General features: G+C 55.5%; 6 protein-coding genes across 6 annotated transcripts; 2 read left to right on the forward strand and 4 right to left on the reverse strand.

Annotated features, from left to right (window-relative positions):
- The first annotated feature begins 9,811 nt into the window (after positions 1-9,811).
- On the forward strand, positions 9,812-17,779 carry LOC135881574 (inositol-trisphosphate 3-kinase B-like). The gene is made up of 7 exons (XM_065408235.1): positions 9,812-10,252; positions 13,568-13,652; positions 14,227-14,440; positions 14,719-14,923; positions 15,350-15,451; positions 15,798-15,869; positions 16,244-17,779. The coding sequence occupies exons 1-7, from the start codon at positions 9,812-9,814 to the stop codon at positions 16,481-16,483; spliced, it is 1,359 nt and encodes a 452-aa protein (XP_065264307.1). The 3' UTR covers positions 16,484-17,779.
- A 3,308-nt stretch (positions 17,780-21,087) lies between these two features.
- On the reverse strand, positions 21,088-59,593 carry ATG2A (autophagy related 2A). The gene is made up of 42 exons (XM_065408620.1): positions 59,367-59,593; positions 52,959-53,121; positions 51,810-51,953; positions 50,708-50,810; positions 50,163-50,325; positions 49,666-49,812; positions 49,280-49,376; positions 47,923-48,087; positions 47,228-47,370; positions 46,905-46,989; positions 45,707-45,944; positions 44,955-45,114; positions 42,846-42,944; positions 41,618-41,791; positions 41,208-41,460; positions 40,386-40,488; positions 39,904-40,063; positions 39,312-39,454; positions 38,470-38,630; positions 37,965-38,122; positions 37,244-37,394; positions 36,212-36,405; positions 35,643-35,723; positions 34,428-34,534; positions 33,683-33,775; positions 32,769-32,839; positions 32,162-32,238; positions 31,611-31,781; positions 30,231-30,357; positions 29,596-29,819; positions 29,078-29,307; positions 28,844-28,979; positions 28,395-28,589; positions 27,767-27,868; positions 25,936-26,020; positions 25,361-25,547; positions 24,788-24,860; positions 23,601-23,683; positions 23,201-23,322; positions 22,619-22,773; positions 21,910-22,062; positions 21,088-21,693 (listed from the first exon to the last, which is right to left on the reverse strand). Exons 1-42 carry the CDS (start codon positions 59,535-59,537, stop codon positions 21,457-21,459), a joined length of 6,084 nt encoding a protein of 2,027 aa, XP_065264692.1. The 5' UTR covers positions 59,538-59,593; the 3' UTR covers positions 21,088-21,456.
- A 5,877-nt stretch (positions 59,594-65,470) lies between these two features.
- Positions 65,471-73,362, reverse strand: LOC135881156 (solute carrier family 22 member 6-B-like). Its single transcript, XM_065407700.1, has 10 exons — positions 72,994-73,362; positions 70,191-70,294; positions 69,762-69,916; positions 69,156-69,324; positions 68,705-68,828; positions 68,347-68,465; positions 67,352-67,569; positions 66,769-66,877; positions 65,955-66,158; positions 65,471-65,543 (listed from the first exon to the last, which is right to left on the reverse strand). The coding sequence occupies exons 1-10, from the start codon at positions 73,360-73,362 to the stop codon at positions 65,471-65,473; spliced, it is 1,644 nt and encodes a 547-aa protein (XP_065263772.1).
- Positions 73,363-77,815: 4,453 nt separating this feature from the next.
- LOC135880998 (solute carrier family 22 member 6-like) lies at positions 77,816-87,224 on the reverse strand. The gene is made up of 10 exons (XM_065407467.1): positions 86,853-87,224; positions 86,399-86,502; positions 84,164-84,318; positions 83,394-83,562; positions 82,943-83,066; positions 80,137-80,246; positions 78,935-79,149; positions 78,358-78,466; positions 78,018-78,221; positions 77,816-77,888 (listed from the first exon to the last, which is right to left on the reverse strand). The coding sequence occupies exons 1-10, from the start codon at positions 87,222-87,224 to the stop codon at positions 77,816-77,818; spliced, it is 1,635 nt and encodes a 544-aa protein (XP_065263539.1).
- Positions 87,225-95,323: 8,099 nt separating this feature from the next.
- Positions 95,324-109,205, forward strand: PPP2R5B (protein phosphatase 2 regulatory subunit B'beta). Its single transcript, XM_065407225.1, has 13 exons — positions 95,324-95,522; positions 102,095-102,291; positions 102,675-102,776; positions 103,130-103,222; positions 103,880-104,010; positions 104,802-104,861; positions 105,196-105,304; positions 106,797-106,850; positions 106,934-106,984; positions 107,359-107,478; positions 107,905-108,032; positions 108,410-108,511; positions 109,058-109,205. The coding sequence occupies exons 1-13, from the start codon at positions 95,324-95,326 to the stop codon at positions 109,203-109,205; spliced, it is 1,494 nt and encodes a 497-aa protein (XP_065263297.1).
- Positions 109,206-116,324: 7,119 nt separating this feature from the next.
- Positions 116,325-119,383, reverse strand: GPHA2 (glycoprotein hormone subunit alpha 2). The gene is made up of 4 exons (XM_065408236.1): positions 119,354-119,383; positions 117,719-117,830; positions 117,013-117,197; positions 116,325-116,426 (listed from the first exon to the last, which is right to left on the reverse strand). Exons 1-4 carry the CDS (start codon positions 119,381-119,383, stop codon positions 116,325-116,327), a joined length of 429 nt encoding a protein of 142 aa, XP_065264308.1.
- Positions 119,384-138,751: the final 19,368 nt, after the last annotated feature.

The raw sequence follows: 138,751 nt of genomic DNA on the forward strand, positions 1-138,751 counted from the left end.
AAGAGGTTTTGTGTGCATGTATGACAGATAGTACATGTGTTAAAAGTTAGTGTGTGTACACAAGAATGTGCATGACAGAATGTGTGTGTGAGATTGTGTGTGTGTATATTAGACAGACTATGAGAGACACAGTGTGTATGGGACTGTGTTTGAGAGATGAGTGCATGTGTGTGTGTGTGAAACAGACTGTGTGAGAAATACAAAGAGAAATACAAATGTGTGAGTGAGTGATTGTGTATTAGCCACTCTGTGTGAGATGGAGAGAGTATATGTGTGTGTAAGAGATTGAATGCTTGTGCAAGACTGTGTGTGTGTGACATACAGTCAGCGACCATGGGCATGTCTACACTACAGAATTGTCAAGCTAATTTATGTCGGCATACAGCCACTGCAGTAATTACACCACTTGTGCATGTCTACACTTTACTCCTTGTGATGTGTCCTCGCCAGGAGCACTTGTACCAATTGAACTCTCAGTGTGGGACATTGTGGGATGGCTTCTGAAAGGCAGCAACAGCAGATGTGAGCACCACAGTGTCTACACCGACACTGCGTCGATCTAACTACATCAACATTGACTCTACACCTCTTGTGGAACTGGAGTTATTAATGCAGCGGAGCTGTCAAGTGACGTTGATGGGAACAACATTTTAGTGTAGACGCTTACAGAGTTAGGTCAACGTAAGCTGTTTTATGTCGACCTAACTCTTTAGTTTTCAGAGTGGTAGTCGTGTTAATCTGTATCAGAAAAAAAAATAACAAGGAGTCCTTGTGGCACCTTAGAGACTAACAAATGTATTTGGGCATAAGCTTTCGTGGGCTAAAACCCACTTCATCAGATGCATGGAGTGAAAAATACAGTAAGCAGAGTATATGTAGCACATGAAAAGATGGGAGTTGCCTTATCAAGTGGGGGGTCAGTGCTAACGAGCTAATTCAATTAAGGTTGACAAGAAGGTGTGAGTATTAGCAGAGGGAAAATTACTTTTTGTAGTGACCCATCCACTCCCAGTCTTTATTCAGGCCTAATTTGATGTGTGTCCACACCTTCTTGTCAACTGTTTGAAATGGGCCACCTTGATTGCATTGGCCGCGTTAGCACTATGAAAGTAATTTTCCCTCTCTTGGTATTTTCCCTTTCTTCTTAACTGTTGAGAATAGGCCACTTCCACCTTAATTTAATTCGCTCGTTAGCACTAACCCCTCACTTGATAAGGCAACTCCCATCTTTTCATGTGCTATAATATATATTCTGCTTACTGTATTTTTCACTACATGCATCTGATGAAGTGGGTTTTATCCCATGAAAGCTTATGCCCAAATAAATGTGTTATTCTCCAAGGTGCCACAAGGACTCCTAGTTGTTTTAACTCTTTAGTATAGACCACACATGCACGCACACACACACACACACACAGAGTGTACACACATACACACAGTGTACACACACACACTGCCTCCTGCTGTCTGGAATGTCAAATTCCGGGTGACATTAAACAAGAGAGTATTGGGTAGACCAGAAGATTAACAGTACTTTAGAGGACCGAACTGAGATCAGGCCTCCATTGTGCCAGGTGCTGCACAGACCCCAAGGCAGATCAGGGCCCCCATTGTGCCAGGTGGGGCGCAGATGCACAGTGAGAGGCGGCCCCTGCCCTGAAGAGCTCCCAGTCTAGATGAATAAAGGAGGGATTATTCTCCCTGTTTGACGGATGGGGAAACTGAGGAGCAGAGGGATTTAATTGCTTGCCCAAGGTCAGGGGTGCTTGTGGCAGAATCCAGACCCCCTGACTCCCAGTCTGGTGCCTTCCCCCCAAGCCACTCTAGCTGAGAGGTCCCCAAGTGGTGAGGACACAATGGGATATGGCTGTGAGGTCGTGGCGGGTTCCGGAGCAGCCCATGTGCCAGGCTGTGGCAACTCCCTGGGGATCGGGCCATGGCTGCCCAGGTATGGTCTCTGCCCTTCCTGCTGCACTGGGCTGTCCTGAGCGGGACCCTGACCCTTGGCTGGGCCGAGGGGCCCTGTGAGAAGCAATTCCGCATCAGGCAAGAGGGGCCTGGGGCCGAGGGCCGGGCAGGGAGCCCAGTGCAGGTGGTGATGGTGTGTGGGGTGGCTGTGGCTGTGCTGTATGGCCTCATCAAGGCCGTGGCATCGGATCCCGACTGCGAGGAAGAGGAGGAGGCCGAGGAAGCACAGAGTGAGGTGAGGGTGCAGGGACCCCAGCCTGGCAAAGGAGGTGGGGACACCAATCTGACAAAGAGGGCAGAACCCTAGCCAGGAATAGGGGCAGGCACACCAGTTTGGCAAAGGAGGTGGAGCCCCTGGCCTGGCACGGGGTGGGGGCAGGGCAACTGGCCTGGCAAAGGGGAGAGGGGGCAGGACCACCAGTCCAGCAAAGGGGATGAGAGCCTACATCAGTCTGCCAAAGAGGACAGGACTAAAACCTGGAGTACATGTCCCTCGGCTAACAGCTTCTGACATGTGGCTCCAGGCCAGTGCATCACACACCCTCTCACGGTCCCTGTATCCTGGGCTGGGATCCTGCTGACACAGGTGATGGACTGCCTTGGACATCCCAGGCCCAGGCCCTTGCCTTCTGTCTCTGAGATACACTGCTGGCTAGGCATGCAGAGAAACCGCCCCTAGGGTCATCACAGCCGGAGACAGACGGGGGTGAGGAGAGTGGGGGGCACACAACATGAGACAGCCATACTGCCCTTGGGCTGCCAGGGAGGTTTTGCCATGGGGTCCTTGGAGGAGCCGGGGAGACAGCTACAAACGGCAGGGTGGGGGAGGATGGTGGAATGTGCGGGACCACTATGTACTTCTATCCATCCATCTTCATACATACCCCTCCATCTATCCATCCCCCCACACCTCTCCATCTCCCATACCTGTTCTTTCATCTATCCCCCCCATGCTCCCCTCCCATCCCCCCATCTAGCCCTATACATACTAATCTATGTATTTATCCACCCATCAAACCATCCTCATACACATCCCCCTCTATCTATCCATCCATCCATCCCTGGTGGTGGGGACTCCCCCAGGGGAGATGAAGTTGGAACTGCCCTGGCCCTGACCCCAACTCTCTCCCCTCGGCCAGGCCAGCGAGGGCTGCAGCACGGTAGGCAGTGAGGTGGGCAGCAAGGCAATGGCTGTGCCCCCACGCCCTGCATGCACACCGAGGAAGGCCAAGGAGAGACACCTACAAAGGCTGAGCCAGATGGAGAGGAAGCTGCAGGGCTTCCTGAATGAGCTGCGGAGGCGCAGGGAGGTGCTGGAAACTCGGGGGCTGCGGGGGACTTGGGGGGCCCAGGGAGAGGAGATTTGCCCACCAGAGTGGAACCTGGACAAGCTGCACGTCACTGTCTATGAGGTCTCAGAGGACTCTGACTAAAGGGATAATAAAGGACTGGAAAGCCTGGTCTGTCTGGTGCTGTTGCATTGCGGGGAGATAGTTGGGGAATGGGATGTGGGACTGTGGGAGACACGGGGCAAGAGGATAGGGGGGAATAAGTGGGGGGAGGCAAGGGGCAAGTGATGGGGGATTGGGATGGAGGGTCAATGATGCAGGAATGGGGGAAGAGGGTGGAAGGAGACTGGAGTGGGGAATCACTGAGGGGTGGATGGGGAAGGTGGATGGAAGAGTGTATGAAGGAATCTAAGCTTTGAAATACTTTGAGAAGAAATTATGTAAAAAGAGATAGAGAAAAACTGAGATAGTGGGGGGGCATGGAGGGGTCTGAAGTTTATAAATCCAGAGAGAGAGAGAGAATGAATAAAAGTAGAAATGAATTAGATAGATAGATTGATAGATGGGTGTGTGAATGTATATAGGGACAGCAGGATGGATATGGAGGTGGATGGGTGGATGCAGGGGCTTGTATGCGGATGGATGGATGGATGGATGGATGGGTGGAAAGATGGATATGGGGATTGATGGGTGGTGAATGGGGATGGGTAGATGGATGAGTGGCTATGGGGATGGATGGATGAATGTGTGTGTAGATCTTTATGGGGCTAGGTGGATGGCTGTGTATGTGTGGAGACAGGTGGATGGGTATGGAAATGGATGAGTGAGCGTTTATGAGGATGGGGGTATGGTCGGATGGATGGGCGTATATGGAGATCGATGGGTGGGTTTATATGGGATGGGTGGATGGACAGATGGATATGGGAATGGATGGGTGGATGTATATGGGGCTGGGTGGATGGACAGATGGATATGGGAATGGATGGGTGGGTGTATATGGGGCTGGGTGGATGTGTGATGGGTTGGGTTATGGAAACCCCCTTGGGACTGCTACCTGGTGTGCTGAGACTACCTCTGAGCCCGTTTTCCCTGGCAGATTGGGACTTCAATACCCTGTCTTGTTGAGCCAGACGCTAGCCTGCTGCAAACACAGATTCAGGTCTAAACCACGTCCCCCCAAAACTGCAGACTAACTGAAAACAGGTTAAGAAAGTATACCTGTCTCTAGCATCCAGATACCCAGTTCCCAATGGGATCCAAATCCCAAATAAATCCGTTTTACTCTGTATAAAGCTTATACAGGGTAAACTCATAACTTGTTCGCCCTCTATAACACAGATAGAGAGATATGCACAGCTGTTTTCTCCCCCAGGAATTAATTACTTACTCTGGGTTAATTTATAAGCAAAAAGTGATTTTATTAAATATAAAAAGTAGGATTTAAGTGGTTCCAAGTAATAACAGACAGAACAAAGTAAATTACCAAGCAAAATAAAACAAAAACATGCAAGTCTAAGCCTAATACAGTAAGAAACTGAATACAGATGAAACTTCATCCTCAGAGATGTTCCAATAAGCTTCTTTCACAGACTAGACTCCTTTCTAGCCTGGGCCCAATCCTTTCCCCTGGTACAGTCCTTGTTCCAGCTCAGGTGGTAGCTAGGGGATTTCTCATGCCTGCAGCCCCCTTTGTTCTGTTCCACCCCCTTATATATCTTTGGCACAAGGTGGGAATCCTTTGTCCCCCTCTAGGTTCCCACCCCTCCTTCTAAATGGAAAAGCACCAGGTTAAAGATGGATTCCAGTTCAGGTGACATGATCACATGTCACTGTAAGACTTCATTACCCACTTGTCAGCACACACGTATACAGGAAGACTTACAAGTAAACAGAGCCATTTACAACCAATTGTCCTAGTTAATGGGAACCATCAAGATTCCAAACCACCATTAATGGCCCACACTTTGCATAACTACAATAGGACCTCAGAGTTATATTTTATATTCCTACTTTCAGAAACAAGAATGATACATTCATACAAATAGGATGAACACACTCAGTAGATCATAACCTTTGCAAAGATATGTTACATGGCATATCTAACATAAAACATATTCCAGGTATGTCATATTTACATTCATAAGCATATTTCTATAAAGCATTATGGGGTGCAACATCACAGGATGGATGGGTGTATATGGGATGGATGGATGGACAGATGGATATGGGAATGGATGGGTGGGGGTACATGGAATGGGTGGATGGACAGATGGATATGGGAAAGGATGGATGGGTGTATATGGGATAGGTGAATGGACAGATGGATATGGGAATGGATGGGTGGGTGTATATGGGGCTGGGTGGATAGCCGGATGGATGGGTGTATATGGAGATAGATAGATGGGTATGGGAATGGATGGGTGGGGGCACATGGGATGGGTGGATGGACAGATGGATATGGGAATGGATGGGTGGGGGTACATGGGCTGGGTGGATGGACAGATGGATATGGGAATGGATGGGTGAGGGTACATGGGATGGGCGGATCGACAGATGGACATGGGAATGGATGGATGGGTGTATTTGGGGCTGGGTTGATGGATAGGTTTATATGCGGATGGTTGGGTGAATAGATGGATTGATGGGGGTGTGTGTTGATGTGTGGCTCTGGGGATGGGTGGGTGTATATGAGGATGGGTGGGTAGATGGATCTATGCCTAGGGTTTGGTGTTCAGCTATAGGGGAATTAAGAAGATAAGAATAGCCCTACTGGATCAGACCAAAGGTCCATCTAGCCCAGTATCCTGTCTTCCGATAGTGGCCAGTGCCAGGTGCTTCAGAGGGAATGAACAGAACAGGAAATCATCAAGTGATCCATCCCCTGTTGCCTATTCACAGTTTCTGGCAAACAGAGGTTACAGACATCATCCCTGTCCATCCTGGCTAATAGCCATTGATGGACCCATCCTCCATGAATTTATCTAGTTCTTTTCTGAACCCTGTTATGGTCTTGGCCTTCACAACATCCTCTGGCAAAGAGTTCCACAGGTTGACTGTGCCTTGTTACACTTGAAGCTGGTTCTGGACTTGCTCAGCTCTGATCCCTGCCCCGTTGTGGTTCCCTCCCGCGTCTGGACCCCGTCCCCATACACTTCCCCCCCCCCCACACACACACATACATCACAGCCACCCTCCAGCGCTCCCTCCAGGCGCAGCGTCCCGCACCCCTGCAGCTCCCCCGGGCCTGGACGGAGTCAGTCCCTCGGCTGAGCAGCAGAGGGCAGCGCAGGATTAATTTTATGGGGGCAATTTGTCAGCCATTCTCCCTCCCCCTCCCCCGCCCCCGCCATCCCCGCCCTCTCCCTGCCGCGGCCAGGCTCGCGGCGCGGGGATGCCTGTGCCACACTAGCCCGGACCCCGGCTCGGAAGGTAGGGCACATCGCGCAGCGTGGGTGGGAGGGTCCTCGGGGTGGGGACAGCTGAAATCGGGAGAGGGGAGATGCCCCGTCTGCTCTGTAGCAGGACGCCCCCCCCCCCCCCCTCGGAGCCAGGATGGGGCATGGACGCCGTCCCCCTCCCCCCCATCCACGCCCACCCTCGACCCGCGGGAATGCCCTGGGGGTAAGGGTCACTGCAGCACTTCCTGGTCCACATGGCAGAAAGGACCCCAACCCCTACCCCGGGAACGGGAGTGGAGTGGGGTCTAATCGGTTAGGCTGGAGGGGGGCTGGGAGCCAGGACTCCTGGGTTCTAGTCCCCACATCCTCCTCCTCTCCCCCAAACCCATAGCGCCCCCTTGGGACAATGAACCCACTGATGGCTGCAGCTGCCCATGGGATTTTCCATGCACACGAATCATTGTGGAAGGGCAGCAGGATACCCCCTCTCCTCATCCCTTTGTGCATCTCTGGGGCAGGGAGAGCTCCCCCCAGCCCCCTTTCTGCACACACACACTCTGCACACACACAGCGTCCCCTAATAATATGCCATTCTCTGCCCCACAATGGAGTCTAGTGGGTAGAGCAGGGGGCGCACAGTCTCATGGCTCATAGTGAGCGATCCCAGCCTCCTTCACCCCCTCCTGTGTCCCCCTTCCTGCCTCCCAGCTGTTGCCCTATGGCTACAGGCCAGCAGGCTCCCCTCCTCTGGGCTGGGATTCAGTTTGTTCATCTCATTCCCAACCCCCTTCTGAAAAGCCCCAGGAGACTCTTTGCCAGGGAGAGTGCTGGGCCTGGAGCCAGGCTGGAAAACCCTGTTGAGAGGCAGGGCGTGGGGTGGTGGTGGTGTTTAACCCACTTTTCCCTGACTTCCCCCACTCTCCAGCATGGCTACTTGTCCCCCTTCTTGGACCCAGGACAGTGTTGGTCCCTGTGGTCCATTCCCCAGGGATCTGTGCGGATCTAGTTTTCAATGAACAAAGAGCTAAGGATCGAAGGCCTTCCCCCAGGTAGATTGTCCCAGTAGATCCCAGTGTGCCACAACAAATCTCGTTCTATCACAACCCATATTGGTAGAGCTCCATAGATCGCAGCAGATCCCAACACTTACGAGCAGGTCTCCATAGATCCAGCAGATCAAAATGGGTCACATCAGATCAGATCATAATAGTTCCCATAAGGGTGTAAGATATGACTAGATCATCCAGTCTGCCCTACTGTGTATCAGAGGCCATTAAACTTCTGTCAAGCTCAATGACTGAGTTAGACTGAAGCATTTCAGTCCTCACAAGACCAAACTGTTGAGCCCCAGGCAGAGAACAGGACAGAGCCAGGAGTCATCGGTGTCTAAGGCCCCTGTGGTGGCAGGGAATTGGTGAGGTGAGATATAGCCGGATAATCCCAGCAGACACCCCAAAGACACCCCTGCCAATCTGACCTCTGGGGAAATTCCTTCCCAACCCCAAATCTGGCGATCAGTTACACCCTGAGCATGGGAGCAAGACCTGCCAGCCAAGCAGCTAAGAGGAGTCTCTGGACCATCTCAGACTAACTGTCCACCCCATACAGTGTCCCCTCTCCATCTGTGGCTGATCTCTGATGCTCCAGAGGAAGGCGACTCCCTCTGCCCCTGCCCTGAATCCCTCTGTTCGGTTGTGAATTGTGGGGGGGAAATTCCTTCCTGACCCCAGCAGGTAACCCGGCTGAAGCCCTTAAAATGAGATTGCAACACATCTCATCAGATCTCACTAGATCATAGAAGACCACAATGAGATTACAGCAGATCAAAACAGATCCCGCAGATCTCAGTAAACCCCAGAGCAGAGCACAACCCATCTCAGCTGATCTGTGGGGACATTTCAGCAGGTCACAGTATATGACAGTAATTCTCAATGGATACCAGCAAATCACAATACATAACAACACATCTCAACAGGTGTCAGTGAACTCACAGCACATTTAAGTAGATCACAATCTCATTGGTTCTCAGCAGTTCACAAAGTCCACACCGCATAGTAGTGCTTCACAGCAGATCTGAATGGATCACAGGAAAGCTCAGTGGCTCTCAGCCAATCAAAATTGTTTCCCACAGGTCCTAACAGAACAAAAGAGTAGATGACAATCAATCCCTATAGAGCTGACCAGACCACAGCAGATCACAGTACAGCCTGAGAGACCAGGCTAGATCCTGAAGTAGATCACACACTGGCTGAACATTGACTGACATAGATCACAATTGATCATGACAAATCATACTAGATGTACTAGATTACGGATCACAATTGTAGTGGATCACAAGCAATCACACTAGATCATAGTGAATCAAAAGCGACCACCTGAAATTAGGAGTCAGGACTCCTGGGTTCTTTCCCCAGCTCTGGGAGGAGAGTGGAGTCTAGTGGGTTAAAGTGGAGAGGAGGCTGGGAGCAGGACTCCTGAGTTCTGGATCATGGAGACAGACCCCCTCACGCTGCTCTGTGCCTCAGTTTCTCTCCTGGCCAAATGGGGAAACACAGCTTGATCTGTAACGCAGCACCTCCTGGAGAAGGGGGATCCTGGCATCCCCAAGATTAGAGTGACCAAATAGCAAATGTGAAAAAAAGGGATGGGGGTAATAGGGCCCTGGGGGGGGGGGGAGGGTAATAGACAAAAGCCCCTAATATTGGGACGGTTCTGATAATATCAGGACGTCTGTTCACCCTACCCAAGATGGGCTGGGCCTCTGGGGGTGCAGAGCTGGTTAGGAAAATTCCCTCACAGCTCTTTTCTGTTCCCTCTCTTCCCCTTTCAGGCTCGTTGTGAAATCACTTTTCTCTGGGCCCTGGGGCGCATGCCAGGCAGAGATCACAGGCCTGGAGCTGGGCTGGCTGGGGGAGAGTTGGGGGAAGGTGCTCCTAAGGGCTGCCACCAAGCATCCCCCCCCCAGCATATCAGATTAACCCTTCCGTCTCTGTGCTATTTTCTCCGCAGGGCAGACCCCACCCTTTTCCAGCGATGCAGCGCCCCAACCCGCTCTCTGTCGGGCTCCCCAGGGCAAGGAGATGCCACCCGCAGTCAGTCTGAGCTGAACCCTGAATCGGAGTGCCCTGGGGAGACAATCTAGGAACGGGATCAGCCATGGAGGGGCTTAATGGCCTCAAGGCCTGTCCAAAAGGCATCTCCCAGGCCCTGGCTCAGGGAGGGCAGGGCTGCCCTGCTCCCTGTGTGGCAAAGGAGGGTGCCCCGGGGGATCCCGAGTGGAGAGGGGAGCTGGTCCAGGGCCCAGGGCTCCCCATGGATGTGGGGGGAAAGGGGCTGGCCCTGGATGGGGCAAAGGCATCTCCTGAGGATAGCTCTCCAAAAGGCGTCCAGGCCCCATCTCTTCATGGGGCCAAGGGGAATGAAGGTCCCCCAGAAGCTCCCAAGCTCCAGCACCTTGCCATGAGGGGGCTTAGCGGTGGCCACGACCGCTCTGTCTCCAGCTCCTCCACCTGCTCCTCCTTCGAGTCCTCGCAGGAGTCCGACGAGGTCTTCAGTGAAGAAGAGGGGAAGCCTGTGCGGAGGAAGATGCTGAGGAAGGTGAGACAAAGGGTGGGGAGGTGGAGCTAAATGCTGCCTTTGGTGTGTGATGGTCTGACCAGGGAACAGGGCTGGTATAGTACGGGGCTACAGATTGGGATTGAGGGGCACCGGCAGAGCTGGTGGGGGAGCCCAGGGTTGGGATAGCAGGGGGCTGCAGGTCGGGATTGAGGGGTACCAGCTTTTGTAGCACCCTTAGGTGACTCTCAGCCTCCCTCCCCCCAACACCTCAGGCCTGGCTGGAGCTGGAGAGGCGGGTGGGAAGAGCGGCCCCTTTCCGTTCCCCCCGCATCTCTGCTGCCTCCCACGCCTTCCTGCCCACGGCCATGAGGTTGGCCCTGCTGCAGGCGTGGGCGGGAGGAGGCCCCTGGGCGCATTAGCTTCACTCTGCCTGTGCAGTGACACTCCCCTACACACACAGCCATTCCCATGGGGATAGGTCTGTGCAGGTTACTGCAGAGATGTTGTGTGGTGCTGTGTTGTGCATGCTGCACAGAGGAGTTATTGCAGAGGCTGTGTTGGGTAGGGGTTGTGTGGTGTTGTGATTGCGCTGCAGAGGGGTTATATTGTGATGGGATTGTGTTGTGCATGCTGCACAGAGGGGCTGTGTTGGATAGGGGTTGTGCTGTGCATGCAGGTTGTGTTGTGTTGCAGGAGAGGGGCGTGGTGCAGGCCTTCATTGTGTTATGCAGGGGTTGCCTGTCTCTCCCTGCTCAGTCTCTCAGTATCTGCAGGAGGATTCCCCTCTGGGCTCTGACATCACTTCCCTTCCCCGTATGTGGTTTCCTCAGCCCTGGCTGAGCAAATGCCCCCCCCTCCCGTGAGTCAAGAGAGCAGGAAACTGTTGGGGGGAGGGCTGGCTGGCTCAGCAGCTGGAAATAGGGCATCCCCCTGGTAGCTGGATCAGTGCCTGGGTCCTGCCTCCTGGTGCCATGGAGGCGGAGGCCAAGCAGTGATTAATGGGGGGGGGGGGAGTGCTGGCTGCCCTTAAAGGCCCCCGGGGTCCCCTGTAGCCAGCACCAGGGCCAAGGGCTTTGTTCCCTGCCCATCCCCCTGGACTCATGCCAGTCCCTGTCTTTGAGCACTGGTGCCAGCTGCCTGCTGGGGGGAGGGGCAGGGAACCTCCTTCCTCAGCCCTCTACTCCCTTCCCATCCTGAGCAGGCACTTGGAAAGTCAATACCCCCCTTGCATCTGCTACCACACCCCCCCATTGCCCTGGCCTGGGGGGGTGGGGAATGGGGAAGAGCAGGGGTCTCTAGGCTCCATCCTCCCCCCCCCGGCACGGGGGTAGGGGAGGGATATGAGGGTGCATCCTGGCTCCAGCCTTTCTCTTAGCATGTCAGGGAAGGAAGTGGGGGGTGGGTGTAGAGGGGAATCCACATCCCCTCCCTACACCTCTCCCCCACCAGCACCCAGCTCAGCCCCACCCACACTGGACACTCAGATTTGGACAGATGAATTCCCCAGGGATCTGCTGGGGGAGGACAGGATTGGAAAGTTCTTCCCCCCCCCCCACTGGGATTCCCTGTGCTCCCCATGTCTCATGCCTCCCACCTCCCCTGCCCCCAGGAACCTTCCCTGCTCCCCGCCTGGCCTGTGCTCCCCAGGACACCTGCCTCCTCTGCTTCCAGAATCTACCCCCCCCCCCTTCCCAGCTTTCCCCACCCACTGAAGGGTTAATATGACTCCTGACAGAACCAGGGGCTGGCTGGAGCCGACTGTTGTGGAAAAAGTGAGCTCTTTTGGGTGGGTGCCAGGCCTTGGGTTTCCTCTGCAGCCTGCAAACCGGTTGGGAGCGGGTGCTGCTTGGAGCAGGGCCAGCGCCCTGCCTGGAGGGCACAGGGCACCCACATGATTGCATAAGTGTGCCTAGTGCAAGCTCTCCCCACAGGGCACTGCAGCCAAGCTTCAAGGCTGGGATCAGTGCATGGCACTTGCAAAGTGTGTGTGTGAGCAGCAATGCATTGCGCCTGGTTCTGTGCCTCTGCAAAGAGTGTGTGTGTGTGTGTATCAATGCATTGCCCCTGGCTCTGGCTCTCTGCAAAGCATGTATTCATATGCAGCATTGCTCCATACCTAGCTCAGGGGCTTTCTAAGGGTTCGTTTGCATCCAGTGTGCATGTTTGCATCACTGCAGGGGGCCTTGGCTCCAGGGCTCTGTAGTGTGTGCACAGCATGCCAGTGTGAGCAACAGGGCATGATGCCCAGCTCAGCCCTCCTGCAGTTTGTGTGTGTAGCAGTGCATCACACCAGGCTGTGCAATGCATGAACACACCAGACCCACTCGGCCTGCAGTGTGTGTAGTTGCGTGCATGCGTGCGAGGCAGCTGGGAGCTCCCTTCCGGTGGGCCTAGGGCCGCCAAGGTTGCTGAGCTGAGATTGGAGTCGCTCAAGCATGTTTGTGAACACACACACACATCCAGGAAACAGCCCCTCCACCTCCTTGGGAGAGCTGCACCTTCCCCTTTGAAACCCAACCAGCCCTTCACCCCCTAGCACTATGGGAGACTGCCCAGCCCTCTATGGGAGATGGGAGCACACCTGCTCCCCCAAGCGTGCACCATCCCTCATGCAAGCACCAGCCCCTCCCTGACCCCCAGGCGCATTTTAGTAAGGCAGCTGCAGCCGGCTCCGGTGGCAGGAAGGACGGTTGAGCCCCAGCACCAGAGTGACTCAGCGCCAGGCAGCTCACACAACAATGAGGCTGAGGCAGGGACTGCCTCGCTTGGGGACACCGCAAGCTGGAGATGCAGACGCCTCTCGGATGGCGCACAAGGGCTGTTTATACAAGGCTCCCTCGCCCACTGCCGAGATGCAGCCACCTCTGAGGTGGGGTGCGGGGACTTAGGGCTGATCTACACTGGCACTTAACAGCGCTGCAACTTTCTCGCTCAGGGGTGTGAAAAAACACCCCCCTGAGCGCAGCAAGTTTCAGCGCTGTAAAGCGCCAGTGTAGACAGTGCACCAGTGGTGGGAGCTACGCCCCTTGTGGAGGTGGTTTTCTTAGAGTGCTGGGAGACAGCTCTCCCAGCGCTGCGCCGCAACCACACAAGCCACATTAAAGCACTGCTGCTGTAGATTAGCCCTTATACAGTGATCCTTCCCATCTCTGGGGTGGGGCACAGGGGCTGTTTAAATAGGGATCTTTCACCAGTGCTGAGATGTAGCTACCTCTGGGGTGTGGCTCAGGGGCTGTTTATGTGTTAGGAGGCTTAGGCCAGTGCTAGGATGAGAGTTTCACTTTCAGAGGGGGAGGGAAATAAACTGGGGGGACAATCCCTTGCCAGGCTGACAGTTGCCTTCTTTCCTTTTAGACCAAGTCATGGAAGACATTTTTCACCATGGTGCACTGGTCCCTGCGGCGTCACAGCTCCTGGGTGCAGCTGGCAGGGCATGAAGGTGAGAAGGGGTTTCAGGGGGCACTCCAGGCCAGCTCCCTACTGCAGAATGAGAATTGCTGGGTTCTTAGCCCATTTTATGGTGGCTTGGATGTCCAGGTGCCTGGGGACAGTGGTGGCCTGGGGAACTCCTTGCCACTGTCTCTCAGTGGGTATGTCCAGACTACCCGCCGAATCGGCGGGTAGTAATCGATCTATCAGGGATCGATATATCGCGTCTCGTCTAGACACGATATATCGATCCCCGAACACGCTCCCGTCGACTCCGGAACTCCACCAGGGCGAGCGGTAGTAGCGGAGTCGACGGGGGAGCCACGGCCGTCGATCCCGCGCCATGAGGACCCGAGGTAAGTCGAAATAAGATACATCGACTTCAGCTACGCTATTCCCGTAGCTGAAGTTGCGTATCTTACATCGACCCCCCCCCCCCCCAAGTAGACCAGCCCAGTGTGGCAGCATGATTGGCCAGGGGAATTCCCTGCCACCAGGTATTGCCCCACACCCATTTGCTCCCAACTAGCCCCAGGCTGCCAGGGTTCCTGCCTGGCCCTCATTACCCCCACCCCTTTCCTTAGGTAACTTCAAGCCTAGTGAGGGGGGCCAGATCCTGAAGAAGTTCAGCACCGTGGAGAACACCTGCCTGGAGGCGCTGATGGGTGACGCACTGCGGCCCTACGTGCCTGCCTACCACGGTGTGGTGGTGAAGGACGGCGAGCACTACATCCAGATGGACGATCTGCTGCGTGGCCTCGACGCACCCAGCATCATGGACTGCAAGATGGGGGTGAGGTCAGTGCAGTGGGTGGGGGGGGCATATGCCTGTGGAACCCCCTGCCACTGGAGAGTGGAACCGATGCCCCCTAGAGGAGAAAGGGCCTCTGTGCCATTCCCCACCCGAGCCAGCTGGAACGCCACTCTGGAGCCACATTGGAGGCGGTTCCCCCTAGAGGCAAAAGGCCCCATGTCCCTTTCCTGTCCCCCTGCCGTGGGACCAAAGTGAAGCTGGCACCCCCTAGAAGCAAAAGGCCCCCACATCCCATTCCCCACTCCTCTGCCTTTGCCCATAGGACATACCTGGAGGAAGAGCTAACCAAGGCCCTGCTGAAGCCGACCCCCCGCAAGGATATGTACCAGAAGATGGTGAAGGTGGATCCAAGCGCTGCTACGGCCGAGGAGCACAGCCAGAGGGCGGTCACCAAGCCCCGCTACATGCAATGGCGCGAGCACATCAGCTCCACTGCCTCCCTGGGCTTCCGCATTGAGGGCGTGACAGTGAGTGAGAGGGAAATAGGGGCTCCCAGCCCTACAGGGTCTGCTCCAGGCTGCAGCTCCCTGTATAAACAGCCCCCATGTCCCACCCCAGAGGCAGCTGCATCTCAGCGCCAGGCAAGGGATCCCTGTATAAACAGCCCCCGTGCCCCACCCCAGAGGAAGCTGCATCTCAGCACTGGGCAAGAGATCCATGCATCAATAGCCCCTGTGCCCCACCTCAGAGGTGGCTGCATCTCAGCACCAGGTGAGGGGGCCCTGCATAAACAGCCCCTGCGTCCCACCCTAGAGGTGGCTGCATCTCCGCACTAGGCGAGGGGGCCCTGTATCAACTCCCAAGGCAGCTGCATATTCTCACTGGATGGCTGCTGTACGGGGAAGTCTCCCCTGGGCTGCCTGTCTGCCTGAACCCTGCCGTGTGTCTCACAGATAGAGGGGGGAGCTGTGCAGAAGGATTTCAAACAGACCCGGACCCAGGAGCAGATTATCGACACCTTCCTGATTTTCACCAAGAGACAGGGGAACATCTTGGTAAGGGATGGGCACCAGGTCCCATGGGGTCACTGCCTGGGCCCCTGCCACCCACTGCATGGCACTGAGGGAGCGGGGAGGCCAGGGAGGGGCAGTGGGTGATACAAGGCTGGTTGGTGGTATTTGGAGAGCAATAGGGGAATTTCAGCTGAGTCTTGGGGCTAGCTCACAGAGGGCTGGGGCTAAAGCATGGGGCAGTGTGGTCATGCTATGCTGGACTTGCCCTCAGGTGGGGAGAGGCAGCTTGGTTGTCTGCCCTGCTCCATGCCCCTCTGCCCCACAGAGCAGAGACACCCCCCCTCTCTTGGGTACCCTCTGACCGCTTCCCCCCACCTTTACCTTGCAGAGAGCCTACCAGAGCCGCCTGGAGAGCATGCAGAGCGCACTGCTCGAATCAGCCTTCTTCCGCACCCATGAGGTGAGTCTAGGGGAACCCAGGCATTCAGGACTTCCCCCTCCCCCAGCACAGTCTGAGAGGGCCCACAGCACCAGGTGCAGGGCGAAGGAAGAGGTTCGGCAAAGAGAGGGAGGAGGGAAAAGCAGCCCCCTCAGAGCAGAGGGGTGTGAGGCCAAACCCACCCCCCTAATAATGTGACAACCCCCCCGAGCTATGAGCCTGCACCTCCAAGAGGGGAAAAGGATCCCCCACGTCAGCCAGCGTCCTGGGCCTGGGGCTGGATTGAAGCTGACGCTCCCTAGAGGGGAAAATGCCGTTTCCCATTACCCACCTCCCTGGGGCTGCAGCAAAGCTGGCGTCCCCTAGCTACAAATGCCCCCGATCTCTCCCCACAGGTCATTGGGAGCTCGCTGCTCTTCGTCCACGACCGCCAGGGCCGGGCCAACGTGTGGATGATCGACTTTGGCAAGACACTGCCGGCGCCGCCCCAGCTGGCCCTGCGCCATGATGTGCCATGGACCCGCGGCAGCCACGAGGACGGCTACCTGATCGGCCTGCACCACCTCACCCACACCCTGCAGGCTGCACAGCATAGGCTGGGGCCAGAGGAGATGCCAGCCCCCAGCACGCCCTGAGGACTGGGCAGCCACCTCCTCCGTGGAAGCCCCAGAGCTGCTCTCACCCTGAGCCTTACGTTGTGGGACCCTGTGAGACCTCATCTGGACATGACTCACCCGCCTCCTCTCTAGGGTTGTTGTGGGGGAGCTGTGTGGGGCTCTCTAGGACCCCAGTGCATCTCCGTTGGCATTGATGGAGCCTCACCCGGTGGGGCAGGGCTCAGTGGGTCTTTCCTCCATAGGACACCCCGGGAGACACCACCACACTCAGGATGCAGTATATCCATCAGCCCAGCCTCTGGAATCTGGGACCCGGCTCTCAGGCAGAAGGGTTCCACAGCCCGGACTCATGCTGCTAACTCCTAACGGTCAGCACCAGGAGGGGATGGGCGGTGGGGTCAGGGCCCAGATTGGCCCTGCTTCTACCAGTAGCCACAGCCCGGGGTCCCCTTTAGTAGCAATTGCCAACAAGCACCAGGCAGTGTTGGCCGTGGATCTGGTTACCCAAATTGGGGGAGGGGGAGGGAGTCTAAAACCTCCTTGGGCACCTGGAATGGGAAGGAGATTCTCCGCTGTGAAGTCGCTGCCCCAGGCAGCCCTGAGGCTATGCCGCCCTGAGCAGCCTTTACTAGCCCCCTGTGCTGAAACTTGAACTGGATACAAAAAAACATGTTATGCAGTGTGCAGATAAACCGCTCCCGTGCCCCACCCCACCCCAGAGGTGGCTACCTCTCAGCCCCAGACAAGGGGTCCCTGTACAAACAGTCTGCGTGCCCCACCACAGGTGGCTGCTCCTCATGCTGGGAGGGGGAGAGGGGAGGTGGACAAACAAAAAGGGGTGGAGGTGGAATTTGACCAAGAAAAACTGGAACAATTAAAGCCCCAGCCAGTTAGCTGGGAGGATCCGGTGCTGCTCCAGTTTCAGGGGATCAGAAATTAGGGCAGGGTTTAAATTTAAGCCCCAGCAAGTTCTGTGATTCTAGAATGGGGGGAGGGATGCTAGTTTTCCCCATGTTGCTTCTTCAGCCACAACAGGAGGGGTCACCCCCCATGGAGGGAAATTAATGAGGTGTCAGTCCAGCCAAGCAGGTGCCGATCACCTTACCCAAGGGGCTAGACTTGGCGCACCCACAGAAAGTGCCAGGAGCCCTTGGGAGCAGGACTGGCACATCCCCACACCCGAGGTGCTGTGATGCAGGATCATGACGACCAGGGAGGAGATGGTGGCACGGGGGGGAGGTGGCCCCATCTGTGGAGGTTACATCCCTCAAGCCCAGCTCGCTGCATCATCCCCTTAATAAAACCTTAGTGTATCTTAACCCAGCAGCAGCCTTTCAGCCCCTGCTTTCCCCTCCCTGCATAGAGGCGCCTGAGGCCCCTGGCTGAGGGGGAATGGTGGGGGGACATTTAATGAACAGGTGGTAAATCTGAGCCCAGTTGTTCTGGGGGGGGGGGTGCACTTGTGCAAGGAGAAGGGGTAGGGTCCAGGGGTTAGCACACAAGGGGGGTGGGAGTCAGGACTCCTGGGTTCTAACCTTGGCAACAGCTGTGAGCAGAGTGGGGGATACACAGTCACTTTCCCTATCCTCTCGTTTGCACAGGCATGCTTGTGCGCACACACACAGTCACACCACAAATTGCACTTCAACAGACTCAACTCCACTTGCTCTCCCTTGTCAGCCACCCAGCTCCCCACCGCAGCCGCATATCTCAATCTTATCTCAGCCCCATGTGCTGTCCCTCAGCCACACCTAGCAAGTGTCTATCATCCCTCACCCCCCAGGACACACAGCTCCGTGTCTCTCACACCCACAGAGATTGAAGGGGTGCACAGGTCTGCATGCACTAGCCCATCACATGCAAGGGGTGGGTGCTGGGGGGCCCCTAGCACAGTGCAGCAGGAGGGTCATTGTGGGAAGATGGGGCTTGGGCCCCTTTGTGGAGCAGTGTGTGAGGATTCCCCCGAAGTGCTGCTCTGTGTGTGCATGTGGGGTTCCCCGCAGGCATGTTGTGTGGTCAGGGCTGGCTAACATTCCAGAGGGTTCCCCACCCCGTCACCATGGATACCAAGGCACAAACAAACCCAGACCCAGGGCTGTGCCAGCAGCTGCCCAAGGGCAGCCAGGAAGGTGGGGGAAGCAGCCAAGGGCTCCCTCCCTGCAGGTGCTGGGGAGCCAGGACTCCTGTGTTCTATGCCTGCCAGGGGTCTAGTGGATAGAGCAGCAGAGCCAGGATTCCTGGCTTCTAGCCCCACCTCTGCTTCCTTAACCAAGAGCCATCCTCGCCCCCAGGCTGGAGGGGGCCCCTGCTCTCAGCACTGGCTGTTCTCATGCCTGCCCCGTTGGAGAGACCGCCCCAGAGCCGGCCCCCCCACCTTTAGAGCTGCATGGGGGAGGGTGGCAATCACAGGCTGTGTTGCCATGGAGACTGTTGGTGCCAAGGTTACAGGTTAGGGAGAGAAAAAAGCCCAGGGAAACGAGCTCATTCCTGAGCTGTGCACACAGGCGCCTGCAGCCATCAACCCGCCCCTGCATGGCTGGCGCAGGCCAGGGAGACACAGCTCCCCCCGGGCATAGTGTGGGCACGCTCCACCTGCCGTGCCCCCCCCCCACCGTATCTACCCAAACCATCTAAGCTCCCAGCGCTAAAAACTTCTTGCCCCCTTCAGGCTCAAGCCTGCTTTTCCCAGCCCAGGGCCATTTTCCTCAGGCTGCCTCCCGGCTTAAAGGTCCCTGCCTGGAGAAGGGAGTCGCTTCCACTAGACAAAGACCACAGAGAAAGGAGCACAAGGATTTCTGGAACCAGAAAGGACCCTGCTGGGCATCTTGTCTGAGCTCCTGGCTAACACCAACCAGAGACCCTATCCACCCTCCCCCCACTCCCTGGAGTATCTGGGCCCCTCGCCATCTTTCCAGGATTTATCCTCAGCCCTCTGCCAGTGCTGGTGAGCACTATAGGCGCAGAGACCAGCAGGTACTTCCCAAGCTCCTATGCCAGAGCAGGGGTTCACCCCCAGGGTGCCCGCCTCCCAGCCCCAGGTATGTTATTGACCATGATGCAGTTACCCCTTCACAGTCTCTTCCCTAAACTGACCATGACCCAGGGCTGACCCCTCCCACCCTTGATTAATTGAACAGGACACTCAGTACTTCCACACCCGTGGCATGGGAATGCGTGTTACACACCACGAAACCCAGCAACCAGGAGAGGGGAATCACCCTTAACCAAGGGCAGGTTAGAGGCTATGACACAGCTGCAGTTTCTTACCACCACTGTAGGGAGCAGGAGTGGGGCCTGGGAGCTGAAGCACCCACACAGGGCAGACCCGGATTTCTAAAGTGGGGGTGTTGGTTTCTCCACTCCTGGGTGCTGAACTGGGGCCTTGGCTTGCAAGATTCTTGCTGCTGACAGCAGTCGAGCCAGGAAAGATGGTAGAGGGTGCATCCTTACCTGCTCCCACCATGTCCAACTCCCCCAGCACCAACCCAGGGTAGCAGCCACCTCCACCGTGCCAGTCTGCCACCTGCTGAGAGTGGGGGGGTATCCAGCCCCAAGGCCACCATCCAGCCAAGGCCCACAGCACAGAACACTGCTGCTCCCCCTGGCGGCTGAAGCTCAGTATTACACAGACAGGGGGAAGAGGGTTCTAGTGTTGGACTGTTCAGCTGGGTGAAAGGGAAGGTGCAGGGCCCCCCGATCTCCCTCAGTCACCTTCATGCACTGACAAAACTATGGGGCACCCCCCTTCCGTTTGGCCCTAGCTTCCCCAGGAAGCTGACTCTGTCCCAAAGCATAGGCCCTGCCCCTCAATGCAGAGCTCCCCAATGCCTGAGGCAAAGGCAAGATGGGACCCAGTTCAGCCTGGGCAAGGTGCAAATGTGGCCTTTAGGGGATAATAGACTATTACCACTGCCAGCTGACAGAGAAGCTCCTTTAACTCAATTGGTACAAGCCTGGTCTAGGAGGCGGGGGTGCCAGATTTGTTTCCTGCTTGCACCCCCTTAGGGATAAAATAAGCCAGGCACCGGTTTCCACTGGCTGGCAGGTCTGTAGGGACCTTTCTGCAGCGCTCCAGGGAGGGATACAAATGGGAGAGGGGGCAGGGAAGCGGTGCCAGGACAGTTTGAGGCCCAGAACACCTGCCTTGCAGTGACAGACTAAAGCAGCTCAGGCTATTCGGTATCAGCACGAGAGGGCGAAGGGGGTGACTCTTTCAAAGCAGCTCAGTGGCACCAGCCAGTACCACGTGCCAGCGGCTGCACAGCCAGCTCCACAACACAACAAAGCGACAACTGGGATGGCACAGGTAGGAGCAAGCAGGGCATTACTAAAGTGGGGGGGGGGAGAGAACATAGGTCATCATGTGGGCACTGCCAGCAGCAGGACTGGCATCTGGGCCCCCCACCCCTGAACAGGGCCACCATCCCCCACCCGAGGCCAGGTGAGGCGGATGGTTTCAGGCAAGGATCTTGTTACCCCCCCAATTCCAGTGGCTGGGGACAAAGGCAAGAGGGGGACCAAGGTCCTTATTCCCTGTGATCTGACGTCCAGCCCCACGCAAAGGCTGCCCGGCCCTTGGTGAGGGACATGGGGCTGGAAAAAGCTGGATCAAGGGACCAAGTGAAAACCACTCACTTCCTTTAATACTCAGTCTCCTCATTTGGTTTTGGGGGAAGGGGGCTGCAGGGATCATGCAGGGGAGGACTCAAGGGGCTGATCAGTATAAAAGCAAGTCCCAAGCGACCACGAGGGGGGGGTTAAATTAGGCCCCCCCCCCCTTGTCTCAAGTTGACAACATGCCCCCTTCGCACTATGGCTCCTTGGTTTGAATTGCAGTCCCTGCCGCACTGTGTCCTTGGCACGGCCTGGTCGGAGGGGCCAGCGGCTCCTGGAAGGGGGTGGGATTTGGCACCCCCCCAGAAGAGGAGGAGGGGATGGCCGGCCGTCGCAACGTCTGGGGGGCTGGGCTCTGTGGCACAGTCTGTACCCCGTCAGTCCTGGCTCTCCTCCAGCCGCCACTTGAGAGACTCCTCCTTGCGGGCGTCTGGCTTGATCTGGTTGCGCATCCCCCCCAGCAGGTTCGAGGTGGCCTCCGAGGCCACGATAAGGGGCTTGACCACGGTGGGAGGGATCTGGCGCAGGACTCCGCCCACCGCCCCTGTGATGCCCTTCTGCTCATGGCCCCGGGCAGCCACGTCGCAGATGGTCTGGGCTGTGTCAATCACGCCCTGCAAGGGAGCAAAGGGGAGCGGTTAGTCGGGGGTCAGGGTTAGTCTGTGGAAGTACCTGACGCCGGCTCTAACTGGAATCCGAACGATAATACTCCCACCCCAATGCTTCTGGGCCCATCACCCGGCAGGGTTAGGAGGGAATCTCCAGCGGCAGGAGTAGCCTTGGCCCCCTGCATGGAAGGGGACGGGCCTTAGCGCAGGGAGGGACCATACCTCTCGGAAGGTATCATAGGCCTTGGCCACGCCCTCACGGAGGTCAGCTGGCTGCTGGCCCCGGCGCAGTTTCCGGGCGTGCTTCTTATGCAGCAGGGTCCGTGTCACAGGGGAGGTTGGAGACAGGATGTCATAGACTGTCTCAGCTGTGGCCTGGGGGGGGGGGGGGGGGAAGGGGTAGGTACATTAAGAGATAAAAAGAGACCCCAACAGCACACCCCATTGAGACCCTCTCACATCCCAGCTTCCTCCCCCACACCCTATACACACAGACCCCTTCCCCCCAGAGATACCCATAGTCCCCACTCCACCACACACGCACTCTCCAAGTCGCCCCCCCCCCCACTGATCTGGCCTATGAGCCAGAACTGACTCAGGGCAAGAAGAAAGCATCCTGGAAGGGGAGTAGGGGCTAGCTGGTTAGAGGAGAGTGGGAGACTGGGAACCAGGACTCCTGGGTTCTGTTCCCAGCTTTACCACTAACTTTGGGCAAGTGCCTTCCCCTCTCAGTTTCCCTCATGACAAGGGGATGGGGGGCTTAGTACCTGAAAAGCCCTTTCCGATGCTATTGCAGACCCCTGCTCCTTTCCCCACCCCCGCCTTCCACGCTGGCTGGATAGGGCCATGCTGCAGCCCCGCCCCAAAGTGCCAGGGTGGGGAGTGGCCTGTCCCAGGCTGTGGATGGATGGATGGGAGGGAGGGTTCTTACCTGTATGGCCTGCACCAGGCGGTTGCTGAGCTCCAGGGCGGCCGAGGCTGTGGAGGTCCCGAAGGAGGCAGCCCCGCGTTGCAGCCCCCGGATGATGCGCCCGTCCTTGCGGTACTGCTCGATGGGTAGCCAGAACAGGTCACGCAGTCCGTGGACTGGGGGAGGAAAAGAGAGGCCAGCTTAGCCGGAAGTGGGGGAACCCCAAGGGCAGAGATCACAGGAGAACAGCCCCTCCAGGGCACAGCACCCTTTCAACCCTCCCCCTCTAGACACCATCGCGTCCCTCCCACCTCCATCACCCCCACCACACTGCCCCCCCCCCCATGCCCATCACCCACTCCACACTCGCTCCAGGCCTCCATCTCCCTTACCTCCCACCTCTCGCTCCAGGCCTCCATCTCCCTTACCTCCCAGCTCTCCACGATCACCCCAGCCCTCCCCGCCCCCCCATCTCCCTTCCTCCTGCCCCATGCCTTCCACCCCTGATCTAGAGCAAGGTGGTTCTCCCCGCACAGGGGCTTGGCACAAAGCTGGGGGGGCCCTGTGCAAGGAGGGGGTAGGGGGGCTGCGCCAGGAACTCACAGAGCTGGACGACGGAGTGCATGGGCCCCACACCACCCAGGATGCCTGGCAGCTGGTTCTTGCGGATGTCCGTCAGCCACTCAGTGAGGGCGTAGCTGATCACCTTGTCCACACCCAGGAGCCTGGTGGGGAACAGACAGAGGGTATTGTGGGAAAGAATGAGGTGCCCCCACCATGCCCTCTTAGAGAGGACTAAGCCCTGGAGCTACGCTACAGACTGAACCCCACCCCCTCCCCAGCAGTGCCAGTCAGGGTAAGAGAGCGGGGCAGAAACAGACAGCTCCATCCCACAGTCTGAGCCCTGCACGGGCACAGACCACACCCCCTGCCTGCATTGACTCCGCCTCCCTCTGCCCCCAAGCCCAGCAGGATTGGGCACATCCCAGGCCCCCCAGTTCACCCATGTCTGCAGCAGAGGCGCTTGAGCTTGAGCTCAGAGCAGTTGAGCTGGGCCAAGCCGATGAGGATCCCGGCGAAGGTGCCCTGAAGAGGGGGAGAGAAAGGGTTAAAGCACTGCTGATGCACGGCCCACACCCCTCCCTACAGCCCACCCCTGCATCCCCCCTCCCCAACACTCCCTATCCCACACCCATCCCCCACACCTCCATCCAGCTCCCCCAGATATGCACAGCCCTGCCAACGCCACTCCCCTCGTATCATGTGTACCTTGCATTCCCCTGCTCCCATCTATGTACGGCTCCCACCCCCCGGCACTGCCCTACCCCACCGTGCCACACACCCACCCACAACCTCCTCCCCCCAATAGCAGTGCTGCCAGCTAGGCACTCCTCTGTTCTAAACCTGGTTCCCACACTCAGCCCTCCTTGCCTCAGTTTCCCCAGTTGTAGAATGGGGATTACACCTCCTATGAACCGCCACCTCCCCCGCAAACGCAGGCATGTCTCCACCCCCACCCTCCAGATATCCCCCGGTGATAAGAGAGGTTAGCTCTGTCCCCACAGCCCAGGCAACCAGGGTCAGTTTTGATGGAGTCTCCCTAGGCCAGTCTGATCTCAACTGACACCACCTTAACTTGTTCCACACCAGTTAACTTCACCCTGACCCCAGCAGGATTCAAACTAGTGACCTAAGGGTCAAAGGCATCACGGAGGGTCCCACTGCCCCCTCTAGTGCCAGCTCCTGGGGCTACATTAAGGCCCACCTGACAATAAGCCAAAGGGGTGGATTCTGCACCCCCTGGAGAGGCTGCTCAGCACTGCACCCCCAGACCCAGCAGAGAGGGAGCAGCAGCCCCACCCCTAAACTCTAGAGCCTACCCCACTCCAACCCCCACCAGTACCAGAGCCCCCCCACTCCACCCTGGGCCAGATCCACCCCGGGCCAGATCCACCCCTCCCCCAGAGCCAGATGCTATCCCACTACCAACCCCCACCCCAAGCCCACTCCTACCCAGGGCCAGATCCTGCACTCAAGCCACAGAGCTCATCCAACACTATCCCCCTCCACCACCAGACCTTCCAGCAGGAGGCTTTGGCTAGTTGTGGAGGGAGCGGGGGTCTGGGATTACCTGCCACCTCTGCCCCACCCAGAGGTTCACTGGCATCTCCCTGCCCCAGCCCCACTTACCACCTGGTCCATGGTCATGTGCTTCCCATGATAGTCCAGCCAGATGGGCACTTCTGACGTGAACCGGAACTCCCTGGGGATCAACCAATCGGGACAGAGAGCTAGAGAACCTGGCAGACGAGGGGGCAGGACTTACAGCCAGGCCACCTCATGGGCACAGATCTTATGCTAAGCAGGGCCTGAGCCTGGATGGAGACCACCAAAATCTTGGAGCTGCAGGCAGCGGGGTGGGAACTCAGCAGGGGGCGCTCTCCCCCTGCAGTGAGTGCTGACCCCAGCGCGGTGCTAGGGGGCGCTGTGCTACAGGGAGCAGAGATCAATATGAAGCACTCTGCCAGACAAAATGTGTAACTAAGGTCCTGCTGCTGCGTGGTCATTGATGGTCCCCCCGGTACCTCCTCTACATATCAGGCGGTGGGAAACCCTGTGATCCAGGCCGTAATTCTAGCTTCCATCATTTCTGTTCTGCCTCCTTCACCCCTCATGTTCCCCCACCCACCGCTTCAATTTGAAATAAGATTCCCCTTTGCAGCACCCCCTGCGCCCCACCCCAGAGGCAGCAGCATCTCATACCTGAAGTAGATGGGTTGGTCCGTGGAGGACGAGGCATTGGAGGAGGAGCTGTTTTCGCTCAGTGTGGTCTCCACAGAAGCTGTCATTTCTACCCCCACCAACCCTGGCCCCCGGCTCCCTTCCTGCTCCTTCCCCAGCGATTCGGACTCGGTGGCTGGGCTGGCTCGGACCCCTGGATCTGGGCGGGCTATTGGGGGGAGGGGAGAGAAAAAAAGGTGGTCAAGGAGCAGGGGCTTCACCTCCCTTCCCCCCAGCCCATCTCAGGTTCCTCCTCTAACTCAGCAGGCTGTACATGCTCTTGGCAGCTCAGGCCTTAGCAACATCCCCATCTTGTGGTGACAGGTGGTAGTGTAGCGGGCAAAGCCCATGAAAAGCAGTCAGGAGCCCAGGTTACAGTCACTGTAACACTTGGTGTGACCAGATGCTCACGTGGCCCGAGAGTCTGTCCCCCTGCCTCAGTTTCCCCAGCACGAGGAAGGTTTATGCCGGGGCTACAAAGATTCAGAAGATCCTCAGAAGAGGAAGCTTTATCCCTCCCCAGCCAGCCAGCACCTCTGGGCTACTCTTCAACTTACCTTCTGTCCCAGCCTCCATGGGCAACACAGGGTTAATGCTGACAGCCAGGCTGGTGAAGAAATCCTTCAGGAAAAACAAGGCATCCTGGTGGGGAGGAGAGGCAGCAACAGGCAGTGTTATACTGGAAGGTGGACAGCCCTCAGTCACAGACCTGGCTGCGCTAATTACCCTTCTTTCAGGCTAAATGGAAGGAGAAGTTAAGCCCCTTTATGAGGGAAAGAGCTGGAAACAATAGAAGCCACTGCCCAAGGCCGCAGGCCTGAGCCCTGTGGGCTGTGGGGTTTCCAGACCGCCTGCAAATGCAGGGGATTGCTTGGCAAGCTGTGTGTGTGTGCGAGGCAGAGAGCCAGCAGACAGCGAGAGAAGCAGAGGTGAGTGTGGCCCTGGAAGACAGGAGGGGGACAGAGCTCCTTGGACATCGGGCTAGCTAGAGAGACAGACTTGGAAATTGTGAGCAAGGAACCAGCTGTTCGTTCCTGCTGTGATCAGGGACACAGGACTGTGGGCAGGGGTGAAAGTGGGCTGGTACGGCATACCGGTAAGAAGCCGGTACCATCCCGTACGCAGCCCATGTTAAAGCACTGCTGCGGCAGTGTTTTAACGTCGCTGCCCCTTCCCCGTCGGCAGCTCTGCCGGTAGGAATCCTACCAGCAGGGCCGCCGATGGGGGAGGCAAAAGGGGCAGCTGCCCCGGGGCCAGCGATTTAATAGGGCCCGGGACTCCCAGCCATAGGTGCCGACTCCACGGGTGCTCCGGGGCTGGAGCACCCAGAGGGAAAAATTGGTGAGTGCTCAGTACCCACCGGCAGCTCCCTGCCCAGCTTACCTCTGCCTCTGCTCTGCCTCCTCCCCTGAGCACACCGCCTGCCCGCTTTTTCCCCCTCCTTCCCAGTGCTTGCGCTGCGAAACAGCTGTTTTGCGCAACTGGGAGGGAGGGGGGAGGAGGGGGAACACGGTGCGCTCGGGAAGAGGTGGGGCCAGGGCAAGGATTTGGGGAAGGGGTCCAATAGGGCAGGGAGGGGGCAGAGTTAGGGTGGGGACTTTGGGGAAGGGGTTGTAATGGGGGTGGGGCAGGGGTGGGGAAAGGGTGGAGTGGGGGGCAGGGCTGGGGGGGCGTGAGCTCCCACCGGCGCCGGGGAAAGTTGGCGCCTATGCTCCCAGCTGCCGCTGCAGTGGCGCTGGAGCCCCAGACCCTTTTAAATTGCTGCCGGAGCCCCTGATCCCCCAGCCCACCCCTTCTGCCCGAGGCCCTGCCCCTTCCGGGGGCTGGAGCTGGCCCCCATACAGGTAAGAATTTAATATTACTTTCACCCCTGACTGTGGGGACGTTCTTTGTAAACGGAAAGGATTGCACCAGAGAACTTGCCCCCTTCGCATCATCAATTTCTCCTCCTCTTGGAAACAATAACTTGGCAAGACACCAGATGCTGGAAAATCGCTCAGGCCAAGGGGGCACCAGGCACAGTCAGAGCCCATCATTCGGAAAGGAGGGGGTGGGAGGTGGGGGAATCCTTGAATGGGGAGTGGGGAGGGACAATGCTGAAGCCCAGGAAGTTGGAGCTCTAGGAGAGAAAGTTGATTCCATTCATACCTGTAGACACAGGCCTTTCTGCTCTAGGGGGCACCAGCTCTGATCCAGCCCCACAGCAGGGAACTGGCATACAAGGCCTTTCCCCTCGAGGGGGTGCTGGTCTGAATCCAGAACCAGGTCATTAGGGACCTGGGGGGTGGGGGGGGAGGGATGTATCTAAATCAGGGCTCCCCCAGGGTGTGGGGCCAGGGCAGGGAGTCTCTAGGCAGGGCCCACGGAGCTATCTGCAGCCCCCCTCACCTGGTCGATGTTGAGGCGCAGCGGCAAGAGGGAGACACGCAGGCAGCACTCGGGGCCGCCCAGCCCGGCCTCAGGGCAGACATGCAGGGCCTTGATGGTGAGCTGTGAGGGGAGATGTCCGTCACTCACAGGGGGAAGGAAGGGAGGTGTACGGTCCACTGCCCTCCCTCAGCAGGGATGGAGCAAGCACCCCAGCCCTCCTCCAGTTCAGATCTCACACCCAGCCCCAGCACCCATCCCACACCAAAACGCTCCCCCCAGAGCCCTCCCCCTGCCCAGATCCCACCCCTCCCACCAGAGCCCTGCCCCTGTCCAGATCCCACCCCTCCCCCCAGAGCCCACCCCTATACAGAGCTCACTGCCCCCCTCCCGACCTCAGTGCCCACCCCACACCAACCCCCTCTCTTCATGCCCACCCCAAATACCTTCCCCATCCCCCAGCTGCAGTGGCTGCCCCACATCAACAGCCCTCAGAACTCACCCCTAACCCAGCCCTGGATCCTACCCCACAACCTCTCCTTAAGCCCCAGCACTCACCTTATGTCAACTCCCTAGTATCTGCCCTCATCCCACCCCAGCCCCCACCCCCTGCCCCTTACCCATCCCTCTGTCAGCCCCCCGGCAGTACCATGTTGGAGTGGGCCCGGCGTGGCATCTTCTCGCTGGTGTACAGGTAGAGGAACTTGTTGATCTGGGAGGAGGCCAGCCGGTCCCGGATCTCCAGCTCCTGCACGATGAACACCTGCCGCGACACTGGCTGCTCCTCCAGCTCCACGGGCAGCTTCTCTGCCCCACTGGGGTAGGTCTCATGCTGGAAGCTCACCTGGAGGGAGGGGAAGAGGCTAAGGCTTGATAATAGTGTGTGGGGGGGTCCCTGCCAAGCCAGACACCCCCGCACAGAAGGGCTGGGAGCAGAACGCGGCTCTATAGTGTCGGGAGAGTTGAACATCATGTCTATGACAAGGAGGTCAGACCAATGGGCCTACCCAGCCGCTATCCTGTGGCAGGGAGATCCTCAGAAGAGCCTTTGTGGGACGGATGTAAGCCCCACCCACTCACACACACCCCCGCTCTCACCTTGGTGAGCTGTATCTCCATGAGCAGGTCATGGAGGCGCCCGGTCCCGCCCTGTGTGCGCCAGGTGTTCTGGGGCCGGTTGGCCATGGAGGAGCGGGAAGGGGAGCTGCGGGCGCTCGACAGGCCGGGCCTCATCCTGCAGGGCGGGGGAGAGAGAGGGTCAGAGCTGCTCAGCCCAGCCCAGCCCAGCCCAGCCCCAGGGCAGGCCGTACCTGCCAGGCAGCGAGGTCTCACCTGGGTGAGTGGGCATGTCCTGGGGGGGCGCGCCCGACCCCAAAATCCCGCCCTCCATAAAGGTGCCAGACCACTGAGATCTCACGCAGCATGACCCGGCTCTCAGGCAATGGGAAGTGTGCTGGGGCCTTCAGCAGGTCTGTGCTGCCCAGCGGGCGCGAGAAGTAGCCGTCCTTGATGGGCACTGGCCCTTCCAGCAGCTTTGTCACCACTGGCTCTCCGTCCTTTGGCTGGGGGTGGGTGAGACACACACAGAGGCAGGCCTCAGAGCATTCAGTGGACCCAGGTGTCCAAGCCCCGCCCCCAATATCCCACTACTTCATCCTTCCTAAAAAAAATCCAGGCATTTGGACCCGGCCCAGCCCTGCCCCACCCCCAACCTCTCCCTGTCCCTCCCAGCTCCCCATGGACCCCAAAGCCCCACCCCATATCAGTCATAGCCCCCCAGGCCTCACAGCTTCCCCTCAGTCCCCCCATCCCCATTGCCCACGGCCCCCACGGTCTCTGCCTCCCCTTACTGGGATGCCCATGCCGGGTGCGTCCAGGATGCAGAAGTCGTCATTGTCGGTGGCCTCGCTCTCCTCCTCGCTGCCCTCCGAGGAGCAGAAATCTAGCCCCACTTCCATGGGGGCCGGGGGCAGGGCTGCAGGGGGTGGGTGGCAGGGCTTGCCCCCAGCGCTGTTCTCCCCTGGGAAGAGATACACTGAAACGGGGGAGGTTTGGTGCAACTGCCCGGCCTCTCCTGGGAGGGGAGAGGGACATGGGTGAGATCAACCCCAATGAGATACTCCTGCCATCCCGCCCGACATCCACCCTGCCCTGGATTGGGCCAACGGCCCCTCCCGCCTGACATCCCTACCCCTGGATCGAGCCAACGGCCCCTCCCGCCCCACATTCCCCTCCCGAGACCCGGATCAGGCCAATGGGCCCCTCCAGCCCCAGATTAGCCCATTCGGGAGCTGACGATTTGGGAGCTAGGGGTGACACTAATTTCTCTAGCCCTGCAGCAGGAGTGATGCAGCCACATGCCATCCAGCCCCCAACCCTTCCCCTCTGCCCCCCACCGTGCCCAGCGGCCCCCAAGGAGTTGAAGAGGCAGCAAGGGGACAGCATGGTCCCCTCGGCTCCCCAGGCTCTCACTGGCATCCCTTACCAGACTCTAATGTCAGGTCCCTCAGGCTGCGGTCGGTGTCGATGAGGGCGTCAGTCAGGTCCCGCTGGTTAATGGTGGCCGTCTCGGCGGGCAGGCAGGAGGGCAGCGAGGCCGGGCTCTCTGACAGCTGGGGGCCAACGAGAACCAGGGGGTGTTATGTACCGAGTGATGGGTACCCATGGATCAGCACTGCCAAGGGAGAGCAGCCCCACTCTGCTCCCTGGGGCACAGCATACACTAGCACTGTGCGGGGGCACTCGGGTCAGTGCTGACGGCCAGGGGAGACACCCTCTACTGAGCTAAGTTCCCTCTAAGCTGCGCAGCCACCTATTAAGCCCCACCGGCCCCAGCATGGACCTGCCTCGGCTGGGGGGAGAGGAGCCCCTCCCTCAGCCCAGCCCAGCTGGAGCTGCCGCAGCTGGGGAGAGAGCTGGGGGGAGTCCTGTCTCCTCACTGCAGCCCTGGGGCAGCCTGCACTCCAAACCCCTCATCCCTGGCCCCACCCCATAGCCAGCACCCCCCTGCACTCCAACCCTCTGCCCCAGCCCTGAGCCCCCTCCTGCACCCCAAACTCATCCCCAGCCCCACCTGAGCCCTCATCCCAACCCTCTGCCCCAGCCCTGAGCCTCCTCCCACACTCTGAACCCCTCGGTCCCACCCCCACCACATGAATTTTGTTATGTGCACCAATATGGAGGTGATCACCTCCATATTGGTGCACATAAAATTCACTCCGCACGTGGACGTAAAAAAATTAGAGGAAACACTGCCTGGGCCCTCCTGTCCTGCAGAACAGTGCCCTCTAGCGCCGCAAGAGTCTGCTCTGATTGCTAGGGCAGAGCACCACTTACTGAACTCCCCCCGTCCCTCCAGCATATGCCTTTCCTTCACAGCTGTTAAGGCCCGACCATCAGATCATCCTGTCCAACATCCCGCAAAATGCAAGCCAGAGAACTTCCCCATGAGATCACTGCATCCAGCCCAGATCTGATGGTTGAGCTAGAGTGCAGCTCAGAGACAAACACAGAGTCTTGATTTAAAGACCCTCAAGGGCTGGAGCCCACCCTGCATAAGTTGCTGCAATGGTGAATCTCTCCCTGCTAAAAAAGAAGAAAAAAAAAAGTGTGCCTTATTTCTCCTCTGATTGGTGCAGCTTCAGGTATTGGATCTCAGTCCTCCAGCCATGCCCCAAACTGGCTCAGCCCCACCTAACTAAACTACAAAAGATCCCTGAGCATGCCCCCCATTCAGGCACTGAACTGGCGTGACCATGCTTAGCTAGAGCTTTGGAAGATCCCCATGCAGGTCCCCCATCCAGGCACCAAGCCAGCCTGACCTTCTCAGCTAGGGATGACACCAGTCCAGCCTTCCTCTCCCTACCTGCACCTTCTGGCCAGCGATCTCCGTTGGGCTGTCCTGCCGGGGTGGCGGGTGGAGGTCCCCGTGGTTGACCACGTACTGGATAAGGTTGGCCAGCATGGCGCAGGAGTCGGCACAGGTATGGAGATGCACCACGTTGTTGGAGCAGCGCAGCTCGAACAGCGGCTGGGTCTGGGGTGGAACAAAGCGAGTGAGAGACAGCACGTGTCAGACTGGGGTGGGGAGCTAGAGCAATGGGATCCCAGATCCTTGGGAAAGGTCAGCGCAGGGCTCCTGAGGGGAGGTGGGTCAGCTTAGGTCCCACAGGCTCAAAACGCAGCAAGGCTGCTTTGAAAACACCAGAAGCTGCACTGGAGAAGACTCTCACACCGCAAGGCTACAGCGACGGATAAGGAGGGCTGGGAAGTTACCCGCCTCCTGCATTCGGCCACATGGAGTGTCCTCCCCACCCTGCGCAGTAACCTCTTAAGGGGGGGGTTCTCTACTGGGATTTCCATTGCAGGTACCAGGCCTGCTCCCACCCCACCCTTTCTGGCTGGGCTGAGCCTCACCAGCTTCCCGTCGGCGCTTCCCTTCCACGTGGTGATGACCAGCTCAAGAAGATCCACGTCCAGGACACACACGTAATCTGAGGCCAAGGGAGAGCAGAGATTCAGCCTGACTGGATCCCTGGGTCTATCCTGGGCTCTGGGAAGGGAGTGGGGCCTGGTGGGTTGGAGCAGCGGGGGCTGGGAGTTGGGACTCCTGGGTTCTGCTCCACGTTCTCTCTCTAATTTGGGCATGTCCTCCCCCCTCTTCTTTGGGCATTAGTTTCCCTGCAGCAATTAACACACCCAGGACGGGGGACGGTTAAATCCATTCAAACATTTGGGAAGCCCCTTGAAATCCACAGATGGAAAATTGTTAAGCAATACAGGGTGTCTTCTACAGAGCCGCCTGCCACCATGCTGGGCTATGAGCACCAGCTCCCCCATCCAAATACTGACCAGGCGCAAGCTTGCTTAGCTTGAAAGACCTGCCGAGAGCCCAGCCTGAGGGGCTATGGGGGCATGATGCTTGAGGGATACCTGCTGCTCCCCAGCAGCCTTTCAAATAGCTGCTGTTTTCAGTGCCCAGAGCACAGCAGAAGGACAGACATGCGGCCCGTCCAGCTCTTACCCTTCCGCAGATCGACCGTCTCCACGTCGCATTTGTCAGACAGGTAGATGGCAGAGTCATCCAGAATAAACCTGGGGGAAGGGGAGAGTGACTTAAACCCTGCCGCCCCTCCAGTAGGCACATGCCAGCTGGATCGAGTACAATCAAGATCTTATCCATCACTGTACAGTAACTATGAACCCAAGGGCCCCACACAGTGCAATAGGTATCAGCAGGGCCTTCTGGCCCTGTTACACGGACCCTGACTCCCACCCTGGGCCAAGGGAGTAAGCGCCGGGGAGTGGTGGCTCAAGGAATAGGACACGGGTCCTTTCCCCTCTAGAGGGCATTGGTGCCAATCCAGCCCAGGGTGGGAAGACAGAGAATGGCACACGGGCCTTTCCTCTCTAGGGGCGCTGGCTCTGATCTGGCCCCAGAACAGTGGGATTGGCTGGCTCGAGAGTTTGGAGAATGGGATATAGGGCCTTCTAGGGGTGCCGGCTCTGTCCTGGCCCGAGGGTGGGGAGACTGGCTGGCTCAGGGGGACAGGGAATGGAATACAGGGTGCCAGCTGGTGTGAAGAGACTGTGCGTGCTGGGGTGAGACTCCTGCAACAAGCGCACCCGGCCCAGCAGTTCACGGCTACACCCCAGGTAACTGGAGTAGACATAGGCAGAGAAATCACTCAGGATTCCATCGTACTGGGCTCCTACTGCGCCCACCACCACGGCATCCAGGCACCCGCACGATGGCAGTTCCAGAGCTGCTGACCCCAACTTCTTCCACACAAGCCAGCACTTGGTTATTGTGCGCAGCCCAGGCTCGGCCCAGAGGGAACGGGTCTCAAGCCCCCTGATCTCACCAGCCCAGGGAGAGACAGGCCCTCCCTGGAGAGGGCAGCTCTCTTGGGTTGTCCCCAGCTGGAGGACGCCTACCTGAGCAGGAAGATCGAAGTATCCACAATGATGTTGCTGGACAAGGTGAAGGTCTCGGCCGTGATGAGCACGCGGACGGGGAGGTACAGGGGCCTGAGGGGCGAGATGGTAGTGACAGAACCAGTGTGGGGGTGGGGTGTGATGGGAGGGCTAAAGGAGCCAGGAAGAGTCCCCGCACGGGAGGGTTATCCCACAGCCCCCCCGCCAAGATGGGATCGCAGCCTTCACAGGGGACAGATGATCCACGGCTGCCCTCTGCTGGGTCCTTACTCCTTGCTCTGAAGCATGTGGTACTGGCCACAGCCGGAGACAGGATACTGAACCAGATGGAGCTCGGTTCTGATCCTCTGGCCGGGCCAGTGTTCCTGTCCCACCTGAGACTATCTCAAGGTGACAGAGGCTCCCACCATCGCATCCAGTCTCCAAGATGCCAAGATAAGAAGGAGAGCAGACAGCAGAGATCAGGCCAAGTTTTGCTTTAACAAAGACCCCACTCCCCTCCCAGAACTGGGGATAGAACCCCGGAGTCCTGGTTCCCAGACCCCCCCTGCTCTAACCCACTAGACTCCACTTGCCTCTCCGAGCTGGGACAGAACCTGGGAGTCTGGATTCCCTCAAACCAGATCTGCCAATCTAACTTCTCTGTCTCACCTCTGTTCCTCCTGTACAAACAGCCAAGGGCCTCTCCTATTTTACAGCCACCCTTTTCCCCGTGCGGCCCACTCGCCTCTGCTCCCCTCAGTACCTGTAGTCAACCGCGCAGCAGAAGAGGTGGGTGTGCAGCACCGTAATGACCGTTGGGGGGACAAAGCCCAGAATCGGATCGTCCAGTACGTCCAGGAAGTCAATCAGCTGAAAGAGCGAGAGTGTGAGCGTGCGCACCCCAGACAGCAGGTCTTCATGGGGGCAGAAAGGCCAGTGCCGATCCCCTGAGCTGGAGGACACCTCCGCCGCCCCCCGATCCCTGCATCCAGCCCCAGTCCCCTGTGGTTGAACTAGGAGGATTCTTTTTAGACCAGGGGTGTTGGACATACAGATCTAGCCTGGCCAATGCATTTGTGTTGGCCAGAATCTCAGCTTTCATGAAAAAAGGAGTCAGTTTTTAGGCCTCACAGCCTCCTCCATGTGCCTAGAGTATAACCAATTTCATAGCAACTGCCTGAGTCTGCCAAGAGCCTGAGCCAATGGCTGAGAGATGCGGGAGCTGCACTGAGTGAAAGTGACACAGCGACCTGCTAGTCTCAGAGCTGACCTTTCCACTTGACACGCTCTCATCTGGCCCCGATCCATACCAGATTTATCCTCACAAACACCCCTTGGAGGCAGGGCAGGGTTCTTATCCCCATGGCAGATTGGGAAACTGAGGCACAGAGAGGCAAAATGACTTGCCCACGGTCACAGCAGGCCAGTGGCAGAGCTGGAAACAGAATCCAGGTCCCCCGAGTCCCAGTCCAGTGCTCTAGCCATTCGGACACCCAGCCTCACTCCATCACCACTTTATAAGCAGGGAAAAAGAGGCCCAAAGACTTGCCCAAGGTCACACAGGGAGCCTATGGCAGAGCCAGGAATTGAGCCCAGGTCTCAAGTCCCTGGCAAACGCCCTAACCACTGGGCAATGCCCCCTCTGGTCCAGATCAGCTATTCCACTGTTGATCATGGCAGCGGAAGGAACCGGGTGGGGGCTTACGCCTGCAAGGGGCAAGAATTGCCACAATTAAAACAGAGATTCGGGCCCTGCCCAATGAATGAGTTTGACTCCCCTTAGCTAGACACCAGGGCGCGAGTCCAAGCCATGGAGCATCCAATCTGTCCCCTGGGAAAGCTCCACACCTTATAGCCATGCTGGTGTTGGCCCAGCTTCCACTCCTGGCCCCAAGTCTCCCTCAGCCCAGTGGCTGCTACACTGCAGTGCTCCCTCTGCTATTCACCCCAGGATGGGTACTTCCGGCTCAGGACGTACCTGTGTGTACCAGCTCTGATTGGTCAGCGCCATGTGATGTCGCATGGTGGCCCCTTCGAGCCTCAAGGTGACCAGGAACTCCTGGATTCGGGTTGCAAAAGGGGAGAATGGGGAAGCAAAGTTAAAAAGCAGGGAGACCCCCCCAGATGGGGAAAGGCTCTGCAAGGGGCAGGATGGGGGGAATCCATTTATGAACCCCCTTAGGACATCTCCCCCCAAACCCACCAGACCAGCAGGCTTCTAGCACCCCCACATGCCAATCCACCCCAGCTGGGCCCCATCCAGACCCATGGCCGTTCATGCCACAGGGGGCAGTGCACAGGGAGACAGGACCGTCCCAGTGGCTCTCCGAGGTGAGGAAGGAACAGAGGAGATCCTACAGGGAAATAGCCTCTAGGAACAGACAAGTCAGATGAAAGCTGGCGCTGAGATGTTTTAAATTAAACAATACATGCAGCATCCCAGGGAGGAGTTGCTTTGGCTCTTAGCCTGTTTGGAGAAGGGGGAGCAGAGGGAGCCCGCCCAGCCGATTCCCCTCCTCCACAGCCCCGAGAGTGGAGACAAGATACCTTGATCTTCTTCTTCAAGTCCAGGTTGATGCGGATGGCAGCCGAGAGCATCTTGAGGGGCCTGTCCTTCCTGCCGCCTGCCAGCCCGCTCAGCACCCCCTCCTCCGAGGAGTAGATTGTGGGGTGCAGCCTGTCAGGGGGGGTGAAGCTGGGGATTTCCAAACGACTGGCCAGGAAGTAGTCCTCTACCACAGCTGAGGGGACACAGAGAGTTTGGCCGGCTGGCTGGCCAGCCATCCTTCCCACCAACCCGCTCCCAGTGCCCTGTGGGACAGAGCGCTAGCCTGGGACTCAGGAGAGCTAGGCTATGTGAACTATAGTCTGCTGGGTGACGCCAGGTAGAGTCACTGCCCCCTCTCCCTAAGTAAAATGGAGGGTAATGATCCTGACCTCCTTCGTAACCCACTCTGACAGCTACTGATATGACCTCGGTATTAACTCTTGCAGCTACATCCCCACCCTCTCCAGCATTGCTCTGTCTCTTTAAGACCCACCTCCACCCTAGATGTCCCCCCTCCCCACTCTGAGCTGCTGCTGGGTGCAAGAGCCTCCTCCTTTGCAATCCCCACTGCAGGGAACTGCCTCCTGGCAGGCCTTAGCCCAGCTGCCTCTTTGGCCCATTGGCTGCTCCCACCGGCGGTCACCACGAGGTTGGGCACAGAGGGCAGCGCAGGCCTGACCTGCTGCCCTTTGGACTGGATGGGCCAAGTGAAACCCCAGCTCCACAGCACTTCATGAGATCCCTACAGCGCCTCCCCGGAGGGCTCTGAAGAAGGCAGATGGGTCCCAGTGTGCCAGGGAGCAGGGCTGCGACTCGGCAGCCCTGGGATCTATTCTGTAACCTTGGGCCCCTGCCACTACATGGGGATAGGTATGAATCCATGGCTCAGTGGGAGAGTCCTGGCTCCCAGCCCCCACTGCATCAGCCCATCAGACACAGGACCAGAACCCCCACTCTAACTGACGAGATTCCCCCTCAGGGCAGAACCCACGAGTCCTGACTCCCAGCCCCCCCCGCAGTTTGAACCATACCTTTATGATAAAGGGTGACTCTCTCGGACTCTATACAGAGGTAGCCAAGCTCCTCCTGGCCCTTGTACTGGGACACGCTGAAGATGGTGCAGTTGTCCACATCCAGCACGATCTCTCCATGGGAGTCATCCAGCTTCTTCCCCGCCTCACCCTGGGGGCAGAGGGGAAGGAGGACGAGGGTCAGATGCCCCAGTGCAGACCATTGTCCTTCCATCCCGAAGGGTCAGATGGCAACAGTCACCCAGCACTGAGGAGCAGCAGCCTCTGGGGTTGGATGTGAGGCTATTTATATAGGGATCCCTCAGCTGGGGCTCAGATGCAGCCACCTCTGAGGAGGGGTGCAAGGCTTATTTAAACAGCACACAGCAGCATGGTACAGTAGGGAAGGACCCAGTACCTAACTGGAATTCCAGAGGGAGTTGAAGGGTGACAGGTGGGCATTTGGAGAGGCAGAGGAGAATGACCCAGGTTTGAATTTGTCCTGGACACTAGAAGGAGTAGCTCAGTTCTAGGGAAAAGCAGTAGCCCCCATCCTGGTCCCTGCAGCACAGCGCCACCTAGTGCCACACTGGGACCCCCACTGGCTCAGAGGGAAGGGCTCCGCTCCCTTGCTCCCTGCAGCACCCAGAGATCTCCCTCCAAGCAGTGCCCAGGCCAGGCCCTGTCTAGCTGGAGCTCAGAGGAGGTGGCCTGGCAGTGGGTCCCTGGGGGTTGCCCTCACCTTGGCCTCGCACAGAGCCGTCACCCTGCCCTTCAGGATAGAGACCACGGCTGAGAAACGGCTCTGCTGGCGTTGGCTCAGCTGCTCCCCCTTCCTCCGCTGAGCCACCGCCTCGTCCACTGAATAGAAGTGAGAGTCCTCATCCTCAGAGTCCGAGTCTGACGGGGACAGGGAAGAGGAGGGTTAGTGGCAGCTCTCGCTGCATGGGGAAACTGAGGCACAGAGGGGCAGGTCTTGCCAAAGGTCATGTCAGGGCTGGGTATAGAACCCAGGAGTCCCGACTCCCAGCCCCCCTGCTCTAACCACTAGACCTCTGCTACCTTCACAGAGCCGGGGACTGGACCCACAAGCCCCTTTCCTTATCCTGCATCCATCACAAAGCAAGCAACCGTGATGCTATTCCCCACCTAGAATCCTTCACTCCCCATTTCCATTAAGGCTTCACAGGTCAGTGCGGGTGATAGGAACCTCTCTCTAGGTCTGGGGGAGGGGCTTGGCTCCTTACCCAGTTTAAAGGCAGACTTGCACATCTTGAAGTTGTCCTGCCAATATTTGGGAGGGTGCGGGTGGCTGGGGAAGAAGGCCCCAGGTGCAGCGCCCCCCGCAGGCCCGGAGGAGCAAAGGAATGGGCTGGCTGGCTCCCACATCAGCAAGTCATTATTTATCCTGGGGAAGGAAAGGAAAGATGCTTCACACCCACAACTGCCTTTGCCTCCCCTCGCCCAGGAGCCCCTCAAAGCACCCCCAATCCTTCCCCAGGCCCAGCGGTGTTTGTTATAGACCTGGCCTGCCTGGTTCTGAGCCTGGTACTGACACAGAAGGAGACGGCCCCTGCCTTAGAGAGCTTACCACCGAGTACTCTCACAGGGTGCCTCTAGGGTGCTGCAGGGAACAAGATGGGCCACTCAATAGGCGCCACCTCCCATTTTGCAGGTGGGGAGACAGGCACAGGAAGCAATTTGCTAAAGATCACCCAGCAAGTTGGTAGCAGAGGTGGGGATGGAACCCAAGAGCCCTGACTGCCAGCCCCGCCCTGCTCCAACCACTAGAAGCCACGCCCATTGCAAAGCTGGGACCAGAACCCAGGAGCCTTGGGCCACCTGGGATCCATCTGCTCAGGCCTGGCCCGCCCCAGCCGACAGCTCTTCCAACCCCAAGCACAGGCAGGGCCGGGTCCACATGAGCTGGGCACTGCCGGTGCCCCGCTCTGCAGATGGAAGGTCAAGAGTCCAGGGGGCAGGCAGGGAGGATTCAGGGTCTGATCCCTAGAGGCTGCCTGGCCCTGTGGCTGCTCCTTGCCAGCCAGGATACACAGCTAGATGTCCCCTCCCATCCCTCCCCCGATACCTGTTATAGATGCTCTCGTAGATCTCCTTGCTAGGCAGGAAGATGTGGACACTTGGAAGGGTCACTTCTAGGGCATATTGGGAGGCAGCCACTGTCTTGGCCTGGAAATCTGCCATCTCCTCAGGGTCTCCAGGGATCACCATCTTGGGGGGAGGCCAGCACAGGAGGGGTTAAAGACTTAAAGGAACAGGCACCTGCTTTGACCAACCAACTACTAAACCGGAGGGTTCTCAACATGGAGGCTGTGACCCCCATGTAAGGGGTCACGACCTCCCCCTGTCCTTTCCTTACTGGTTAATGGGAGGAGAGAGCCCAAGCTAGATGGAAAGGGGGTTGAGATATGGTTCCTGATATGGAAGGGGGTTGAGAACCCCAATTGGCTCCTCCCTCAGGATCATTCAGCCCATACCCTAGGTCCTCCCTGCTGCATTCCTTGTATCCTGGTGGGCTAACCAAGCCACCTGCCCCAAAGAGACCACTCACGCCTTTCCTGGCAGGATCAGACCCCCTGGCAGGCAGGGCGGCATTCCATGCTCCCACCCTCAGCACTATCGCCTCCCCACTGAGCGCCAGGGAGGGCCGCCCCCCTTACCTCCTCAGTTTCATACATGGTCCTTTTGGAAGAGAAGGGGGAGGGCTCGGGCCGCCGCAATTCACAGGGACTCTCCACCATTGACAGATCCATCTCCTCCTTGTCCATCGCCAAGTCCCAGTGGGACAGGCTGTGCTGGGGGGTCAGGGTCACCATGATCCTGCGCAGGGCCAGTGGGAGGGAAAGTCAGAGGGCACAGGGTGAACCATGTAGACCCCCACCCCATAAGGGGCTACCTGCCCCCGTCTCAGATGCTGCAATGAAATGTTGCCCCCAAACATCTGAGCTCCCCACCCCCCGCCAACCCTGTGCACCACCACAGGGGGCGCTCCATGCAACCAGAGGATGTATGATCGGATGACAATCAGCCGAGATGTAGATGAGGGAAGGAGCTGGTGGGATGGGAGGGGCTCTGGCGGAGGGAGCTGCTCCTACCAGGGTGCACATGGGGCGGGGAGATCAGCCCCCCAAAGCAGACTCACTTTGGGAAGAGGTATTTCTTGCCCGGTCCTTTGGCTGCAGGGTCAAGGGCTTTGCTCACCCGGATGCAGGGTACAGAGAGCCTCTCACCGTCTTCGTATAGACCTGCAAGGAGAGTGGCTGGACTCAGTGCCCAGACACACCCCCACCCCCTCCCAAACACTGCCCTTCTACCCTACACCTGGGAGGGCTTTGTAAGGGGGCTGGTGGAGAAGTAAAGATGCAGGACTCCTGGCTATCCCATCGCCAGCTGTGGGAGCAGAGCGGGGAGGGGCACAGGAATCAGGATTCCTGGGTTCTGTTCTGGGGTCTAATAGTTAAAGCAAATGGAGGTGGGAGTGGAAACCAGGACTCCTGGGTTCTATTCCTGGATCTGGCAGACTGGGAGGGCAGCCTACTGGTTAGAATAAAGAACGGTGTCAGGATGGCTCTGGTTAGAGCATTCAAGTTTTTGTAGGGTCTACAAAACCAAGAGGGATCCATTTAGAAACATCCCCTTCCTATTTTACAGCAGGAGACATGGGGCCCCATGTTCCCCCCAACTCAACCTGAACAGAGGGGGTCCCTGTGGGCCTCATGCCTTGTCCCTGCAGCCTGAGTTTGCCCTCCAGCCCCTTAGGGGAACAAGACACCCCCAGGAGGGTCGTTGGAAGCAGGGACCCAACCCTGGACCTATGGATCCTAGAGCCAGAGCAGCCACTGTCCAAGTCTACTAGCCCAGAGGCTACAGCAGCCTCCTAATCTCCATAGGGAACAGTGAGCCCCACTCAGGTCAGCGACAGACTTCCCAGGAGGCCTTGCAGCTCAGCCCTTCCCATGCTCACCATGCAGGTCGCTTAAGGTCATCTCCAGCCGGGTGGGCTCCCCATGACCCCCCGGCCCTGCCCGCAGCTCCGTCTGGAACACCACATCAGCCAGCTCCAGTCGCAGGCTCTCTTTGCGCACGGCTTTCTCCATCCAGGGCTGACGCTCCGGCTCGGGCCGCAGGTCCGGCACTGGGAACTGCAAGCGCAGGGTGGCCTTGGGTGCTGCCAGCCGCACAGTTGTGTGCCTCTCGGGGGCATGGAGAGACTCTGCCTGGCGCCCAGCCACAAAAGGGGGAGAGAGGAAAGGATTAACAGGGGCCTGGTCTCCCTCCAGGTCCCCCGCCCATTGCAGGCACAAGCACCTCCTCCTCTGCAGCCATCTGGGAACGACGCCCCCTCCTGGCAGATGTTCCATCCCCCACACTCACCACATGCATGTCCGCATGGAGGCCGGGGGCTTGATCTTGCATGGACGCCGATGCTGCCAGATGGAGGAGGGACCCAAGCCGGTCTAGGACACCCAGGTCCACATCAGAGTGGAACTCTGCCAGCTCTGCCAACAGCTCCGAGCTTCGCTTAGCCCCAGCCTTCTTGAGATTGCTCTGCAGGGAGAGGTAGAGCCATCGGAGCCCTGGGAACGCCTCCCCAGCCAGGGGCGATGCTGCTCTATGTGGGGGTGGGGGTTCGGGTTCATTCTACAGAGCACCGGAGTGAGGGGGAAGCTCAGGTGCTGGCCCCGGTCGTCTGGGACTGTACAGACTGTTGTATTATTGTAGGGTCTCTTGCGATTGCCAGTGTGTTATTCTAGGGTCACCCAGGGAGGCTGGGGCTTCCTTCTGTCTCCGCCTGCTTGGCTTCCTCTGCTGCTGATGCAGCCCCACCCAGTCTGGCTGTGTAAGATTACGTGTCCCTGCAGGTCCCAGCGCGTGGAACTGAGATCTACTGGCACTTAGCCACATGTCAGGTCAAGCCGACTGACCACAGGACAGCTCCTGCCACAGTCAGGCCAGGCCAATGGAGTACCAACCTCAGGAGAGCTCCTGCCACCCGCAGGCCAAGCCAACAGAGCACCAACCTCCTCTCCCCCCACCCGTTCAGGCACATTGTTGAAGGGTGGGCATGTGATTAAGGGACTGGATTGGACTCTGGACACTTTGGTACTATTCCATTGTGTGACCTTGGACCAGTCACTTCTCCACTTGCTGCCTCAGTTTCCCCATCTGTAAAATGAGAATAACCCTTCCTTTGTCTAAACAGACTGAGCTCTTCGGGCAGGGACCATCTCACTGCGACTGTGGAGTGCCCAGCACAATGGGGCTTTCCCTCCTCCTCCACATCTCAGCTGGGGACTCCAAGTGCTACTGGAATGTAATTTAATAGTAGCCAGGCAGAACCAACAAAGCTCTGACCTCATGAGAACTTCCACTCCCAGGCAGAGGGACAGGACCAATGCTCCCAGGAGTGCTCCCATCACAGCAAAACCGATAACCCAGGGCAGCCAGCATCCCCCCACCTCCCTGCTGCGAGGACCCAGTGCAATGCCATCAAGCGGCAGCCTGCGATGGCTCTGCTCCCTGTGAGTGGGGCAGAGGGGGAGAAAAATACGCCAATTGCACTGAATCTCAAGACACCCTCCGGCCTCAGGCTGCTGCTCACTTTGGATGGCAGCTTCTCGGACTGCTTGTAGTGGATCTGGGCGCAGGGCCGGGCCGAGGAGTTATAGGTGAAGGCACTGGGGTTCTTGAAGGTCATTAGCTGTAGAGAGAAGGGGTGGGGTGAAGGCTTGTGCAGCAGGTCCAAACACAAGACGCTTGGTCAGTTTCCCCAAGAACGGATTCAAGCTGCCCCACACCCACCCACCCTTCTCTGGGGAGGGGTTTCATCCCATCAGGTGCTGGCACAGTAGCTGTCAGGGACAGAAGGCTCAGGTGGCCTGGTCCCCTCCTAACAATGGACAGAGTCATCAGGTCTCGTCTCCTTTAGCCCACACAGTCTGTTCTCCAAGCCAGTTCAGCGTACCATGCAACAGGGATCCCGCTGTAACCACTTAGGGAATAAGTCTATGTAGACTGATGAATTCCATTTGCTGTTTGTGATTGGAACAGTCAACGTGGATTAGACCTTCCGGTCTGTGGCAGAAAACAGACCATGTCTGAGAAGCTGAAACAGGGCCATCAACTTTCAATAGACCATTTCTGGCGAGGCAGTGCGCCCCCTGCTGGACACACCAGGCTACTGTGTTTGGACCCGTGGGCTTTAAGCTCCCCTTTGTCTGCGCAGGCTTCAGTCACCATCCCTGTCCTTGGCTTCTCTGGTGCACTTCCTGGGCACAGACTGTCAGATACCCCTCCACTGAAGTGGGACCTTGCAGCCCAGCTTCCCTAGGCCCACAGTCTCCTTGTCCTCCCTCCCCCAAGACACCCCAATAGCTTACACCGGCCCTTTCCCAGAACTCCACCTGTGGGCAGGGCACTCTGGTTTATAGCTTAACCCTTTGGGACACGTGATAGTGGAAGGCAGCAGACACAGACTTGCAGAACAATTTCTGCAACCATCACTGTTCAGACAGCACAAGAGATCTACGGATCCAGGTAGATCCAAGGCCTACTCGTCATTCCCTGCCTCCGTTTCCTCACCAGTGGGGCATTCTTTGTCATGGATGTTTAACAACCCCTGTGCCCAGCAGCCCCAGAGCATGGAAAAGCCCAGCGTGAGAAGAGAGGCAGGAAGCGGTGTCAGAAGTGGCTTTCCAAAGAGAAATGCTTTAGCCAAGGGACCAGGCCGTTGAAGAACCAGGAGGCGGAGCAGGAGGGCCCTGGCCTCCCTGAATGACACTGACCAGAACCCAAAAGACTCTCAGGAGTGGGCAGGGCTCGGAGGGAGGAATTGCATTCAGGTGTTGTGTGTTCGTTCACAGATCTGAACTCTCTTGTGCTTTCCAAGAGCAGAGTGTGCATTGGGAGTGGAGAGGGGGGTTTAAGGAGTCCCTTTGCGAAGTCTGGGTCCCTTGCTTTAACTGCAACATGGTCCCAAAGGGTTGAACTATCTATAAACCAGAGAGCTCATGAAGGTAGAGCCCTGGGAGCAGCATGCATAAGCTACTGGGGAGATGTGGGACAAGCGTCAGCACTGGTTTGGGGGCCCACGACACTGGGCAGCAACACCCCACCTCTCAAGGAGGAGGGCCAGAAAGGGAGTCTGCACCTCCGGAACGTGTCCGCAAGGCCAGGACCGAGACAGCAACTGGACGCTGCTCAGGCCCAGTGAGCTTGAAAACATGTGGGATCCAAAGGTTGAATCCATGCACCAGCCTGGTGACTGGGTGTTCACTGGGGGTGACTCTGCCAGGGCTCTAACACCCCACCCCCGCCCTTTACCCTCTGGATTAGGATACCACCGGCTTAGCCCTGCCTGGGTATCAGCTGGCCCAGCTTCCCCCTGCCCACAACAATAATTCCCCTCCCTCATTGGGGTTCACACCCTTCTGATCCTTGCCTTGCACGTGCTCTTCTGCTCCTCTCAGGCAGAGCCCATGGAGCACAGATAGCAGGAGCACTCCCCCACTCCCAGGCAAAACAGATCCTCCCCACCATAGCCAGCCCTGACCCTGGGGCTCAGCACACCATGCCTGCAGGCTGAGGTCTCATCCCCCTAGACACCCCCAAGCAACAGCCACGGTCAGGTCAGAAGTGAGGAGAGCTGGAGAGCCATGACCCCAGTGCTCAGCCCTGGGTGCGGCTCTGCCATCCGCTCACCACCCATTACCTCGGTGTACTCCGGCTTCTGCTGCCTGCGCTCCGGGCTGGCGCTGGCCCACAGGCACTCCAGGATCTCCAGCATGCCGAAGCTCACCTCCGAACTGAGCACGTGCAGGGAGCCAGCTGCTCTCTGTTGGCAGGTGACCTGTAGGGCTGCTCCAGTAAGCCTGGGGGCGGGAAGGCGGAGTCAGAGCCTGCAGGGGGGAAGGGGGGGGGTTGACAGCCCCGGTGCTGCGGCCCAGGCAGATGTCACAAGCTAAGCAGGCACAGGGACAGTAAGCACATGGATGGGAGACTTCAAGGATTGAGGTGGGGGGGACACACTGTCCCCTCACAGTCAGTGCTTACCCCAGTGCCTCAGGAACGATACTAGGGGGCACTGTGCTGCACAGAATGGAACGGGGGTGCTCTCCTTTTCCCCCAGCTCAGCACTAGAGGGCACTGTGCCACAAGGAGGGGGTGCTCTCCTTTTTCAGTCAGTGCCAACCCCATGCGGTGCTAGGGGGCACTGTGCTGCAGGAAGTGGGATGGAGGGGCTCTTTCCCCTCACAATCAGTGCTGGCCCCAATACCCCAGCATGGCACTAGGGGTGCCGTGCCCTCCCCACACAATCCATGCTGGCCCCACCTCCCAATGCCCCAGTCCCCTGGAGATCATACATGTAAAACATCCCCTGGTACCTGCCTCCGCACGACTCCCCAGACTAGGGTAGGGAGCAGCCAGGGTGTATCGTGTGTCCCCCACGAGGACCCAGCCTACCTGAGGTTACTGCAAGGACAGGCCTTCTCAAAGCACTGGCGCAGATGCCCAAAGTCCCGCCCACCGAAGGCCGAGTCTTTGAAGAAGGCCAACTCGGCAAAGAAACGCTGGGCCAGCTGGGGAGGGGCAGGCGGGCCGGGGCACTGATGCGGGACCGTCAGGGTGAGGCCGCCCACCGTAACTCTGAGCAGCGTCTCCGGCCGCAGGCTGTCCAGGGAGGGCAGCTGGGGGGCCTTGCCTGCAACAGATCAGGCACCTCGGATCAGACAGCCCCGGCAGCGAGAGCTCCCCACCCCCCAGGCTAGTCCCAACACTCCTGGGCTAGTCTGGCTAGCAAAGGGACTACAACTGGCCATCCTCCCCACTGCAGGGCTCACACCAGGTCTCCCACACTAGGCAAAGCTGGTGCATTACAACCAACCCCCAGAGGATTCTGGGAAACCTGCTAGGGCACTCTTCCCTCCAAGCAGGGGATGCCCCACAGCAGAAGGGGCTGCAGGTTGGGATTACCAGGCAATGGCAGAGTTGTGGTGGGGGGCAGGAGGGGCTGGTGGGAGCCCAGTGTTGGGAATAGAACCCAGGAGCCCTGGGCCCCAGAACTTCGCAGGGAGAAAGAGGGGTTAGGCCAACGGAGGTGTGGTCTTCCAAAGGGGAAGGGTCAGGGTGGAGGGGGAAACCGAGGCCCTTCTTGCTTGTGGTGAGGCACTAACCTAGCTGCCCCAGTCAAATTCCAGTTGGGGGTTATTGCCTCCTACCTCTCTCAAACTCACCTGGCTGTGGCAGCCCCCATGCCCCAACCCAGAGGCAGCTGCATCTCAGCGTCAGGTGAGGGATCCCTGTATAAACAGCGCCCACGCTCCACCCCAGAGGTGTGTACACTTACCCCTAGATGGCTGAGTCAGATTTCAGCCATGAGTGAAGGAAGCCTTCTACAGTCAGCGAGCTTCAGGGATGGACTCTAAGCCTGCAGCCCCCACAAGCAGGGAATAGAACCCAGAAGCAGTGACTCCCAGGCCTCCACCCACTCTAACTCACTAGAGCCCCTTACCATCCCAGACCTGGGAGAGAACCCAGGAGTCCGGGCTGCCAGCCCCTGCTGCTCTACCCGGCCAAACCCCACTGCCTTCCCAGCACTGGGTGGAACCCCACGCTCCCCACTGAAGCGCAGCACGAACCCAGCAGGACGGGCCCCACTCACCTGGCAGTTTGCTCAGGCCCTGCAGGCCCGGGAGCGTAGCAGCAAAGGGGGAGCGGCCGTAGCGCCTGGGGCTGCTCAGGATCAGCTGCAGAGAGAAGCGGAGGTTAGGGATGCGGAGCCAGACCAGGGTGGCACAGACGAGGTTTGGTGGCAGCAAGGTGCTCCCAGGACCACGCGACTTTGGGAGCAGAGCAGGCACAGACAGCTTCAGAGGGCTCTGCCTGGTTCTAGACACGGGAAAGAGGGGGGGAGCTGAGGGGGGAACAGTGCCAGATGCTGCCAGCTATGCCCTCCCACTCCATCCCCCACCAGCGAGTTCTCACCCCCGGTGCGAAGGAAGGCGGCTGCAGGGGGCAGGCACTGTAGTCGCTGTGCACAGAGGAGTCGAGCTCGATGTCGGAGAGATCACTGACTGAGCGCACGGAGGTCACGCTGCTCGTCATGGCAGCCATGGAGAAGAACATCTCTGGAAGGCAAAGGGGGAGAAGCAGGGTCACGGGAGGGAGGCGGAGCCCCAGCAGAGGGACAGGCAGCCTGTTGTACTGGGAGACCATGCAGCATGTGGGCAGGCACACCAGAAAGTGCTGCCCTCATATAAGGTTTCACACAGTAAGGGGGCTGAGAGGCACCAGCAGAGCTGGGGCGAAAGGGGAGCAGGGCTGGGATAACACACAGACGGTGGGTTGGGACTGAGGGGCACCAGAAGAGCTCAGTGAGAGTCCTGGGCTGCACAACTACATGCTCTGGTTTTGTAGTGCACCAGTGTGTAATCTCCATCGCCCTGCAGCGGAAGGGCCACACAAAGGATAAGAGACCTGCTGTTGCTGCCAGCTGAGGGAAATCCTCCCTGAGCTCAAGTGGGAGTGGCCTATGCTGCTTCTGGAGCCAAAGGGCCAAGGCTCCTCATCCTGGCTCCCCAGGCAGGGTGGGGGTTTGTCTGCAGCACACAGGCCACGATGTAGTGCAGAGTCTAGCACTGACACCCCTCCTCCCCCAGTGCATCTCGCCCAGACGTCACCTCTGTTCTCCAGGCCCACGAAGCTCTCCAACTCCTCCTCAAGCCGGCCCGGCCCCAAGCCCTGGCCCCCGTGCAGCTGTTGGCTCAGATCCTGTTCTATCAGCTTCAGGTCCTCAGAGTCCAGTGGGCGGCTCTTGCTTAGCTTCTCCTGTAGGCCATTGGCTTCTTGGGTTGGGGAGAGGAGGAGCCGTGGGGGTTAGGGAGGTGCTGAGAGAAGATAGCCCCTGGGGACCAGCTGGGGTACTGGTGGGGAAAGAGGGGCTTGGGCTGGATCCCACTGGCACGTGGGTTGCCAGGCAGAGACAGCTGAGCCCCGCTAAGCAAGGATCTCCCCACCCCAAGGGCAGTACTGATCTCAGGAAGTTGGCAAAGGTCAGTCCCCCAAGAGTCACGAGACGTTTGAAAAGATGACGGCTTTGGTCTGTCTCTGGACTTGCCCGGCCCATTCCATGCATGAGGGAGAGCGCTGCCCATACCCCCTGATTAGGTAAGGTGACGTAAGGCGGGGGGTGAGAGCTCCTGCAGCAGAGGCCGCTCCTGCTCCTCCCCTGCCCAGCACTTAATTCTGACTCCCCAGCGTCCAAATCAAACCTGTTCCCCCAGCCCCATCTGCTGTGGCCTCACTTCAGCTCCTCCTGGGGTTCTCCTCCCACTCCCTTTTCCCAGGCTGGGCATTGCAAGGAGGGAGAGGGGAGGAGAAGAGCTATCTTGAGGTGCTGGGCTCTCTCTGCTCCCTCCTCCCCTCAGCCCACCCAAGCCTCTCTCACGGGGCGAGCCCTCAGGACCACTCTTCTCCACTCCACCTCCCCTCCTGGGGGAATGGTTCAGGTTGCTTCCTTCAGCAGCTCTGACTGGTTGCTCTGCCCCAGGAGGTGGGCAAGTGAGTCAGGCAGCCAATCAGAAGAAGCTTCCCCCCAACCGCCTGCAGGGGTCAAACTCAGGTAAAGGGCTGAAGCTTCTGGCACCCACCCCAGACAGGGCTGCAGCCCAGCCAGCACCTGTCACTGGCAGAGCATCCAGAGAGCTGGCAAGGGGCATGTGGTGCCCAGACAGACAGTCAAGCCCCGAAAGCAGGGGCACAGGGATACTAGGCATGGATAGCTGAGCCCAGATCACAGCAGCAGCTCCTCAGAGATTCTCACAATGGAAGGAGCATCAAGCCAGCAAACCAGGTGGTGATCCCCAGATTCCTCTCCCCAGGCGTCCTGACTCCCAGCCTCCTCCAGCTCTAACCCACTGGACCCCCTTCCCCTTCCAGAGCTGGGGACAAAACCCAGGAGCCTCTCTAGGTGTTACCAAGAGCTGTGTTTAGCCGGGGTGGAGGAAAGGGTGGAACGACCTTCCAGCGGTGGCTCACCTGAGACGCTCAGTGCTGTCAGCAGGTCATGCAGGTAGAAAATCTGCTGGGGGGAGACCAAGAGGTGCAGGGATCCCAGCTTCCCATCCAGCTCCAGCTGGGGAGGAGACAAGCAGAATTCACTAGGCAGGTTCCTCCTCCTTCTTCCCCCCCGCTCCCACTGAACAGACCAATGGGCCCATGCAGCACAGCCTGGCTCCCCCTCCCAGATCAGACCAATGGGCCCATCCAGTCTGGCTCCCCTCCCAGCCACAGGATGTTCTTGAGGCAGTGAGTTCCACAGGTGAATACCAGTAGGTGGTGCACTCTGCCACATCTCCATGAGACCCCCTTTCAGCTGGGAAAAAGGAGGGGGGATGGGATCCCCCCCACCCAATGTTTCTCACCTTGGGCCCAGGAAAGGCCTCGTTCTGCTTGAGTTTGATCCTCATCTCCATGTAGCCGGAACAGCTGCCAATTTGCAGGGGAGGGTCAGGACACTCGGGCGCCTCTCCACTGGCTGAGGACAACGACTCGCTCATCTGGGGTTGGGGCTGGGCAGATGGAAAGGAGAAGAGTTTGGTTGCTACAAATGGATGAGGCTGGTTTGGGACCAGCAGCCCCTCCCATCCCAAAATGATTCAGTGGGCTCTCCCCGCATGGTAGCCAGGGAATACCGAGCTGCCAACGCACACAGCTGGGGAGAGAACCCAGAAGCTCTGACTTACAATCCCATGCCTTGTGTTCAGATCAGGATTCCTGGGTTCCTTCCCAAGCCCTGGAAAGGGAGTGGGGTCTAGTGGTTTGAGCAGGGGGCTGGGAGCCACAACTCCTATACATTAGACCCACTCCCCTCCCCCAAGCAGGCCCACCTCTTCCCTCCCACGGCTGTGCCTGGAGGTACCTGGGGGCCAGGCACAGGCGAGGCTGCGCTTTCGGGGAACTCCTCGTAGTACAGCTGCACGCCACTCAGCTGCAGGATCTTGTGCACGAAGGCCGGGGGTTGGTGGATGTCGACTGGGAGCACCTGGTTGGGGTCCTTCACTGCCTCGTCGCAGTAATCCAGCCTGGGGGAGCGAGTCACAGGGGACAGGGTTAGACACAGCCACATGGGTACCAGAGCTGAGTACTTAGCACTTAGAGCAGTGAGGGGGGCTGGGGGACAGGATTCCTAGTTCTAGCCCCAGTTCTGGGTGGGGAGTGGGGCCTGGTGGTTAGAGCAAGGGATGCTGAGAATCAGGAAAGCACTGAAAGAGGGAAGAGCACCCTTCACTGAAGCCCTAACATGGCTCCCTGTACCACCCCATTCCTCCTGGGATGTCTCCCATCCAGGTACCGGCCTGGCTTAACCCAGCTTCGCTCAAATTCTGACAGGATCCCCAGGGGAACAGTCTCCTCCACACTTCATCGGATACCCCCCTCCACACTCAGGATCAGAACCCCCATTACCTTTTAATATGCACCTCCAGGGCCACCCCAGTCTGAGAACTGCTGGGTACGTGCTCCACCCGAACAATGGTGTCCAGGAATGTCACCTTGATCCTCCGCAGCACTGGGCAGGGGATGCCAGAGAGAACCAGAGACGTTAAGGGACCATCTTGCAGTAATTACCTCTGTTTCCATCTGTAGCTCTCAATGTGCTTTACAGAGGAGGGCAGTATTGTTATCCCCATTTTACAGATGGGGAAATGGAGGCACAGATATTTGCCCAAGGTCACAGTGGCGGACCTGGGAATAAAATCCAAGTCTCCCAAGTTCCTACTCCAGTACTCTACTCACTAGGTCACACTATCTCCCACCCCAGGGATCTCTGCACTAAACCTCTCTCCTCTGTCCCATATTGGTTCTTATGGAGGGCGGGTTATCTGGCTTTCAGCCACACACCTGACATCTGCCACAATCTCTCTCCAACCACTCCCCTTGGGGAGGCTGGGGGTGCAGTAGAGTGGTATGTTTTGGGAGCATTTTATCTATCTTCTACCCCAGTGGTCTCTGAACTTTTTTGATCGCACACCCCTATCAGTAAAAAAATTTTGAGCACGCACCCCCTGCCGCGCCGGCTCTACCATTTTTGTCGAAGCAAAAATAATAATAATAAAAAAAAGCCGCTCGGACACCCGCCCGAACTGACGAAGCAAAAAAAAAAAAAAAGGGGGGGCTCCTCCTGCTGCGCACCCCCAAGGATCCTCTTGCGCACCCCACTTTGGAGACCCCTCTGTACATGTTACCCTGAGTTTATACCAGACAAGAAAAGATGCTTACCACTGAGATTCGTGGTTAGACTGGGAGCCAGGACTCCTGGGCTCTACTCCCTGCTCTGGGACAGGAGTGGGGTCTGCGTGGGTTAGAGCACGGGAGACTTGGAAACAGAACCCCAGAGCCCAATCTCCAACTCTGGGAGTGGACTGGGTTCTAACAGGTTAGAGCAGGGGTGGGACTAGGAGTCAGGATTCCCGAGTTCCATTCCTGGGTCTCCACCTGCCCCTTGGTTCCCCAGCTGCAATCAGATTCCCCCTGGCTCCCGCCCTACAAGATCCCGGGAGAGACTCACCCGTCTCGATGGTCTGGGCGAACATCTCGAGGCCCTCAAGAGGCTGTGGGGGCTCCTCAGGCTGGTCCTTCAGGCACTCCTGGGCCAGCTGCATGCTCGTGGTCATGCATGATGACCAGCTCTGAGACTCTGTTCCCGGGGTGGCTGCGGGAACGGAGGGACACTTCGTTACTGAGGGGCAGTGAACCCTGAAGGCACTGCCAGCCCCATCCACCAAAGGCAGGGCAGGCACACACTCACCGTCCACTTCAGAGCGCAAAACAAAGGCACAGAACAGGAAAGGGACTCAGGCAGAAACAGGATCCAAGCCTCAGGCTACCCTAGCCACTAGGCCTTGGTTTCCATACCTAAAATTGGGGATAATCCTTCCTCTGTCTCGAGCAGGGACTGTCTCTCACTAGGTCTGTGCAGTACCCGGCCCCAGGGAGCCTGGTCTCAGGCCTGGAGGGGTCTGTGCAGCACCTGGCAGTGATGGGACGGGGCTCATACTCTCACCCTGGGCAGGGGGAGGGGAGAGATGTCTGTAGGAGCAATTTTAAGAGCCCCTATTAATTATTTCTGCTGGCATCCAAGCAGCCCCCAGCTCTGAAAGGGCTAACGACCCTCCAGAAGCAGCCACCCGCTCCCGGAACCCCAGTTAGTGAGGTCAGTCCCCACCCCGGAGCCCTCACGTCGGGTGCAGCCCATCTCCGCATGGTGCGCTAGCAGAGACCCTGGCTGGGACGGGGGCAGGATCCCCATGAGGTTTGTTAAAACCACCTTTCCTGCAGGTAGCAGGGCAAAACTCACATGGGGGGGACCCCACTTCACACAGTTGGCCGGCTGTGACCTTTGACCATCACCAGGGCTTATGGGAAATGCGGAAGCGGGGCGAGAGATACTGAGCACCTCTGCATTGCAGGGAGGAAGAACAGCAAATTAAGACACCAGCCATCAGTGCCAGCTACCAGCACTCCCTGGGCCAGGCCTGCCCCTGGGACCACACACTCAGAGAGCTCAGGCCTCTGCAGCTGGAGCTAAAGGAGCAACACCCCTAATGGGCATGGGGAGCAGGCACTAGCCAGAGCGCAGGCTGCTGTGGCCATGTCCCTACACCAGGGGAAGGCTGAGAGCAGCCCCGTCCCTCAGCTCCACAGGCCCAGCTCTCACCACTGCGGTACTTGGGCCGGCACGTGATCTGCAGCCCTGTCACCTCCACGGTGCAGTTCTCCGTCACCAGCGCCGACCAGGGGATGGTGACCGCGATGCTGTTGATGAAGCCATCCACAATCTCCAGTGGGGCGCTCACTGACTCCAAGAGCTCGTTCACCGACTGCAGGGAGAACAGAGGAACATTCAGACAGAGACCACTCACCTGGGACAGAGATGCAGCTACCTCTGGGGTGGGGCGAGGGGGCTGTTTATACCAGCATCCCTTGCCCAGCGCTGATACAGCTACCTCTGGGGTGGGGTGCGGAAGCCAGCAGATATTCCCCTCACTGTCGCACAGGGTTATTTGACCAAAGACAGCAGAGAAAGTGGATGTCAGTTTTCAGAGCCGCCCTCAGCGGAGAGTTTCATGGAGTTCAAATCTATTTAACCTCCAGGCCCCAAACTGGCGGCATCTCTGAGCCAAGGGATTTCCAACTTGTTGCTAAGACCACTAAGCTCCTACCCCTTCAAACCTTCCCCAATGAAGGACTGAGGGGTTAAGCATCACACCAAGTATTAAAAGGTAACTTTACTACCTACAAAAGGAACAGGAGTATTTGTGGCACCTTAGAGACTAACAAATTTATTTGAGCATAAGCTTTCGTGGGCTACAGCCCACTTCATCGGACGCACAGAATGGAACATATAGTGAGGAGATATATATACATACAGAGAACATGAAAAGGTGGGAGTTGCCCAACCCACTCTAAGAGACTAATTAATTAAAATGAACTGCTGTCAGCAGGAGAAAAAAAAACGTTTGTAGTGATAATCAAGATAGCCCATTTAAGACAGTTTGACAAGAAGCTGTGAGGCTACTTAACACGGGGGAAATAGATTCAGTGTGTGTAATGGCTCAGCCATTCCCAGTCTCTATTTAAGCCTAAATTGATAGTATCTAATTTGCATATCAATTCAAGTTCAGCAGTTTCTCGTTGGAGTCTGTTTTTGAAGCTTTTCTGTTGCAAAATTGCCACCTTTAAATTTGTTACTGAATGGCCAGAGAGGTTGAAGTGTTCTCCTACTGGTTTTTGAATGTTATGATTCCTGATGTCAGATTTGTGTCCATTCATTCTTTTGCATAGAGACTGTCCGGTTTGGCCAATGTACATGGCAGAGGGGCATTGCTGGCACATGATGGCATATATCACATTGGTAGATGTGCAGGTGAATGAGCCCCTGATGGTGTGGCTGATGTGATTAGGTCCTATGATGATGTCACTTGAATAGATATATGAACAGAGTTGGCATCGGGCTTTGTTGCCAGGATAGGTTCCTGGGTTAGTGTTTTTGTTCTGTGGTTGCTGGTGAGTATTTGCTTCAGGTTGGGGGGCTGTCTGTAAGCGAGGACAGGTCTGTCTCCCAAGATCTGTGAGAGTGAGGGATCATCTTTCAGGATAGGTTGTAGATCTTTGATGATGCGCTGGAGAGGTTTTAGTTGGGGGCTGAAGGTAACGGCCAGTGGCATTCTGTTATTTTCTTTGTTGGGCCTGTCTTGTAGTAGGTGACTTCTGGGTACTCATCTGGCTCTGTCAATCTGTTTTTTCACTTCAGCAGGTGGGTATTGTAGTTTTAAGAATGCTTGATAGAGATCTTGTAGGTGCTTGTCTCTGTCTGAGGGATTGGAGCAAATGTGGTCGTATCTTAGAGCTTGGCAGTAGACAATGGATCGTGTGGTGTGTCCTGGATGGAAGCTGGAGGCATGTAGGTAAGTGTAGCGGTCAGTAGGTTTCCGGTATAGGGTGGTGTTTATGTGACCATCACTTATTAGCACAGTAGTGTCCAGGAAATGGACCGCTTGTGTGTGGATTGGTCTAGGCTGAGGTTGATGGTGGGATGGAAATTGTTGAAATCATGGTGGAATTCCTCAAGGGCTTCTTTTCCATGGGTCCAGATGATGAAGGTGTCATCAATGTAGTGCAAGTAGAGTAGGGGCATTAGGGGACGAGAGCTACCTACCATTCTCTGAAGAGGTAAACTGAGGCAGGGAGTCTGGGGTCACCCAGCGAGCCAGGGCAGAGCTAGGAATAAAACCCAGGAGTCCTGACTCCCAGCAGCCACCCCTGCTTGAGCCACTAGACTCTCCTCCCAGAGCCAGGGATAGGGCCCAGGAGTCCGGGCTTGCAGTTTGCTACCTTTTTGGGAACAGGGAGCTGACTCAGCACTGTATTCCCCACTCCTCCAAGCAGAGGCAGCTCACAACTTCCCAGTGCCTGGAACAGCCAGATTCCACTTCAGGGCTCATCGTTTACCTCAATGGTGAGTGTGTGAATCCAACTGGCCTGTCCACATTCCAGCAGGGTACAAATACCCTGGGCACTTCAAGCTGCACTTCCTGTCCTAGGCTAACATGCCCTGTAGTGCCCCACTCCAGAGCTGGCTGCATGTCACCAGCGGCCAGCTGATTCTTGCATGCTGCACTCTTATCTGGGAATCCTCCCTCTGATGCCAGATGACATGGACTGTTGTTCTAAAATCTACTCTGGTGACAAGGGCTGGGGAGGTCAGGTGACTTGGTTGCAAAACCATTTCAGCAGAGGAAGTAGCAGGCTGTCTGCACAGGGTTTCCAGCTAGTTAATTGTAGGCCTCATAGAAATGCTAAGTATTAAGGCTACTGGATTATTCTGACAATAACGCTTGGGATCCCGACTCAGATCGGAGACCCTCCTCATCAGGCCAGAGGCTGCACAGCCCTGCCCCTCCCCCCCACCCAAGATCAAGGCCCCTATGGGGCCAAACATTGCACAAAACAAGATCAGGGTCCCCCGTCATACCAGGCACCGCACAGACCAAGATCAGGGTCCCCCAGCACTGCAGACCCCCCCAACCCAAATCAGAGGCCCCCATTGGGCTGGGAGCCACACAGACCCCCAGACCAAGATCAGGATCCCCCAATCGCACCAGCCCCCACACGGACAGTGATGGCCAGTCCCTGACCTGATGAGCTTCCAATCGAAACAGACAAAGGATGTGAGTGGAAACTGAGGCACAGAGAGACAGTGGCAGAGCTGGGACTAGAACCCAAACATCCTGCCTCCCAGCCCAGTGCCCCAGCCACTAGACCATACTGCCACCATGTGTCACACACAGCTCAACAGGAGCAGAACGAGGCAGCCAGTCCAGAGGCAGCCAGCTGAGGCTGCATTGTGCCTCGTGGAACAGCTTCCTGGAAAGCCAAGAATAGGGAGGGTGACTGAGACATGGCAGGGAGGGGAGGGCAAGTAAGGAGGGACAGTGGGACACAGTAGTGGTGGTGGGGACACACAGAAGGCCAGTCCCAACATGCCAGGGAAACATCATTCTAACAGGTGTACAGTGACCGCAGCTGCTAATTATAACCCACTCATGAAGGGCAGCAGCCCCGTTCCCCAGCAGGTAGGACAACAACCACCTCGGTGCAAGGGGCGGTACTCACTGGCACTAGGATTATGGGCTGGCTGGCCAGCCCAAAATGGCAACATCCCCCACCGCCACCCCCCGGCCTGGCAAGGAAACTAAGGCAGGGCTGGGCTAGTGCAGAGAACAAGAGGGAGCAGATTTCCTGAGGGGATCTAGGGGGTTAGAGCAGGGAGCTGTGAGCCAGAACTCCTGGGTTCTATCCCAGCTCTCCTGCTAACTCACTGTGTGCCCTTAGGAGGTACAGCCCCTGTGCCTCAGTTTCCCAATCAGGGACAATGCCTCCCCTATCCACCCCTCTTCCTCTCCCCACAGGGAAGCTCTGTGCTTGTTTTGAAGCCAGGCATGACAGTCCCATCCCATCTCCTAGAACTGGAAGGGACCTTGAAAGGTCATCGAGTCCAGCCCCCTGCCTTCACTAGCAGGACCAAGTACTGATTTTTGCCCCAGATCCCTAAGTGGCCCCCTCAAGGATTGAACTCACAACCCTGGGTTTAGCAGGCCAATGCTCAAACCACTGAGCTATCCCTCCCCCCCGTCAGGAAACCCTGAGTCACAGAGCAGATTAATGAGCAGCTCCGGGGCTGGCGTGAGCCCAGGGCATTCATCGGCCCTGGGGTCTGATCGCTCACCTACCCACACTCTCGCCTCCCCCCTTTGGCATTTTCTGTATCCATGGTACACCATCAATACATACCTGCAGAGCAGCCTCACCTGCGGTGCCAGGCTAACCCCAGCAACCAGCTAGGCACAACCAAGAGTAACTGGCATTACCAAGCCACTCGCAATATAGCGCCTCCATCTGAGGGCCTCCCAGCACCAGCGAGCACAAGCAGGGAAATCAACGCACACAGAGGGGAAGGGCAAAGGTCACAGAGGGCACCACTTCAGAGCCAGGCGTTCTAGCTCCCAGCCCTCCCCTGTTGTAGCTTGTGCTTCAGAAAGTGGGGTGGGGATTCAGCAGGGGGTGCTCTCCCCTCTGCAAGAGTTCAAAGGTGAGTCACAGCACTGGTGTCCCTCCCACATGCCTGCAAGCAGCTGAACCAGGGGTTCTCAAACTGGGGGTCGGGACCCCTCCGGGGGTCATGAGGTTATTACTTGGGGGGTCACAAGCTGTCAGCCTCCACCCCAAACCCTGCTTTGCCTCCAGCATTTATAATGGTGTTAAATATATTAAAAAGTGTTTTTAATTTATATGGGGGGGTCACACTCAGAGACTTGCTGTGTGAAAGGGGTCACCAGGACAAAAGTGTGAGAACCACTGAGCTAAACCAATCCCTCAGCCCCCTAGGCTCTTCTCTCCCCCCCCATTCTGTTGATGTCCCTCAGTTCCAAGCCATAGCCTCACTGAGTGGCTCCACTCTGATTCTCCCTCCCAACCTCCCCAAGAGCAACACACCCCAGGCCCCATGCAGCTTCCTTGTCCTCTCATTCCCTTCACAGTGGGGCACTGGAAGCCGGGCCCTGACACTCACCACAACACAATGCTGGGCTATTATTTGGGACCTGGTGACATGACCCACGACTCAGGGACATACCCCACTTCCCCAAGACACTACACCTGGGGTGACAGCAAGGTTATTAACCCAGCAGCTACAGCAGCCCCTCCCCCAACCCAAGGTGGGCAGAAGACAAGGAAGGGTGGCCCAGCTCCAAAGGAGGTGGAGAAACTGAGGCACAGCACTGCTGCTAATATAAACCAGGGGAAGAAATGTAAGGGTGGGCTAAGTGGGTGAATGGCTCAAATACAAGCACATACCCCACATGGGGTAACACTACAGAGTTGGGCTCCCCAGGAGTGGGGGTGAAACTTCTAGCATTAGCTCCATACCAGCCTAGATAGGGGTAGGAGACAGAGCCCTGGACTAGGAGAGGGTGGGTGGCTGTCTGTCCAGCCCTTTCCTGGTTGTCTCATATCAGCGAGGAGACTGGCCAGATAGGCTCAATGGAACTTCACCTCCAGAAAATGAAATCCACAAGGAACAGGCCATGGAAATATACCAGCATCAGCAACCCATGGACCGGACCGTCCTAGCACACAGGGTGGGAGTTTAAGGATTAACCAGGTATTTCCCTGTCTCAACTCCTCCATGAGGCCACTTCCCAAGTGGTCCATCCCCCTTCCTCCCAAAAACACACAGTGCAGTTACTGCTCTATAAGCTGGGCATTTCAGAGACACGACCCTGAGCATGGAGTACTGCCTGGGCAGGTGGGAGGCAGTGAAACACACAAGGGGTGGCAACCCATCCTGAAGCTAGTTCTTCCTGGTGGGATCAGTCACTGTCACTAATCGCACCCACCCTCTCTTCCCAGTCGCCAGTCTACTCTCTGGCCCTGCATACACCTGGTTCCTACCCCATCCCCTTCTTACCCACAGAGCCACACTGCCCTGTGTTCCTCACCTACATATCCAGGCAGATGCCTCTCAAGGTCCTTGCTCCTCCTCCCTGAGCCCCATCCCAGGCCCTCAACCCCTATGGATCAGGGGATATGACCTCCATTTGGGCTTCCCACATCACCTGGTTCTCCCCTCTTCCCCTTCAGCTCCCAGCTACAGATCTAGGCCCATGCCAGCTCCCGTGCCTGGGCACAGATTCCAGCCCCACCCCAACCAACCTTGTCCCCCACCTCCACCTCAGCATCCTGTTTCCGCCTTGGGCTCACACTGTCCTTCTCCAAGGCCCCACAGCGTCCTGGACCCCAGATACGGGCCCTTCCAGCAGTTCCCAGACCCTCACCCATATATTGAGGTTGATGTTCCCCAGCCCCCGGTACCAATCCCAGCCACACCCATCCAGCGCCCTGGCTTCCCCTAGTCCCAACCAGCCCCCTCACCCATGTCGAGGTGGATGTCGTGCAGCACAACCCCTCCCCTCCAGCTCCCCCGGCCTCCCAGCTCCCCAACCCCCACGTCGAGGTGGATGTCCCGCAGCGCCTCCACTCCTGATCCCTGCCCCCGGCCCCTCACCCAGATGTCGAGGTGAATGTCCCGCAGCGCCCCGGCGCCCTGGTACAGGTCCAGGCTGAGCTGCTCCAGGCTCAGCCGCTCCTCCAGGTAGTGGCCCAGGTAGTGCTGCAGCAGGTAGCGGCAGGCCCGCTTCTTGATGGAGCTGGACCAGGGGAAGAACCAGCGGGACATGGCTGGGTGAGGGACAGGGGCGGCTCTACCCGACCCGGGGTGCGCCCTCCCCACCTCAACTTCACTCTGCCCCCCCGGCTCCGCGGCCGGCTTGTTTTCCCCCAGTACTGGCCCGCTGGCAGGGCAGGCCCCGCACTGATTGGCTGGGAGAATGTGGCTCGTCACCTCTCGCTCTGTTCTGATTGGCTTCGCGGGGAAGCGCCACAAAGCGACCCAGGCAGGAATGAAATAGAGTCCAGAGACCGAGACTGCGTGTGCGCACGTTTATGCCGCTGTAAAGGGGCTCGGACCGAGCATGCGTCCCACTGACCAGAGCAACAAATGGACTCTCCGGGCGCTAAATAGATCCCGACGCCTCCTTACTGCGCATGGGTGCAGTGAGCTGAGCTAGAAAATGACACCCCTAGTGCCAGATAGGTGCCACCCACCCGTCCCCACAACGCATGCGGGAAGTGGCCAATACCAGGAAGTGGAGTGAAATAGTTCCTAAGGCCCCATTTTACAGACAGGGAACTAAGGCAGAGGCTAAGTGACTTGCCCAAGGTCACATGCAAATAAATAGCAGAGACTAGACTTGATCATGGGTTTTTTGAGTTCTAAGAATGCAGCCTAGCCACTAGACCATCAGCCAAGAGCCCCAGATAATACCATGCCTGGAAGGGGACATGGTGAGAGATGGGAAAGGTTCAATTAAACATTGGCCAGGACTTAACAGGATGCAATAACGTTGTGATGTCCTCTCAGTGGAATGTGATGTCATCATTCTATGTGGTGATGTCATTGTGCTCCTTTGTGGTGTCATTTCACCTCCCTGTGATGCCATAATAAAATGGGGCCCAGCCAGGGCCATGCCTGTAGAACATAACAGTTCAGTCTCCTGAGGACTGAAATGCTTTAGCTGTGATGTTAACTAAAATATTTGAGCTTAATATATGGGTAGCTGCGTGAAATTCTCTGGCTTGTGATTCAGACTAGAGATGATCTAATGGTCCCTTCTAACCTTAAACTCTGTGAAACTATTAAACCAACCAGAGACTCCAGCTGGGAGGAACAAAAGCAGCCAAAACAAGGACCTTTGGACAGCCAGAGAACTGCCCACAGTTTTGGTTGGACTTTCTCTGCCATATGCTGATTGGCTGTTTGCTCTAACCCTCTACCTCCCTCACACTCTCTTCATCCTGCTTCACTCTACACCTGTCTCTCTTACCATCTCCTCCCCTGCCCTGTCCCCCCATCATCCTTTTCTACACCTTTCTTCCCATTTAGCCTCTCCGCAATAAACCCCCCCATCCCCCCAAAATCATTAAACTAACATGCTATTTGCTGCCATCACATAGATTGCTCTGCCTGTGTAGGATACCCCTTCCCCCGTGCTGTGTCTGTCTGATCTATTGAGATTGTAAGATCTTAGAGGCAGAGTCTGCCTGCTACTCTGTTTGTGCAGGGCTTAGCACAATGGGGTACCATTCTTGGCTGGTCCTTAGGCACTACCATACTAAACTTGATGAACAACAACAATAATAGTGCTGCATTGTAACATCACTGTGTTACATTGTGATATCATAGCACTGTATTTTGATGTCATAGTGCAGCATTATGATGTCATTGCATTGCCTTGCAATGTCCTAGCACTATATTATGATGTCACTGTGTGAGACTGTGATACCATCATGCTAGCTGTATTGTGATGTTAGTGTGCTTCCTCATGATGTCACAGTGCTGTATTGTGATGTCACTATGTCACATTCTGATATCACATTGTGATTAGCTGTGTTGTGATGTCATAGTGCTGCATCGTGTTGTTACAATGCCGTTGCACCCCAGGAAAATGTCAATAACTGGCATGGATAAAAGCCAGTAAGGCATTGTCAAAACATCACCCAATTGCACTAGAATGTCCTCCCAGTGGTAGTGCAGAAATGTCACCCTGGCAGCACATGCAAAGTGCCCTCGCTGTGGCACAGCACCACAAGCTGGTGTCCATACGCTGCTGCAGCATCGAGCACAACAACATCATGACAACCCAGGCAGCAGCATGGCACATGGAGGGGATGCTGTGGCATCTTATGGTCTCCCCAAATTCTCCTGGCAGCTGCCAAAACCCCACAAACCGAATCTTCCACAAGGAAAGCAGGAAGATTGTGGAGAATTCACGATGGGCAGCAGCTTCAGCTGTGGTTAGACAATTCCTTTCCTATACTTGTTCTGTGTTTGTACAGCTCCTAGCACAATTGGGGCCTGGTCCGTGATTGCAACTCCTAGCACTATTTCAATACAGAGAACAAATAACAATAGTGTGACATTCTATACTTTGGGGGAGCGTACTGTAACCCGCATATTCCTCATTTTCATATAATCGTGATCTTACATATAAAGCATGTCTTGTAAGGTATCAGGGGAAAGGTTATGATCTGCTGAAAGTCATTTCTCTATCCATATATGCGCATCATTATTGCATATGAAGTTATGAGAATTGTGTTGTATGATGGTCACTAAAACATGCTGTAAATTGCGGAATCAGCCAGATATTAGCTCCCCAGAGGCAACAGGAGGGGTGTCAAACAACCCATCAAGAGCCATTGTCCAGCAAGGGAGCTACAATGCAATGACTCACCTGCATGAGGCCACACCAGGGAATTGCTCAACCTTGCTTGGGGAGACTCAGCAATGCCCCCCTGCCATGCCTGGACATGTGCTCCCCAAACACATGGACTGAGTGTATAAAACAGACGGAGTGGACACATACTGGGCCCTTCTCCTGCCCCCACCTTCGCTGCAAGCAACTTAGACACTGAGAAGAAGACAAGACTCCAACAGAGGAGATTGGCCCAGGTTTAAGGAACAAACTGTATATTAAGGACTGCAATATCCAATGGGGTGAGAAAAACTGCTTAATCTAGATGTTGCCCAGTCTAATAGGGTTGAGAGTTTAGACTGCGTCCTTATCTTTTATTTTCTTTTGGTAACCACTCTGACTTTTTGCTTTCATATCACTTAAAATCTATCTTTGTAGTTAATAAATTTGTTTGTTTATTTTACCTGAAGCAGTGCGTTTGGTTTGAAGTGTGTCAGAGGCTCCCCTTGGGATAACAAGCCTGGTACATATCAATTTCTTTGTTAAATTGATGAACTCATATAAGATTGCGGCGTCCCGTGGGCATAACTGGACACTGCAAGACGGAGGTTCCTAGGGTTGTGTCTGGGACCGGAGATATTGGCTAGTGTCATTCGGTTGCACAATCCAAGGAGCAGCTTACATGCCAGAGGCTGTGCGTGAACAGCCCAGGAGTGGTGGATTAGGCTGGCAGGGTAAGGCTGGCTCCCAGAGTCAAGGATTGGAGTGACGTAGCAGATCACCAGTCTGGATAACACCAGAGGGGAACGTCACAGTCATCTTATTTTCTAACCATAATAATCTTATTTTCCATCTGCCTCCAACAGGCAACTCCACAGGCTCCTCAGCAATCACAAAATCAGTGGCCAGAAGGGAACAATCAATTCCAACATTTCAGGGACTGTTCTAGGTCTCAATGGGCAGTACCCTCTGGATTATGGGGAAATTCAGAAAACCGGAAGAGCCCAGTTTCCACTACAATAAGGCCAATTTGGTGCAGCAAGCAGAGGAAGCTCTGTGGAGCAACCTGCTGCTGCTTAGGAAAATCACAGGTAGTAACATGATGCTGTTCTTTCTCATCAGATGTACAGCCTGGCCTCCACCAGCAACGAAATAATAATGTACAGCACCTAGCACAATGGAGCCCTGTCCCGTGAGTGGGGCTCCTAGGCACAGCTGAAATGCAAATCCCAAATCCCAATGCAAGCTTCTGAACACCCACACCCGCTGTGAGAGTTTGTGAGCTGTGACTGAGTGATCAAAGGGCATCAGCACTGAATGGCTGTCTCCTGGGGAAACAATCGGGTAGCTACCGGCAATGCCAAAGGAAATTGCTCTTCCCAGAAGCCTGAACACACGGCTCTACCTGATCCACAGGGGCAGAGACTGTGCTTCTCCCAGCCAAAGGGTGGCATTTCCATGGCCACAGACACAAGGCCCAGAAGGAACGCTTGCCTCCACAAAGGGCTGGGACCAAACCCAGGGCCTTGTAAAGGGGGCTGAGGTTAGAGAGAGGGGATGGGGTGCAGGAGTTTGCTGTTTCCCATAGACCTGTAACTCTCCAACGCTTTCAGAGAGAGTGTGTATGTGTGTGTTTGCGTGTGTGTGCGTGCGTCCCTGCTGCCCCTGGCTGGAGGGAATGAGCCCTGCTTTGTGTGCAAGCTCACACGCATGCATAAGAAATTCCTTTGCTAAATCTGTGCATTTCCTTCCTTTGCTGCTGAGTTATCCCTGAATGGTGTAACTAGGAAAACCAGGGTTCCTACAGCCAGGTAGATGCCAGGGGAGAAATATATAAGCAACTTGGGGACTCGGGAGGAGTGGGGCACTGTTTCCAGGGTCTAGGCAGCTGAAGTCCCACTGCTCAAGAAGGGTGTCAGAAATGGGGTATAACCCTGGGAGACCCCGCACAGGGACAGGGATCAGACCCAGACAGGGGGCTGAGCAGCATGTGGGATCCAGCAGTTGGAGCCCATCACAACAAACCAGTGCCCATTTGGAAACCAGGATTGGACCAGTTTGTGACCCCAGGGTGTTAGCAGGTGGCTCTCCCACCTGGCTACTTAATATAGGAAACACACGCTGCATACGGTCCATACAAACCCCAGTCTTGGACCATTGCAGTCAGTACTACTTCAGGAGGAAGAGCATCCCATTGATTCCTCAGCATGGCTTCTGGTCAGCTGATATTGCTATGGCAGGGGGAGTGTCACCAGATGGCGCTGTCACACATAGCCTTACAAGTTATTTTCCCCAGCATTGAGTCTTTGAAGCCACACTGTATCATTGTTGGTTTTGTGATGTACTTATTTTCTTTCCAGATATGCTGCTGTTGCAAGCAGCAAGAGAATTTGCTCTTTGCTTTAATCTTTTTAAACCGCATCAGTTCTGGGGGGCAGAGCAGCTCCCAGGGAACTGGGCATGGGTGTTTGGGTGGAGTTTACAGAAAGAAGGGATTGTCTGCAGTGCTGTTTGTGTCCACCTCTGTTCCAGGACTGGTGCATATAGCGCAGGGGATAAACAAGCTACACTAAGAAAATATCCACTGATTCTGTCTCACTTACTTCTCCTCTGATAGGAAACCAATTTACAAGGTTCTGACACCAGCTATGGCCGAGGGGCAGCAATATTAAATAGGTGCATTTCAACAGAGGTCACACAAAAGGCTTTCCATGTCAAAACCCTTCCTAGCAAAGGGGATTTTCTATGCAGCTAGTGGATATGGAGAAAGGTTAAGTATACAGAATAAAACACTGTCACGTTAATATGTGCTAAGCAAATTGATTCAAAGTCCAATCTACCAATTCTGCTCCAGCATTTGCCATGTGATGAGCCATGTGTAAATCAATTGTGAAAAGCACTGCAAGCAGGTCAGTTCCACGGTAGTATTGGATACGTGCCGGAAAGAGTTAACTACGCCAGCTCTCTAAGGGTTTACAGTCAGCCTAGTGGGAAGAAATGTCTCCCCTCTTCATCCTGTGGCAAATGAACACCAAAAAACTAAAAATCCAAGCTGGAGAATCCTAGATAAAAAGGACCCTTTCAAGATTTTGCTTCTGTAATAAAAAGCTGGTTGTCTGGTTCTATATCTATCTAGTTCGGTAGTGGGGCCTATCATGCTAGTATCTGAGCCTCCCACACATTAATAGATTTATTCCCATAACCCCCATGGGGCAGGGAAGCATCATTAGCCCCACTTTACAGATGGGGAAATTGAGAACCAAGCGATGAAGTGACAAGCCCCAAGTCACACAGGGAGCCAGGATTTGAACTCAGGTCTCCAGCATCCCAGTCCAGTGCCTGACACAAGAGCCTGTATTTAGAATTTGGTTTCCTTGGTTCCCCTGGCTTCTTTCCTCAGTTCCTCTTTCTTGCTCCTTTTCTTTCTTGCTCTGAAAACAAAGGGAGAAGAGAAGAACAAAAGCACCAAACAGCTGGATCATTAAAAATAACAATTAATCATTAATGACTCTTTGTCCTTTCATCCAAGACTTGTGTAAAGTATTTAAGATCTGTCCTTCTATCCATCCCCATATACACCTCCTAGATAGCAAGCTATCCATCCATCGCCATGCACGCACACACACACACACCCCTAGTCATCCCAAACACCCCAGCTATCTATCCAGCCATCCCCATACACACCACCCCTCTATCCATCCACACACACTGCATCCATCTATCTATCATACATTCACACACCTGTGTCCATGTACACACACTCTCATGTTCGCGCACATACACTCATGCTCAGACACACACAATCCTGCCCCCAGCCCTCACACAGTGCCCATCATACCCACCTGTCCTCCACCTGCTTCATCGTGTTGGCTAGTGGGACCCCCAAGGTCTCTGGTAAGCAATTGACCAGGATGCCAGCTGTGATGGGCACTGCCCCGAACAGGAGCAGGGGCAGGAAGGAGACAAAGGCCTGGGTCATCTGCATCATGGGGGCTGCCACCGCTCCCAGCCGGGCCATCATGTTGGTGACCCCCAGCCCTGTCTGCCTGGGGAGAAGGGGAAGCCACAGAGAATTGAGCAATCCCATTAAGGCTGGATACTTTATACAAATGAGCAGATGGTCTAATTTGCATATTTTATGAATAAGCAACTGTTTATTTGCATAACCCCCTTGCAGTCAAATCTATTCATTCCCACTCCAGACCCATCAGTTCTCAGCTCCACCTCCCCTCCCTCCATCAAGATCTGCCCCAAGCACAGGTCCAGGGCTCCCCCAATGGGACACTGAAGCAGCCGCTTGAGACCCCAGGTGGGGGAAGCTGAAATCAGGAGTGTCCCAGCCAAATGGGGAGGCTCAGCAGGATCTGCCCCAGCAGGACCAGAGGGCGCAAACAAGCGGAGATACCCACAGAGCTCAGCAATGTCCTAGCTGAGGAGGGACTGGAACAGCTAGCTGAATGAGGGGGGAACCCCAGGGAGGGACATCTTGGACCTGAGCAATGGGACCCTTAGGCTGGGCCTCAGGGCATCATTCCTCACCATGCGGGGGTATTAGATTGAACATCCCAAGTCACTAGACTCCCAGCCCTGCTCCCTGCGCTTCAAGCAATGCTGCCTCCATTGATGCTGTCCAGCAGAGGGCGCCGCCCCACGCACCTGATGACAGTGGGGTAGAGCTCAATGGTGTACAGGTAGGAGCAGCTGGAGGAGGAGGAGAAGAGCCCTTTTCCCAGGACAGTCAGGGTAATCAGCAGCACCTCCATGTCTAGGGGGAGAGAGGGGAAGAGGACCCAAAATGCATCAGGCTGAGAAGAGCCCCCACCCCAATGCGCTGTATCCCCTTTTGCTCTGGGGGTGCCTGTCGCTAACTCAGAGACCCAGCATTGGGTGATGGGCAGCCCAGGACCAAACCCACCATGCTGGGGCTGCATGGCGCCATAGCTGGGCTGGGGTACTGGTCACTTACCAGTCCCCTGGGCCACCTGTAGGGCTACTATCTCGGCCACTGGCCAAACCTCCTTCCCACCACCAAAGCCACCCCAGCTTCCACCGCACCATCACCGGCTCAGTTTCCTGCACAGCAGGGAGGACGGGATACCAGGCTGGATGGGCCCATTGGTCTGATCTGAGATGGCAGGGAGTGGGGGCTACCGGGTCTGATCTGGGCTGGGCTGCATGCTGGTGAAGCCCAGGGCAGCGGGGAATGCTATGCTGACTTGGCTGAATGCCCTGGTCTCACCATGCGGCACGGGGATGCTGGCCAGGATGAAGAGTCCCCCCAGGACCAGGCAGGCAGACTGCGTGAGCCGGCGCCCCAGGCGGTTGACGACCACGGCCACCAGCATGCGGAAGGGAATGTCCACAGCGCCAAAGATCAGCTGCACCAGGAAGATGCTGATGCCCCTGAAGCGCTGTAGGTCCAGGGCCAGGTGGTAGTAAGAGAAGCTGTTGGAGAACCTGCCGTATGGGGCGGGGAGAACTGGGGTGAGGGGGGCTCAAATGGGGAGAGAGTCTGGCTGTCTCCCAGCCCCATTCCCGTCTGTTTGTCTCTCCCTCCCTCTTCCGTCTGTCTCCCCTTCATGTCTGTCTCTCCCCCTCCTCTGGTCTGTCTGGTTCTCCCTCCCCATTTCTGTCTGTCTTTGTCTCCAGCTGCTCTGGGGTGGGGGGAGACTTTCCTGTTCATATGGGGGGATCCCCACAGGGTTTTGGTGACACCCACATTTACTTCCAGGGGGTTCCCCCACTGGAGAAACTCCCTGCCTAATTACAAACCCAAACACTTGGGGGCCAAAGCAAAGTTGAGCCTCCCCCATGCCTCCTCTTAGCTTAAGTCAGTGCTGTGGGGATAAACACTCTGCTCCCAGCCTGGCCATGGAATCCTCTGGGGGGCTAAGCAGCATGGGGACTAGAACTCAGATCCTCCAGCCAGCAGTACAGGGGCTCTGACACACAGCTGCCCCTAAGTCTCACCCCCTGCCATCTGAGCCCGAGGGGAATCCCCCTCCTCTGCTCCTAAGTCTCACCTCGTGCCATCTAAGTCCTGGGGAATCCCCCTCCTTGGCCAGCAGTATAGGGGCTCTAACACATAGCTCCCCAAAACCTTGCCCCCTGCCATCTAAGCCCATGGGAATCCCACTCAACAGGAGACAATGGTGCAACCACACTCCCCAGTCAGTTCATTGCGCTAGTATTGTTAGCCTGGGGGTACTGATGGGGGCAAGGGGAGCCCCTTACCAGGCCAGCATGAGGCATCCGGTGACTCCACGCATGGGCGCTGTCCGGAACAGCTCCAGGGCAGAGCGCCGGGAGGGCCCTGAGCTCTCTTCCTCCTGCTGCATCTCCAGCCGCAGTGTCTGTGGAGGGAGAGAAGGTTGGAGCTGAGAGCAGGGTGGAGAAATCACACCTCTTCTCCAGAGGGGGAGATGGGCAGATCCAGGGAGAGAGAACCCTGGGGCTTGACACCCAGCCCTCCCCACCTCTAACCACTAGACCCCACTCCCCTCCCAGAGACAGGCATAGAACCCAGGAGTTCTGACTCCCAGCCCCCCCATCTCTAACCACTAGACCCCACAGGGTACCCTGTGCCCCTCACCTCCAGGGAGATGCCCTCCCCCTCCAGCTTCTCGCCGTTGATCCGGGCCACCCGTCGCAGGTTCCTCAGTGCCGTCTCAGGCCTGTGGTTGACGATGAGCCAGTGCACGGACTCTGGAATCCACCTGGGGGGGGGGGGGGGGTTGGACCGGGGCTCAGAGAGAGAGAGAGAGGAGGGCATGGTGCCTGCTGAAGACCGGGCACCCATGTCCCCAGGGCTCTGGGCAACAGATCTGGGATTTTGTGCTTCCCTGACAGTTGGTCTATCAGGGGAACAGGGCTGCAGGGTCTCCATTTGGACCAGGCGACAGGCTACCGTGGGTGTGCCATGGGGTGTGGGCCCCCTCTGGGCTCCCAGACAGAGTCCTACGGCTCCTGAGCCCATAATGCCATCCCTGCCTGGAGCCGTGGCTCCCTGTGGATGTGTGCCCCTCAGCCCCAAGGGCACCTACCAGCTGTAGAGGAAGAAGAGGAAGAAGGGCACCGAGGATGCCAGCTGCAGCTGGCGCCAGTCACGGATGGCGTATGCCAGTCCAGCCAGGAGCAGCTGGCCCAGCGTCAGGCTGCAGGCGAGGATGGTGTACACCATGGCCCGGAACCGGGATGGGATCCACTCCAGGGCTGGGGGCGATGGGTAGGGTGAGACGCGGCACCCTCCAACCTCACCCTGCCTGCCCAACCTTGGGGAGCAGAGCTCAACCCCGCACCCCTCTGCGCTGGGTGGGCCCAGGGTGGGGCAGTGGGGGGAGAGCTGTCCCCCATGCACCCACACATAGAGCCCGCCCCCAGGACACCCTACACACTTCCCTCCCCTCCCCAAACAACCTCCCTCACATTTCCCCCTGCCACACAGCCCCCCAAAATCCCACACAGTCCCTCCCACACAAAGCCCCCTATCATAGCTCCCCCACAGCCCACACCACCAGCCCCCCCACAAACATCTCCCCTTACATGTCCCCCACTCTTCACACACCCCCAATCCCCCAGGTCCCCCACCCCCAACCGCATACTCAGCCCCCCCATGCCAGCTCCCCGCCCCCAGGCCCTCCCCCACTCACTCAGGCTGCTGCCGTTGAGGATGGAGCCCGCGGTACCCATGCCACTGAAGAAGCGGAAGGCACAGTAGGCTGCCAGGTTGGGGGCGAAGGCAGCACCGGTGCCCATCACACCCATCTGCAGCAGGGACCAAAGCAGCAGTGCCCGGCGTCCTAGTCTGCAGTAGAGGAGACAACACCATGGGAGAAAGGGGGGATACGGGCTGGATGGGTCCATGGGGCTGATCTGGGGGGGGAGGTGGGGGGGATACTAGGCTGGATGGGCCATGGGGCTGATGTGTGAGGGGGTCCCAGCTGGATGGGTCCATGGGGCTGATGTGTGAGGGGGTCCCAGCTGGATGGGTCCATGGGGCTGATGGAGGGGGATACCAGGCTGGATGGGCCCATGGGGTGATCCAGGGGGGCAGGGAGGGGGGATACTGTTTTACTCACCTATCCGCCAGGCCCCCGTAGACCAGTGCTCCCACCAGCACCCCCGCCATGTAGATGGACTGGGCAAAATCCTTGAGAGCGCGTTGGCCACAGACCAGGTGCCACTGGGGAGGAGTGGGGAGAGGGGTGTGAATCCAGGGGTGCCCCATGGCACTCTGCACTGCTGGGCAAAGGGCTGACTGCATAGTCAGATGGGCTTCAGGGACACAGCTGGCACAAAGTGCCAGGAACCACACCTATGCCTCCTCTGCCCACCTGAGCTACCTGAGCCCTGGCTAGTAGCTGTACCCTGGCAGCACCTAGAGGCCAGGGCCCTGCTGTGCCAGGCATATGTCCATCTGAGCCTCCCACATCAGTCTGTGCCCAGCTGTGCCACCCACACACACTTGTGCTGCCCATGCCTGTCTATGACAGGAATACCCAACTGTGCCATCCATGCCCACCTGAGCCCACCTCCGTCCTCTGAGCTCCCCCCATTCCACCTAAGCCCCATCTGAGCCCAACTCTGGTCTCCAAACCCCAGCACCCTCCTGTGCCATCCAAAGCCACTGATGAGTTCTGAGTGCCCCTTTGTGCCCCTTCCCCATTTGCCACTGGCCCATCTGAGCTCACCTGCACCCACCTGGACCCACTTGGTCAGAGCCCTGCTGGGCCATCCCAGCTGTTCCTCCTGTCCGTCCCCACCAGTGCCAGCCCAGCTGCCCCTGATGCCCATCCCCACCAGTGCCACCCCTGCTGTCCCTGCTGCCCATGTCCACGTGTGCCACCCCTGCTGCCCACGTCCACCTGTGCCACCCCTGCTGTCCCTGCTGTTCACCCCCACCTGTACCATCCCAGCTGCCCATGCTGTCCATGCCTATCTGTGCCACCCAAAACCTCCCTTGCATGCCCACCTGTAGCTCCCATGCCCACCTGAGCCCTGGGACCCTCACACCTTGTGCCCAAGCCTGCCAGCACCCATGCCCTTTAAATGCCCTCTGTCCCTTTTATGCCCTGCTGATTCCACCACACTCCCGTGTACCACCCATTGCTGCCAACAAAACCCTTATCCCCGCCTTGGCCTGGCGCTGTCCACGCAGCCAGGACTGGAGCTGAGATTCCACAGCCCCGCACAAGGGCTGGGGGGACAGGACAGCGTTCCTCCTCCCCTGCCAAATCTGGGGTCTGGAATGATGGGTGGGGCCAGGACCAGGGGCTCATGGGTTGTTCCAAGCGGGTTACTGTGTAACCCAGCTGGGCATGGAGCAGCGGGCAGCATGACATGTCACGGGTGCGCTAAGAACAGGAGAAGGGATTGGCACAGGATCCGCGCCAAAGAAAACACCAGGACTGTCATCCATTATCCCGGCTCTCAGAGAGGTGACTCAGGCTGAATTTCTGCCTCAGCAGGCCCCTGTGGGCTGGCAGGAGGGGCACAGAGGCACAGACCCTTGGCCAGCGCCAGGAGGGGTGATGCCAAGGCAGAGGTGCCATCTTTTGGGGAGGGATATTAAGTCTCCCACCCCTTGTGTGGTGACTGGCCAGTGCTCACCCTGTAGAGCAGGACTGAGCCCGGGCGCTGCTCCATGGTACACCAGCCCCTGCTGAGCCCCCCCCCCCCCCCATTCCCTGCAGCACAGCACCTCCTAGCACTGTGCTGGGGTACTGGAGTCAGCACTGCCTGCGTGGAGGCAGTGCCCCCTACTAGGTCCCCCCACCCGGCTCCCTGAAGCACAGAGCCTCTTGGTGCCACGCTGAGGCCAGCACCAATTCAGAGGGGAGAGTGCTCCCTGCTGAGCCACCCAGCTGGCTCCCTGTGGCACGGCGTCCCACACTGCTGGGGTCAGCACTAAGAGCATTCCCTAGGGAGCCACCCCCCTTCTCCCTGCAGCAGCACAATCAGTGCAGACTCCACAGGAAAAGCAGCCCGTAGTGAGCCCCCAGCCTGGCTCCCCAGAGAAGCTGGGCACTCCGTCAAGGTCTCCAATCCAACTACTGAACTAGCTGGGCCTTGCTTAGGTGATGAAACCTCTGAGGGGGCATCTCAGGGTCTCACTGAGTCATCATGGAGCTTGGCCAACCAGGCAGCCTCCAGGCTACCTCCTCCCACCTCCAGCTGGCTCAGAAGCCCCGCCTGTGTCACCTCCTGGCTGGCATTGACTGCGCAGTCAATGCAAGGGCTCCCTCTAGTGAGTTAGGGCAGCATGGGGGTCCCTGCACCACAAGGCTGTGAGCACCCACCCTTTGCTCCAGGCCCTGCCAGGGCACAGCCTTGGTCCTGGTCTACAAAGGCATTCATGGATCAGATTATAGCTACAGTGGAGACATCTCCTCCATTTAGGGCCGGCCAAGGCAGGGAGCTCCTGCAGGGCCACGGCGACCACAAAGCCCAGGCTAGCTGCCACAGAGATAAGGCATGGCCAGCCAAGTGGTTCAGGCCTAGGGGAGAACTTCCAGAGGACATGAAGCTAAGCCACAGCCCGATAGCCCCACTGCTTGTTAGATAACGCTTTGCCACCAAACTGATCCAACAGCCCCCTACATCAAGCACAGTCTGTATGCCCCCAAGGGGAAGGAGAGCCAGAGATGCCATGTAGTCCAGTAGGCACCTTGCTATGCCAGTCTAATGCATGAGACAGGCTCAGATACTATGGGTGAGAGCACAAAACCGAGGGGGAGGGGTGGATGGATGGATAGGTGGTTGGATGGGGACATAGATGGGTCGGTGAATGGATAGGTGGATGGATAGATAACCAGCCTGTGATGTTGTCACAGCTCCAGGTCCCCGCTCCCCTGGAATGATCCCTCACGCTCGCCTCTGTACCTCCGTGATGATGGTGGAGTTGAAGACACTCCTGTCGTACGCCCACCCATCCAGGCAGGGCTCAGTGGCATTGGTGCTGGTGCCATTGGGGGCCAGAAGCTGCCACTGTGGGGTGCTGAACCGCAGGCACCTGTCTGGCTCCTGGTTGCCATCCATAGGAATGTAGATTTTCAGCAGGTCTCCAGTCACCTCTGTGGTGTCATTGTCTCCCACCGGAATGTAGCACCAATGCCTGGGGACAGCAGCTGTGAAGTTCTGCAGGAAGTTATGGGAGGCCACCATGAGGAGAGGGAGGAAGACCAGGACAACAAGGATGGTTTGGAAGAAGCCCATACGTTGCTCCTTCTCCAGTTGGACGCCAGGGGCCATGGAGGCTGTGAGGAAACCTCTTCCTGACTGCCTGGTTGCTCTTCTTCTCCAGAGCCCCTGGCTCGTATAGCAGTCAATCTATGTGCCCTAGCCTGGCCTTTGGCCCTGGTAAATCTTTGACCAGCATCAAGGGCAGAGTCAGGTGGGAGGCTGAGAATGTGGAGTAAGTGGGAAAGGGAACAAGGTCCAGCAGAGGACATACTTCTCAGAAGCATTACTCATCTACTAAGGTGCTGGGGGGATGGGGCAAGTAGCCGGGTCATGAAATGGGAAATGGGACACAGACCCTTTCCTCTCTAGGGGGTGCTCGCAGCAAACCAGTCCCAGGGCGGGGTGCTGGCTTGGTAGGGGCGGTGGGGAATGGGATACTGGGGCATTTCCCTCTAGGGCTTGGGTTCTGATTTGCCCCTGTGACTGATAGTCATTCTCAGGTGATGGCTCACATGGTTGGAAGCTGTGGAATCCACTGAGTCCCGCTCCAGTTCCCCCATGTCACGGACGCTTCTGAGAGCATGCGGCATTAATGAGCCACAGAGACCCAGTGGGCAACAGACAGGAGCGTTGTGTTTTGTGGGAGAGGATTTAACCAGAATGGGAGCAGACCCCCATCACAGCCTTCCCCCTGCCTGGCACTGAACTTTGTGGGTGGGTAGAGCCTAGAGACCTGGATTGAGAATGAGCGAGGTCCTGTACCAGGCGTGGCACAGACCCCAGCTGAGATCAGGGCCCCATTGTGCCAGGTCCTCCACACATCCCAACCCAGATCAGGGCCCCATTGTGCCAGGTCCATCACAGAACCCAACCGAGATCAGGGCCCCCATCATGTTGCATGGACACACAGTGAAAGATAGTCCCGGTCCGGAAGACCTGACTATCCAAACAGACAAAAAACAGATTATTCTCCCTGTGACGGGTTGGACCCCCCGTCCAGGATGCCACCTGATGAGCTGGGGTTCCACTGAGCCCGCCCGTTCCACCAGCCTGGGCTTCCTCAACCTGTCCTTGCTGTGCCAGGCCCTCAAGTCTTCTCTAGCACACACACAGGTGAGGCCACACCCAGCTGCAGACACAGACTGAAATCAGCTCTGTGGGAGGATTCAGCTCAGGACTTTATCCAGCACTCACGTGCACACCTCCTTTGGGGTGTAAACCCAAAATCACATTGTCTTTCATTGTATAGAGAGATCTGTACAGCCTAAGCTCATAAAATCGCCCCCTCAATGTGGAGGGAGATATGCACAGCTTCCCTCTCCCCGATATGAATTGCACAAACTGGGTTTTGAAATAAACAAGAAATAAGTTTATTAACTACAAAAGGTAAATTTTAAGTGATAATAAGGGATAGCAAACAGAACAAAGCAGATTACTTTAGTAAATAAACAAAAACACAAACTGAGCTTAATACACTAGATGGGTAGGATATAAATTAGCAAATTCTTACCCTGAGTAATAAATAGGCTGGCAAATTCTTCAGGCACAAGTTGCTTTGGCTTTCCCAGGCTTTCATACACAGGCTAAAAATCCTTCTAGCCTGTGACCATCACTTCCCACAGTTCAGTCTTTGTTCCTCAGGTGTTTCCAGGTGTGTTGTTGTAGAGAGAGTGAGGTCCCCTCATAATGTCATTTTCCCCCTTTTATATCTTCTCCCCACTTGCTGGAAAGCTCCTTTGCTGTGACCTGGGTCAAACAGTTCCCATTGTGTAGTGCTATCTCTGAGAGGTTTCTATTGTACGCAGTTCCTGGGGTAAGCCTTGTGCTTGTGTGTATTTTCTCAATAAGCCATTAACATTGTTTGGCCTTTTTACTGTTGTACCTGAAAGGCTGCTTGTGGGTGTTCTCAACCTCAGGACATGTTTCAGTAACACAGACATAGCCAAGCTTCAGATCTTCACATATGACGATAGAACATACAATCCAACGAGATATTACTGTCTAGCGGATCAAGACTTTTAGAACGATACCTCACAAGGCATACTTTGTACAAGACAAATCCTAATTACATGACGGTGGTGAATATTGGGGTGCCAGGGTGTCACTCTGGGCACCCCACATCAGTGGCCCCTTTTGTTCAAGGCGTTGCCCTATCGGCCAGCCCACATGCTGCCGAACAGCCGGGGCTCTGTTCCTGTGTGGCAGGCCGTCGCCACGTCGCTTCTGTCAGGGCTCTGCTCTGCTTTGCATCCACAGCGCTCAACTGGCCGTGTCATCTCTCCAGATGGCAACCCTGGGGGGTGGGCAGTGTGGTATCTCTGCCGGCAGGGGGCACCTCCTACACCCCCAGGAGGGATCGGGGCCAGGAATGCCCCTGCAGGCACCAGCCCAAGGAGATCTTCCAGTCCAGGGCCAGCCTGATAGCAAACTTGGGAGATCATCTAAAATCACCCTGGATAAGACCCACATGCACTTCTCACCTCCCCCTGCAGCCTAAACTGTGGGTCTGTTGATCTATCACTGCACATCCCTCTTCTCTGCCCCACCCCAGCCATTGGGGCACCCATCTCTGCCCCTCCAACCACCCATCCCTGGGGTGCCCCCAATCTACCCCTGCCTAGCCCTACACCTGTCCACCACCTCTCGGCAGCCCTGCCACCCCACATAGATTGGTGATTACTGCCTGAGATGATCAGAACAGGAGACTCACCTGGTATCCAGGGCTAGATTGTCCCCTCCAGTCTTCCCCCTAGGGGATCTAGTCTCCTACCACAGCACAGGGGTAACACGGGGGTGCTCATATCACCAGACACCCCTCCCCCTTCTGCTAGTAGCCAGCACTTGACGCAGCTTCTTTAGGGTGTGGAAACTGCTATGTACATGGTCCCCAGCACCCCTGCAGGAGCCTGCCTGCCTCTGACCCCCAGCACCCCCATGTGGGGAGAGTGTGGTGCATCATGGGAAAATGCAGTCTATCCTGGGAGCCCAGCCTAGAAGAGAATGGGTGCATGAGGCACCCAAACTACATCACCCATGATGCACCAGTCAGGGATTCCCAAGATGCATTCCCTTCCCATCTACAAGAGGGGAGACCATGGTGCATCATGGGAGATGTAGTCTGGCCAGGGCACCCATCTCACAGAGAAGACAGGAGCAGGAGGCTGCCAAACTACATCTCCCATGAGGCACTGCAGTGGCATTTCAGAATCAAAATACTTAGATTTTTGCAGAAAATATCAATACTTTCTGGAGGGAGAAACATGCCCCCGCCCCTGTTTCCAGAGGAGCTCCAGCCCTGACTCCATGGGGTGGTTGGTGTGCAGGGATCAGGGACATGGAGCAAGGGGAATTTCTTAGTGTGGCTGAGTACATTTCTTAGTACATTTACAAAATGTACAGAAGGCCACAGGAACGAGTGCAGGAAATCCCCCCACACACATCCTGTCCCTGCTGCCTGGGGGCTCATACCCCACATAGAGGGGTCACTCCAAACTCCAGCCCCATTGGTGAATGTTACAGTTTGGATCCAGCCGCCACACCTCCTGTACAGCCTCGCTGAGCTGCCTAGCTGCCCCCCAGTCCCCTGCACCTAATGGGGAGCCCTCGATGCCTTCAGAGCCCCCAGGCCCTTCTCCCCACTCTGCTCAATTTGCCCCAAAAGGGGTCAGAGCATCAGTTCGGCCGCAGGATCCAATCCAAGCCCAGCTTGGTAGTGGCTCATCAGCAGCTATGAAATCTGTTGGCTGGGTCTCAGCTCGCAGTAGGACAGAAACCTGCATCGCATGAACCATCATTGCTGGCTGGACGGGCCACAGACGCTGAGCTCCCCTCCCCCAGTAGGGAGGGTCACTTTAGAGGGGTGGGTGTCAGGCCAATACACACAACCAGAGGGAGCCAGTTCACAGTCCTGCCAGGCCAGAGGGACGGGCGGGTGTCAGGCCAATATACATCACCAGGAGGAGCCAGTTCACAGCCCCACAAGGCCAGAGGAGGGGTAGGGGTCAGGCCAATACACACCACCCGCGGGAGACAGTTTAAAGCCCCACCTGGCTGGAGGGAGGGGTGGGTGTCAGGCCAATATTCACCACCAGAGGGAGCCAGTTCACAGCCCCACCAGGCTGAAGGAAGGAGCGAGTGTTAGGCCAATACATACCACTGGGGGGAGCCAGTTGACAGCCCTGCCAGGCCGGAGGGAGGGGCGGGTGTCAGGCTAATATACACCAGCAAGGGGAGCCGGTACAGTCACACCTGGCAAAGTTGTTCAGGGAGGTGTCTCCCTGCTCTGTCCATGCCCCACAGGCTGCCTGCATGTGTGGCGTAGGGTCCCCCACTAGGGGGCAGCTCAGTGGCACAACTCAGACTCCCCCGCCCCCCCATTTGCCCTGTCTCTTTAAGGGGGCTGATTCCTAAGTTGCAAAGGGAGCAGCAGGTGGCTCCTCCCTTCACGTGGGCCTTTTGGTGCAGCCTCCACCTGTGCATTGGGGGGGCCAGGACTGGGGGCTTTGGGGGCGGGGAAGGCTGCTCAGATCCTGGTTGAGTGGACAATGTGAGCCATGGTCTCCCCGGCGATCGCCTCCTCGCCTTTCCTCCTGGCTCTGGAACAAAAGAGGGAGGGAGTGAAAAGGATGGAAAGGGCAGGTGGGAAGGGATTGACGGGGAAGGAAAAGAGGTTTGCAGGGGGAAAGGGCAGCGGGAGATGTACCCCAGCAGCCCGTGACTCACACCTGTCCTCCACCTCTTCTATGGTGTCCAGCAGGGGGACGTTGTGCATCTCTGGCAGGAAGCAGGCGGCGATGCCGGACACGATGGGAGCCACCCCGAATATCACCAGCGGCAGGAAGGGAAATTGCTGCCCGGCCATCAGCACCACCGGGGCCACCATGCCGCCCAGACGAGCCATCACGGTGGTGAAGCCAGTGCCTGTCTGCCTGCCAGACACAGCGCGCTGTGAGAGACTCGTAACAATAACAGCACGCCCCGCACAGAGATGCAGCCGCCCCTGGGGAGGGGCACAGGGGCTGTTTATACAATCACAGAGATGGGGAATCCCAGTCCTGATTTTACCTGACAGCAGTTGGGAAGAGCTCTCCCCCATACAGGAAGGAGCAGACAGAGGAGGCAGCCAGGCATCCTTTCCCCAGCACTACCAGAGCCAGTCGCACCATCAGCATCTCTGGAGAGGGGAGAGATGGGGATGTGGAACTGGCCTTCCCGGAGATCACAAAGCCCAGTGCACGTTTCAGTCACTGCAGTCTCACGGCACAGCTGCCACATGAGCCATGCAAAGAATCATGGCAGCATTTCACAGTGGGGAAACTGAGGCATGGGTGAAGTGGCTTGTCTGAGGCAGATCCATGAATATAATCCAGGAGTGCTGACTCCCAGCTGCCCACCCCATTCCAATCATCAGACCCCACTCCCCTTCCAGGACTGGGGATAGAACCCAGGAATCCTGACTCACAGCCCCACCGTCCCACTCTAATCCCCGAGCCGTCTCTCCTGAAGATCACGGGACAGGAGACTCTTGGGAGAGCCATGTCACAAGGGCTTCCCCCACTTCCCAGCTCAGTGGGACCAACCTGGCTCCCATCACTGCTGGAGGTTGAGTGGGCTGAGAACCTGGGGTTCGGGGGCTCCTTACCTCTGGGCACAGGGATGTTCCCCAGGAGAAAGATGCCGGCCAGGATGAGGGAGCTGGCCTGGATGGCTCGGCGTCCAAAGTAGCTCAGGGCCAGGGCACAGGCCATCTTGGCCAGGATGTCAATGGCCCCGAAGAACGTCTGCACCAGGAAGATGTCCAGGCCAAAGGCTGACAGGTCCATGGAGAGCCCGAAGTAGGCCAGGTTGGTGGAGAAGCTGCAGAGCAAAGCGGAGATGGGTCAGAGGGCAGGACTCACAGGTGACATGGAGAGCTCAGCGAGGTTGTGACAGAAGGGGTATACACAACCCATCCATCCTCCTAGATACATCTGTGTCCATCTCTCCCCCGTCCATCCCCCTAGATACATCTGTATCCATCTCTCCCATCGTCCATCCCCCTAGATACATCTGTGTCCATCCCTCCCGCCGTCCATCCCCCTAGATACATCTGTGTCCATCCCTCCCGCCGTCCACCCCCCTAGATACATTTGTGTTTATCTCTCCCCCGTCCACCCCCCTAGATACATCTGTGTCCATCTCTCCCCCGTCCATCCCCCTAGATACATCTGTGTCCACCCCTCCCCCGTCCATCCCCCTAGATACATCTGTGTCCACCCCTCCCCCGTCCATCCCCCAGATACATCTGTGTCCACCCCTCCCCCGTCCATCCCCCAGATACAGCTGTGTCCACCCCTCCCCCGTCCATCCCCCTAGATACATCTGTGTCCACCCCTCCCCCATCCATCCCCCTAGATACATCTGTGTCCATCCCTCCCCCGTCCATCCTCACAAATGTGTCCCTCTGTCCATCCTTCCACCCCTCCTCAGAGATTTAGCTATGTCCATCCATCCACCCATCCTCGCAGAGGTACCTGAGTCCCTCAGACCCTCCATCCCCTCCTTAGATCCAGGAAGATGTATCTGTGTCCATCCATCCTCATTACTAAATCCTAGACGTTGGACTATCTGTCCATCCTTCCCTCTCCCCATGGATCCTCTTCTCCTTTTCTTCTATCACCATAGCTGACCTTCTATCCAGTTCCAACTCTACCCCTCCACCCAGCACCATCTAGCCATGCCCCGATAGGTACCCTTATCCCGTTGTGGATGTATGGCTCTGTCCATCCCCTCCGGGGAGCGGGAGGTTCACTCCCTGGTGCTGGAGGCTCTGAGCTGCAGGCTGGCCAGGCAGAGGGCCCTTACCTGACACTCATGAGGCAGCAGGAGATGCGTCTCATGGCCGGCGTGCGGAAGAGGCCCAGGCAGGAGCAGGTGCTTTTCCCAGTGGGGCTGCCCCCCACCTTCTCCAACATCTAGGAGAGAGAAGGTGGCTCAGCAGTGCCCTGGCCGCTCAGGGCCCCAGGCGAGGAGGAGGCTGGACACGGACTTGCCCCTTCCCTTGGCCCCACTGGCCCAGCCCAGGACCTAGCCAGCTCCAGAGCCCCACCCCCCATCTTCTCTAACTGGGAGCCTCGCAGGGCTGAGGCTGGGGAGCAGGAGCTCAGCATGAGACCCTGACCATGGTCTCTGGCCTTGGTGTCTGCCCTGGGAGCCTGGCCACTGGGAGAGGGTAACAGGGGGAGGGCAAATCCCAGCCCTGAATGTTGGGAGAGGGCCAGCCCCAGAGCAACAGATTGAGGGATGGAGGGATGGACGGCTGTGTGGGGGGAGGGAGGTATGGACGGCTGTGTGTGGGGAGGGAGGGACGGACGGCTGTGTGTGGGGAGGGAGGGACGGACGGCTGTGTGTGGGGAGGGAGGGACGGACGGCTGTGTGTGGGGAGGGAGGGACGGACGGCTGTGTGTGGGGAGGGAGGGACGGAAGGACGGACGGGCCGGAGGGAGGGAGGCATAGGCACCAACTTTTTCCAGCACCGGTGGGTGCTCAACCCCCGCCCACCTCTGGCCCCGCCCTGAATCCACCCCTGCCCCACCCCCATTCCAATCCCTTCCCCAAAGTCCCCGCCCCAACTCCGCCCCCTCCCTGCCCCATGGGACTCCTTCCCCAAATCCCCGCCTCAGCTCTGCCTCTTCCCCGAGAGCGCCGCGTTCCCACTCCTCCCCTCTCCCTCCCAGCGCTTGCCGCCATGAAACAGCTGTTTCGTGGCAGCGAGCACTGGGAGCTAGAGGGAGAAGTGGAGCCGTGGCGTGCTCAGGGGAGGAGGCGGAGGTGAGCTGGGGCGGGGCAGGGAGCTGCCGGTGGATGCAGAGCACCCACCAATTTTTCACTGTGGGTGCTCCAGCCTGGGAGCACCCACGGAGTTGGCGCCTATGGAGGGAGGGACATGTGTGTGTGGGGAGGGAGGGAGAGAGAGAGAGGGATGGATGAGTGTGGGGGGGGGAGGGAGGTATGGACATGTGTGTGTGAGGGAGGGAGGGATGGGTGTGTGGGGGGAGGGACAGAGGGATGGATGGGTATGTGTGAGAGGGAGAGATGGATGGGTGTGTGTGGGGAGGGAGGGACAGAGGGATGGACGAGTGTGTGTGGGGGGAGGGAGGTATGGACATGTGTGTGTGACGGAGGGATGGATGGGTGTGTGTGGGAGGGAGGGAGAGATGGATGGGTGTGTGCGGGGAGGGAGGGATCGACGGGTGTGTGTGGGAGGGAGAGATGGACGGTGTGTAGGGAGAGATCGAAGGGTGTGTGTGGGAATGAAAGAATGGATGGGGGTGTGTGGGGAGGGAGGGCTGGACGGGTGTGTGTGGGGAGGGAGGGACAGAGGGATGGCCGAGTGTGTGTGGGTGGAGGGAGGTATGGACGTGTGTGTGTGAGGGAGAGATGGATGGGTGGTGCGGGGAGGGAAGGATGGATGGGTGTGTGTAGGAGGGAGAGATGGATGGGTGTATGTGGGAATGAAAGAATGGATGGGTGTGTGTGGGGTGGGAGGGATGGATGGGTGTGCATGGGGAGGGAGGGACAGAGGGATGGACGGGTGTGTGGGAGAGAGGGATGGAAGGATGGATGGGTGTGTGGGGGAGGAAGGGACGGATGGGTGTGCATGGGGAGGGAGGGACAGAGGAATGGACGGATGTATCTGGGGAAGGAGGGAGGGCGGGATGGATGGGTGTGTGTGTGGAGGGACAGATGACGGTGTGTGTGGGTAAGGAGGGATGGACGGATGTGTGTGGGGAGGGAGGGGTAGACGGGTGTGTATGGGGGGGGTGGACGGTGTGTGGGGAGGGATGGACAGGTATGTGTGGGGAGGGAGGGGTGGACAGGTGTGTGTGGGGAGGGAGGGATGGACGGATATGGTTGGGGAGGGATGGAGGACGGGTGTGTGTGGATAAGGAGGGATGGAGGGGTGTGTGTGGGGAGGGAGGGATGGATGGATGTGTGTGGGCAGGGACGGAGGACAGGTGTGTGTGGGGAAGGAAGGATGGACGGATATGGTTGGGGAGGGACGGAGGATGGGTGTGTGTGGGGATGGAGGGATGGACGGGTGTGTGTGGATAAGGTGGGATGGACGGGTATGTTTGGGGAGGGAAGGAGGGATGGACAGATATGGTTGGGGAGGGACGGAGAACGTGTGTGTGTGGATAAGGAGGGATGGACGGGTGTGTGTGGGGAGGGAGGGATGGACGGGTGTGTGTGGGGAGGGACAGAGGACAGGTGTGTGTGGGGAGGGAGGGACAGACATGTGTGTGCACAGAACTGGATGGTTGGAGAGATTAAGTCCTTTCAACCCTAGTTTGGATCAGGGCCCTCCCCCTGCGTGATGTGCGCCTCTTGCTCTCATGCCTTTGCCCCCCGCAGCTCCATGCCCCACAAAGGAACTTCCGCTCCCTTCGCTGCCCCACTGTGTTTGGGGGGGGGACTCCTCTCTGGACAAGACCCTGCCCCCTTTTGGCTTTCCCAGCTCCCGGTGCCATGCAGGTAAGGAGATGGGCCAGGTGCCGACCCAACTGGGGCATCCCCAAGGACCTCCCATCCCCCTCGCCAGGGCCAGCCCCAGCTGGGTATCAGGGCTGGGACATGCTGTGACCCCAGGGGTCAAAGGGCATCATCTCACCTCCAGGGAGATGCTGTCCCCACCCAGCTGCTTCCGGTTGATCCGGGCCACCCGTTGCAGGTTGCTCAGCGCCATCACAGGCCTGTGGTTGACGATGAGCCAGCGTGCGGACTCTGGGATCCACCTGGGGAGGGGAGAAGCCGGGACGCCACTCAGACGAGGCTGATCTCTGGGGGATCTCAGAGCACTTTTCTGTCATTTCTTCAGCCCCCTGTTTTATGGAGGGGGAAACTGAGACATGGGGGGGATGTGATTTGCCCCCACCAAGGTCACAGAGTTAAGCAGTGGCCAGGCTGGGAATAGAACACAGTCCTCTCCCCTGCTCTCACCACTGGACCCCACACCCCTCCCAAAGCAGAGAGTAGGACCCAGGAGTCCTGGCTTCCAGCCCCCTGCTCTCACTACTGGACCCCACTCCTCTCCAAGACCCTTCTGAGGATGGGGGACTCACCAGGCGCAGAGGAAGAAGATGAAGAAGGGGGTGGAAATGGCCAGCTGCAGCCAGCGCCAGTCCCGGATGCCGTAGGCCAGGCCAGCCAGCACCACCTGGCCTGCCGTGCTGCAGTAACTCAGCCATGTCACCACCAGAACACGGGACTTGGTGGGGACCCATTCCAGACCTGGGCAGGGGCAGAGAGATGAAACATCTGAGCTGGGGGATGACTCCTGAGCTCCTTTCTCAGCCCAAGCCCCTCCCCACACCTATCACTCATGGGCCTCAGCCCAGGCCAGCCTTGGGGATGGGGAGGCTCATTTTTGTGGTCCTTTCAGCCTTCCCACTCGAGCCTCCCACAATTAGTGCCAGCCGAGATATTCCTGCTAGGAACTGGGCTGAGACACAGCAAAGTCATTGCATGCTATGCAATGGGACACTGGATGAGCAAGGTCCCTGGGCATCATTAACCTGGATTGGAGTTGGTGCCCCCTATGGTGAAGGGCCCCATACCCCATTCCTCACCCTCTTAGGCCAGCCAGTCCCTCCGCTTTGGGGCTGGATTGGAGCCAGTGCCCATTGGTGAGGAAAGGCCTCATATCCCATCCCCCAAAGCCAGCCAGCTCCCACTCTAGGGCCAAATTGGAGATGGTGCCCAGTGGAGCAGAAAGCTCCATATCTTATCCCCCACAAGCCAGTTGGTCCCCCTGCCCTGGGGCTGGATTGTAGCTGGTGCACCCTAGAGGGGAAAGGCCCTGTCCCATTCCCCCTGCCCTGGGGATACTCACTGAGGCAGATGTAGTTGAGGAGGAAGCCAGACAGACCAACCCCACTCAGCAGGCGGAAGGCGCAGTAGGTGAGGAAGTCTGAGGACAAGGCAGCCCCGGTTCCCATGACAGCCATCAACAGCAGAGAACACAGCAGGATGACCCGTCGCCCAAACCTGCATCACAGGGGGGAGCGTCCAGGGTAAGACCACAGAGGAAGCCTCACAGCTCTCACATGTCAGACCGTTCACCTGCGGTACTCACTGCCACAGGAAACTGCAGCACTCTGTGAGGCATCTCTGATTGTTTGGAGTCAGTAACTGACAGATAATAATCACTGATCAACAGTAACTGCCCCAGCTCACTGATCATTACTGGTAAATAACTGATAATCGAAACAAGTGACCAGCACTTGATCATTGTTCATTGATAGCCGGTAACTTGTAACTGACGGAGCTTGGCCGTACACCCAATTCCCTGGCATTTCTCATTCTGTCTGCAACATGATAACCTTTGAGTGCTGTGTCTGATCCAGCCCAGAATTTCAGGGAACGTTCCAGGCACCAATTGCTAAAACCAGGGGTGGGCAAACTACGGCTCCAGGGCTGCATCCGGCCCTTCAGACGTTTTAATCTGGCCCTCAAGCTCCTGCCGGGAAGCAGGGTCCAGGGCTTGCCCTGCTCCACGTGTGCCATAGCTCCACCTGGCTCCCAGAAGTAGCGGCATGTCCCCCCTACGGCTCCTACGCATAGGGGCAGCCAGGGGCTCCGCACGCTGCCCACGTCCCAAGCACAGCCCCTGCAGCTCCCGTTGGCCGGGAACCGCGGCCAATGGGAGCTGCAGGGGCAGTGCCTGCGGACGGGGCAACACTCAGAGAAGCCTGCCCGCGCCTCCACGTAGGAGCTGGAGCGGGGACATGCCGCTGCTTCCGGAAGCTGCTTGAGGTAAGCACTGCCCGGAGCCTGCCCCCCTGCCCCTCTCCCGGGCCCCAATCCCCTGCCCCAGCCTTGATCACTCTCCTGCTCTCAGTCCTAGCCCGGAGTACCCTCCTGCACCCCCAACCCCTCATCCCCAGCCCCACTCCAGAGCCCGCACCCCCAGCCAGAGCCCTCACCCCACCCCCCCAGCCTCCTGCCCCAGCCCGGAGCTCCCTCCCGCACCCTGAACTCCTCATTTCTGGCCCCACCCCAGAGCCCGCACCCCCAACCAGAGCCCTCACCCTCTCCCACACCCCAACCCCCAATTTCGTGAGCATTCATGGCACGCCATACAATTTCTATTCCCAGATGTGGCCCTTGGGCTAAATTGCCCACCCCTGGCTAAAACCCTATGGGGAATTTGGGCACAACTGGAAGAGGGAAATGGATGGTATCCGGAGCCCCAGCAGCACTTTAGCAGAGCCACAGCCTCAAGCACCCGAGATCAAAAAACTGGCTGAGGGCACCAATGAATGCACTAGCAGCATGACAACACTCCATCTCGGCTCTGCCCATCCTCCCAACAGAGTGTAAGGGGGGGGAATTACATCTCCCAGACAAATAACAGTGGGGGGAGGGTAAATAAGGGAACATGGGGGGCAAGAGGGTATGCCCACAGCCCCTGGCACTGGGGGATAACGGATGACCCTGGCATGAGGGAGGCAGTAGGGGGCTTGCAGCGAGTCCCTGAACTAGAGGGGGCTGGATGCAGCAGAGGGAGCTGTGCAGGGGGATGGAGGGATGCACGGTGTGTACAAGTGCTGGGCCAGCAGAAGCAGCAAAGCGTGGGACCCCCTTGTTAATAACCAGCCCTTGCTAATGCCTGTTGGCTGAGTGCCGAGCGCCGATCAGCGACGGATGTGTCTTCGCTGACAGCCGGGGTTGTCACCCACAACCCGTGGTTAACAGGCAGTGCTGGAGAGCTGAGCCTCAATAACCAGCCAGTGACAAGTGAGGAGTAAACCACTCGCAAACGTAGGGTGCATCTCAACCCAGGGAGTGTTTCCATGCGTCATGGAATGACCTAGCATTGGACCATGCGTCTGAGCCAGGGCGGCAGGGGCGGGGGGACACTGGGCTGGATGGGCCCATTGGTCTGATCCGGTGGGGGAAGTGGGTAGAGGGGATACCAGGCTGGATGGGCCCATTGGTCTGATCCGGGGGCATGGAGGAATACCGAGCTGGATGGGCCCATTGGTCTGAGCCAGGGCAGCAGGAAGAGGGGATCTGATCCAGGGTGGGGGACATTAGTTTCAGGGGGACACCCCCCGTCACCCACCTGTCCGAGAAGACTCCAAAAAGGAGGGCTCCAAGCAGCACCCCTGCCATGAACAGCGTCTGCGCCAGCGCCGGGAGGGGGCCCAGATCACACACCAGATCCCACTGGCAGACAGACGGACAGTCAGTGCCCACAGAGACGGGGTATGGCGCCCCCAGGGGGCCCCCTCCCAGTCAGTGGCTTGACCTGAGGGACTGGAACTCCATAGCCATGTATCCCCCAGCACCCAACCTTCTCCCACACCCTTCTCTGGCCCCCTCCCCAACTCTCCCCCATCCTCTCTCTCCCCTACCGTCCTCCCAGTTCCCGCCCCTCTTCATCTCCCACCTCCCCTCCCCCTCTCTCCCCACAATCCCCACTCTATCCCCTCCCCCTACGTGGGTCCCCCCTCCCTGCCCCCACCCCATGGCTCTGCCTTGGGGCAGCAGGGAAGAAGGGGGGCTATCAGCCATACCTCAGTGACGATGGTGGAGGAGAAGGTGCTGCGGTCGTAGTACCATCCGTCCCGGCAGGGCTCTGTCTCGCCTGCCCTGCCCAGCGAACTGTTGGATCTTGGATGCTGCCCATGGGTGCCCACCAAGCGACAGCACCGTTCTGGACTCGGGACCAGGGAGAGCCCCCCACGAGTTGCAGTGGTGTTGTCCACCCAGCTGGCATTGGTGCCCGGTGGCGGAGGGCGGCACTGGTGCTCAGGGGAGGCGGCACTGAAGTTCTGCACCAGATTGTGGCTGGCAATGAGAAGGGCAGGCGCGGTGAGCAGCAGAACACAGAGGAGCTGGAAGGGACCTGCACTGCCTACCTTCTCCAGGAGGTCTCCAAAGGCCATGGCTGGGGGGCGGCAGAGAACACCGGATGATGGGGGATATGGGCACAAGCCCCTCTTGGGGTGACTGCAGGGAGAGACGGGTGTCTCAAGGGAGAGACAGACACGGGCACCTGCAGGGAGAGATGGGCACAGGTTCCCTTAAGGAGCAGCTCTTCCCAGCTCCTGGCTGCCTTATATACCGAGCAGAGGGGAAGGTGGGGAGGGGGGTTAACGATTGACTCCTGTCATGTTATGCTGCTAACCCAGAGTGCCCTCCCCTCTTCTCCCCACAATTAGAGGCAGCTGTTAACAAGGAGGAAGCTGGCATGGAGGGAGGGGGAAGTGGGCACTGGAGACCTGGGAACTGGGATCCAGGGCTGGGATTGAAGAGAGAAGGCTGGCGCCAGACTGGGCACAGCCACTGTGGACCAGGCACTGCCTCTGCCCTGGCACTGGGGACCGGGCACTGCCTCTGCCCCAGGCACTGGAGAGCAGACACTGGCACTGCCCCCAGCACTGGCTCGTCCCCCAGCAAGCTGGCACTAGTCACAGACCCAGTCAAGAGTGTTGCTAATGATGCAGAGTGAGACAATTCTGGGGTGACCTGCCCATCTCTGCTCCCCCGACCCATCTCTCCCGGGTGGGGTGGGGGATCCTTTGCCAATGTGCCTCGCATGTGCAACAAGCTGTGTCAAGTCTCAGTCCCTGCCAGGAGCCCTGGCTTTGCCCTCATTTACCTTTCTATGTCTCTGCCCCTTTAACCTTCTAAACCCTTAACTCTCTTCTACCTCCTCCACACCCCCTTCACCTCACACCCTCCCTTTAAAGACACATCCATCCAGCAAACAACTTTCCTTCCCCCAGCCCACATCTTGATCCAAGCGGATTGGGTCTGGCCACCTCCCCACAGGCGTGCCCCCGTTCTTACGTCAAAGCAGCACATTTAGGGTTAATCATTACCCTCCTACCGGATTCACACACCAGCCCATTTCCTGTGGGAACCAAGATAACCCCCCCGACCCCCAATTTGGTGCCTTCAGTTCTGCTACTCAGTCACCTATTGCTGAAGTTTGGTCTCCACAGCCTGGTCCGTGCATCCACTTCTCATCTGGCCACACCCTCTCGTGTCGCAATGGGAGGGAGAGAGGTTCACCTACAAGGGGGGTCCCCCTCAAAATCAGCCCCCGAATGTCACAATGTTAATGGTGCTAAGCAAGGGGCCAAAGGGCTGGCCCCACGGGGGGTAGAGAGAGGGGGGCAGATGGATTGAGACCAGGCAGACTCATCACCCACTGAAGGGGGCGGTCCCCAGCAGGAATCCAGCTCCAGGACGGGACTGGCCCACAAATCCTCTGGCAAGGGCTGGTCTATCTCATTCCACCCACACACCCAGCCTCACCCCTGAGCCTCACCCCTGAGCCTCTCCCTGCCATCCCTAGTCCCACCCATGGGCACCTTCAGTCACGTATTCCCCGTCCCTACCGCCCTGGTTACACCCATGGGCACCTCCAGTCAGGTACCCCCACTCGTTGCCACCACTGGTTTCACCCATGGCCCCTCAAGTCAGGTATCCTAATGCAATTCTACTCCATGTGACCTACTCCAACGCATTGCAACATGGTGCAATTAAATGTGACAGCCTCCATCTCAATTCAGGGGCTACACTACTTACCCTGTCCCTCTAGTGCAGTGCAGCCCCTTGCATTTCAAGGAGATGCTGCTCACTGCATGCAACTGTAGCCAGTGAAATGAAATGCAGCAGAGTGCTTTCTGCTTCAACGCAATTGCATCATAACACGGAGCCAAAATGCTCTTCTCATTTAGGGCTTGAGCCTTTGGGGAGCTGAGTAGTTGAGGGTGCCTGGTAGCTCGCAGGTTCAAAGCTATACATCGATGCTGTCCCATAGCAGCCCCTTGTGGCCTAGGACAGCCCTCCAGGCACCCTGCCTCAGTTTCCCTATATGTACTGAGAATAATCCAGTTATACCCAGAGTCTTTAAGAACAATATTCCCCCTTTATTAGGGCTAATTAATTCAAATTAACCAGCTACCCTCTTTAAGTTCAGGGCTTCCCAACCCTCCTTCTTGGGACTGGGGGATTTCAGTTCTGGTCTGCCTGGCCTGTTCTCAGAGTCAGGGGTTTCACAAGCCCTCCCCTCTGGGGCTGTGTCCCAGCTGAGCTCTTCCTCTCCATCTGAAAAAAGAACAGGAGTGCTTGTGGCACCTTAGAGACTAACACATTTATTAGAGCATATTACCTTTAGTCCTTTTGGTATGATGTCCATCTGCTTGCATTTGGAAAGGAAGATGATGTCTGTCTGTATCTGTACGAGTTTTTTCATGAAGTTGATGGATTTCCACTCCATACGGCTAAATGCAGTGCCTTGCATAATGACAGGTTTCAGAGTAGCAGCCGTGTTAGTCTGTATCCGCAAAAAGAACAGGAGTACTTGTGGCACCTTAGAGACTAACAAATTTATTAGGGCATTAGTTAGTCTCTAAGGTGCCACAAGTACTCCTGTTCTTTTTGCGGATACAGACTAACACGGCTGCTACTCTGAAACCCCTCCATCTGAGCAGCTCCCACCTTTCCTGGGCTTGGAGTTTCCTCTTGAGTCATCTGGCCAGTCACTGTTCAGTTTCTTGATCCTCCCCAGGTGGGTCTAAACTCCAAACCTTGTCTGTGCTGGATGGGAGAGGGTGGAATTTTGCTGTGCCCACTCTTCAAAGCTCCTGGTCCTAGGCCCTTCAAGGAGTAATGGTTTGGGATGGTCCAATACCTTCCCCCTTTGTGGCACTCTGTACCCCAAAGCAATACCCTGGCACCCCCATGTTTACCATGGTGATATGATTATTATATGTTTTGTACAAAGTTTTGCTATGTGTGTGTTACTAAAATGTGTTGTGAAGTTGGAAACACCCCCAAGCAGCCTTTCAGGTACAACGGTGGAGAAGCCAGACAGCGTTGATGACTTATTAAGGACACTCCCAAGGACTATCCCAGGAACTGTATACAATGGAGACCTCTCAGAGAGAGTTCGTAGACAATGGACTTGACTCACTTCATAGCAAAGGGTCTTTCCAGCAAGTTGGAAGAAACTATAAAAAAGGGGAAGTGACATCATCACTTGGCCTCACTTCCCCTACAACGCAACACCTGGAAACGTGTCTGGAGAACAAAAACTGAACTGGGGAGGGTGGTTCCAGGCTGGAAAGGAGAACCCCAGCTTGTGTATTAAGGAACTATCCCATCAGGGTGAGACACTGCTTGATTCAAATCCTGTCTAGTTTATAGAGCTCAGATTGTGATTTTACTTTTATTTCTTAGGTAACCAACTTTGATCTCTACGCTTACTACTTATAATCACGTAAAATCTATCTGGTTTATATTTTACCTTAAACAGTGTGTTTTGGTTGAAGTGCTTGGGAAATCTGCTCAGTGAACAAAAGCTGGTGCATGTCCTCTCCACACTGAGGGAGGGGCGGACTGGGTAATAAACTTACACTGGTCAGGCTTCTGACCAGAGCAAGACAGTACAGCCCTGGGGTCCTAGGCTGGAGGAATTGACTGGAGCCTCTCAATTGTTAGTTTATAAGTGGCTAGGAGAAGTATTCATATAACTCAGCTGGGTGTGTCCTTGCCTGTGGATGGCTGTGTAAGTGCAGTACCTGGAGAGGTTTTTGCTAGTCACAGCATCACAGTGTGAGAGGGAGCCTAGGTTGGTATGCCAGGGTACCCCAGATCCAGGTTGCACCTGGGGAACCTGTCACACCCTCCCAGACACTAACTGCTCCCCTGGACCAATTTCCTCTTTCCTAATGGTCACTTCCATTATTTTTCCAGCCTTCATCTGCTGTCCCCAGACACATGGAATCAGGGTATATGGCCTCCCAAACTATCCCCTCTGGCCTTAAAGGCCAGTACATAGTTACAAAAAGCTTCCATGGAACGGATGCAGTGACACCACTGAGATTGTAGAGAGTCATCCAGAGGAGAATTTGGCCCTGTGTGAATTCCAGTGAAATTAACTGCACTCCAGATTGAGACACTGCAGTGCAATTCAGCTGAATGCAACACAGTTCTGTGTTGTCACGCCAGCTTTAATGCAGTTCTCTTTGGTGTGTTGCACAGCAGTGCAATGTAATTCAGTGCAACACATCCTCCAAGTCTGGCGCAGCTCATGACTCCCATTTGAGTGCAATACAGTCCAGGACAATCCTCCCCAGTGCAAGGCAGCAGCCACCTGCATGGCAACAGCTGTGCAGAACTGAATTTTCCATTCCCTGCTAGAGAGGGACCCATCTCTAAACCTTCCTAGGCCCCTTTAAGAGCAGGCCTGGCCCACCCATTACATCACTAGAGGCAGCCATTACAGATCCAGGGGGTTAGGGCTGGGTTACAGAGTAAGAAGGAGAAGCAGCAGGATAGGCTAGAGTCCCTGTCATGCACCCTCTGCCTACAACTCCCATGCTGCAAAGGGGCACGATGCTGATTTAACCATTTAGTGTGGCATGCTCCTGCAAGCAGCAATAACATAGCCCCTGACAATCAGGTGGCTTATTTTGGAGGGGATTTGGGCTGAACCCCAAAGTTCTGGGGTTATAGTATTTATGCAAATAAATACGGGGAAGGGAGGCATTGTTAGCCATGGTTCCACTAATAACTGTTTCTGAACACCCACCGTGTATCATAACCACTACGAAGGAATAGAGTACATAGCACTCTGCCAGAGCTAGGTGCTCTCAGATGAGGACCTCAAAGCACACAATGAAAATTCATTAGTAAAGGTTTGCCAGCCTCCTGCAAGTGCTATTATCCTCCTTCTACAGAGGGGAGAAACTGAGGCAGTGGCAAAGCCAGGAATATTGAACGCCTCTGATCCTACTGTTTGAGACCCTGCTCCACTCCCACAACAATCAACTCGCACTCCCTGCTCTAGCCCACTAGACCGTTCTCCCCTCCCAGTGCCAGGACTAGAACCCCTAGGTCCTCTTGCTCTAACCCACTAAAAAATCCCACTTGCTCCCTCCTGCATTTGAGGTGCAATTTTATCCTGGATGATTTCTGGTTTGTTCTAAAGATGGTAGTGTAGGAGTTCTTGGGGTTGGTGGGTGGACCCCCCATGAGATGCAGTTGTCCAGCCTCACCAGCTGGGACTGAGACCCCTTTATTCCATCTCTGGTGTCCAGTCTCCCTTGTCGTTTATTTTGAAAGCCCCTGTCTGAGTAGCACAGAGGAAATCAGGTTGTAATCATGTCACAGTCAAATGATTAATGCTAATGTTCCCAGTGCTGGGGATGGGCGCTCTCCGACTGCAAGGCCAAAACCTCCTTACATGCCTGACTTGAAGCTATCAGAAACTTTGCACACACTCTGTTTGGGGAATGTCCCCATGCAATAGTGTGAGCGGCCTGCGGTGCAAGTGACACTACAACTGCGTGAGGAGCTCTGCCGGCACGTGTGCACAATTCCTCCTGCAACAGGGCAAGCAATTCCTGGAATAACTGAGCGACCCCTAGTGCAAACGGGTGAGCCGTTCCCAGTGCAGCTGCACAGCGCCTGGTGCCTCCTGTGCAAATGGGCCCCGGGGGCAGCTGCAGTCATGTCACTTGAGCAACACCCTGGTGCACCAATGTGGGCAATTCCTCGTGGAGGTGCAAAAGGTGTGAGCCGTAGGAGCAACCCCTAGTGCAACTGAGCACTACCTGCTGAGCTCCTCCCAGTCCATCCGGGAGCTCCCTGTGCCTTTAAAACTGGGCCGAGTCCTGCTCTCAGCCCAGCCAATGGCCGCTGGGGGTGACATCATCCTACAGCAATGACGCAGGTTCTATTTTTAAGGGACCAATGGGTTGGCCGGAAGGGCGTCACGTGGCCTTGAGAGGTTACTTAATGTCAGCCTAATGAACGGTGCAGCATCAAAGAGAGGCAGGGGAGGCTGCTGGCTGGGGAGGGGGGGCCTTGCGGGACCAGGGGGTTGGCGCTGCCTGGGCCGGGATCCCATGCACCGAGCTGGGGAGCTGCTGCATCCAAGCCCCTGACCTCGGCCCCAAGCCATCGGCTGCTCCCTGGATCCGCACAGGCCGAGCTGCAGAGAGGCGGGGCAGGTGGTCCATGAGGCTGCAGGCATCCCCGGTGGGGCAGCCCCCAGGAAGAGGAGACGAGCCGCGCGACTCACCTTAGCTTCCCCACTGCGTTGCGGGGCGGGGGCCTCGGGTTGTTTTTGCAAGGCCCGGTTGAACTTGGCTCTGGGGAGGGTGGGAGGGGGATAAGAAGGGAGGAGGCCTCGGTCTCTGCATTGCAACAAGGGCAGGCTTCGCAACGGGGGCTGTTATTTATTTAATTTGCTTGACTGTTTACGAGCTTCCCAGCAGGGCAGAGTGTTGAGGGAGTCATAGTAAGATGAGTCCAGCGTCTCTCCAGAGCCCTGACCCTGCCACCTGAGGCAGGCAGCAGGGAGGGGAGCAGGTGTGGGAGTGATCCCCAGTCTTTCCCCCCCTACACAGAGATCTCTTGCTTTCAGTGCAACTGGCTGTAGGTTGGGGGATGCAACTTGGTGCAGAATGACCCATCCGCTGCGGTGGCTATCTCCCCCCTGTGCTCCCCAAACCTATCGCAGGTGACCCTGTTGGTGATGATTATATGACTGGCGACCCTCCTTTTTCCCCTCCCAGGACACAAATTTCCTCCTTCCTTTCCGACCCTCGGATCCTGGCCACATCAGAGAGAGACCGGAATCTCCTTCCAGTTTTTTATAGTAGGGTTACATTTTCGGGTGTGTGTGAAATCCTAGATCTGTTACATTTTGGCTTAAATATTGTGGCTTGCCTCTCTCTCCAAAGGGACAGAAGCTGCCTAGGTAAAGGGCAGAGGGGATTGAGCTATTTACAGCATCCTTAAGCCATAAGCTTTGCCAGTGAATGGAAGATAGTGTGTGTGTGTGTGTATTATTTATTTGGTGCATGGGTTTGATTTTTTTTTTTAAAGGGTAAAGTCTTCCATTTAGTTCCCAAAACAAGCTGGGTAGCTGTGGGCACAGTGCTGTAAAAAGCATTTAAATTTCTCTTCCCCATAGTGACAGCAGGGTGGGGAACTGCAGTCTGTGTCATTTTAGCAACTTCCCCCTTTGTAAAGTTTTTGCTGCTTGGATGGGGGTAGCAGGTCAGATTGGTGTGTGCAATTTACTACGTTGCTGCTAAATTCAGGGGTTGGTGTTGCATCATTGCTTTGGCTTGAGGGTGGAGGAAGCTGAAAGCAAATGAACTTAAGGAAGTGTCTAGTTTTGGAAGAGATGGTTTACAAATGTGTCTTTTAAAATCCAGTCTTAAATCAGAGCGAGCACAGTCTGTTTGGCATTGAATGCACTAATACTTAGGGGTTTGCAAAAAAGGGATAGGGGTTTTGCTGCTAGAATTGCCCCCTAAAATTTATTCTACAGTCACCAAAGTTTGAAGGGAGCTGGTTTCAAATCCTTGTTGGCTTCTGATTCATCAGGGTCTCTACTGGGGGGAGAGGTGTCTGAACTGGGCTGCCTGATTCATTCCCCCTTGGAGACACGTGGGGAAGAGAAACTTGGGATTCAGAGTAAAAACTCTTTGCTTTCCAAATGCACCAGGAACTTACCTTAACCCACGCTTGAGGAACTGCCTGGATTTCAGCCGAACTCGTCCTCTGCATCGGGCTGCCCCTGGAATAAATAGGCGATCCCCCACCCCTACCATTGTAGCCAAGTGGGGGACAGGTGTTTGTGTGTGTGTGTGTGAGAATACCTCCTGCAATGATTCATGCCAAAGCAGGTGTCTCGTCGGGTCTGAAACTTTGAATGTACCTGTGGACCTAAAGTAAGGCTCCAGGCCTGGAATCCTCTTGGAAATTGGATACTGGACGATCACCCACACCCCGCCCCGGGGTGCGAAGGGGAGCTGTGTTGGATACGTGCTGCCCTCTTGCCATGGGGCGTGTGCTGAGGATGCGAGTAGCTTATATTCCTGTCATGTTGGACACCTCTCCAGAGTGCTAACGGGCACTGCTTTACCCAGCATCCTCTTGGCTTAGCCAGAGTGGCCCTGTCTATTGGAGGAGAGGAGCCAAGTAGCTCTGATAGCTGCCCCCACCTGCGAACATGGAGACCAAGCTGCCCCCCGCTGGCACCCCCACCAGCCCCTCATCCCCAGGGATGTCGCCCGTCCCCCCGCCTGATAAAGTGGACGGTTTCTCCCGGCGCTCCCTGCGCCGCTCCCGTCAGCGCCGCTCTCACAGCTCGTCCCAATTCCGGTACCAGAGCAACCAACAGGAGCTGACACCCCTGCCCTTGCTGAAAGGTGAGTGTCGCACAACTGGTGGGGCTGGGAGTGGGACTCCTGGGTTCTGTCCCAGCTCTGGGAGGGGAGTGGGGTCTAGTTGTTGGAGCAGGGGGTTGGGAGTCAGGAGTCCTGGATTCTCTTAGCTCTGGACAAGTGCCTCCCGTGCCTCAGTTTCCCCATCTCTGAGAGGTGGGGATTTCTGCCCTATCTGCTTGAGGGACGACACTGATATTTGCACAGGGTTTGTCCCATTCAGCAGGTCAGGGAATGTTCAGTGTGAGCTGAGACTGTCCTTTCCTGTCAGCCCTGCTTAGCCCTGTGTTCCCTTGTCACCCCCGCCCTGTCATCCACAGCCAGACCTGGTCTTTGAGTGCCTTAGTGTTATCCTGCCCTTGGTGATTCCAAACAGCACCCCATCCCCAGTGTCACCCTGTACAGGGGTCACCTGGGTGCTCTGGGGCTAACTGATCTTGGGCATTGTTAATGTAGGGTTTTCTAGGAGTCCTAGTGCTGTCTGTACTGGGTTTGTTATGGTAGAGTCTTCTTGGGAGCATCAAGCCTGGCTTTGTTTTTGTAGGGTTGCCTGTGAGTGCTGGGCTTTGTAATTGTAGGGTCTCCTGGGAATCCTGGGGGCTGCTGCTGCTAACTGTGCTGTAGGTCCTTTAGTGGAGCTAGGCCAGGTTTGTTGGAGGGTCACATGGGAGCTCTGGGCCTGGTTTGTTGGAGGGCTGTGTGGTAGTTCTGGGCTTGTGGTGGTGGCGTTACTTGTCAACGCTGGTTGCAGTTCTCCCCTCCCAGGTTGGTCTGAGCTTGGCTCTGCTGTGATGTGTTCCCTTCCTGCTCCTGCAAAGAGGGAAGTGGCTGGAACCCCTTAGTCACCACACCCCTCCCTCTTGCCTTAGCCCTTCTTGGCCCAGTGACTCAGCCACCCTGCATGGCCCAACAGGCCCCTGGGAAATGAGGCAGCCCCATGAGGACTGGCTTAGAACCAACCACAGGGCGGGGGACTGGCTGCTCAGGGGGCAGGGAATGGGATGTTGGCACCAGTTCCCATCCAGGCTGAGTTACTGGGACATCACTGACCTCTGATGCCCATTTGGTTGCCCACAGCATGAGATGAATTTTGCCAGGTCCCAGCCGGGCTCCAAGCAGGACATGTGGCTGCACTGCACAGCCAGTGCCGTTGGAACACAGAGCAGGGCTGAGCTGGGCTGGCCCTATCCTGTTAGTTTCCAGTCTGCAATGGCAGGGGTGTGATGCTGATGCCCTGCTAATTCCTCCCCTAACAGCACTGGCAGCTCCTTGCGCCCTCCATGCCCTTAGTTCAAACCTTCCCGTTCCTTATTTCTTTGGGAGTCTCCAGGCCCCGGCCTGCTAGACAGTCCCAATCGCCTTCGTGTCCCATAGGGGATTCAGACTTGGGAGGAGCCCTGGTATGGAAGCTAGGGATGGAGGGAGGATCTTTTGGGGTCTCGCACCATCGTTCAAGCCCTTAGTGGGGGGCAGGCCCACCTTGGGCAGGGAGGTTTCCCGTAGGGGCAACTGCTCCCTGGTTGTCTAGTGCTTGTTGTGTGTACAAGCTATCATGCTGCATCAGACCCATGGGCCCATCTAGTCTGGCCTAGTATCTAGACTTCACTTCCTGAGCTGGGGATAGAACTCTAGAGTCCTAACTTCCAACCCCCCTGTCTCCCCTCCCCCACAGACACACTCTAACCACTGGACCCCACTCTCCTCTCAGAGCTGGGAATAGAAGCCTGACTCTCAGCTCCCAACCCCCACCCTGCTAGATCCCCTCCCCCCTCAGTACACTGCTGGGTGTTTGCTTGGTTTCTCTAAGTGCCTTTTGGAGCCAGCAGCCAAATTGATGCTGAGTGTCTCCCTGGGAACCTTCCCAGATACCCACTGGCTCTCTCAGTGGCTGGGGGGTGGGGTTATGTATGTGGGAGCTCAGGGCTGTAATAGAAGGGGGGTTGCAAGTCAGCGTGAAGAACGGTTTGCAGCTGACGTCAGACACCAGTCTGGTATAACTGACCTGGCCATGCGTGTACCTGGGTTTGATTTGCCATGACACTCATGGGAGCCTTCTGAGCCAACTTCAAGCAGGCCGGGGTCAGTGTGCAGCCGGCCTTCGCACCTGGGGCCAGCGAGAGGATCCCCCACGCTGTGGCCAAAGACACAGTGTCACAACTCGCTGGCGATAGCCCTCTGACCAGATTGGATGGTGGGCTGAGGGCTTTGCCGCAGATTGGCTTGGCAGGCTCCACATCTGCTAAGAAGCACTGGGCTAGGGTAGCAGGTGGGCTGTGGGTCGGGATAGAGGGACCCCAGCAGAGCTCCATGCATGTGCAAGCTCAGCTCTGCAATAGCAAGACGCTCTTTAAGCTCCAGAGATTTAAAAACGCAGTGTGGGATTTGGCTTCCCACATGTCTGCCGCCCGAGTTGGGGGATCCCTTGGGTCTTCCACAGATCGTGTCCTCACCCCCACACTGCGGTCCCTGCCCTGTAGGCTTCTCTCTGTTCAGAGTTGCCTGGAGGCTGGTGCTGCTAGCTGCATAGGGCTGTCACTGGGGGCTTAGGTGAGACCCAGAAGGGAGTGGGACTGAATGGCCTTCCCCTCTAGGGGGCCCTGGCTCAGGTCTGGCCCCAGGGTAGGGGAACTGGCTGGCTCAGGGGTGGGGAATGGGACATGAGGCCTTTCCCCTCCAGGGGCCACCAGCTCTGCTGCAGACTGCTTGGTGGCCTCTGCCTGGAGTGAATTTGTCAACTCTCAGTCTGGTTCCAAGCTGGGAGGGGAGGCACCCATCCGTCTGCACCTTCAGTTGCTGAGGCCTTGGTGGTGAATTCAGCCTGCCTTCCCTTAGAAACCCCCCAGCTCCAGTGTTCAGCATCCCCCAGTGTCTGACTTAAAGATCTTGCCTGTCAATCCCTACCCCCCCATACCAGCTGTGCCCCTGGTATCTTCCAGGGGTGGGGACAGAGCTTGAGGGCAAGGAGGTACTGGTGGCAGAATTTGGAGGTAGGGGAGATGTGCTCCATCTGTGTCCAGCCTGGAGGTGCAGGCGAATTTCTGTAGGCCTGTTTTATTGGGTCTCCTGTTTCTCTCCCTGCCCAGAATGGAACATGAGGCACCAGAGCTGCCTGGCAGGGAGGGAGGTGAACGCTGGGGAGGGACAGGATGCTGCCTTGCTTGTGTCTGGGGGAGCAGGGGCTTCTGCTGGGGCTAGATCATGGGTCCTGGGGAGCCAGGTTCTCTCTCTTGGCTTCAGGGGACCTTGTCCCAGCTGCATCTCTGGCTGGGGCTGCCTCCTGTGCTGCTGTCTCCACCTGGAGGCAGGAAATTGCCTGCCTTGGGAGACAGCCCTGGGAGGAATATGGGCATCCTCTCTCCTCCTCCCCCACATCTGGCCTTCTGCTCCTCCCCCGCCCCACTTCCCAGAGGTCTGGATGCTGTTGCTTCCTCTCAGATCTCTGCTGCTGTGGAGACGGGTCCTGTGGGGCTTGCTACCCGCTGGCCTCCCTGAGGAGAGCACCAGGAGTGGGCTTGCTGAGCCAGCTCACTGCTGCTCCTCAGTCCTGACCCACGGGCACCCCTGGCTCTGCTGCTGATGCGTCTCAGTCTCAACCTGCAGCACCCTCTACTGTGTCAAACTCCGTGTTCGTCTTTCCTGCCTCAGATGCACCTCCCCTGGCCCAGTGCTTGTCATGAGTGGCCAGTGCCTGTATTCACACCCAGGTCCATGGAGGCAAAAGGCCAGTCTTGCAGCAGTGCCTCCCAGTACCCCACCTGCCTAACCAGGACCCCACCCCCCCAAGTCTCCCCACTCTTATCCCAGCCTCATGTGCCCTAGCTGTGCTTCCACGTGTTGTTGGAATACTGAGGGCGTCACAGGCAGGGGCTGTGCCAGTCCCAGCTTGGTGGCCACTCGCTGGGGTGGGGGTGGGGGTTGCCTGTTCTTGCTGATCAAAGCTGGCGCCAGTGCCATCTCCCCAGAGAGCTGTTAGGGCTGAGTAGCGTCTTGAGTTCAGAGTGGAACCTAGATATGGGGCTGGGGAGGGGCTCTGACATATGGAGAACAAGGGGTGTGGAATCCGAGATCATCTGTTCAGAATTTGCTGGGGCTCTGCTAGATTCCCCACCCCATGTCTGCCCCACTATTTTTAGGGAGACTCTATGCTGAGCCAGTGGCTGGGAGGGCTGTAATCTGAGCATTGAGGGAGGTGCACTGGGGCGACTTTCCCTGCTGGCCCCAAATGACGATCCATGGGGGTGCGTTAAGAAAACCAGAGACAGCCCTGGCAGTTTTATTGCAGGGTCCCTGGCTGTCTTGGTGCTCCCTGCTGCACACCAGGTCTGGGTGGCTGTCGGGGCAGGTTGAGTGGGGTCTAGTGATTAGAGCGTTAGGACTCCAGGGTTCTATTTCTGGCTGTGCCACTGACCATAAGCAAGTCTCTTCCCCTCTCTGTGCCTCAGTTTCTCCCTCCCATCCTGTACTTTTTGAATGAGGTCTTCAGGGCAGGGACTGTCTTTTGAAAGTGTCTGTTCAGTGCCCAGCATGACAGGCCCCTGATCTTGGAGGGGTTGGGGCTCTCTGCAGTGCTATCGTCATACCCATAATTATTCTGGTTCTTGGTCCGTTGGATTATCTGATTCCCTAATGAGGATGCCACACAGAATACTGGACTGACACTCAGGACACTTGGGTTCTATTCCTGGCTTTACCACTGGCCTCCTGGGTGACTTTGGACGAGTCCCTTCCCTGCTCTGTGCCTCAGTCTCCCCATCTGTAAAATGGAGATAATGATGCTGACCTCCTTTGTAAAGTGCTTTGAGATATATGGGTGAAAAGTGCTAGATAAGAGCTGGGGATTATTACCCTGTCTCCCTCAGCAGGAATCTGAACTGGTTTGCTTTTCAAGGCACTTTGAGCATCCAAGAAGGAGTCCCTGGTTTAATCTGTGGGTTCACACAGGTATAAATCCCAGCTCAAGTAGACATACATGGGCTAGTTCAGCTTGAGCAAGAGCCTAAAAATAGTAGCATGGTTGCAGTGGCTTGGGCTTGCTTCCCTAGTACATGGAGGGCAGTATTGTACCATGTCAGGGAGTCGGGCAGCATTGTACTCGCTTGGCTAGTCCAGGCTGCCACCGCGGTCGCACTGATATCTTGCTAGCTCAAGCTCTGTCTACCTGAGCTGGGGAGCTGCTGCATAGATGTGCCCTGTGTCACAGCTCCTCCAAGAAAGTCACTAATGGTGTCTAGAAATGGAGTCTGCATCCCATCCTGAGGTGACGTGTTCCCAGTCAGTATGGGGATAGTTGAAACCCCTCCCTACCCCCCCATTATTATTGGGTTTTCTATTTTTGTTGCCTCTCTAATCTGCCTGAGAATTTCACCATCACGGTCACCATTCTGGTCAGTGGGGTCGGTAGTATATTCCTACTGCTATACTCTCATTATTCAGCGTGGAATTTTTATCCCTAGAGATTCTGTGGGACAGTTTGATTAATTTAAGTTTTGTACTATATGTCTATCACATATAGTGCCACTCCTCCACCAGCACAACCTACTGTCATTCCTGTATATTTCCCGGTTACTACCGTGTCCCGTTGATTATCACCAGTTCACCAAGTTTCTGTGATGCCTATTGTATCAATATCTTCATTCAATACAAGGCACTCAAGTTCATCCCTTCTGGCCTTAGAATCTGTGACCCTGAATCACCACAAAACCCAGTGTGGAACTTCACTAGCATTAAACAGGGCTTGGATTGTTAATTATTTGCATCGTAGTAGCACCTAGGAACCCTAGTCATGGACCATGGCCCCATTGCGTTGAGTGCTGTACAGACACAGAGCAAAGACTGTCCCTGGTGTAACGTAACATCGGAAGGGATCAGCTTGATGTGAATGGACCTTTCATGCCAAAGGGATTTGCTGACAGGGAGACTACCCTGGGGAGAGCTCCCTAGAGCAGGGACTGTGGTGATTCTCTGCATCCCCCCAGCACAGTGAATTGGCTTGGGGTTTACCGTCTCTTTGGCTGTTCTCCCAGGGTTAGGGCTTGGGGCTAAGCCCCCTCACCCATCCACCTAGGATTGAACCACTTCATGCTGGGGGCTGATGTTTGCTCAGTGCTGACTCCCCTTTCCCTAGATGTGGCAGTGCTGAACCCCCCTCCCCTGTGGGAATCGTACCACTTCATGCTGGTGGCATGCTCAGTGTTGCACCCCAGCCATGTGGGAATGTACCATTTTATGCTGGGGAGGATGCAGTCCATGTGGGATTGTACCCCTTTACACTAGGGGTGCATGCTTGGTTCTGAACCCCCAGCCCACAGTGGATTGTACCACTGTCTGGTGAGGAGGTGTGGTGTTGGGGCCAAGCCACCAGACCCACATGGGATTGTACCACGTTGTGTGTGGGGGGGTGGGGGGGTCAGTGTCAGGCTGAGTGGAAGTCCATGTGGGATTGTACCATTTTCCCATGGGGGGGGGTTCGTCGTCAGGGCTAAACCTCCAATCCATGTGTGGGTTTGTACCACTTTGCGGCGGGGGGTGTCCTTGGTGCTGATGCCCCCTTTCCCCAGATGTGGCCGTGGCGGAGCTGCATGAGCTGCTGTGCAAGAAGCTCCAGCAGTGCTGTGTGCTCTTTGACTTTCTGGACTGCGTGGCCGACCTCAAGGGCAAGGAGATCAAGCGGGCGGCGCTCAACGAGCTGGTGGAGTGTGTGGCCACCAACCGCGGCGTCCTCATCGAGCCCGTCTACCCCGAGATCATCAAGATGGTGAGGGAGCAGGGCAGGGTGCCAGGAGGGAAATGGGGTCTGATGGGCTAGAGTGGGGCCTGGGAGCCAGGACTCCTGGGAACAGAACCCAGCTCTAGGGGTCGGGGTCTAGTGGGTTAGAGCAGGGATGGGGTTGGGAGCCAGGATTCCTGGGTTCTGTTCCCAGCTTTGGGAGGGTAGAGGGGTCTAGCGGGTTAGAGCAGGGGCAGGACTGGGAGCCAGAATTCCTGGGTTCTGTGCCTTTTTCCATTGCCTCTGAGTATTCTGGGTGGATTCTGACTCCAGTGGAGAATGGGGGCTGGATTGGGGTGTGAGGGCTGGGGATAGTGGTATGGGGGGTTCCCCAGGCCCAACTGACACCCCCCCCCTTCTAATCGTGCCAGATCTCAGTCAACATCTTCCGGACTCTCCCACCCACTGAGAACCCTGAGTTTGACCCTGAAGAGGACGAGCCCAACCTGGAGCCCTCCTGGCCCCATCTCCAGGTGAGACACCCCTCAGGGAGCGTGTGGTGGGAGGGCAGGGGTCCAGTGCCACTGGGGCTGTGGGATTCGATCCCGCTGCCCAGAGAGGCAGCAGAATATAGTCACAGTTGGGGCCCCCGCCCAGAGTTGGCAGCACTCCCATCCAGTTGGCTGCAGGGCAAGGGTTGGGGGAGGGGCATGATTTCTAGTTCTGCTCCTGGGCGGGACTCCTTGCCATTCTTAAGGAGGGTGCGTATTTCTGGGCAATGGAGCAGGGCTATGCCACAGAGTTGGGTGGCAAAGTGCTAGGATGAAAATACTGTCTGGTGGGGAGTCACCATGCATCCAGCAGTGGTCTCAATTCTCTCACTCAGCTGGTCTACGAGTTCTTCCTCCGCTTCCTGGAAAGCCCTGACTTCCAGCCCTCTGTGGCCAAGCGCTACGTCGACCAGAAATTCGTGCTGCTGGTGAGTGGTGCCTGGGAAAGTAGCTGGATTGGGGGAGGCTGAGGAATATTGGGGGAGTGGATGAGGGGCTGCTGCTGTTGGGGTCTGTTGCAGCATGAGGAGTCAGTGGGGTTGGGGTAATGGCTGCTTTGATTCCCCTCCCTTGATCTACATTCAATGGGGCTCTTGGCCTGGGTGGTGGGAGCCTGGTTCCTAGCTGGGGTGCAGCAAGTTTGCTGGCTCTTGGCCTGACTGGGCTCCAAACCTCCATCATGATGGGGTGCGTTGGCTGGCAGCAGAGAAACCCTCCAGGACTGGACAGGCCCATTGGGAGCAGTACTCCCTGAGGTGGGTACCTGGGGTGACGGGGGCTTCACCCATTGCAGCCAATCCTGGGCTGGGGAAGCAGGCAGGAGTCCCAGAGCACGGGTGGGTGGACATGCTTAGAGCAGTTCTGGGATCTGGGTCGGTCCCACACCTGCTGGTGACAAACTAGTCATTGCACCTAGTGTCTGGGGTGGGGGAGGATGGGTCATTTGTGGGATACCAGGGTTGGGGGTGGGGGGGGAAGAGAGCTATCTCCCCCAAGGGATATTCAGGCTGGGTGTCGGGATGAAGGTTGGCGGGGGGGGGGCAGGTTTCAAGATCATCTGTGTGACCCTCTCTGCTGCCCCCCAGCTGCTGGAGCTGTTTGACAGTGAGGACCCACGGGAGCGGGAGTACCTCAAGACCATCCTGCACCGGGTCTATGGCAAGTTCTTGGGGCTGCGTGCCTACATCCGCAAGCAGTGCAACAACATCTTCCTCCGGTGAGCCCCCCAGGCAGCGTGGAGCCTGCTATGGGGCAGAGGTCCCCTTCCAGCCGGTCTCAAGCCAGGCGCCCTGACCTAACCAAGGAGCATGGGCTGCCATGGCTCTCCAGGAAGTCCCTCCTGGAGGGGGTGGGACTTCCTGGGGATGATGATTTGTGGGCAGGGTTGGGATTCCCTGGGCATCATGCCTCCTTGGGGGGCAGGAGGGTGGGACTTCCTGGAAGTATGTCCGCAAAGCAGAAAGCCCCCCAATCCCCTTCTGGTTGGCAGGTGCTTGAGTTGTGTCCCTTGGTCTCAGAGATGGGGCAGGGCCCTGAATTCCACCAGTTACCCAGGTCTCCCCCTGCCGTATGGGGGATGATGTGCCCTGAAGGGGCTGTGCCCCATATGCCCAATATGTGGGGTGAGGCTGGGGAAATTCCCCCCCTAAATTTGACCATGGGGTTGGGGTGACCAGTAGAGGGTTACTGTGACTTGGAATGCCCATCAGGGAGCAGTGTACTGCCCAGGCTTCCTGGGAGTGTTCTCCAGTTGCTCTGGGCTGAAGCTGGTGCTGAAGCCATGGGGGAAGCATTAGCCTACCCACAGCAGCCTCCCCTAGACCCCCCATTCCCTCCAGAATTCACAGCACCTGTTTCCTCCCCACCACGCTGCTGGACAGGGCTGGCTCCCTCCTCCCCATGTATGGGGACCCAAGGGGAGCACGCTCCAGTGGGGAGTTGGGGGTTAGTAAAGAGGCATTGGAGGCATTTTCATCTCTTACCTCTCTCCCCCCCCCCCCCCCCCAGGTTTATCTACGAGACGGAGCATTTCAATGGTGTGGCCGAGCTACTGGAAATCCTGGGCAGGTAATGGTTGCACATGGGGACAGGGGTAGAATGACACCCAGCCTTACAGGCCCATGATCTGTTTTCTGGGAGCCCGTAGAGGGCGCCCCATAAGGATTCAGCCCCCCCCAGGGGGCATCCCCCACCAGTAACCATAGAGTAGCCACCAGAGCACCTTGTACCCTGCCCCCTGGGGGCTGCTGAGATCTAGGGCTCCCTGGCCCCCATCCTACCACACCCCACAGCTTATCCCATCCCACTCCCAGATGGAGCCAGCTGCTGGCTCCTGATCTCCGTCCTCCCAGTTGTATAGGTGTTTGTGTCACTACCTGTCCCTCCTCCCTTTAACGTGCAGCATCATCAATGGCTTCGCCCTGCCCCTGAAGACGGAGCACAAGCACTTCCTGGTGCGGGTGCTGATCCCGCTGCACTCAGTCAAATCCCTCTCCATCTTCCATGCCCAGGTAAGTGCCACCTCCCTTCTGGGAGTGGCCCTGAACTCTGACTTTTCACCTCCAGGGCAGATAAGGGGTCACCTCCAGGGGTGTGAGCTGCAGGAGCCTGCTCCTGAAATTGTGCAAGGAATAAGTGATCCCCAGGGAAGGGGCTGGTTCAAGGGGACTGGGAATGGGATACAGGGCCTTTCCCCTGTAAGAGGGTCTGGCTGTCATCTGGGAGATTGAAGAGTGGCCTCAGTGGCCGTGCCCTAGCGCAGCAGCAATGTGGGGGACCCTGTGCCATTCTGCCCAGGTCAGCGCTGCTTTTAGCCCCTCTGAGATTTGATTTCCCCTGCCCACTCTACACCCTGTGCAGTTCCAGGCATTGGAAGTTGCCTCACTACTTCCCCCTTGTGGCTGCTTTATGTCATAGCAGCACTGTGGGCCAAAGCTGGGATGTTGTCAGTTATGGATAGGGCCCTACCAAAATCATGGTCAATTTCACACTCATAGGATTTAAAAAATCATAAATTTCCTGATTTCAGTGATTGAAATCTGAAATTTCACAGTGTTGTAATTGTAGGGGTCCTGACACAAAAAGGAGTTGGGGGGGGGGGGTCGCAAGGTTATTGGGTCGGGGGGGGAAGGTTGTGGTACTGCTACCCTTACTTCTGTGCTGCTGCTGGCGTTGGTGCTGCCTTCAGAGTGGGCAGCTGGAGAATGGCGGCTGCTGGCTGAGATCCCAGCTCTGATCAGCAGTACAGAAGTAAGGATGCCAGGTATGGTATTGCCACCCTTACCTCTGCGCTGCTGCCTGCAGAGCTGGGCCCTCTGTCAGCAGCCGCCACTCTCTGGCCACCCAACTCTGAAGGCAACAGCACAGAAATAAGGGTGGCATGGTATGGTATTGCCACCCTTACTTCTGCACTGCTGCTGGCGGGGCGCTGCCTTCAGAGCTGGGTGCCTGGCCAACAGCCACTGCTCTCTGGCCACCCAGCTCTGAAGGCAGTGGAGAAGTAAGGGTGGCAATACCATGACCCCCCCCTTAAATAATCTTGCAACTCCGCCCCCCCCCCCCCGCAAACCCCTTTTGGGTCAGGACCCCCAATTTGAGAAACACTGGTCTCCCCCATGAAATCTGTATAGTACAGGGTAAAAGCACACAAAAGATCAGATTTCATGGTCTGTGATGTGTTTTTCATGGCTGTGAATTTGGAAGGGCCTTAGTCATGGACCCTGCTGATGGGAATCTGACCTCTTGGGGGAGAGGGTGGGGGAAATCTGCAGGTTGGGAGGGATCTCTGCGTCTGGTGCTGCACATGGGATGGGCATGGGGAGCAGACCCCCTGGGTTCTAGGGAGGTATCTAGGTGGTGGGGGATGCTAGGTGGTGGGGGTGTCTCAGATGCTTCTGCCACCTGTTGATGGGATCTGAGCTCAATGGGCTAGGGAGGAATCTAGGGGGTGGGGACCAGTGCAGGGGATCCCTGTCTCTGATGCTGCTCCACTTCCCCTTGCAGCTGGCGTACTGCGTGGTGCAATTCCTGGAGAAAGATGCCACCCTGACAGAGCATGTAAGTGCAGCCCCATGGTGGGGGATGGGATCCAGGGCCCAATGGCTCTCCCCTCTAACCCTTCCATGTCCCTCTTCCCTCAGGTGATCCGGGGACTGCTGAAATACTGGCCGAAGACCTGCACTCAGAAAGAGGTGGGGCTGGGGCTGGGCGGGGGGCCTGCTAGCTGGGAAACAGGCTGACATGGGGAACTGGAGGCTAGGGTTGTGGGGAGGGGCATTGGTGGGGGGCATCTGTGCACTGCATAGGGGCCTAGAGGGATGTGGGGAGTGAAAGCACTGGAGGGCACTGGATGGGGTAAAGAATGGGTATTGGGGGATTTGGGGGCAGGCACAGGAGGTGGGCATTGTTCAGGGGACACTTGTTGGGAGTGGGGAGACATGGTCTGTGGGGATCAGGGAGCACTGGGGAGCACACAGGCTGGGGTGTGACCTGGGTGGGGAATCGAGGGTGCCTCTCCTAGCCCTGTAGCTCACAAGGGGAGCTCTGCCTCTCCCCACCCCCGCAGGTGATGTTCCTGGGGGAGATTGAGGAGATCCTGGATGTGATTGAGCCCTCACAGTTTGTCAAGGTGCAGGAGCCGCTCTTCAAACAAATCGCACGCTGCATCTCCAGCCCCCACTTCCAGGTGTGTGCAGGCTGGGGGAGTGGGGCCTAGACTCCTCATGAGTCTGGGGCTTCCCCCATCAGGGCTCTAGGGCACCAAGGGTCACTGCCCCCAATTAGGGGCTGGGGAGGGGGTCCCATTCCCCCTCCCTTCAAGGGGGTCCAGACTCAGCCAAGCTGGGGTTCTCTGAGTCTGGGCTGGTCCTGAATCCTGGGTCCCCCACCCCAGTTTGGGGGCTGAGGGGGTCAGGGCTCCCTCCTCCAGGTTGTTGGTGCTGAGGGGTCCTTTCCTCAGGCCTGGGGTGTAGTCAAGACCCCTGCTGATGGGAATCAGACTCCCAAAGGGCAGCCCCCAGTATTGACCTCAGGTGGCAGGGGAGGTGAGTGGGGGTGGGAGGGTGCAGGGCTGGGCAGCCCCCAGCACTCACCCTGTCTCCCTTGTACCCAGGTGGCAGAGCGGGCTCTGTACTTCTGGAACAACGAATATATTCTCAGTCTGATTGAGGACAATTGCCACACGGTGCTGCCTGCCATCTTCGGCACCCTCTATCGGGTCTCCAAGGAGCACTGGAACCAGTGAGTGTGTATGAGGGACGTGTCTCAGCTGCCTGTCCCCTTTAGCCCCTGCAGGGCTCCAGGCACTGGGGATCCCTCCCCTAGGGTCTTGCTATTCCCCACAACCCCTCCCCTGCTGTGTAAGGAGCACAGGGTGGTTGCGGGGTGTGTCTCAAGTGCATTGGGGAACTGGGGTGAGGAGCCTGGGCAGGGGGCTGTGGGGTGGGCATGTTGGCAAACCCCATGATGCTTTGCAGGGCTGTGGGGGGTGAGCATTGTGGCAAGCACCAGGATGCATTATGGGCAGAGGTGGGTGGGTTCCCTGGGGCAGGGAATCCAACATAGGGCTGGCAGCTGAAGCCAGTCAGGGTCTCACCTCTCCTCCCCTGTGCCTACAGGACAATAGTCTCCCTGGTCTACAACGTGCTCAAGACCTTCATGGAGATGAATGGGAAACTCTTTGATGAACTCACAGCCTCCTACAAGGTGGAGAAGCAGCAGTGAGTGGGGGCCAGGTGTTGGAGGGAATGTGGGGCATCCAGATGTTGGAGTGGGGGCCAATCTCCTCCCCCCATGTCCTTAGGGCCAGCCCCTTCCATGCAGGAGTCCCTGGAGGATTCTCGGAGAGGTGGGCACTGCTGCCCAGTCATGTGACCTGCGGCCAGGCATTCCATAGGCCATACCTGTCTCTTAGCCCTTGCACAGGGTTGGGCTGGGAGCTGGGGAGTGAGGAGCCCCTGGCTAGTTTGGAGTAAGCGCCCCCAGCAGTGTGCAGAAGTGGGAGGCCAGAGGATGCTGCCGAGCTATTGTCCCCGCACAATGCCCTCGGGTGGTGCTCACCTCATCTTGGCCTGGGTTTCCTGGGGGCATGCCCCATCCCCCACAATGCCCTGGGGCGGCTCTGAGGTCATCTTGGCCTGGGTTTCCCAATGGCTTCTCCAGAGCCCCTGTGAGGGCGTTTGACTGCAGGTGCTGCCTTGGGTTATCGGCGAGGGGCCAAGTTGCGTGCCGCCTTCCCCCCTCACTCTGCTACCCCGTCTCTGCAGGGAGCTGAAGAAGGAAAAAGAGCGCCAGGAGCTCTGGAAGCAGCTGGATGAGTTGCAGCTGAAGAAGCTGCAGGGTCTGGAGGAGGCGCAAATGAACCGGCTCAATCTCCAGCACAGCCTGGGCTTGCAGAGTGGCAACAAGAGTTAGAGAGGTGCCCAGCCGGCCGCCAGCCCCTCCCCTGCCCAGCCTGTGCCAAACCAGAGCCGGCCCCTCCGTGCTGCAGGAGCCCACGGCCCTCCAGCCATCACCATCCCCATCCCACCAGGGACACGGATCCAAAACAGGACTGGAGGGGGGCACCCCTGCCTCAGCAATTGCACCCCACTTGGGCTGGCACTTCTCCCCATCACATCTCCATGGTGTACACTTAACACATCACCCCACGTGACCTCTGTGGGTCCTAGCTGGCACAGGGGCATGTTTTTGGGGTAGCCCCAGGGCCCCCCATTCCTTGGAGGTGCAGGGTCCAGCCTCAGCCCCTTGCCAAAGGGGCAGGGCCAGGCTACGTCTTGGGGTAGGAGCAGGATAGGGATGCAATAGGCTGCAGGGGCGCAGGACCTCAGTGAAGGGGTCCCCAGGGCTGCTGGGGGCAGGGTGAGTTGCTGGTGATTCCTGCCTTGGCAATCAGCCTATCTCAGCTGTTCTGGTCCAGGGAGCCACCTCTATTTGTCATATGGGATATAACAAGGGGTTAGATGGGGGACCCAGCTTAGCTCTCCCCAGTGCAAACTGAACCCCCTGCCACACTGCAGTGGGCTGTGGCTGGCTCTGCTGTAGGGGCCGGATAGGGGGGCCCCTGTGTTTCTTAAAGCAATAGACCCTCTTGTTTCAGCCTAGGGCTCCTAATGTGAAAGGGGAGGGAGTAGAGCCCCTTATGAGAGGCTGGGAGTTCAGTTCCTGCCCCCCTCCCCGTCTGTGGAATGGGTGTTATGCTAGTACGAATGGGCAGGGTCTACTGATGAGCCTGGAGGTGGTGAGACTGAGCTGCTGTGATGGGAAGGACTCTGAAAAAGAGATCAGCTGAGCCTTGCATTGATCCTCCTCCATCTGTCCCCTTGGCTCATTACTGCAGCCCCTGGGGCAGATCCATCCCTCAGCCCTGGAGCCTGCTCCCCAAAACTTGGCAATTAGCTTAGTGGGGCACTCTCTGAGCTCCCCCTATTCATCAGTGCACCCCACTTCACTCCCCTACAGAAACAGCTTGGGGGAGATCTCCCCCAATACATTGGGGCACCCCACAATCCTGATCCCATACATCAGTGCACCCCACAATCCCTCCCCTATCTCCACCCCCATCTCAGTCTCCTGCACAAACAGCATGGGGGAGATCCCCCCTCTCCTATATATCTGTGCACAATCCTGACTCCCCTGCACAAACATACTTTGGGGAGACTTCCCTGTTGTACCCCCCCACACACCCCAATGAAAGCCAGGCTTCTGTGGGATCCTGTTTTCTCCCCCCACCCTCCATTGCTGCTTCAACAGTCAAATGTATCTCCCCTAACATGAATGCCCCGATAGCAGAGATGTTCAAGGGGGCTGTGTAGTGCCCTCAGGTACAGGACCAGCAGCCATGGATGTGACAGCTCAGAGAACAGAAGGGATTGTTAGTGGGGAGGCAGGAGTTGGAGGGCCTGTTGTCAGCCACTATCTAATTTTTTTGGACACTGCTAAGGTACGGAGAGGGAAGCAGCTGGGGAACTGGACCTGGGGTCCATGGGTATGTGTGGGGGGAGTCCCCCTCCCTGGAAATGGGTGGTGGTGCAGAAAGGCAAGGAAGAGAGCAGCTTTATAGCCCTGCAAGGTTAATACCAATCTCCCCTGCCTCTTCCCCGCAATCCTCTTGGTTCAGCTCTTGGGGTACATTCCTTCTTGCCATGACCCCTCCCCCCAGCAGCTGTCAGCTGCTACTGTCACTTTAAAAGTTTGCTTCCTCCCTTTTCAATTTCTGTTGGAAACGTGGGTCAGTCTATTCAAAACAGTCTCTCTCTCCCCCCCCCCCCCCCCAGTGGTGCACTCTATCCTGTAACATTCCCCCAGATGGTAGAGTCCGTATACCATCTAAACAGGGAGGGGGTATGGTCCATTCTGCTTCTTCCCCTTAGGGAATGATCAAGTTGAACCAACCCCTTTTCCAGCTTGGAGCCTTAATAGACTGTACCATCTGGGGAAATAAAGAGACGAGGCTGAAGATTTGATGTGGTCTTTGAGTGGATTGTACCATCTGGAATTAATTGTTGCATATTTGGGGCTAAAGAGGGAGGGGTCTGCATAGGTACCGCCATACGGAAGGGGGAGAAGGGTGTTGAATAGTCTGTACCATTTGGAAGGGCTGAATAGGCTGTGTTATCTCAGAGATGGGGGAGGGATTTAGAACTGTTCCATTCTGGGAGCAGGGGGAATTGTATAGACTAGCATTGCTGGGTTGGGAAGTTAAACTTGACTGTTCCAACTCTAGCAATTGGAGGGAGGGGAATAGACTGTACGGTCACAGGGTGAGGGAGGTTGGACTTGGCATTCCAGCTCTGGGAAAGGGATAAGTGCATAGTTTCTATTATATTAAAGGGGGTGAGCTGGATGGAACCTGCCATTGCTGGAGGGGGGGGCAGTTGACTGCCATTTGGCTGGGTGCATGGCAGTGTATCTCATGAGTGGGAAGGAAGGGCCTGAATAGACTATGCCATTTGAAGGGGGTGTTGAATAGACTTACCATCTTGGGGTATGGGGGTTGAAAAATGCTCCATTTCTAGTTGTGCTGAGCCCATGCTCTTGCATCTCCACTGTCTTAATTTTCTTCCCATCTTCGAGTGCCGGCACTGGCCAAAAGGCATCCCGGGTATCACATCGTGCCCTCAATACTAGGCATGACTTAAAATATTTTACAGTTCCCTGAGGGTTTTGTTGTTTTTTTAATTACTATTTTATTGGTGGGAGTAGTGGGATATTTTTAATTTAAACCTTAATTTATTTGTAGCAACTCACGCCATACGGTGACTGTAGTAACCGGGTGCACAATTGTTGTCTCTTAGATACAGCGGCGATGTAGTTACCGTGAGAGGAATTGGGGTTGGGAATGGACACCAGGGGTTATTTTTGAGGGAGGAGGAATTTGGGGGAAGGGGTTGAGTAAAAAAAACAAGAAATTAAATGACTATATTTAAAATAATTTGGTTTAAAGCTGCCCTCCCTCTTCCCCCCCCCCCCTTATTTTCGTTTGCTGGATAAGTCTGTATTCAATAAAGAGATACTTTCATGTCACTGGGTTGTGCAGATTCCATTCACAAAGTGTTAGGCTGTGAAGGTGGGAGAAAGGGCATGTAGATGGGGGCTGGGAGTCAGAACACCTGGGTTCTTTTTGCAGTCACTGATTTGTTCTGTGACCTTGGGCAGGTTGCAGATTACTTGGTTGTTCTATTGGTATGTAAAATGCACTCACCACAGCTGGTGGCAGAGTTAATTGCTGGACTGCAGTAGATGAGGGCAAAGTATTAACTCCTCATTGGGCAAAGAGAGAGATACAAGAGTTGAAAAGCAGGGTGGGAAGAGCACTAGGCTATGGAGTTTGATGGGTAGAGGATGCTAGTGGTTCCCTCTGTTGGGGGAGGGGCAGACCTATGGAGTTCAGAGATTGCTCTAAATCCTTCTGCAGGGGATGGAAGCAAGAAGGCCAACCATGCTCGCTGTGCTCTGGGGCTGAGTGCTGGCCTGTTACCCCCTGCCAACAAGCAGAGCAAAGAGGGATACCAGTGTCCTAGTGGTGAGCACCCAGTAATGAATAGGTGCCAGCTCTCCCCCAGCAAGAATAAAAAACAGCACTATTTGCTCCCTACAGCCTAGGAAGGGCTGGCCTTGTGGGTACAGCTCTGTGGTGAGACCCTGGAGCCCTGGCTTCAAATCCTAATTGTGTGTGTGGTGTTTCCCCATCTCTAAGAGGGGGATCATAGCGTTTCCAGCAGGGTATAATCCCAATCACACTTGGACGGGTCAGATACTCTAGGGGGTTGCAAGGACTCTAATGCCTGAGCCAATAGCGATTTCCATTTGCTGTTCCACTAGCAGGGCTGTTATCCTGCCCCACTAGGCTGTGCTCTAGTCACATTCCAGGGCACAGCTCTGACTTTCTCCAGAAGAGGGCAGCAGCAATCACCCCACTGAAGAGCCTGTATGTCAGCAGTTCCCAAACAGTCATGCAATCAGCAGATGGGGTTGGGGCAGTCCCTAGTAGGCAAAGGATGCCATTTAGCTCTGCACAGTGTGACCCATGTGTGAGAGGTCATGATGCATGGACGATGCCGTTTTGCTCTACAGCCTGGTATCCTCCACACAGTGTGACCTTGCATGCTCCATATGGATGAGATCACACTGCAGAGTCTGCCATTTTTGTAGAGCTAAATGGCTGCCTCTATGCAGCGTGACCTTGCATGTACAGGGGATGCATGGTCTTGGTCACTGTGCAGATAATACCCTTTTGCTCTTCAAAATGGTGCCCTCCATGCAGGCTGGGGTCCCGGCAGGACATACTTTGTTAAAATGCACTTGTGCCAGCAAAACTTTGGGAAGTGCTGATCTATATGGTTTGCTTCTAACTCGGTCCCTTTTGCTTCCCGCTTTGCCCCCCCTCCCCCCAAATCCAAGGGCAGGGATTCTTGTATTAAATACATCATTCCCCATGCCACAGGCAGTCGTATGTTGGAGGAGGCTGAAGAACCCCATCCTGTGGCTGCCCCACAGGGAACCCTCTCACCAGCTCTGCACCTCCAGCTGCTACTGGAACGTCTACCCCAGCATAACCCATTGCATGTCTTCCTGCAGGCACTGATGCTGGGGGCAGGGGGGGGGCATTTTCACCCATGTGCCACGAGGGGAAGGGGAATCGGTGAACTGAACCATCAGCCAGTGCCTTGGCTCAGGGGTGATACCAGTAGGAGGCCCCCTCCAGGAGGATGCTGGGGAAGCAGAGGTGGGGTACCTGTGGGACTCTGCCCCTGGAGGATGCTGGGAAAATGGAGGCATGCCATTGAGATTCAAGCCACAAATACATCTTCAGCAGGCAGACCACTTCCAATTGGCCAGCAGGCTTCCAGAGGGGGTGTTGCCTTCCCCATTAGGCAGCCAATGAGTTGCCCCTGCAAGTGTGTCTGTCTACCAGTCAGCAGGAGCACCTGCCCCCTATCGACCAGTGAGGCAGTGGGTCCCCTACCATGGACGAGCGCTGAAGGCTTTGAATCCTTCCTAGCCTGGATGCCCCAGCAGGGCAGCAGCTGCCAGCCACTCACTGGCCTGCAGGGACCTCCATCGGTCATGCCCCCCGTGGCTTGTTGCTGCTCCTGCAGGAGTGGCCTGGACTGATAGCAGCCAGGGGTGGGTGGGTGTGACAGAGCCTTTGTGGGGGCAGGTCTCCTTGTATCCTCCCACCAGCGTACTCTAATCAGAATAAAGTTTTCTATTGGGAGTCTGATTCCTTGACACACAAATCAGCCCCACACTGGTCTCTGCCCCCTGCCACTGCTCCCATGTTTACTTCCCCTCTGCCACACCCCCACCATGTGTGCAGAGAGGAGTTTGCAGTGAAGGCCAAGTGGTTCCTGGCTTGGGAACTCAATGGCTTGAGCTCATTGGGAGTGGGGTGGGGGCTACAGATCAGACTTCTGAACCATTGACCTGGCTGGGAGATGAGGCCCTTTACACAACTAGACTGTGGGTCCAGGACATCAGCTCAGCAAGAGGCTATAAACAGGAGAAGACCAAGTGGCTACCCCAGCCCAGAGTCCCCTTCCCTCCTTTGATGGTGTTAGCCTTTCCACCAGTGCAGTGAAGGTTGCGATCCCTGTTTTAAAGAGCGGGAAACTGAGACACGGAGTGACGACAGTCACATGTTGAGAATATAATAGAACTCGTGTTCTGGCTCCCCTCTTCACTTGCTCTAACCCACTAGACCCCACTCCTCTCCCAGAACCAGGGATAGAACCATCTAAGGATTTAACGCCTATGAAGTGAGAACTAAGAGGAGATGCTGTTTCTTGCAGCCAGCAGAACTCCTGGCCACCAGGACTGTAGGGGATCCAAGATGACTGGGATTTTTTTAAAGTGCTGCTTAATTTTAGCAGCTGGGACTGACACCTTTAAGCAGCCCAGCTGGAAAGGTTTGTTTGGCACAGAAACTGCTGGGCAAGCTAAAGTTTCTTCAACAAGATCATTTATTTTAATAGCTCACATACTGTAGCACTCAGCGAGAGAGTGGGAGCACAGGTAGCCTTAGCCCCAATATAGCATTATTATTCATATTAGCGTCACAGCTAGAGACCTTGACCAAGATCCGGGCCCCCATCAGGCCATGTAGTGCACAGACATACTGAAAGAGAGTTCTTGCCTTAAGAGCTCACAATCTAAATAGGCAAATGATGGGAGAAGAAACCGAAGCACAGTAAGAAGAAAGAACGTGCGCATGGTCACACAGCAGGTCAGAACAACTAGATCCCATATCGCCTGCTTACCAAACACAGCCCTCTGGCTACCCCACTACACCCTCTGGTAGCTATACCAGCTCCAACTGGCCTTTTCCCAGGTGTGGGTGAGGTGAGATGTGTGCAGGGTGGAGCGATGTCTCTAGCTCTGCCTCTGGCACTCCCATATAAAAATGAGCAACGGGGACCTACTTTCCTTCCATAGACTCCCTAGGAGGCCTAGGTTCAGGTTCAGTACTAGGATGCTCTGCTTGGTAAATAAAGGGGCCTTAAAGGGTTCCGTTTGTTATGGGGTCAGGATTCAGGCATGTCCTTGCCGGGATCTTTCCTGAGAGTGACAATCAACTCTCAGGGTCCAAGGCATGAGCTGATCTCTTCTCTAGGGGTCAGGAAGGAACATATTTTTGCTCTAGCCAGGTACATTAACCTGAGATCAGGTATTAGCTTCTTGGCAGCACAGCAGAGGGGAAAGGAGCCCATGAATTTTTCTGACTAGGCCCAGCGTATAGGCAGCACCCATTTACAGCCCTGCTTGTGTTGGGGAGCCTGGCTCTATGGTTTGTCCAGCTGGGGGCTGTCTGCTGATGGTATCTGTTTGCAAAGACAAACCTACAGCAGCAGCAAGCTGGCAAATTGAAGCTCTTGGTAAAGCTGGGAGCAGATGTGGTGCCCCCTGGTGGTGGCAAAGCAAGCTTGGTATGGACTGCAGTAGCCCCTGCTGACACATGTTAATATGCACAGTTCTAGACAAGCCCAGCCTGTGGGTTCCTGGGTGTCGCAGGAGAGGGCTTCCCTGGCCCAGTCAGTATCGGGAGAGACGGCACATGTCGCACTGGCAGCTCGTGGCGGTGAAGATCTCTATCTCTTCGTGGCGGATGGCCCCGCAATGCAGGCGGACTTTGATCTGTGGCGGGGGGATGGGAGGGTGAGAGAGGGACTGGCGCCAACCCCCTATGCCCTCCTTGAATTCCAGGCCCTGGTGCAAGTTAGAGCAGGTGCCACTTCCCATGATCCCTTGGGGGGCAGAGAATAGCCAGAGAATGGTGCATTCTGGCTGGCAGGGATGGATTCTGAAAGGGCCACAGAGTAGCCCTGAGATTCCAGCCAGCGCTGAAGATCCCCTCTCGTGAGCGCTGTGCCGGACCAGGGTGCGCTGCACCTGTGTCAGTCACATCACTCGCGTGGCTGTAGTGTGCACCAAATCCTCAATGTAGCTGAGAATCGGCCCTGCTGTGTCCATCCAGCTTTCCCCTATGTGCTTCGATCCCAGCTGCTGTCTCTGAGACCTGGTGAATCATTGGGGAGCTACTGGATTCCCCAATACCTGTGTGTCTGCTAAAGGATCCCCCTCTTTCTTGCTTCTATCTATCATCCCATGCTCCCGGGAGTCCCGTGTGCCCCGGTCTGGCTGAGTTTGTGGGAAGACTCATACCAGGCCTGGGCCCACATTGTGGAGCAGGATCTATGGCATATCCCCCAGCCCCACTCACCTTCTGCATCTTGCTGATGGTGCAGCACTGGGACACAGAGGTGACGTTGTGTTTGAAGCTGCTGGCCAGCAGGACGGAGTACTTGGAGGGGAAGGCGCTGGATTCGCAGTAGCCCACACAGGCCTGGACCACATGGGTCCCACGGCAGGTCCCACGGCGGTCGCTCTTGATGGTTACATCAAATGCTGTGGGGAGAAGGGGGAGTTCAGTCTTCATGGCCCAGCCAGCCCTCAACCTCTGTGCTGATGAGCTAGGGGCTGGGCTGAGAGCCAACTAACTCATTCCACACCAGGGTCACAGAGCGGGAAGGACCCTACTTGCTTGGGATTTGAACTGGCGACTTTAGAATCCAAAAGACCCATCCCCTGCACTGAACACTCCAGTGGATTTACAGCCATGAGCATCCCTGTAAAGTACAGGTGTGCAAAAGTCAACTGTGGGGGCCAGGGAGCTATAGTGGGTAGAGCAGAGGGGCTAGGAGCCGAGACTCCTGGGTTCTATCCTGGTTCTGTCACAGACTATGCTTGACCTCAGGGCCAAGTCACCTCCCCTTGCTGTGCGTCGGTTTCCCAGATTGTAAAATGCAGCAATTTCATGAGTCCCCGGGGAGGGGGTCAGCATCAGACCCAGAGTTAGGGAGATCCTGGCTCCCCGGGGCCATGTTCAGCCCTGGCACTGCTCCATTTCCCCCCTCCTCTGTCCTTACGGTGCAGATGGCAGCCGGGCCTGATGGCCTCGTAGCTCCAGCGTGGGGAAGCCGTCAGGATCAGCAGCAGGGAGATGATGGCAGCGTGGCAGGATGGCATGGTGCATGGGCTCTGCAACGGGAATGGCACAGGCTCAGGGTACAGAGTCAGGGCAGCAGGAGGTGGGGAGCAAAGGGGCTGCTCTGATTAGAATAGTGCATGCGCTGCATGCATGTGTGCACAGCCACCCTCTGCTGGCTGGAATCTGAACCTCTGAGCTGTGTGTCCTAGCTCCTATACTGCTAATGGGGATTCTTCTTGAGTGGAAGGGCTCTAGCCTTTGGGAACAGAAGAGACTGGGATGTGCTGAGACAAAGGCCATAGACCAAGCTTCAGAGTCTGGGCTGTCCCTATCCCCCCTCCCCACACACTTAGGTTCAGAGATTCCAAGGCTAGAAGGGACCATTGTGATCATCTGTCCTGACCCCCTGTACAGCACAGGCCAGAGAACCTCCCCAAAATCATACCTAGAGCCGATCTTTTAGAAAAACATCCGACCTTGATTTAAAATAGTCCATGATGGAAAATCCACCACTGCCCTGGAGAAGTTGTGCCAATAGTTAATTATCCTCACTGATGAAAATGTGTGCCTTATTTTCAGTCTTTCTCTGCTAGACTCAGGAGCCCATTATTCAATATTTGGTCCCCATGTCGGTACTGCTAGACTGTGATCAAGTCCCCCTTTCACCTTCTCTTTGATAAGCTAGATAGATTGAGCTCCTGGAGTCTCTCACTGTCACCCAGGTTTTCTAACCCTTTAATCCTTCTTGTGGCTCTTCTCTAAATCCTCTGCACTTTATCCACATCCTTCGTGAACTGTGGACGCCAGAAAGGGACAGGATGTTCTGGCCACGCTAGTGCCAACTAGAGAGACAAAATAACCTCTTTACTTCTATTCAAGATTCCCCGCTCGATGAATCCAAGTATCACATTAGCCCTTTTGGCCACAGCATCACACTGGGAGCTCTCATTCAGCTGATTCTCCACCCCCCAAATCTTTTTCAGAGCTGCAGCTTCCCAGTATAGAGTCCCTCCTCAAGTAATCTGTTTAGTCCTTTTAAAGCACATATTGTTTGCTTGTGCCCACTTCCTGGAATTTTAGCCTTGTACAGTTCGACCTGGCGTAAAACTGGAACTGCAAATACAGTAAAATAGATTTTCGTTTTTGCTATAGCAAGCTCTTTCAACTCAACTTCTCTTGTGAATCAAAAGAGCAGTGATCAAAGGGGCATTGATTAGTATGCAGGGACTGGGAGTCAGGACTCCTAGGTTCTACCACTAACTCTGGGAGAGGGGTTTAGTGGTTAGAGCGGTGAGCTGGGCATCCTGGGTTCTAGTCCCAGCTCTGGGAGGCAAGTTGGCTAGCGCAAGCGTGTGAGCCTGGGATTATTCCCTCTAACGACGATTCTCTCTTCACCTACAAACTCCTCCTGCCTCAAGGACTGAAAGGACCTGGGAACCTGCTCTGCCTTCAGTGCAGCTCAGAACCCAGCTGTTCTGCCCCCTTCAATTCCCCCCAGCCAGGAGTGTATCCTACCATCTGTATGTGGCTGGCAGGAAGTCCGCAGCAGAGGGTGTTAGCCGCTCTCTCGCACCGGGGTCCTGTTGGGCAGCTCCCGAGTCATGGTATCCTGCTGCAAGCCCTCCCAGGTGCTATATCTAGCTCAGGTATTTGCATCTCCACACCTCAGCCTGCCCCTTCGGGTCTCTTACTTTTCCCATCTCCACCCTCTGCCCCGCCCCCACCAGCCCTCCCAGCTAAGACAAATAAATTGCTCTCTGCATTTCCAGAGCCACTTGCTTTTTCAGAGATCCCACCCCATCAACTTCCATCAGCTTCTTAGGCCAAGCCTTTCTTACTGCCGTCTTAAAAGGGGCTTTGGAGCTCGGTAAAAATAGACCACTTGTGGTTACAATAAACTCCCTTCCCCTTAGACCCATCAATTCGGGGGCAGCACAACAAATAGTTTGTTAGCGTAGAGAGTGCGTGTGCATGTGCATGACAGAGAGTGCCACTGCCCTCTGCTGGATAGAATTGAAAAGACTCAAGCGTGTGTCATAAGCCCCATATTGCTAACAGCCAATGGGGATTATCTGTGAACTCCAGGCCTGCCCTTGTAGAAGGAAAGGCCTGGAGCTCTAGCCAGCACAGCTGTGCATACTGTCTAGAGACAACAAGGGTGTTGCTAGGTCTTATTTTGATCCTCCTGAAATGACATGTTTGAAATGGATTTAGTGGCGTTGTCTATGCAGTGCCCAAAGTCAGACCCCTCTATGTCCCCAGAGGCAGGGCTACAATGTGCTTTATTGCTTCATGTTTTGGTATTCAATATCACACAATTGTAGCAGCTGATGGATCTTATATTTGACAGCATCTTCCATTCTGACAGATCTCCGAGCACAGTGCAAACTGTGTATACACCCCATTTTACCTCCCAATGAGACGCATCTGCTTCTGGGAGGGGGTGAGACTTATACACCCACCAGTGAGCTGCAGCAGCTATTTAACAGCACTGAGCCAGGGGACTTTTAATGAGTGTTGAGGACGTGGATCTTGCATCTCATCTGATGTACCAGATGCTGCGATCCAAAGAACTAATGAATGGCAAGCGCCCCCTCAGACCAAGCAAACTGTGCTTCTGCAATGATGTCTTCCTGCAGGCAGCCTTCCAGCTCAGGAGCACAGTAAGTCCCCTGCCAGACGCCCCGGCGTGCATCCGACTACCGGTGCATTAGGGAGATAATTGCGTTGCCTTTGCAAAATGTGCCCATTTCTTGCTAATAACAATTTCTCCAGACTGGTGCAGGGTCACTCCAGGTCACAGCTCTGGCTCCACTGGCAGCCCAGCGAAGAACAATGGCTTGTCCTCATTCAGTGGCTCGTCTCGGAGTGCCTGGGTGTATTAATTAATCACTGGCTCCTAGAACCCAGCTCTGCGATAGACTCCCTGGGTGACCTCGGGTGGGTGACCACCCCTCTTTGGGCCTCAGTTTCCCCATCTGTGATTAAAGGGATAATTATAATCTAAATAAATAAGATAAAAGACGAATTATCATCCTCATGTTCCAGGTGGGGAAACTGAGGCCCAGAGAGATTCAGGGTCACCCAGGGCGTCTATGCAGAGCCAGAACCTAGATCTCCTGAGCCCCAGCCCCATACCTTAAACTTCAAAATCCCTGCTCTTCTCCATCCGTCACTGAGCTGTCTCTTGCTTGATATGGGATGGTGCCAGCTCTGCAGAGACCCCGGCACCTCCAGGAAAAGCATGGGCAAGGAGACAGTGTTGTACAATGGCTAGTATGCTGGGCTGGAACTCAGGCCACCTGGGTTTAGTCCTGGCTCTGCTGCAGCCCTTGGGTGACGTCACTTCCTCCTTTAGTACCCTAGAAACAAGAATTAACCTTTCTGGCTCTGCTCTGGGGGTGGGTCACATTAATGATGGGGAAACTGAGGCACGAAGCTGGGGAAGTGACTAGCCCGAGGTGAAATGGTGAGTCAGTTCTCAGAGCAATGGATTCCAACCGACGAAGGTGTAGCGAGATCAAGTGGCTGGAAGATAAAACTAGGCAAATTCAAACTGGAAGCAGGGCACAAATGTTTAACAGTGAGGGGGAATTCACCACCTCACAAAGGAAGGGCTGTGGATTCTCGATCACATCCAATCTTGATTTAAAAATTGTTGGTATTTCTAGCAGGTCTGCTCTGGTTCACACAGGAGGTAATGCAGGGATGTCTTGTGGCCTGTGCTGTACAGGAGGTCAGACCAGATGATCCCAGTGGTCCCTTCTGGCCTTATCGACTAGGAAAACGGCTGCCTTCGCCTAATCTTTACTGACAAGTTTGATCTTGCTTCTGAAAGCTGAATGAAAATCTGCCACCTGGGCGGGGAGAGGGTGGGGGCATCCTTCCCAAAAGAACAAAGCTGCTACTATAGAACAAAGGGATCCCCGTGTCTCCTCTGGAGGAGGTTAAATCCAGCTGTGGGGGTGACAGGCAGTTGAACCCAGGCTGGAAATGGCTGAAGTTGACCAATGGGGGAGGAGGAGATCTCGGGGAGAGGGGATTTGTTTTAAAGATCCTTTTTCAAACCAAAACAACAACTTGGGTGGTTTTGTTTGGGGTTTTTTATTTGCTATGCATGGTAGGGCAAGATCGTTAGAGGCCCTGGCCAGGATCAGGACCTCCACTTGGGCCAGACACTGCACAGACCCTGACCGAGACTGGGGGGGGGGGCCCATTTTGCTGGGCACCATACACACCCCTGCCCAAGATCGGGCCTTCCCTTGTGCCAGGCCGTCCCTGCCCCAAAGAGGTCACAGTCTACATAGATAAAAGAAGGCGAATTAGCCTTGCTTTTTAGGTGAAAACTGAGGCACAGAGTGGGGAAGTGACTTGGCCAAGGCTACCTAAGGAGTCAGTGGTAGAGACAAGAATCAAACCCAGCCCTCCTGTGGCTTAGTCCAGCCCCTTAGCTACAAGACCATCCTTCCTACTGTAAGAATAGCACTGGCCTGTCTTTATCTAGGGGTTTATGGATTTAGGATCCTGACTTTTAAAATCTTAAAGATCAAATTTTCCAAACTGCCTATGCCCCATTTTCAAAAGTGACTTGGGCTCTGAGGAGTCATTTTGAAAATGGGGCATAAGCATCTTTGGAGAATGTGATTCCCCCTGGCCTCTATATTGGTGGGGTCACTAAACCAGACACTAACTCGATTAGCAGAGCTCTGCACAGCCCTAAAGCACTGAGGGCTCTTAACACCTCTCCCTCCAAGCCAATTAAATCTTTAATTCCAGGAGAGTTGAATTAAACTAAAGGGGGTTGTGACTTAACATGTTGGAAGAGAGCAGGGAGAAAGCTCCAGTTCTTTACCAGCAACTATTTATATCACCCAGACATATTTTAGGCATCGGATTAAGTTCAATATATAAACCTGCCATTGTTGGATTGAGTCTTGGGGCCAAGCTTTTTCTAAATGGAGGGTTGGCTCAGAAAGCTTAATGCTGCGTAAAGAAAGTGGAATTTGGCCAGAAGGGCTGAGATGTCAGACTTCCCTGGATAAAGAGGGCTTTGAAAAGCTGGCGTGACTGAGTTGGGATCTTTGTGAGGCGATCATCGGCTAGCGGCACGTCTGCTTGTGCATTTCAGCTCAATCCATCCATCTCTGGGGTAGAGCAGGGCAGCTGTTTGACAGGCAAGAGTTTAGGGGAGGAAATTAAGGATTTTGAAACAACGAAGGGTTAGTTAAGGAGGCAAAACGCTGGGCTGGGATGCCAAGGTTCATGCCCTGGCTGGGGGAAGTGCCACGGGATCTCTGAAGCCCACAAGGGCCGTGGCTTCGTGTTGAATTTCAGATGAGACAACTCTGAGACCACAGTCCTGCCTTGCGATTCTGGCCTGTAAACAGCTCCTCACTTTGAGCTGTTCCTTGCTTATGTTTCCCAAGGGCTCAGGACCCCCAATTGGGCCTGATTTCCAGATTTTGCTTTGCTACAAGCCCAGTTGTGGATGCTGAGCCCTCAGAAACCTTGCCCTGGGCTCTTTGGAAAAATCTCACCCTTGCCAGCTGGTTTGCAGTGCAGTACGCAGATCTTCCGTCAGCTATTTCCAAGTGCAGCGTGGGTCACATCTGGCACTGGCCAGCTTCTACTCTGGCAGAGATCTGGATTTGGCCCTTGGTCCCAGGGAAGAAAGCACAAGATCACTGCAGAAAAGTAACTGTATCCTGTATCAAGCCATCTTTAGCATCCCTGAGCTTACAATTCATTCTGTAAGCAAAGCCATAGATGCGTGCATGTGCACGTACCGGTCCCAGGGCCTCGTCAAACGTATGGGAAATGATCATGCAAAAAGAGTTGTTATAATACAGATTTAATGGGGCTATTTCTGTATTACTCTCAGCCTGTGGAAATACCAACTGCCCGCTCACCTTTAGTGCATTCAAGAAGCCAAGAACATGTCAATATCCCTCTGCTTTTTTTTTCTCTCCTATGTACTCATTGGCACACTCCCCCAATCACTGTAGTGTCTAGGCACCGCCTGGTCTTGAATGGATTTATCCCCATACACCCCCTGTGAGGCAGAGCACTAGAGAGGGTGAAACTGAGGCACAGAGGCTAGTTTGCCCAAGATCACACAGGGAACCGGTGACAGAACAGGGAATTGAACCCTGGTCTACCCATGACCCAGGTGAGGGGCCCTAACAACTGACCCATCCTTGCTCTCTGGTTGGTTAATTGCTCTATGTTGCATCTGTGGGATGTGGTTTTTAAAGGGGAGGTCTTGGGAAGTTTGTAGCAAGAGAAGTGGATTGTGGTTTGCATGAAAGAAAGGTCCAAGTAGCCAAGTTCTGTTCTGGATTGGAACACCCCAGAGTCCAGGGAAGGAGTGAGGGAGTTTGAATCGAGCCTTTTATTTGATGGGTAAGCAGCAGAATAGGTTAATACCAAGGCAGAATCTGCTCTGCCTCCACTGAAGCCAATGAGGGTGACTATGAATCTACATAGTGTAACTGAGATCAGAATCAGGCCCTGACCCCAATGCATTTGGGGGTGACTCCAAATTGACCTTGGAGGAGCTGAGATCAGAATCCAGCCCTGACCCCACTGGGTGATTCTGCATGATCCTGGAAGAGCTGAGATCAGAATCGAGCACATCTGATGTTATACGGTGGGGCCAGCTGTGCTGCTGGGGTGGTCCCCTGTGGAAGTGCCCTACTGCTGACCCCCTAAGAGCAGGGAGGAGTTGGGGGGGGGGGGGGACATGAGCAGGCAGGCAGCTGCCTAGCCTGAATGACAGTCTGGAGGAAGCTGACATTAGCTCAGTAGCTGGCTGGGTTGAAAGACAAAGGCCCTTCGAGCTAGATCTTGTTCCTGCAAGTATCTGTCTGTGCACGTAGGGGGAAGGAAAATGTGTTAACTGAGAAATGTTGAGCAGGGGGCTTAGATTAAAGAATCAGTGAGGGGCTGGTCAGAGTTTGGGGCTGGCTTTATTTTTCCATCATAAAAGCTGTAGCTAGGGTGACTTGTCTCCAAATAGCTGCCGGGCTGGAGTCTGATCTCATTGAGAGCAGTGTAACTGGGGGGGACAAGGGGGTGTCTGGTGGCTAGAGAAGGGAGCAGGGGTAGGGGCAGGCAGCCAGGACTCCTGGTTCTGTTCCTGTTTCTGGAAAGGGGATGTGGTTTAGTGGCTAAAGCAGGGGGAAGTGGGAGGGAGTCAGGACTCCTGGGTTCTATTCCTAACCTTGCCACTGACTCACTGCTAAGTACAGTGGCTGGTGGATGCTGGCATGCCCTACCAGGCCCAGTTCTCCTCTCACCTGGTGGGACTCAGGAGCAAATCAATAGAGTCAAGCTCTGATGCGCTGGAGAGATGTCAGGTGCTCTGGAAATACAGCCCCCTACCCTCAATATGAAAAGTACTTTGGGCCTAAGGTCAGAGAGGACCTCACGTAAGGCTGGTCTCAAGGCACTGGCTGGGAGGTTGTAGCTCAAATGCCTTAGGGCCCCAGCAAGCCTGTGCAGTGGCCCCTTGGCTCCTCCACACACCAGGAGTGGGGCTCTATCTATGGTGCTGACAAGTCACAGGCCCCTGCTCTGCCTGTTAGGGGGCTTATTCCTTCACCCTCTCACTTCCCTGGTCCTTCTCGCATGAACAGAGAGCAACAATACCCAAAGTCCAAAGGTGCAAACAATTTGATGTTTATCGGGGTGAACTTCCAGCAAGCATGATTCCAGTTTCCTTCCTTAGTGGCCCCCTTCCCAGCTCTGACACCACAGAGCCTTGCCTGTGTCCCTGTTCCCATTCCCCCCCCCCCTTAGCAAAACATGATTCCAATTCCCCCACCCCCATTCCCACTCCCCCCTTACATCCTGATTGACTGCAGACTATATAGTAAAACTTGGGTTCTGCTTAGCTATACCTTAACCAATCATTTTACTGAAATTTAACTAACCAATCCTAACATACGTAACATGGTTATTTAACCAAGTATATCCCACCACCTTAATTGGTTTACACCCAACAAAATTAATTATACAGCAGACAGCAGGGGCAGCTCTATGTATTTTGGCGCCCCAAGCACGGCAGTCAGGCAGCTTTCGGCGGCACACCTGTGGGAGCTCTGCTGGTCCCGTGGCTTCGGTTTACCCGCTGCCGAATTGCCGCCGAAACCGCGGGACCGGCGGACCTCCCACAGGCACGCCGCCGAAGGCTCCCTGACTGCCGCCCCCCGCGGCTTGCTGCCCCAGGCACGCGCTTGCTGCGCTGGTGCCTGGAGCCGCCCCTGGCAGACAGAAACAATCACAGAACCAGACAGAGATTATACAGACAAACAATAGGGAAGTGAAGACTACAGTGATAGAACAATACAGAAATTAGGATTTCACATCCCAGCTATTGATAAGTGAGTTCTTGCCAGACAGGATACTATCAAACTAAGTTTCCTTTGACATCTTCTAGGCTCTTCCCTTTCTCTGGAGGTGATGGGAATATCAGGACAGGATTGTATTCCTAACAGCCCAATAGCACCTTATTTCAATGTGACTAGTTTGGAATGTGAGGATGTGACCATACATTTCCCAGCTTATGGCTGCCTCTGCTGCTTAGCCGAAGGCCTTAGCCTAAGGGTATGTCTACACTACAGGATTAATCCGAATTTATATAATTCGAATTTAGGAAACCGATTTTATAAATTCGAATGTATTCGGCCACACTAGGCACCATTAATTCGGTGGTGTGCGTCCAAGCTACCGTAGTAGCATCGATTTCCAGAGCGTTGCATTGTGGGTAGCCAATAACATCTAATTGCCAATAACATCGATTTGCGGCCACACTAACCTTAATTCGGATTAACAATACCGATTTTGACGCTACTCCTCTCGTCGAGGAGGAGTACAGAAATTGAATTAAAGAGCCCTTTAATTCGAATTAAATGGCTTCGTTGTGTGGACGGGTCAAGCGTTAATTCGAATTAAAGCAGCTAAATCCGAATTAAAGTCGTAGTGTAGACCAGGCCTAAGAACCAGGCCTCAGACTGTCACAGTAAGAGAAGGCCCTTACACCGGCAGACAGTGATTTTGATTCTTTCTTTTATACCTCTATAACTAGCTAAGCGATAAGAATACACCTAAATTCTTAAAGTATAGGCCTTTGCAGACAGGCCTGAATATTTATATCCTAACACTCCACCCGTTTTTTTTCTTTTTCTTTTGGGATTCTCCTGCCCAGGTATCCCTGGAAAAGCATAGGACATATGGCGACACATTTCCTGATAGGGCCAGGCATCAAGGTGGAAGGTGTCGATATTCCATTTGTTCCACTACCCCTTGTGTAGTATAGTGCCCTGCACCTTCTCTCGTACGGGCATACCACACCTATTCCCATTAGTGTTCCAGACTTCCCATTATAGTGGGCCCGAGAAGGTTGGGTCTGGGTTGTCTAGTACACTGCGGCGGGGGGAGGGCTTACTACATTACTTATAGGTTATTTCCATATGCAACGTAACACAAGTACAGTTAACAATACACAATTCACAGCAACACCGAGTCCTGACCACTGCAGTATGGTCCAATATCCGAGCCACCAACAAAACACTGCCTCTCCTCCTTCAACAGGGTTAAAATCTTAATGTGTCCAGTTGCTAGCAGTTGCAACAAGCTGCCCTTGCAGGTTTTGCATGGTTTTGTCCACATCATAAGTCCATTGAATTCCACAGAGAAATGGGTTATTGTCCAAACCAACTTAACCACTTGGTATGGAATCAGGCAGTATGCCCCGGTTTGATTATTCACAGCAATAACATTTACAGATCCATTTGTGTACCAAAGTCCAGATAGCAGCGTATAGATGTGTGTAGTTTGGTTAGGGGCTGGTGTAATTGTGCCCCCTAGTAATAAGTACATTTCCAGCAAAACACCTTATGCACAGTACACCCAATTGTCCACCCCTTTCTATAGGCCATTGATCCTGCTCCTCCATAGTCATAGGAGAGGGGCACATCCAAACATCTTCTTTGATTTACACCATATTACACACCCCTCCATTGATTCCCAGTGAGCTCCTCCCCTTCTCATTATTTCCATAGGGCTTGTGGGGCCCACCTAGTTGCCATTCCATTTCCAGGTACCATGGTAGCTATTACACAGGTGCTGGCCTCCTAGTTGAGTATTTTGCATTCCCATACACATCTCCCCCCCAGGTCAGCCTTTTGAAGCCATCCCCCACCCATGTTATGCTAGCAACAAGACAAGCACCACAGACAAACACAAAACATAGATCCATGGTATTCTGGGTTATTTTTCCGCTGGCACCAGCATGCTTGTAGAGTGTCTGAAAAACAAAAGAAACAATTTCCACCCCCCTGGTGGGGACAGATTATTGCTTAATAATAATAATACCAATACCTTTTACAAGTTGCACACACACACCCCTCTTAGGGTTAACCTGTTTAAAAGGAAGTCAAACATTTTTTCTCCATGGTTGCCCATGGATCTTTTACTCCAAAAATTCCAGTGGAATACAGCAGACCTCCATCATACTTTGTCCCAAACAAAACAAAACTAAAACACTTCACATAAGTATCCAAAGTACCCTCCATTAAAACTTCAGAAAAATAAAAGTGTGGCAAGGCGGGGGGAGCAGAGGGGGAAGAGGTGGAAAGAAACCAATTAAGCCTGTCAGGTCAGTTTAAAGTACAGGCCGCCAGCTTCAAATTAAGTAAACTGAGAAAAAGAAGAAGGAAAAGAAGAAAAGGATATACTGTAGTTAGCTCTGAACCAAGAGTAGGCTCCCCAGGTTGAAACAGTTGGGAACCCTCCCCCCCAGGTTCTCATCCTGGCTCTGGGAGAAGAGTGGGGGTTGTTACCTGCTCCTGCAAACCCGGCCCTTTTTTACTTTGAAACCTTTTCTTTTTTCCTCCACTCCCCCAGAACCAAGTCCCAGCTCCTGCCTCTAAAGCTGGTCTGTTAACTCTGCTTTTGACTCTAAACCCTGTTGTGCCAAATCATCTTTAACCACCCCTAACTAATTTACAACCCTTTAGCAGCCCTTGCTGAAACAGCACCAAACTTGAAAGATTACTGGCAGCTTCCCATAATGCTGCCCTTACTCCAAACCTCTCACAAGTGGGCTGAAGTGCCTCCTTTCCCTGGAAGGCATTTAATCCCAATGGGCAGGGACCTTCTTTCACTACCCATATACCAAAGGAGGGTGGACTCCTCAGCTACCCCCCATCCCTTTGGGTCCCCTAACACTTCCTCCATTTCCTTTTTAATCTCATCCCAGGCTGACCCCTGCACCTGGTATGGGCCCTGGTTCTTCCTTATTCATTTATCCAAAAAATCCTTTACCCTGGCTTGCCAGAACCCGCAACTACCATCACGAGAGTTCATATACCCCCTCCAAGCAGCTGCGCGGACTGTTGGGGAGGGGGACTTACAGGCTGCCACTCACCTATCCAATGTGATGCATCCGAGTCACAGCACCAAGATCTTAGGGGGCTTATTCCTTCACCCTCTCACTTCCCTGGTCTTTCTTGCATGAACAGAGAGCAACAATACCCGAAGTCCAAAGGTGCAAACAATTTGATGTTTATTGGGGTGAATTTCCAGCAAGCATGATTCCAGTTTCCTTCCTCAGTGTCCCCCTTCCCACCTCTGACACCACAGAGCCTTGCCTGTGTCCCTGTTCCCATTCCTCCCCCCCCCCCTTAGTAAAACATTATTCCAATTCCCCCACCCCCACTCCCCCCTTACTTCCTGATTGACTGCAGACTATATAGTAAAACTTGGGTTCTGCTTAACTATACCTTAACCAATCATTTTACTGAAATTTAACTAACCAATCCTAACATATTGTTACATGGTTATTTAACCAAGTATATCCCACCACCTTAATTGGTTTACACCCAACAAAATTAATAATACAGCAGACAGAAACAATCACAGAACCAGACAGAGATTATACAGACAAACAATAGGGAAGTGAAGACTACAGTGATAGAACAATACAGAAATAAGTATTTCACATCCCAGCTATTAATAAGTGAGTTCTTGACAGGATGCTATCAAACTAAGTTTCCTTTGACATCTTCTAGGCTCTTCCCTTTCTCTGCAGGTAATAAAAATATCAGAACAGAATTGTATTCCTAACAGCCCAATAGCACCTTATTTAAATGTAACTAGTTTAAAATGTAAGAATGTAACCATGCACTTCCCAGTTTATGGCTGGCCTCTGCTGCTTAGCCAAAGGCCTTAGCCTAAAAACCAGGCCTCAGACTGTCACAGTAAAAAAAGGCCCTTACACTGGCAAACAGTGATTTTGATTCTTTCTTTTATATCTCTATAACTAGCTAAGTGATAAAAATACACCTAAATTCTTAAAGTATAGGCCTTTGCAAACAGGCCTAAATATTTATATCCTAACACTGCCCAGCTAGCATTAAGTGCTAGTGAATTCTCCAGGGTCTGGGACAGATTCTGCTTCTGGTGTCAATCTGGAGTGGCTTCGCCCAATGCAAATGCAGAGACCATTGGAAATTGCAGCAGGATTTAGCCTTGACTAGGCTGGGGAGGAGTGAAAGCATCGTTCGTGATGGCTCAGCCCTGCCCTGGAGTCACCCCCATCTGAGATCCCCTCTCCTCATTAGTTTGTGGCCGGCCCCAGCTAAGACTCCAAATGAGAGATTTAGTTGTGATGGCCCCTGGGGTATGGCTCCCAGTCCCACCTGCTCTAACCAGTATAGAACTCTGCTTCCCAGAGCTGGGAATGGAACCCAGGAGTTTGGGCACCCTGCTTAGCTGCTGTAACCCCTAAAGGGCACTGACCATCCAGAGCTTGGGGGAGGGGACAGGCAGGGCTGGGAACCAGGATTCTATTTCCTAGCTTTGGAAAGGACGGTAGATAGTACTGAGGTGTGGGAGTCAGAACCCCTGGGTTCTAGTCCCAGCTCTGGGAGAAGAGTGGGCTCTAGTGGGTAGTGCAGAGCTGGCTGGGAGGCAGGACTGCTGGGTTCTAGTCCCACCTCTGGGAAGATGTACACTCTAGAGGTTAGTGCACCTCCCTAGGCTGATATCTTATCTTTGTACTGGCCCTTGGCTCTAAATGAAGAGTGAGAGTGTGGGGGGAGGCTATACTTCTGGAACCTTTTATTCCTGCAGCGCTCTCAGCCCGTGTGGATCCAGGCTCTGCCTAGTCGGAGCACTCCGCCACTTCATAGATCACCACCTCTCTCTTGCCGGGGTAGCCGTCCCAGAGCTTCTTCCCATGTCTCTCCTCTGGGAGCCAGCCCAGGGCATCTCTGCACTTCCACAGCTCAACCAGCAGCTTCACCAAGTCCTGCTCTGCTTGATCCAGGCATTTCAGAGACAAGTCAAGGGAGAAGCCCCGGTGGGGAGGGTTACAGTAGCCTGGAGAGCCCTGCAGTGAAACAAGCAGCATTAGTGTGAGCCCAGGAGCTCCCTCTACTGGTGAGAAAGTTACTTTGCAGGGATGCCAATGGCTGCAATTTTACTCTTACAAGATTTCCTGTTTTTCCCTCAAGCCCCGTGGGTGCAGCTGAGAATCGCAGTTTTCGTTTGTTTGTTTTTAAAGAGCCAGTTTCTAGCTGTCATCACTGCAGAGCAAACCCATAACACATGAAGCTAGTAAACCAAGAAGGCAAATAAAAAATCCCCAATTCTTCTTTTTCAGTGTGGCCTCGTGGCGTGAGCACTGGTCTGGGACATGGGAGAACTGGCTTCTATTCCTGGCTCAACCTCTGGCCTGCTGGGTGATCCCATGCAAGTCACTGCCCTCTGTGCCTCAGTTTCCCCATCAGTACAATGGGGATAGTGATACTGACCTCCTTTGTAAAACACTGAGATCTGCTGATGAAAAGCACTATAGAAGAGCTAGGAATTATTATTAAATCTGATGACTTTTGGAAACACTGTGATGTTTCAGATAAGGCTTAAAAGGGGGAAGATTATCAAGGATTGGGCTCAATACAGAGGTAACTGGGTGAAATTCTCTGGCCTGTGATATACAGGAGATCAGACTAGATCCAATGGTCCCTTCTAGCCTTAAAATCTAGTCTTTTACCTCCTACCTTGTGAGACATTGATTATGCCTTAAAGCAGGGGGCTCCAACCCCTTTTAAATCCTTATTTTATTGTATTCAGTTCTCACTGTTATAACTCAGTACATTGGCCTTATCCCTGTAAGTATTCGATCCTTTTTAGGAACCCTGAAATTGCCTCAACAGTATCTTGCGGCAATGAGTTCCACAGGGTAATAGTGCAATATAGGTGGGAAGATATTTCCTTAGTATCTATTATTCCCATTACTACTTCTTGTATGTGTTGTTGTATTGCCTAGGAGCCCAGCCAGGCCCCCACAGTGCAAGGCCCCAAAGGACTTACAATCTAAGACAAGAGGTGAAGTAATACTACTACTAATATACATATCATAACAGGGCAAGAGAGTGGTTGGGGTCCCCAGGCTGTGCCATAGTATTGCTAATAATGTGCACACCATAATGGGGCCAGATCTCTGATGGGGCCTCTAGACATGCCGATGCTGGATGGGACTGAGCTAAGCCTGCCTGTTGGGCCCTCACCTCATTCTTCTGCTTGTCAGGAAAGTCGTCCAGCAGGCTGGTCAGGCCATACAGCCCCACAATGCTCACCAGCCACAGCACAGCCCTCTGCCCCAGTGCCACGGCCTGGTCCTGCAGATTGGGCCTAGGCTGTGTCCTCCCATAGCCCAGAGCCTCAGCTACGGGCTCCCTCTGCTCCCCTGGGGTGGCCCGCCCTGCCACACAGCATAGGAAGAGCCAGAGGAGCCAGCTGCTGTGGGCCATGTTCAGCTCAGGCCTGCCCACATGCTGCCAGAGTGCTGCAGAGTGCCCTGGCAGGGGGCTCAGCCATCCCAGGGGGCCAATGACATCACAAACCCCCCTTGCGTGGGGCTTGGTTACATAGGGCCCAGGCCTAGTACAGCCCCTGCCCTGTGGGTCAATGTGCTTTGGCCTGGATCAGCATGTCGGGGCTGGACCCAGTGCTGCCTAGGCAGAGGGACAAGGAGTGAGGGTCCTTCCCCCCCCAGCTCCATGCTGGGGCTCTGGAGCAGGGAGAGGCGCATGCTGGGGGCCAGCCAGGGTCATGCCCCAGATCAACACTGCCTGCTCCCAGCATCCCCCTGCTCTGGGACCAGGCAGAGGGAGCTGCCCCACCTTCCACTCATGGACCTGAGAATGGGGGACTCTCTCCTCCTCTGGTGTCCCATCCCCAGCCCAGCAGCCATTGTGGGATGTGTGTTGCCACAGTCAGGACCAATTCCCTTTGCCCCTCACTGTCCCCCGTGATACATAAGGGCAGATTTCCATAGGCCTGTGTACCACTCCTGCAACTGGGCAAGATCCCAGCCACCTCCTGGGCTCACAGAGACAGGCTTCACACCTGAGCTCTGGGCCCCTGCTGGCACTTGGGGCAGGGGGCATGCATTCAGCACCAGGGTGGATTAATACAATGGGTGGATCCCAGCTGAGTCTCTGTCCCTCCCTTCCCTTCAGGCCATAAGTTTCAGGGCCTCCTTATATCAAAGGGTTTCCTGCCCTCTGTTCTAACCAGCTGCTCTCCCCAGTGGCTGCTTCTCCAGCCTCACATGGCTTATGGCTGCATCACAGCTGTTGCTCCCTGCAGATCTAGTGTTGGGGGGGGTAATAGGAGTCTATATTAAAAAAAAGACCCCAAAATCAGGACTGTCCCTATAAAATCGGGACATCTGGTCACCCTACTCACAAACCCTCTCAAGATGTCTGCAGATTCCAAGATTGCCAGAAAGGGGCGAGAGAGGAGGTGGGGGCCACATTGCCAGACTTCCTGTTGCCAGGGCCTTGTTTCCTGTTAGCACGATGTTGGCTGCAGCCTCTGGATGCTTTGATTTCTCTGTTTGAGGTAAAAATGTGGGCCAGGTGCCGTGGATACCACACAGCTCTCCTGTCTGTCTGACATTTAGCTCCCTCTGCAGAATGTTTGACAGCAGAGGTCTCTTGCCACTGTCCCCACTTTGAAATCCCTACACTGATTAGTTACAGGCCAGAAAATAAAGCAGAGGCACTCAAATTCCTGGTGCTTCTTGGCTTATGCAGCTTGAGAACTAGGAATAGCCCTAGCAGATTAATGACCAAGGTTGTGGATCTTCCTCCAGAGTCAATTCAGACAGCACTAGGGCTAGAACTCTGGAGTTAAGGGGATGGCCATACCTCAGCTGGGCTCAAGCCTCCTAGCCCAAGTAGGCACAGCCACCCTAGTGCACTAAAACCAGCAGCATGGATGTTGTGGCACAGGCTACCAACCCAAGTTCAGACACAGGGGTCAGGTGGGTTTGTACTCAAACAGAGCTAGCATGTGTCTATTTATCCAGGCTAGGAGACATGCCCCTAGCTGTACATACCTTAATATGGCAGATCCTAGTCTCATCCAATTGGCCACACTTCCTTTCAGAATGGATGTGCCAAATTAGGTGTTAGGCTATGTGCAACTGCTGCTCAACCCACCAGACCCGGCTCCCCTCCCAAAGCTGGGGTTAAACTCCTAGCTTACCTCCTGCTCAAACCATCAGATTCCCCCCCGCCCTTTCCTGGAGCTGGGAATGGAACCCTAATATGACAGACCCTAGTGACGTTCTGGGGTTCAAACCAGACCAGGGAGGGGTTTTGTCACTGCCAGCCCTGCAACTCTGAGTGCCTTAAATGCTGTGCTGCTGTGGCTCACAAGCTGGACCCCAACAGCCAGCCTTACAAGCGTCTAGGTCACACCCTGGCTTCCACCGCCCAGTTACTGTTTGCAGAGTGGCCCCAACATACACACACCTACACCCGAATTTCCCCTAAACTGTCTCCCTCCAGCCCTCTCCTGGAACACTCACAGAACTTATGTATGTTGCTCCTTTAATGAGCTGCAGGCTGTCGTCTCTTTAATATAACTGGGGTTTGACAAATGTTCATTTCAATCCAACACCCAATTGATTTATAGTAAAATTAAAACAAGGTTATTAAATGAAGTCACAGGTTTAAGTGATACCCAGTATCAGGATTGATCACAGAAATGGTTACAAACAAAAGTACAAATACACTTCTAACTAAAACTTAACTTCAGCAAGGTTCAGTTTTTGCCTAAGCAGGTTTCTCACCTATACTCAGTTTCCAGAGACTTCCACCCCCCTGATTGAAGGATCCAATGTTCTGTGATTTCAAGAACTCTGGCCCCTTGTCCATTATTTGAAGGATTCAACTCAAATGTCTTTTTGTGGCCCTCAATATCCTCCCAAAGTTCATTGTCTGGGTTTCAAGAGCCAGAAGGTTTCTTGCTGTTCTTCCCTTTCTGTGGGCTTCCCATCCCCTTGCTGATTTGTATGTAAATGGGGCTCCTATTGTTTGGGTTCTACACTGCTTCCTTTATATGGGGAAGAGTAAATTGCTGCCTTCCCTTCTGTCTGGCACAGAACCTGTTTCTCCCTGTGTTTGGTCACAGATTTTAAAGTGTAATATCAGTGACCATCCGTAATTCCTCAGAGTGTTAATGCAGAATGACATTAATCACCAGTGTTTCACAGGCTTTCATAAAAGACCTTACTCTGTTGGAAGCAAAGGCATATTTAGGCCCAACAAAAGCCTGCTGTGAATTTGAAGTTTGTGTTAATAATGTTTAACAGAGTAAGCATAAGTAGAATTATGTATGTGTAACAAAGTGTAAAGTAATTATGTTTAGTGGTGCACACGTGTTTTAAAAAATGCAAAGCAATCATGTTTGTCAAAACAAAAAAAGTTAGAAAAAATGTTTAAACCAACAATTTAAACCAGGGGAGGAAAGTTAATCTAAAAATAAACTAATACATATGTACAAAAAATAACCAAGTTATAAATAAGTTTGTGTAACAAAGGGAGGTTGAAGCTGTATTGTCAGGTGCTAAAGGCAACTGTAATAAGATTGTCCTGATAAGCTTCCCACTTGTGTGTAATTGATCACTGCTTGCCGGGTGTTTTGCCTTAATAAATATTTGTTAAACCCATCTGCTAAGTAAGTAAATCTCAATCCAACATACTCAATACACTTTTATAATACAGTAATTTTATAAAAATCAGTTGATTCAATTGCTTAGCACTTGAAGTTCAGACCCCCTGTCTTTACAGCCCAGTAAACCGTTGAAATGTATTCTCAGATAAAGTTCCTTTCCTCCTGCACTCTGGGGAAGACTTCATTCTGGTTCCTCCCCTGCTGGTGAGAGATGAGTTGGTACCTCCTTCTCCTGTTAGCTTGAAGGCTTTGTTTACTGCTTATGTAAATACATCTTCACTGTCTCTGCCTGACGACCAGGCTTTATCAGACAAGCAAATACACATCCCATTGTCCAAGGCAGACTGGGCTTATGCGGTGCTTGCCAAACACATTTTAAGAACATAATTCTAGCACATATCCATAACTCCTTGTACACACCCTGTACATACATCACACAAGAATATTAATGATCAGGGAGTGTAGTGAGGCAGAGTGGCCTCCCTCCAGCACAGAGGGAGTTAATGTTTTCTGGTGGGTGTTGCCAACCTTGCCATGCCCACCTCCCTTGCAGGAAGTGTGGGGGTGGACAGGAACTATAAGAATAGGGCCCTGCACTAGCTCAGTTATGGCTGGATCAGGGAAGAAGGCATATGTCTCTCTCAGGGAGCAGAGCCCTCAGTTGAGCCTGTGGCTGGCAGCCTGGAAGAAAGGGCAACCCATGGCCCCAGGAGATGGAAGACCCTGGGGAGAGCCTGGTGGAAGGGCCGCCTGACTGCGAGACAGAGCCAGGTCCCAATGGTCACAGAGCAGCAACAGCAGGAACTAGTTGGAAGTAGCCCCAGGAAACAAGACTTTGGTCTGGTTGTGCTGCTGGGATGTAAGGCAGCGAGTGTTTCCCCACTGACCCAGTGGCAGGATTGCCTGCCACCGGTAGGGCCCAGGGCTGGGTCCCCTTAACCCCAGGGCTGGGTCCCCTTAACCCCAGCCCCCTACTCAGGGCTGGCCGCACACTAACCTTTAGGCCCAAAGGCCAGCGATGGACAGTTTAGTTGTTACTATTTGCCCCCTGCTAGGAGGCAGAGGGCTGTAGACAATTGCAGTGCTTCACCCACAGGACCGGAGCCCTAGACTCTGCCGTGTACCTACCAGCTGATGAGTCCATTCCTCCTTTTTGGAGACCTGAACTGGTATCTGGGTGATTGTCCGTCAGCTATTCTACCTGGCAGCTGCACATACCAACTCCCTAATGCCACCAAGAGGGGACACCCTGACCCTGACAGGGAGGACGGTTACAGGGAGTTATTAGTGTTCCAGTTATATATTACATGCCACCTTTTGGGTCTACATCGTAACAACTTTATGCTGGGTGTAGTGTGTATGTCAGGCCTGACGAGTTGCTGACAGAGTAATGAACCACCAATAGGCCGCTCTGTCACATCTAGTTTCATCCATTTAACTTTACTTGCCCTTCAGGATATATGGTCCCAAATCTCGGTGATCCCCTACTAGGATAAATCCATCAGGCCAGCTAAGAACCTAGGGAGACCTCAGCCCCACAGAAACTCAGCAAACATCAGGTGGAAATTTCTCTCTGTTCAAACTGGCCGCATGGGAAGCAGCAATTGAAATCAAATGTGGGTGGTGAATGGACAGGGTACAATGATGGCTTTCTGTGGTCTACAGTCTCCCAGCAGCAGGTTAGTATGGGAGGGTATAGGGTTGGCAGAGATCTCATCCTAGGGTGGTTTGAAGGTAGTGGATGAAACAAAAGGCAGCATTTCAGGCACAAAGGAGTTGGTATTGATAGAAACTAGTGGGCTGTGTGAGAATTTCCCCTTGGCATTTCAGTATGTGAGGGTAAATTTTGGAGTTGGTTGAAAATTTTTCAACTAAACAGTTTTCCATTTTTGAAGAAAAATTGTCAAAACCAGAAAGTTTTGTTTTAACATTGAAACAAAGTGAGAAATTTCCATCAGTGTCATAAGTGTTTTATTTTTACTTCTTTTGATTCATTTTCTTTAGACTTTATGTTAAAATATTAAATAGAACATACATATGGTATGTTACAAATAGAACATATAGAATTATAACCAATAGTAAAGTGAATTTTACTGTTAGATAAAAGTTTCAACGAAACACTTGTCGTTGTTGAAATGACCCAGTTTTGCCTTGTTGAAACAAAATGACTCAAAATGTGTTGGAATCTTTTGTTTCTCAGGAAACTTCCAAAATTCAGCTTTTAGATTCAGAATGAAACATCTGCAATGTCAGAACCTTCCTCAGAAGGGGGATTCTGGATTCTAACTAGCTCTAGTTAATTTCCCTTGGGAAGCTCCATCCAGACAGGGCACTCCTGGATTTGCTCTTTAGCTGGTGCTGGACACACTGCAGGAGGTACAGACCTGTTGGCCTATCTAGCCTAGTATCTTATCTCTGACACTGGCCGACACTAGCTGCTTCCCAGGAAGATGCAAGGAACCCTTCATTTAGGGGATAACCTGCCCTCAGGGACAATGACCTCCTGACCCCCATTAGTAGAGGTGAGTTTATGCTCTGAAGCAGATTGGGCTCAATAGATGTTACTGTAATTAGTCTAATTAGTCTCTGATGCCACAAGTACTCCTGGTTCTTTTTGCTGATACAGACTAACACCTGAAACCTGTAATACTACTACTACTAATGCACGTATTATCATGGGTCCTGATCTTGGCTGGGGCTCCTAGGTGTTACCCTAATACTAATAATGCACACACCATAATGGGGGCCCCGATCTCTATCTGAGCCCAACTAATGTACAAACCCTAGTTGGGCCCTGATCTTTTGTTCCTACATGCTATCGTGCTACTAACTAGTAGCTAAAAGCCCATGCTGTTGTACATGTGGCATTTTTCCTTAGTGTTCTCCTTCCTTTAGCCTCTCTGTGGCTAGTGAGAGTAGCTTTCTTTTGTGGCAT

The sequence above is a fragment of the Emys orbicularis genome, chromosome 7 (genome assembly GCF_028017835.1).
Source record: "Emys orbicularis isolate rEmyOrb1 chromosome 7, rEmyOrb1.hap1, whole genome shotgun sequence".
NCBI lineage: Eukaryota > Metazoa > Chordata > Testudines > Emydidae > Emys > Emys orbicularis.

Bases quoted from the DNA above. Each gene is read 5' to 3' on its own strand.
- ATG2A (XM_065408620.1), bottom strand. From the start codon at position 59,537: ATGTCCCGCTGGTTCTTCCCCTGGTCCAGCTCCATCAAGAAGCGGGCC. The intron at 35,724-36,211 runs GTATCTTGTCTC...ACCCGAATCCAG, and splicing joins ACTTGAAGAAGAAGATCAAG to GAGTTCCTGGTCACCTTGAG. The intron at 25,548-25,935 runs GTAAGTTGAAGA...TCCCCCCAATAG, and splicing joins CATGGAGGCTGGGACAGAAG to CCCGCCCAGATCCAGGGGTC.
- GPHA2 (XM_065408236.1), bottom strand. From the start codon at position 119,383: ATGACTCGGGAGCTGCCCAACAGGACCCCG. The intron at 117,198-117,718 runs GTAAGGACAGAG...TTCTCCCCACAG, and splicing joins GCCCGGCTGCCATCTGCACC to CATTTGATGTAACCATCAAG. The intron at 116,427-117,012 runs GTGAGTGGGGCT...CCCCCGCCACAG, and splicing joins CCATCAGCAAGATGCAGAAG to ATCAAAGTCCGCCTGCATTG.
- LOC135881574 (XM_065408235.1), top strand. From the start codon at position 9,812: ATGGAGGGGCTTAATGGCCTCAAGGCCTGTCCAAAAGGCATCTCCCAG. The intron at 10,253-13,567 runs GTGAGACAAAGG...CTTTCCTTTTAG, and splicing joins GGAGGAAGATGCTGAGGAAG to ACCAAGTCATGGAAGACATT. The intron at 14,924-15,349 runs GTGAGTGAGAGG...TGTGTCTCACAG, and splicing joins TCCGCATTGAGGGCGTGACA to ATAGAGGGGGGAGCTGTGCA.
- LOC135881156 (XM_065407700.1), bottom strand. From the start codon at position 73,362: ATGGCCCCTGGCGTCCAACTGGAGAAGGAGCAACGTATGGGCTTCTTC. The intron at 69,917-70,190 runs GTGAGTAAAACA...CCTCTACTGCAG, and splicing joins TACGGGGGCCTGGCGGATAG to ACTAGGACGCCGGGCACTGC. The intron at 65,544-65,954 runs GTGGGTATGATG...CTTTGTTTTCAG, and splicing joins ATGAAGCAGGTGGAGGACAG to AGCAAGAAAGAAAAGGAGCA.
- PPP2R5B (XM_065407225.1), top strand. From the start codon at position 95,324: ATGGAGACCAAGCTGCCCCCCGCTGGCACCCCCACCAGCCCCTCATCC. The intron at 95,523-102,094 runs GTGAGTGTCGCA...CCCTTTCCCCAG, and splicing joins ACCCCTGCCCTTGCTGAAAG to ATGTGGCCGTGGCGGAGCTG. The intron at 106,985-107,358 runs GTGGGGCTGGGG...CCACCCCCGCAG, and splicing joins AGACCTGCACTCAGAAAGAG to GTGATGTTCCTGGGGGAGAT.
- LOC135880998 (XM_065407467.1), bottom strand. From the start codon at position 87,224: ATGGCCTTTGGAGACCTCCTGGAGAAGGTAGGCAGTGCAGGTCCCTTC. The intron at 86,503-86,852 runs GTATGGCTGATA...TCTGTCTGCCAG, and splicing joins CCTCCACCATCGTCACTGAG to TGGGATCTGGTGTGTGATCT. The intron at 83,563-84,163 runs GTGAGTATCCCC...GCCCCTGCCCAG, and splicing joins CCTCAACTACATCTGCCTCA to GTCTGGAATGGGTCCCCACC.